This window comes from Gossypium arboreum, chromosome 8 (genome assembly GCF_025698485.1).
Source record: "Gossypium arboreum isolate Shixiya-1 chromosome 8, ASM2569848v2, whole genome shotgun sequence".
NCBI classification, from domain to species: domain Eukaryota; kingdom Viridiplantae; phylum Streptophyta; class Magnoliopsida; order Malvales; family Malvaceae; genus Gossypium; species Gossypium arboreum.
In genome coordinates this window covers 9,008,431-9,130,858 of record NC_069077.1, presented here as the reverse complement: position 1 = coordinate 9,130,858, position 122,428 = coordinate 9,008,431, and the positions used below count along the sequence as shown (strand labels likewise).

Here is a 122,428-nt window from a genome sequence, read left to right as displayed (position 1 = left end):
TCTTAGGAGCACTTGGTCTTTTCTTCTTTTATATAGGATTTCTCCATCCAAGACATAGTCACTGGCCAACCTTCTTAATGTCCTATTGTCATTCTCAGTTGCTTGGTCTAGGTATTCACGACTCTTCACATATCATAAAATATCCTGATACCAAGGATGGTCATCTTTCTCTTCTTCTTCTTCGATGTTGCAGCAATGAGCCGGAGCCTCATAAATGCTCATTTGGATAGGCTTCATATCCTCTTACTTGTTCACTTTGATCATAGAAGCTAAAGTTGCCAAGGCATCACCATCGGTTTTCATCTCGTGGGAGATAGCGAAAGTGATATCGTCAAACTCCTCGATTAACTCAAGAACCGTCTTTGATAAGCGATCACTTGGGATCTCTTGTCTCCTATTCACCTTTAAGTCGATAGATCACTAGCGGAATCTCCGTATACCTCTAATACTTTTATTTTTGCGTTCTATGGTCGCACGGATGCCCATGATGCATGCCTCGATTCCGCCATGTTGTTTGTGCAGTCAAAATCTAATTTACTGGCGAAAAGATAATAATCTTCGTTTGGGGATACCAAGACTGCCCCAATTCTATTACCTACAGCATTTGAAGCTCCGTCAAAATTCAGCTTCCAGGGGTGGCCTTCTTGAGAGTCTTCTTCTGTGGTTGCAACATACATTAGATCTTCATTCGGGAAATCAAAGCTCAATGGCTCATAATCTTCTAGAGCTCTACTGGCCAGAAAGTCTGCTATTGCACTCCCCTTTACAACCTTTTGATTCACGTAGACTATGTCGAACTCAGAAAGTAAAATTTGCCAACGAGCCATTCTTCCGTTCAAAGCGTTTGATTCCATCATGTATTTCAAAGGGTCCAGTTTTGAGATGAACCAAGTTGTGTGGTACAACATGTATTGCCTCAGTCTTCGGGCTGTCTAAATCAAAGCACAACACAACTTCTCGATCGGCGAATATCTCGTTTCACATTCAGTGAATTTCTTGCTGAGATAGTATATTGCTTTTTCTTTTCTTCAGTCTCGTCATGTTGGCCTAACACGCATCCCATGAAATTCTCGAACACCGTCAAGTACAATATCAGTAGTTTATCCGGACAAGGTGGCATCAGTACTGGGGCATTGGATAGGTAATGCTTGACCTTGTCAAAGTTCTCCGCACTCCTCATCCCAAACACTGATTATGCTTCCTAAGGAGACGAAATATCGGATCACATTTTTCTATCAGTTGTGAGATGAACCGAGCGATGTAATTCAGCCTTCCTAGGAAACCTCGAACTTCTTTTTGAGTACGTGGTGGAGGTAATTCTTGTATAGCCCGACTTTATCCGGGTCGATCTCAATTCCTTTTTCATCGACCACAAATCCCAACAGCTTTTCCGACCGGCTCGAATGTACACTTTGCGGGGTTGAGTTTTAGTTGGAACTTCCTTAACCTTAAGAATAGTTTCTCGGGACTGCTGCACAGCTCATTTTTCTGCTCGATTTTGCAATCATGTCATCGACATAAACTTCGATCTCCTTGTGCATCATATCATGGAATAAAGTTACCATGGCTCTCTGATATGTTGCTCCCGCGTTTTTTAGCCCGAATGGCATAACTTTATAACAAAATGTTCCCCACATGGTTACGAATGTGGTCTTTTCCATGTCTTCGGATGCATCTTTATCCGGTCAGTATCCCGAGAAGCCGTCCATGAACGAGAAAAGTGAGTAACCCGCCGTGTTATCCACTAATGTATCAATGTGAGGCAACGGAAAGTTATCTTTTGGGCTGGCTTTGTTTAGATCCCGATAATCTACGCACATCCGTACCTTTCCATCTTTCTTAGGAACTGGGACTATATTGGCCACCCATTCTGAGTACTTGACCACTTGTAAGAAACCGACGTCGAACTGCTTCTTGACCTCTTCTTTTATTTTCAACAAAACATCGGGTCTCATCCTTCGGAGTTTCTGTTGAACTGGCTTGCACTCTTCCTTTATAGGGAGTCGATGTACCACGATATCGGTATTCAATCCGGGCATGTCTTTATATGACCAGCGAAGACATCCTTGAATTCCTGAGTAACTCGCCGAGGTCTCGCTTTGTTTCGCAGCGATACTAGCTCCAATTTTCACCTCTTTTCCTTCTCCTAAGCTCACAATTTCCACCGACTCTTTGTGAGGTAAGATTTGTTTCTCCTCTTGTTCTACCATTCTTAACAAATCAGGAGATAAGCCACAATTTTGGTCATCTTCAAAATCCTCCGTGTCCTCTATACACAAGTCTTGTTCGAAAGGAATCTCTGAGTCATTGGCAATATCGCTCATATCATTGATACACAGGGACTGTTATGGATGAAGAAAGAAATCTAAAGAACAATGAATCTAAGAATATTTTATTTGTATGGTATGATTATGAATGAATTGGAAAGAATAAAAGAATATTCACTCAAGATGATACGCAAAAATGCATTTTTCATTGAAATAACGATATTTGGACATATGCCTATTTCATAAAAGGATTCTTACTGCCCCTAGGCTTAGAGCAATAAGCTTGTTTTGAACATTATTCTGAGTTAACCCTAAAAGTTACAGGGATCTCCTCCACGGTCCAATTGTTCAAAACGCTTCCAGGGATGTAAGGGCGAATTCCAGCTAAATTTTCTTCAGTTTTCCCTTCAGATATGGCGTTAATGCTCAAACTGTCCAATATTTCTTCGCGGGCTCTTTCTTTGTCGATCTTCCTTTAGAGTGAATAGTCCCTCCTGAGACGAATGTTTTGGATAAATGAGGGAAGGTCATCGGCTCCCACTTGACCTCCTCACTGCACAAACGCGCTCTCCTTATCTTTTGCCTTTTCTCCAACTCTTTCTTCTTTTGCTTCACATCTGGCTTAAATCCTAAGCCAAAGCGGTCTCGTTTTTCCTTCAACACTGGTACCTCGATCCTTCCTTGGAGGCATCTTCCAAGTCCTTTCCCTGGCAAAGCTCCTTTGCCAACAGTTAATCGTAGGCCCATCCTTGTGGTTTTGGATATTCTAGGTGCTGGGATCTTGTTTCCTTCAACGATGAATGTAGCATTGACAAATTCTAGTGATCGAAAAGAACACTCTATCGCCTCATCGTCTGTACCTACGTACGGCGCATCACTGGTGAGAGATGCAATGATATCTTCCTCCGCTTATCGTTACCAACCTACCCTCGCTACCAACTTCAACTTTTGGTGTAGGGACGACAAGATCGCCTCGCCGAGTGAATCCACGGTCTCCCAATAGACAATTGTATGATGGCTTGATGTCCATTACCAAGAAGTCTACCTCGTATGTATTTGGGCCAATCAAGAGAGGTATCTCGATCCTTCCCATCACTTTTCTTTCCGTACCGTCGAATGCTCTCACGACGTTTTGACATGTCTTTATGTGAGAGTTATCCACTGGCAACCTATTTAACGTGGACAAGGGCATGACATATAATGCCGATCCATTATCAATCAATACCCCCGGCAATGTGTATCCTTTGCAGCGAGTGGTAATGTGTAGGGCCTTTGTAGATCCCATGCCTCCCGATGGTATTTCATCATCATTAAAGAAAATAAAATTATCCGCGCTGATGTTATTGACTAGGCGATCGAGTTTGTTGACAGAGATGTCATCCGCAACATATGTTTCATTTAAAACCTTCATCAATGCACTTCGTGCGATTCGAACTCAAGAGCAAGGCTAGTACAAATATCTGAGTGGTTGTTTGTGCAATTGCTCCACAACAGTACTCATTGTGTTTTAAGAATTTTAAGAATTCCTTAGCCTCTTTTTCAGTTACAGGCTCATTGACGGGTGATTCAGGTCTGGTCGTCTTTTCCTTTTCTTGTTCAATGACCACGGATTTTCCTTTAGCTGATTCTGTCTTTGTGTTCGGAGTATAACGCCTTCCGCTGCGTGTATAGAAACCCTCGTCTTGACCTTTCTCAAAAGCGACAACTGGATTCTCCCCTCCCGGAATCGTTACATTGCAGTCGTAATTCTAAGGAACCCTTTTGCTATCCTTATAAGGGAAAGCAATGGGCTTTTGAATTATGACCTTTGGCTCAATTGGTACTCCGACTTCACTGACTCTTGGTCGGGATATAATTACGACCGGGTGATTGACCCCTCGGACATTGTTGGTTGGCCCTTGCTCTGACGTGCATACATCTTCTCCCTCGAGGCCCTCAGTATACTCAAAGAATTCAATCTCTTTATTTTCCATTAATATCTGTACCATTGCCCTGAATTCATTGCACTCCTGGATCTCATGACCCTCTTCGTTGTGATATTCGCAGTAGTATTTTGCTCCTTCGGGTTTCTCCCCTAAACCTTGTGTAAGTAAACCTTCTTCTACCATTTTCTTCTAAACCCACTTCAATGGAGTCTTTACCTCTGATATATCTATCTTGGTTCTCCTCCCTTCATTTTCGACTATCACGTTTACCCCTTCATCTGAATGACTGGGTAACGGATTTCCTGCCACATTAGGTCCTGTGGGATCATCGAACTTCACAATGCCCATCTTTATGAACCTTTCGACCAATTTCTTGAAGGCCGTGCAGTTTTCAATTGTGTGTCCCGAGATTCCTGCATGGTATTCGCATTGAGCGTTTGCGTCATACCACTTAGGGAATGGAGGTTGCATGGGTTTTAGGTAAAATGGGGACACTACATGTGCGTCGAACAGGTTCTTGTAAAGCTCCCTATACGTCATTGGAATTGGCGTGAATTGAACTCTTTCTGTGTTAGGCCTTGGGTTGGAATCCTGCCTTGTAGGGCCTTGATGGCTAGTAGTCACTGCCCTTGGTTGGCTCACTGTGACTGGCTTGGAATAACTTTTATTGTATATGCTTGCATTGTTTACTTCACTTTCTTTCCTTCTAGGAGCCGATCTTTTGGCACTTTCTCCCGCTTCAATTTTCCCACATCTCACCGCATTTTCTATCATCTCCCCAGACATTACTATGTCCGAGAAGCTTTTAGTAGCACTTCCTAACATGTGGTTAATGAATGGGGCCTTTAGAGTGTTGATAAATAGCATGGTCGTTTCCTTCTCCAAGAGGGGTGGTTGAACTTGCATCGCTATTTCCCTCCACCGTTGTGCATACTGTTTAAAGGTTTCACTCGGCTTCTTTTCCATGTTTTTTAGGGTAATTCTGTCAAGTGCTATGTCCATCACGTGACCGTATTGTTTCATGAAAGCTTGAGCCAAGTCCTTCCACGAACCAATTTGGGCACGGCTGAGCTGGTTATACCACTTGGTCGCAGATTCGACCAGACTGTCCTGGAAACAGTGGATCAACAGCAGATCATTGTTAACATACCCTGTCATCCTTCGACAGAACATCGTAATATGAGCTTCAGGACAGCTCGTCCCGTTATACTTTTCGAACTCCGGGGTTTTAAATTTCGGTGGGAGGACCAGATCTGGGACTAAGCTTAAGTCCTTAGCATCTATCCCGCCACAGTAATCAGCAGCTTCCATTGCTTTAAATTTTTCCTCAAGCCATTTGCACCGATTATCGAGTTGTTTTGCCATATCTACTTTTCCTTTCTCCATTTCTGCTATGTCATCAAGGTCCGGGACAAATGGATTAGCTGGATTATCCCCGGGATTAGAGCCTGATCCTATAGGAATGTTTATTGGTGTCGAGGCATTGGCCTGGTATTGCTGGGGCTTAATAGTGACGGATACCATTCGTGGATACACCTCCGATTGTGGTTGAGTGTTTATCGGAGCAAAGCCCGGAGGATAGATAGGGTCTTCATTATCGTTCCCCATGGTGCTCTTCCCTTTCTCGCGTTCTCTAGCCAGCAACTGCGCCAACTGGCCTATTAGATTATTTTGGGATTCTTCCATTTTTTCTTTCATATCTTGTTGTATCTTAGCCAGTTGCTCTTGCATCTGTGCTTGTAATTGCTCTTGCATTTCCCTTTGCATTTGTTCTATTCTCTTTAATCTCTGATCCATTGCTTTGGTTTTACGGCGGGTATAGTAGCTGTGTTCGGTTGGTTGATTCTCGTTGGTTTCCAGATTAACTGAAATAATTTTGTTTAATCAGGGTCTTTTCATGAAATTTAATGCACATGATGAAATGTAATGCAAATGAATGAATGCAAAATAAAAAAAAAAGGCGTTGATTCCAATTCAATTTCATTAGAAGAACTTCACTAGAAGAAAAATTTCTTTACATAGAACGGATGATTACATATACGACTTTGCCCTAATGCCCAAAGCCTTAATTTTTCTAAGGAGCCAAGCTAGTTTTCGGCTTCGATCTGATTCTGACTCGTACTTTAAGCTTAATACATCAGCTTGGACTGCCAAGGTTTGCAAGTGATCGGCTACCTCTCGAACCTGAGCCACAGCTTCGCCCATGACATAATCTCTATCTCTAATATGGTTCTGAGAGTGGTGAAGCTGTTCCCTGCAATGGTCGTTGTTTGCCTCTAGTAGTTCCACTCGAATTTTACTATCTCGTAGTGCAGTCTCGAGTTCTTCTACTTTCTCTTTCAACTCTTCGATCCTGCTCAAACTAGCTTTCAGCTCAATTACTGAATTACAGCTACGATGTTGATGAAGTGATCTTTCTAATTCAACCACCCGGGCACGTAACTTCTCCTTTTCGTTTTGGCTTTCTAACAAACTATTTTTCAGAGTGTCCTCTCGTATTCGGGCATCTTGAAACCTTTTCTCCCAATGGTCGGCTCTAGTCTTTTCCACTTTGATCTCTTGACGCCATTGCTCTGATGTTTTACCTAAACCAGCAGTTCTTATTGACATACGCAGCTTCTTGTAATCGGTTTTCAAACTATCCAAACCTTCCTCGGCCTTGTTCTTTCCTTTCCTTAACTTTTCAGCCTCTAGCTTGTGGATATCGACGTCTAATCCCAATTTCATTTTCTTCTTCTAGTGTTTCTATCTTCTTCCCCAACTCTGAGTTCCTTCTCTCAAAGTCTTGTTTAATGATCTCTAACTCGGATGGGATAACCCGTAAATGCTCCTCTATCGGTTGAGTGTTCCCTTGATTCGGCCTAGGGATGTTGTCGTTGACTCTCCTACCCCACCACCATTCATACCGGGGTGGTCATCGAACTGTGGTAAATCCTTTCATTCTTCGAGCTTGGTTCCATGCATCTGATATCTCGCGAACCCTCTTTTTATAATTATTGTCTTTATAGGAGAACTCACATTGTGCCAAACCCTGAATCACCGGTATAAATTGCCTTGATCGATATTGCCTTAACACTATCAGTGGAGCGTATCCAACGGCTCCCCATATTCCGGCCAGAGGGACCCAGTCAAAATTACCGCACCTATATAAGATTTCGTCAGGAATCATCCACGGAGCTCTCTATTCAACGTCTTCGGGCCGCAAATTCTGGAGAATAGTTATCCATTTCTCTTCTGAGATATCGTCCCGCCTCGGTATGGCCACGAATTCCTTAATGGGGAATCATCCTCGAGAAAACCCGATAAGAGACCTTCTCCACCTCCGAAATGGCTATGGAACCAAGCCAAAAGAAGTGAGCACAACCAATAAATCTTCCTCGCCGCTTGCTCCCAAGCATGCATTCAAGGATCTGAAAGTTTCGCTAGTATTCTTTGGGACAGTGTAGTACCTTTATCAAGCTGATCGAATAGATCCGAGACCGCTTCATCTATGTGTCCTAGCGCCTTGGGAAAGATGATCAAACCGTAGAGGCTTAAGGCAAAACATCAACCCTTTTCTTCGAATCCGGGTGAGCAAGAATCAAGTCCCTCAAATTCCTCCAAGGAATACACTTACTATCCCCTTTTTGCTTGATGCGGGCTGCAACTCATGGCTCGCTCATCCCCGTTACATTCGTCAACTTCTTCAAAAAGGGAGGGATGTTGACAGGTCTTGAATAGGCCCTGTCAGCCTGAATCTTTGGGCAATTAAGTAACGCCATGTATTCCTCCACAAGAGGTACTAAATCAACTTCTCGAAGGTGAAGCAAGCTATGTGAGGTTCCAAAAGCTGCGAGAGCCGGAACAAGTACTTATCCACCTTTACATCAAGCAAATAGGGTAAATCGCCGTAGTTACAGTAAAAGAGTTGCTTGACTTCACCATTCCAACTATTCCATATATCCTTTAACTCTTGCAGGTTATTTTGAGTCACACTGATGCGAGTGAAATCCCACAACTCCGATTCATATCCCTCGGTCAAACTATCTCCTTTCTCTTGTTGCGTTCTCTCAGACCACACTCGGACGGCCGCATTATCCTCTACTCTATCAAGAAATCTTTTTTCCATGCTAAACTCTTCTATTTAATAATCGAACGTAAATCAACACCCTTTTATGATGAAATGCCATGCGAAAACAATCAAAACACAACAAGTTAGTATTATATACAAAGAATAGAATTCAAAACAAATAAGGAGCAAATAAACACCTAATAGGGTAACCACTAGGGTTCGGTGTGGTTCTACCTAGGGTAGGCTCCTAGGGCTCATTACATGTAGTTCGGTTCTAAGGTAAAGGTACCTGAACCAGCAGATTCCTCGACCCTCGCCCATTATAGGCTCATACGGACCGAGTTCGATTCAGGGGAATACATTTCCCTACGGCTATACGGAGATGAAAACCTCACGAAGACGCAGGTACGGATGTATCCCGAAAGCGATCCACTATCCTATACGGAGGTGAAGACCTCACGAAGGAGTAGTTTCTCACTTTCACTTAAGAGGGTGAAATTGACCAATAATGCGATGCAATATGCAAAGATACATCATAGAACTAAACTACTTAAATCAAGCATATTATGAAGAAGGCCACGAAAATAACAAACAATATGCAATGCAGATAATTTAAAATCGATTTTCAATTTTCGAGAAAAAAAACAAAAATTAACCAATTTAAGGCTTGACTCTCGAAGTCCCCAGTGGAGTCGCCAAGCTGTCGAAACCATTTTTTTTTTTTTTAAAAAAAGGGGATCGACTTTGTTTTGAAAGTGAAAATTAAAACGGGAGTCGCCAACGATCTTTATTAGGTGTGATCGGATCACCTTTGTTTTAATAAATCAATTTTAGTTTACTAAAACAGCCTTTGGTCTACGAAACTTGAGAGAATGGGTTCGGGAGTCGGTTACGTGTGAGGAAGGATTAGCACCCTCGACACGCCCAAAAATTGGTACCGAATTGATTAGTTAATGTCTTAATGTCGAAAGTTGAAAATCAGGAATAGATTTTAAAATACAATCCTTTTATTGACATCGATTTTAAAAATGCTTGAGTTAGCTTGAATCGATTGTTTAGAGATTTCCTTGTTTGAGATATCGAATATCACATCCCGTAAGTTAGGACACAATACCATGAATTCCGAGCACAAAGTTGTCCCTACTTTGAATGAGAATTTCATGTGTTTTAAAACTTGAAAAGGATATTTTGCTATTTAGAAACAACGAGAAAATCGAAACCCCGTAAGTTAGGGCACAATTCCTCGATATTTCAAAATGCATGACATTGCCTTATTTGAAAAATTTTGCTTTTGAATAGTAGCGAATGCAATATTCAAGCAACATGTGTTATTTATTTAGGTTAAAATAAGGTGATTTATTGAATAAATACATTGAGGTTTAATTTGTAAAGCGATGATATGAAATACAATATAATAATAAACATGGGCGATAATACATGACAAACATCACGTAAATATACAACAATAAGGTAAAGATGCAAGTGAACAATTTATGATACATGCAATGACGATAATGGCTCACATACATCATTCACATACTAACATTAGCAATTAAGGAACGAAATATATTTAATTACCTAAAAAAAATAGTATAAAGCAAGTCAAATTGAATAAAATAAAATAAACAAGACGATTTAAAAGCTAATAGGCAAGTTGAAACAAAATAAAGTAAAATACTAATTTTTTTTTAAAAAGAAAAAAATCAATAACGATAAAGCAATTTAAGAAAAGATAATATGTATAATTTTGGAACAAATAATGTGCATAAAAGCATAGCATATAGCATGAGTAATAAAAATCTATAATGAATAATAAATAGAATGTTTTTTTTAAAATAAATAAATAGAATTTGGAAAGGCATATGAAAACAATTTAAACTAATGGAATAAATTTTAAATAAATAATACAAAAGACGATTCTAAGATATAAAATGGTACTTTTAAAGTAAAATATGATATATAATGTGTTACGAATAATGTTTTCAACATAAGATAAAATAATATAATTTTTTTACCAAAATAGCCATGCAAATTAACGAAATATAAAATAAGCAAACAAATTACAAAAGAGAACATAACATAGATAATATTTATATTTAAAGTAATCGACATATAAAACTTGGAATAAACAATTCTAATGAAGAGTAAAAATGAAATAAACTACATGTGTATATGTTATAAGAATTGATGGGTAAAAGAAAACTTAGAATAAACGCCCATAAAAGAATTTTTGTTTTTAAAAAAGAAGGCAGATATACAAATGACACATAAATTTTAAAACAAAATACATTATAACCTCTAGGTAAATAGCAAATGAAGCACGCAATAAAACGTGGTAAAACGAATCGAAATAGAAAAGCAATACCAAATAAAAGAGTAAAAGAAACAGTATACATTATAAGTAACAGAAAGCTACCAAAGTCTAAATCGAAACGCGCTCGAAATTGTGAGGACTAAATGAGACAATATCCCGAATCCAATGCGATGCATTTTGACTTCATAGGCCAAGGATTAAAGCGAAAATGAAATGAAGTAAATGGGCGAAATTTAAAAGAAAATGCAAAAGGGATTAAATCAGATAGCGCAGGAAAAGAGGAGGGACCATGACTGAAAATATCCCATTTTAGCCTTTTAAAAATGCTGCCGTTTCTGTGACCCCTTTTAGCCATTCGTTTTCTCCTTTTTTATTTCAGTTTCTATTGTTTCAAGAAGGAAATAGAGGGTCCCTTGCTCTCCCTCCCTCCATGGCCACCGCAAAGCAAAAAAGAGGAACTTCCGATTCCTTGCTCTCACCACGGCCAATGGTCGAAACCCTGGGGTTCGACGGCCTCCAGATCGGCGAGAGGACACCGAAACGTACTCGTACCGTAAATCGGAAGTAAGTCTTTTTCTTTCTTTTATTAATATTTCGTGAAATGAAAAAAAGGAACGAAATAGCAGACGAGAACCAGAACTGAAAACCAAAAAATCTCATTTTTTGAAAGTTTGTTCTTCTTTATTAATCTCCCCATTCAAAGTGTTCTTCTCCCCTCCTCTTTCCTTTGTCTATTTTCGTATAAAATAAAAATAAAAAAACAAATGATACAAAAAAATAAATGAAATCAGAACATAGAACAAGACTAGCAATAAAATCAACCTTCGTGTTTTTGCTATTGTGATTTTGTTTGCTAAAGTTCGTGTTCCCCTTTTTCAGTACAATCTCCTCTACTCCAAAAATGAGATTTTGGCCTTTTTCTTTTTTTTAAAGCCGATCTCCAAAACATTTCTTTTATTCTTTATTTTGTTTTTGCTCTTTTGTTTATCTTTTCCCCCATCATTCGCGTGCTTCCTTTTGTCTTTGTATTTGCTTTCATTGCAGGTGCTATGCGACGCGTGGAAGAGGCAACGTTCAGGGGTGTGGTGACCGAGGTGGCATGCGCGGTGGTTGGCATGCGTGGGGTGAGCGGCAGCTGAAGAAAGAGGCTAGGGTTGTTGAAACAATTTGGGTAGTTGGGCTAGGTTTTGTTTTAATTTTGGGCCATGTATTGGACTATTTTTTGTTTATTTGGTTTGGGTTCTTTTTAGGCCAAAATTGGCTATTACAGATAGGAATGAGCATGAAAGATGTAGAAACATTTAGTGTGAAATATACATATTTTGGAAGTTAAACTTACATGAGTTTGATTAGTATGATAATGTAGTATAATTTTGATGAATTATGGTATATAATCCTTAAGAGGTGATGAAGTGAACGAATGAATATTTGTTAAGTTTGAATGGCATAACGAATGATATTTGATTTAAGAATTATTAGTAAATTTTTGGGTATGAATTAGATGTGTTTAGCATGTGAAAATAGCTTAAAAATGGTCAAAAATCATGTTTTCACACGGCCAAGTCACATGGGTGTGTGCTCAGGCCGTGTGGCTCTCTGTTTATGTCACACAGGCTGTTCCCACGACCATGCGTGCAAGTCAGATCTGCCCACGGCCATAGGAGCCCCACGGGCAGGCCACACGGGCGTGTGCCCCTATTTTCAAGGAAAAGTTTCCAAAGTTCCCGGTTTAGTCCCAAATCATTTCCTAAGCATATTTTGGGCCTCGTAGGTCCTTATTAGGGATTTAAAGATGATATTTGAGACATTTTAAATTGAAATACAGATTTATAACTCGGTTTTGTTCGTTTATTAGTGTGTAATTTTGGTAATGCCTCGTAACCCTGTTCCGACAACGGGTTAGGGTTAAGGGGTGTTACACATCCCATACAAAAGCATATTAAAAAAATACCTTATTTTCAAGTCTTATTTAAGTGGTACAGATCCTACGAATAGGCTAATTACAAATCACGGATCAAATCGGGTCAAAATGAAATTTTTTAAAAAATGGGTCCACACGTTCGTGTGGCCCACATGGCCCAATTGTCCAGCTCGTGTGGCCCACACAATCTGGCACACTGCTTGTCACACGATCGTGAGGCGTTAACAGACTAGTTTTTGACTTTCTGTCGTTCACTGTTTTTTGAGTTTTTCGATATACACCTTATTGTTTTTCGATGACGACACACCGCAACAATTCCAGAACCTAAAATCAATGATTAAATGACCCAATTTAGCCACAAAATACTTAATCAAAACACTAACACGGTTACAACCGCTAAGGTTAAACTTTAACAAAATAAAAATCAGCCTTTCGACAAATGATCACTTACCCAAACAGAGACGTAGGCTTTTAAATCACCTAATTCGTCGAAAGGATGTCACGTGATTCACAAACCTCTCCTAACAGTACATCAAAACCATCAATTCACACAAATCTTACCAACCCATACTTACAACCCTTCCACAAAAACGAAAACAACAACATGTTCTAGGTGTAAATAGAAATTACCACTGAAGAAAACACTAAATGAACAGACATACTTTAGATAATACACCCAACAACACTAATAGGCAGCAATAGGATGAAACAAAAAGTAAAAGAAAAGGAATAGTATCAAAAAATCGTAAAAAATGAAAATTCAAAAAAAAGAAAAAAAAAGATGAAAGAGTTGATCACAAAATAACAAAAAATCGACTGTAAAAAGAGGGAGTGGGACGATAACTTTTGGAGAATTTTGGGGAATTTTCAAAAAAAATAATTATTATTAGCAGATGATAACCACCCACTCTCCCACTAAAATTAGACCTTATCCAAATCAGATATACCCTTAATTTCTAACCAACCCTATCACGTGAGCGGCACACAGGAAATTTAGCAAATATAATTCCTATTGCACACACAAATATTCGAACATAGGACCAAAGGGTAAGCTAACACCTTACCACTGAACTAGCAGGCTCATTTTATTATTAATTGCGTGAAAATATTACTTAAGCCAGAAGATTAGACAAAAATTAGCAAAAATACAAGACACATGATTTGAACTTAGAACCTCTCTCACACCACTCACAACACTTAACAATTGGGCCAAATTAATTCAATTGTCATAATTCCCACAACTTTTACTCAAGAACATGACGTGCACACTCTTGGTTTCACTAACCCAATTTCTTCTAACTCGATTTTTGGGATATGACATTTGTAACACCCCCTACCCGTATCCGTCGCCGGAACAGAGTACGAGGCATTACCGAGGAGTACAAAACACTTACAGATAATTTAAATATATTTTCATAACAACTTGTCTCGATTTCATACTATTTCATATTTAAGCTTTACTCACCAAAGTATTAGAAATATCATCTTTATGCAAATAGCACACATGAGGTACATAATTCCATAGTTAAGAATGAACACATTTATCGAACATATTCCACATTCATATATCAATGTCTTACATTTCCATATATCAATAACCGTCATTTTTCTTACTTTTCAGATAATTATGTGTAACCATTGATAAGCATGTAATTCACTGTTTCTTCCTATCAATCACAATTTCAAATGACAAATTCGTGTGAATCAGCTCAACCTCATTAGATGTTTAAATTCTGTCACTTTGATTCACATACTCATAATTTACTAACATATCCTGTCAAACACAACCTCTGAATGATAAAATCACATAATTGAGCTCAATAATAATAATGATAACATTACTTACATTTCTTTTTCCACATGTTACATTTACGACTTACCAACTTGTCCGTCCAAAGAACAGCTTACGGATTTGAGTACATCGTGATCTGAAGCCCGAAATCTAGCTGAAGCACATAAGTGCCAAACGGAAGCCCGAAGGCTAACTGAAGCACATAAGTGCTAAACGGAAGCCCAGAGGCTAACTGAAGCACATAAGTGCTAAACGGAAGCCCAGAGGCTAATTGAAGCACATAAGTGCTAAACGGAAGCCCGAAAGCTAGCTGAAGCATATAAGTGCTAAACGGAAGCCCGGAGGCTAACTGAAGCTCATCAGAGCTGAACTGAAACCCCAAAAGGGTTAACTGAAACTCATATGAGTTAACGAAAGCTCGTAAGAGCTAAACGGAAAGCAAACACGAGAATTCGCAACAAGTACTGAATCTCGGTTTACTTGGGTAATTTACCGTCAATTCATCTTTTTCACTGAAAGATTGTACTCATTTCCTGCGTTCCGTTCCTCCGAAATTCTCAGTTTAATTTCATAACTTTTGTACATAATTTACTTATTTTCAACAATTAATATACATAAATATTAATCACCATTCATAAAATAATATTAAAATTTAATAATATTAACAAATGGTCTCTAAATTTAGTTATATAAACTCACAAGTTCGATTTTTGTATTATAGCGATAATCATAATTTCATAATAAATATTCCAAATAAAACATTATATCATTTCTAATTCAACACTTATCGATTATAATCGGGCATGTGATCAATTTATACACGAGTCATTCATATATTTTAGTATATTTTCCTCCTCCTCCTCTCCATCTACATCCTTTAGTATAAACAACACACTTGTAGGTAACATTATCTATAATTTTCACTATCTACTTATGTGAATATTCAAGCTGTCCATCTGTGTTATAGTCACTAAATTATTTTTATCTTGAGCTACAGAACTCTAAATTAAGATCCATAAATTTTACCAGAAACTATATTCACATATCTTCCTACCATAAAATTTTCATAATTTTTGGTTGGGCCAATTAATACAGTTTATTCATTGAAGTCTCCACTATTCTGCTGTCTGACAGTTCCAACCCTTCTTCACTAAAAATTAATTATCTCCTCTTACAGGATTCGAATGATGTTCCTGTTTCTTTCTCTTGAAAACAGACTCATTCAGAATTCTAAACATATAAATTTAAGCCCATAATTATTTTTATCCAATTTTTTATGATTTTACAAAGTCAGAACAGGGGAACCCGAAATCATTCTGACCTTGTCTCACAAAATTGATCATATCTCATGATTTATAATTCCATTGCTTACATTATTTCTTCTATAAGAAACTAGACTCAATAATATTTAATTTCATATTTTATTCATCCTCTAATTCCATTTCTACAATTTTTGGTGATTTTTCAAAGTTAGACTACTGCTGCTGTCTAAAACAGTTTTAGTGCAAAATGTTGATTTCCATTTTGCCCCAAATTTCACAATTCATAGAATTCAGTCCTTGCTCAATTAACCCCTCAATTAAGATAATTTTCTCAATTAATACTTTTCATAAACATTATAAGTTATTTCATAACTATTGAATTTCAGAATTTCCACATAAAACTCTAACTTCAAACTCTTTTACAATTAGGTCTCAAACATTCACTTTCTATTCAATTCTTACAATAAAATCAACATATAAACAATTTAAAGCTCTAATTCCATGCCAAATCATCATATAGTTCCAGCACATATTCATAGCAACTTTCAATTTCTTTCATAGAATTAAAAACTAATGAATTCAACAATAGGACCTAGTTGTAAAAATCACAAAAACACAAAAATTTCAAGAAATAATCAAGAATTAAACTTACTTGAAGTGAAAATATGAAAAACCAGCTTAATAGAACTCTTCCATGGCGTTTTTCTGATGAGAATGCATAAAACTAAAGAAAAATCTAGATAATTTCACTTTAGTCCTAGCTTTATTAAGTAAATTTTGCAATTTTCCAATTTTACCCTTAATTCTCCTTATTTTCTTGCTGATTTCATGCCCTTTCCGTCCAGCCCAAATAGATTTTGAGTCTATTTTCCTTTTAAACCCTCTTTCTTTTATCAATTAAGTTATTTAATCATTTCCCACAATTTTACATTTGATACAATTTAGTCCTTTTTGTTCAATTAACTATCAGAAGTTTAAAATTTCTTGACGAAACTTTAATACTAACATATTAACACTCCATAAATATTTATAAAAATATTTATGGCTCGATTTAAAATTATCGAGGTCTCGAGACCTCGTTTTAGATTCTAATTATTTTAATATTTATTTTTAGCACACTATTCACTATTTCAAAATTTTTCCTAACTTCACATTTAATTTATACTCACTAAATTAATAATATTTCCTACTCATTTGTTGGATTTAGTGATATCGAATCACTGTTCCAACACCACTGAAAATTAGGCTGTTACAACATTAGTAATGGTAAAATTGTACTTTGCCTCCCCCAAACGATAAAAAATTGATTTAATCATTTAAAAATTATAAATATGTAGACTATTAAAATAGTGAGATTGCATTTTTACTATCATAAAAATATACAATTTAATTCTGATCCCCTTAGAAAAAAATTTTTTGGCTCCGCCACTGGTTCTATATGCTCAGACATGATGGCTAATGGTTGTAGAAAAAGAAGAAGGCTAGATCTTGGAGTTATTGTTCCGAGAAAAAAGAGGAGAAACATGATCGTGGTATCTAACAAGATAAAAAAAAAGGATTTTATTTTTTTTCTCTCACTTAGAGAAAAGGCAAAGGATTCTAGAAGACGCTTTCAACTTTAGTATCTTTCTCATTTTTATTGCATAATCAAATTTGTAAATTTTGCTTTATTTTTATATATAATAAATTTTTGAACGACTTATTTTATATAATTCTAGAAATTCTATCACACACGTATATATATATATATATGTGGAAATCACATATTTAGAACACATGTATGCATTTAAAAATAATATACAATAAATAATAAAATTTAAGATTTGAAAACAATGTGGGTGAAGCCATGTGTAATACCATTGAAATGTACAAATATATTAAAATGAAGTTTTAATTGAAGTGGTAAAGAAAATATTCTATAAATACATGTGATATGGGATTAAATCTCAATATTTATAACTTTTTATCGCTTTTTAATAATAAAAACCAAAATTACTTTCGTAATAATATAATTTATCTAAAATATTTAAGGTTATTTTAATAATTTTCTTAATTAAATTGGTGTCAAATTAATTTGTGACATTAATTTAATCACATACTTTTTTAAAGAAAAAATACCCACGCAAAAAATCAATAAGAAATCAAAGTGTCATTCAACACAAGGTGGTGAATGACTTCCGGATAGTCCAAACCAAAATATAAACCCATGTTTTCATCAAGGGTTGATCGGGCTAATCTATGCGCAACCCTATTAGTGACCTATGAACATACTGAAAAATAACAGAATCAAAACTAGCACACAATCTATGGGCCTCAGCAATGAAATAAGCTTCCAATGAAAAATCCAACAAACAACAATCAAACACAATAATGATGTGGGAAAATTGACCCAAAATAATATTAACTTAATTAACCGACTCTTCAAAATTTTTAATCGTTAACTGAATCGAAATTTTTTCAAAAAAATTAATCGAATCGAAATTTTTTCGGTTAATTTGGTCGATTAACCGAATTAATTGAAATTATATATTTTTTAATTTTTGGTTAAAATAAATATAAAATTAACCGAATTAATCGAATTAATCGAATTAACCAATTACCCGAATTACCCAAATTAACCGAATTAACCAAATTAACCAAATTATTTGTATAAAATTATATGTTTTTATTTTTATTTTTAGTTTTAGATTTTTATTTTTATTTATTAAATTATTTGTAATTTTTATGATTGGGTTGGGTATTTGGGTTTATATTAGATTGAGTTTGAGTGAATAGTGAACTATTTATATATTATAATTTTATTTATTTAATTTTTCAGTAAAACCAAAAAAATTCAGTTAACCGACCGGTTTTGAACTGAGTTAACCGTTAACCGAAAACTCAAAAAATTATTAACCGACACCCGACTGAATTAATTCAGTTAACTGACCGATTAACCAAATTTTTTCAGTTTTACCCGAATTTTGCACACCCCTAGTTAATTCAATTAATGGTAGTTCGGGTTGGTTAACCGGTCGATTAACCAATTGAACACCCCTACTCCATTGTATCGGTGGTCATGTATGATTTTGATATTTATCTTTATTTATTTAGATTAAATGTTATCATAAGACAAAATGTTAGTTAAGACTTAATGTATAAAGTCAGTTCAGCCTTAAATTAGTCGACACAATTATTATTGCAACAATCAGAAAGACGTGAGTTTAGGCATGCTTAAACGTGTTATTCCTCTTAGTTAAGAGTGAGAGAAAAGTTATAAGAAGAAGTACGCAATGTATAAAAAAAAACTCGAATGTGTAAAAAGTGTAAATAAGGTATACATGTTCACAAACTACTCAAATTTAGATGAAAAAAATTTAAATTTGGTTCAATAATTTTTTTAATCTATTTTTTTTTAATTTTTTTTTTCATAAAAGAAAAAATTATTACATCAAATGAGACCAACGCCACAAAAAACAAAAGAGCAATAAAGTCACAAATCCAATAGCATAAATATGAGAAAGCAATCAAGGACCTTACTCCTTTAGATGACAAAAGCCGTATAACACTCTTAAGTCTAGTTTTGGAATGTTTCTCAAAAATGCTTTTAAGAAAAAAAAAAATGGATAGAAATTAAAACTTTTAACTTTTTAAAAAAGTGATTTTAGGTCAATTTTTTACTTGAGAGAAGCACTTTTTCTCTCAAAAAGTAACTTTTTTAGGAATGTTTTTATTCCAAAAGTACTTTTTGATCCGAAAAAACTTTTAAGAAATATTCATAAACTGAATCTTAACCATCAAGATAAACAGATTCTTGTACAAATGAGTCTCCATACAAATCCTTGCCATTATAGCAGTGGTCACAACTACATGAATCAACAAATGCAACAAACGCCTATCCAAATTTGAGTTACTATGAACTTTGAGAAATGAAGTCACAAAGGATCAAAGAACATGAATTGCTATGAACTCGAAAACGCCATTAGTGATAACCACGCGATATAAATTGCAACCAAACCTTAGAAAATTTATTATTCCAAGAGAAATTGTCACAACATGCTGGAAAAATGATCGATGGCTAGCATGAAGCGCATGGCCAAGGTCAGAGGAGGATGACCTTCTAAATGGACATATAGTCAGACCGCAATGAAAACCTTTAGTGCACTTGGTTGGGTGAAAAAATGAATGGAAAGGAGAGAGTGGAAAAGTAGAAAGAATATAAATTTTAAGTATATTTTGTAAGAAAAAAAAAGTGAAAAAAAAAAAAGATGATCATCTTCAATCTAAGGAATAAAAACTAATCCTTCTAAATTAAAAAAATGACTGTAGAGAAAATAAGAATATTGCAAGTTATTTTAAAATTATACATTTTTTAAATGTTTTATATTCTTTCATTTCATTTTTCAACTCTACCAAACAATAAATGAAAATAAAATTACTTTTTCTTTCAATTTTATCTTTCCTACCAAACACACCTATTTTCTTTTAATTTTTCACCTTTCCAATTTTCTTTCCACTCAACCAAGCAAAGCCAAACTTGCACCACCATTCACCTCTAATGACCAATCAAAGATCTAAACGGTCAAAAGTCCCAAGTAGTCAAGTGGGACAATCAACCTAAATCCCTCGACGATCTGATGATTGATGATCGAAAGATGACTTGTTCCTAACATTGAGGAGACCTAGGGCATTAGGGCAATAAACCTAGGGCTAGAGACAACACTGAGAGACAACAACGACAATGGGAAGAAAAGACGAAACAAAATCCAACACACAATGTATACAGGCCTCACCAAGGAAATACTTTATGTGGGAACGACAACTTCTAGTCCCCAAAGAAGGTTACCCAAAATGGTAGTTTTTTATTTTTTTTGCAAATGCTCGACTTTTCTTTAAATCCGAGTAACTTAATATCCATGTCAAATAACTTACAAGCCTAATCAATTTTTATTTTATTATTAATATATATTTATTATATTTAATTAATATTGAAAAATATATCTAACTTAAGAAAAAAAAATTGAATTTGAAGTCGAGCATAAAAATCAAGCTTGTTTACTTGTAGTTCAAGGTAGTGGACAACTAATAATCAAATTTGAAGTTGAACATGAAAACCAAATTCTTCTCATGAATGTCCTGGTTTTAGACATTACAAAAGTAAAATTAGACACTGAATAAGAGGACAATTCATGAGAAGAATTTGTTTGTGAAGATTTTCAACAAAAACTGCAGTGACAGGCAAATTAAACATAGCAGCAATGGTGGGATCGCAGTATTCACAGATGTAAATGCAGCAAAAGATAAAGCTTTTGCTGATACAGGTAGTGCACATTAGCTCATTTGTAAATTCATTGACCAGTGTCAATGAACTATAAAGCCAGGTCCAAGACACCATCATAGCATCATTGGTGTCATCACCGTATCCCAAAGAGATTTTGATAAGGTTCAAATATTTGGTTCAAAGAGAGTGGGTTCAGATTTTAATCTATCGGTGTTCGTCCTACTCCCAGTTGATACACTGACTGTTTTGAAAACATGTCAGCATATTTGATCCAGGAACCTTTACGGCTTCACTTCCAAGACTACCACTTATGCACCCAAACTCCGATTCATCATCATCACTATCAATACTTTTAGGAGTCACACGGTTCTGATAACTTCTACGCCGGATAAGAAATACATTGAAGTAATAGCTTCCCACGTCTTGCCTAGTCTTACCAGGAAAAAACTTGGACGCACTAGGCCAGAATGTATTCAATGATGGTGGTTCGTACTGAACCATGTATTTGAATCTCTTTTCTTCTTCAGCCGTCCACCGAAGTGTGACTTCCTCCCCCATCCCATCGAATTTCCAACGATAGAACACTGAGCCCAGTTCGAGCTTTAATTTCATCCTTTTCTCAGCAATATGAAGTCTAATACATTCAACAGAACCTGGAATCTGACAGCTACATGAATTTGGTCTTCCCTTACCAATTTGATCTGTTACAGCCAACGAATTATGGTCTTCACATTTCACGGGCCATTCTAATGTGCCTAGCCATTTGGAATCAGTATCAGAAACTATTCCACTCCATTCAGGGACTTCAGCTTGAAAGCGAGGACCTACAAACACTTGTCTTCTGAAAGAATCATCCATAGATGGCTCTGCAGCCATACTCATATCCAACGATGATAAGTCCATAGCTACAACAGGTTGCTCCTCAGGACCACATTCAGACTTTGTACTGTTGAGACACACCAAGTTGTTCTCTAAGGTTGAAGCAGAAATGCAACAAGAGCATGATCTTAACCTCTCCGTAAACTGGTGATGGAGAGAGGTATCATCGAACATGGATGGATGCATCTTACGGTTCTTCTGTAAGTTCAACAACAATACACATCTAAATTCGACAAACTAACCTAATTTCACACACGAACTAGTATAGAAGTGAGTAAAATTCACATAACAAACTTGTTTATTGATAACTTTGAATTTTTATATATTGTGAATCATTAACTTTGTATGGAGATTTTGGTCAACAGCAACAATTACTAATAAATAGTTCTATACCATCGAAGTCTATTTGATGATGCTCTAGCAAAATCTCAGAATGAAAACTTAAAACAACTAGCAAAACCAAAATTTATGTAGGATAAAGAGTTAACCTGAGAGAGAGACGGTTCAACAACTGAACGATCATCCCTTTTGCGCCTTAAAGCTTCGCGTGCTCTAATGGCTTGTATCCAAAATTCATTGCCAACGTGATCTTTCCACTTGGAAGGCTCCAATATCGCCCCTGATGAAGGATCATCCAGACATTTAGCAACCTGGATTACCCAATTCAACATTCCTGATAAAGATTCTCTCTTTCTTTTACGAGTAGTAAATTCTTTCCGAGGAAAAGGTGGACCGAAATCATTTCTACATACTTTTTCTTTTTCCTCGTAATCACCAAACATTTGCAATCTACATTTCAACCGGTTAGCAGCATCCATACCAATGAACTGGTCATGTTTTACATATTCCAATAGAGCCACTCTATTTACGCCCACTTTTGGATGAACCCCATTAATAAACAAACCCCTAAACTCCTCTTCATGCTCTAATGACAAGAAGCCAAAATTCCCAGTATCCGAACCTTCTCTATTTCTCTTCTTCAACCATTTTTCAAGCTCATGCAAATACTTGGCATAAATCAATTTAACCGAAGCTGAAACCTCAAGATCCAACCCTAATTCTTTCCCCACAAAAGCCCATAGTCCCTTTTTCGACACAAACTCATATCCACCAATCTCCCTAACTACAAGGAAAAGCTTGAGTAAATCTGGTGATTGCATATCATTCCCCAGCATTGGTGGCATAGGCCTGATAAAACCCTTACCAGTAACTTCTTTTAAATAACCAGAAAGAACCAGATCAAACAAGCATATCAATCTATCTTTATGATCACAAAACTCTTCAACACTATCCTTCGTTGCATGACTTACACAATCTAAACCAGACCCATTGGTTAAACTTGACCATCCTGCCATGGAAGTTAGAATTTCTTTTCCTTTCCCTTTCTAAAACAAAAAGGGTTTTTTTCTTTATACTTTTTTTAAATGGTTGATGAAAGATGAATCCAAGCAAAAACAAAGAAATAACAAAAGAAGATGAAATCTGTAAGTGGGCATAAATAAGATCCTTTTGCCCCTTTGTCTACAAAGTTATATTACCTCGTGGGTTTTTGTATTTGTTGACTATCTTTGCTTTTTAGAAGCCGCCCAATACAATTTACAGAATCCCAGAGAAAGAAGAGATGCAATGTACCATTAAGACACAAAAGACTGAAGAACAGGGATTTTTAAGGTTCGGATTATCAAATTTCGGTATACTTAGGGTTAAGTAAAAGAAATTAGGTCAATTTTAAATTTCTTCCACCTTTCTAAGTTTATAATATATTATATAATGAGTAAGCTGTCACTAAATTATTATTAAATTTACACTTTAATTAGTTAATTTTAAAAAATTATAAAATAGTTATTTAATTATTGAAGGTTTAGGTTTAAATTATTAAACTATTCAAAATTTTTTATTTAAATCACCGGACTATTAATTTTTTTAGAAAAAAGTTTGGCTTATAAGCTTCAAGCGACTATTCAACAATTGGTACAGTAGATCAGTATCTATCAACAAGTAGAAGAATATATCTTAGATCTATATCGATTTGACGACTAATGTCAAAGATTAAATAAGAAAATTGTTTGAATTTTGGTTTACAGATTCATAACATTTAAACTATTTTAGGAAAAAATAAACGGTAGAAAAGAAGGAGGAGAGTTTTTGATTGTTGTAGGCGGTGTGAATAAATAAAGCCACCCAAGAGCTATTTTAGCATCCTATTGACTTAAATAAAAACTTTTAAATAGTTTGGTGATTATTTTGTAAATTTTTTAGGTTGAGTGATAAAACCGTAAACTTACTAATAGTTTAGTAACAGCTGGATGTAGTTTATCCTTATATAAATTATAACACATAAAAATTAAATGGGTAAACTATAGTAAATGTGACTCAATTATGTTTTTTTTTTGTCACTCAACTAGACAACTATAAAAAGTTACAAAATAGTCATTCACCTATTTAATTTTGTATTTTTTTTTTTGTGACCAATTGGCTAACGCAAAAATAGAAACACCCAGAAATCTAAGTTAATTTGATGACAAAAAAAGAAAAAAAAATTATAGTTAGGTAACTGCTAATGTAGTTTGCCCAAATTAAATTTATAACTTCAAAAACATAAATCTATAGTAGTATATAATGCTATAATGTAAACATATTAAAAATTTAAATTGCCTATATATATACTTTTAATAAATGAAAAATATATAAATTTATTAAATCTTAAATTAAAATATAATATTTTAAAAAAACTTTTAAAAATAATATGAGTGAATTTAAAATAAATTTAGGTTAATCATTTACAAATATAAGCGAGTTTGGTTATACAATTTTGTAATGACCGAATTTTATTATTCTAGGAAAAGTGTATTTTCGGTCTCCGTTTCTAAAAATGGATTGGTAATTATTTATTAAAAATATTTACTAAGTAAAATGAGTGGTTAATTAGAATTTAATTAATTGAATTTAATTTAATTAAGAGTGATTAGGAAAAGGATTAAATTGAATAAAGGGTAAAGGTTTAATTATAGATTAATAAAAAGAAAGTGAGACTAAAATGGCAAATATGCCATTTGATATAGTTGAGGCGGCAAATACATAAATATGTATATTATTATTATTATTTATTATGGTTTTATATTTGATATTTATTAATGTTATTTCTATGAAATTGATATTATATTATGAAATAAATTAAAGTAAAACAAATGTATAGAAATAAAATATACATGTATAATAATTATATTGGTACAATTGTGATATGTTTATTTAATTACTTTTTATTTAAGTAAATAGATTTTATTATAATAAAATATTAAATAAATAGAATAAAAAAATGATAAATGTATGGTGATATATGGATATATATGTATTAATAATGTACACATGTATAAAAGTATTATTTATTATATATGTATATTATTTTATTTTTATTATATATATATGTATATATAAAAGAAACAAAAGAAAGACAAAAGAAAACAATGAAACGAAACAGAGAAGAATAGGGAGAAACAAAGAAAAGAAAGAAAAAAGGAAAATTTGTTTTCAAGGTTTGGAAGTTTAATAAGTAAATCAATTTAGCCCTTTCTACTTAATTTTTATGTTTTAGAAGCTTTGGAATAAGGTTTTGATGAAATTAAGTTGATATATTGAAAGTTATTAGATTTCTAAATATGGTTCATGTTGAATAAAATGATGAATTAAGGGTTAAATTGGTAGAAATTCAAGTTAAGAATGAAATAAGGATTGAATTGTAAAGTAATTCATAAGTTTTGAATAGTAGGGATTAAATTGAAAGAATTTCGAAATTATGGTTTTATGCTGAAATTAGAGAGCTGAAATTAGTTTAAAGTGAAAATTGAATGAAAATATTGAGTTAAAAGTGAAGAATAAAAGTTAGTCTCGATTTAGGACTAAATTGGAATTTAGAAAAAAGTTGAATAAAAATTAAAACATTCAATGTGAAAAATTGTACTGTATTAATGATTATAAATTGTATTAATTTCGTAGTTAACAGGGTGCCAAAAAATCCTCGGTTAAGAAAGGAAAAGACGAGGTCAGCAAGGGTTAGCTCGGAAATCACGGTTTGTGTTTCTATAATCCGAACTTAATATTTAATTGTTGAATTTATTATTTAATATGTAGGGTGATGCATTGAAAAGTGAAATTTAATTGTCAATAAATATATTTTGATTGAATGTTATGGTAAGTAATTAAGGTAAGCATTATTGTGTTTTATGATTATTGAAATGAATCAAAATGCATATTGTACTGCAATTGAATTGTATATGGATTGATATGGAAAATGTATTAAATTGAATTGAAATTAAATTACTAATGCAATTGAAATTTGAAAGTTCACTGAATACTCTATTAACTGTATCTGGCTAAGTCAGATATAGTTGGCATGCCATAAGATTGGAAGTGTTCAGGGATATTCTGATTTTGTATCGATGAGACACTATACGTGTCGACTCATCGTGGATCGTTCGAATTGTTCCAAAGAGGTACTACGCACTGATTATTCTTATATCTTTTTTGATTTGTTCGATGAGGTACTCGTGTACCGCCATCTTTATCTTTATTACGGTGTATTCCGGCTCCGGCCGATGAAACACTGTATATTATCCCCGGTGTGTGGGTTGGATCCGTGTATCCGTCCAAGTCCGAGTCATGTTAATAGGGGCAAATAAAGGTACTGAAAAAAATTTACTGCTACCGAATATTTGATTGTTACTGAATAAATGAATGACTAATACTGAATAATAATGATTAAATAATTGTTATTAAAAAATACTGACTGTCATCGAATAATTGATTGCTACTGAGTAAAGGATCGCTACTGAACGAATAATCGTTATTGGATAATTAATTGTTATCGAATGACTAAATGTTATTGAAAGAAACTGATAAATTAATCGATATTGAAATATGTTTACTGATATTGAATAGTGAATAGAAACACAAGTAAGACATATGAATAGAGAATATTATTGTTGTGAATTAAATGGAAAAGCTAATCAAGTTATTAGATGATGAAATTTGAATGAGTTGTAAAGAAATTATCTATGAAATGAATAAATGAATATTTATGATTATTATAGAGCAATAAGTAGAGGTGTACATGGGTCGGGCCGGGTTCGGGCTGGGCCCACTGAAAATTTCAGGCCCGTTTTCTAGGCCCGGCCCGGCCCGAAATATGGGCCTAAAAATTTGCCCAAGCCCGGCCCGAAATAAAATTGTTAAGCCCGAGCCCAATTTACCGACCCATATTAAAATTTTTTAACTTATTTCATTAAATAAAAATTTTAAAATATATTAAATAATCAAATACATTTAAAACAAATATTAAAACAAGAAAAATAAAAATATATTAAAACAATTCTTAAAACAATACACAAATTGAAAAATATAATAAAAATTGATTATATTAAAATTAAAATTAAAATATAAATATGATTAAAAATAAAAAATATATATATTTATTATATAATTCGGGCTGGGCCTGGGCCAAAAAATTTTACCCGAGCCCGGCCCATTTTCTAAACGGGCTTCGTTTTTTTGCCCAAACCCATATTTCGGGCCTATATTTTTACCTGAACCCTCCCATTTTTCGGGCGGGCCTTCGGGCCGGGTCGGGTAGCCCGGCCGATGCACACCTCTAGCAATAAGTGTATGTTATGTTTTAAATGTTCGGATTATAGGAATGCCACTGAGTTCATACTCAGAGTACGGTTTGTTTCTGTGCGCAGGTTAAGTTAAAGTCAGATCGTTGAATCAGCATCCCAGGCTGATCCCGAAGTCAATAAAGTAAAGCATGTTAATTGTTGATAATGGCATGTACCTAGGATATCTTAAGTGTGTCATATTGGATAGTACATAAAATGCTTTTGAAATGGTTTAGTTTAAGACATTATTAAATATACGTGTTAAATTATGATATGATGATTTAATAAGTATTAAGTGTGTTTAATCATGTTTGGACTGATTGAATGGAGAAATTTTGAAATGCTTGTTATCTACAATTTGTAGGATTGGTAAATTTTAAAATACAAGGTTCATTTTGAGTCACATGGTTTGTCACACGGGCGTGTGACCAGGTCGTGTGAGACACACGGCTTGCACATGGGCATGTTGTTAGGCCGTGTGTCCCTTGCACTTAAATTGTTACAACCAAGTTAGTACACGGGCGTGTGCCTTGGTTGCCATAGCCGTGTCTTAAAGTCAGTTTAGTACACGGGCAGGCTACACGGACATGTGTCATGGCCGTATTTAAAAGTCAGTGTTGCATACGGAATGAGGACACGGGCGTGTCTCAAGCCGCACGGGTATGTTCAATTAGCCACATGGGCGTGTGATACTGTTCAAAAGAAGAAAATTTAAAATTTCACGAAAAATTTCCTAAGCTTTCGATCGAGTCCCGGTTTGTTTTAATTACACTTGTAAAGTACTGTGGACCCATTAAAGTTATATTTAGATGGATAATATTGCATTTATACTTGTTTATGTGCAAATGCACTGTAATGACTGGTAATACTCTCTAATCTTGTTCCGGTAATGGGACAGGATTAGAGGTGTTACAAATTTTAACTTATAAATATATAATTTTTATAGAATAAAAGAAAGCATCATAATGTCTTATTTCAATTTGTTCTTACAATGTCATCTTCTAGTTTATCTTCTGGAAGTAATTTCTTAACATGAAATTAAGGAAATTACATCTTAACTAAACTCTCTGCATTTGAGGAACAATTCCTTGCTAACTAGTCTGCAACCATGTTCCCTTCTCTACGCACAAATTGGAATTTGGCATCAGCAAATGGTCGTTGCATCATCTTTATTTTCCTGATTATAGTCATTGTAGTCGCACTCTTCAACCCCTCTTTAATCATCTCTACTATCGTCATACAATCTATTTCAAGAATAACCTTATCATACCCTCTGCTCTGTGCCATTTCTAGGCTATGATGGATCGCCCACAAACTCTACATTCACCGCTGACCCTCTTCCGATGAACCTTTGAAATCCTTCAATCCAATTCCCAGCAGAGTCTCTCAAAACACCCCTAACAGCCGACCAACTTCCATTTGTATTTGCCGCTCCATCCGTATTAATCTCGATCTATCCACTGTTGAATGGATGCCATTTAGTCTAACTGCCTCTGAAATTTCCAGCAACATTCATGTTCTTATTTGTATCACATAGATTAACAGTGAAAACATTCAGCAGCTCTTACAATATCCTTCACTCTGCTCCTTACATGTTGAAATACAAAATTGTTTCTATTTTTCCACAACATCTAGCACATTACCCCAAACATAGTTGATGTCTCAATCATTCCAACTCTCATTCTATACTCACCTTTAAGGTTATCAGACATCCACTCATTCATCTCCTTCCCAAAGAAACTAGTAACATCATCCACAAAGAGTATCTTCTTCCATACTTCGGCAGCAGCTTGTCAATCTCGTAAAACATGTAAGCCAGTCTCTTAGACATCCCTACAGACTAAACAACTTGCATCATCAGTCATCCGTCTCCGTACCCTCTTACAGTTTGTGAGAATTTTCCTATGCTTAACTAGCCATAGAAAATGCTTAATTCTAGGAGGCAAAAAATTTCCCCATATTTCTTTCCACCCATTAAGATTATGCAGAGAATCATTCTTAACAATACTATTATACGCAGACTTATCAGTGAACTTACCGTTGTCAGTGGCCTGCCAAAAACATACATCTTCCCCAAAAGCGTCATTAGGTGGGTGACAAGCAGCTATATATTCCTTAACCTCTGTAGAGAACATGTTATTCAACTCCAACCATTTCCAACAACCACTAGCATCGACAAAGTCAGCTACCTTCATATGTAACGAGACCTCTATATTAGGAAGCAAATGATCAAATAGTGGCCCCAACCTAGGAATCCAAACATCCTTTATAAAGCTGACAAACTTGTCATTTCCTAGACTCCAATACAGTCTCTGGCGAAATTGTTCCCATACTTTTGCCAACAAATGCCATACAGAAGAACATGCATTTCTACTAATTGAGTGGGGACAAGCTTCCACCATTTTGTAGTTGCAATGCAACATTCTTACCCACAACTCATTCAGCTTTGTCACAATCTGGTACGCAAGCTTCATCAAATAGGAGATATTATTAGGCACAAATTTCCTTAAACTAAGACCTCCTTTCATTGGATCTTGACAACAATAGTCTCATTTAATCAAAGACACTTTATTTCCACTACTCGTCGAACCTTAAACAAATTGGCGGACTATTTGTTTAATCTTCTCACACACCCCTATTGGAATCATAGTGGACAGCATAAAATACTCTGGTATGGCTAGCAATTGCCAACATCACTCTTCCTGCAAAACGACAACAATTTACCATCAAAGCCATTCAATTTTTTCTATACTTTATCAACAACGAATTCAAAAGTTCTCTCAGTAGTTCTTTTATGGAATAGTGGTACCCCTAAGTAAGTGCCCAATTCAACTTCCACCTGAAATCCTAAAACAATCGCAAGTATATTACGAACTGGTACCTCCGTATTAGCCAAAAAACAAACTTTGGACTTACTAGGATTGACTTTATAACCAGAATAAAAACAAAATTGCTCAAGAATCATCTGAAAACACCAAGCATTATCCATGTTTGCTTTTCCAAATAAGACCAAGTCATCAGCAAAAAATAAATGAGAGAGACTCGGCCCATTTCTGCCTAACTTAATAGGCTTCCACTTTCCTTCTGAAACTGCCAAATTAATCGCATGACCAAGCTTCTCTATTGCCAAAACAAATAAATAACGCAAAATTGGGTCTCCTTGCCGTACACCCTTTGTAGGATCAAACTCATCCGTTAGCCTTCCATTCCAAAAAATTTGCATAGAGGATGTTGAAACACACTTCATAATAATACGGACAAAATTGTTAGGTAGCTGAGCATATTCAAGAGTGTCCTTAAAAAAATCCCACCGTAACCGATCGTAAGCTTTCTCCATATATATTTTAACTACCATCCATCCCTTCTGCCCTTTATGAATCCTCATTGAATGTATCACCTCTTGAGCGATAACAATGTTGTCCATAGTATTCCGTCCTCAAACAAAACTAGTTTAATTACCAGCAATCAAAAGTGGCATTAGAGGTTTAAGTCGATTCACAATGACTTTAGTAATGATTTTATACAGAACAATGCAGAGACTTATAGGTCTGAACTGGGTAATAGATTCCGGACCCACAACTTTCAGTATAAGTACATGTAATGTTTTATTAAAAAATTTCTCTAATATACCATTCTCAAACACCCTCCTGACCAATGAGACTAAAATTCCCCAACCGCAATTCACTGCGATTGATAAAATTGAGCATGCAAACCATCAATTCCCGAGGCCTAAAGAGTTGTCATACCAAATAAAACGTCATAAACTTCTTGTATAGTCAATTTTCGATCAAGTGCTTCTAGAAATTCAGTTTCCACTGTAAGGAACATTCGCCTTTCCAGGAATCTGCCCATGTTACCCTTCTCCTCAGTGTATAATCTCTGATAAAAAGACATAACTTTATATTTTAACCTCTCCTCTTCATAGCACCACATCCAATCTTCTAACTTCAGAGCATTAATCTGATTAACACACCTTCTATTATTAGCTTTAGAATGAAAATACTTGGTGTTAAGGTTACCAAGTGTCAGCCAATTACTGCGAGATTTCTGCTTCCACAACAGTTTTTCATTATCAAGAACACTTTCTAGCTCAATCTGTAGTTCTTTTTCAAGGTCAACAAGTTTTCTTAATCGATATTTCTCCATACTCCTTTGGATTCCACTGAGCCAAACTAAAATTGTACGTTTCCTCTTTAAAATATTACCAAAGACTTCTCTGTTTCACTTCTTTGCTTCTTCTTTACACTTTTTAACGGAGTCTTCTACCATTGTATAATTCCTCCAATTGTCATTAACAAACTGCCTAAATCCATTATACAACAACCAATCACTCAAAAATTGAAAAGGTCGAGAAGGTTTCCTACCTCTATCTTTGCCACACCAGATAGCTCAAGGACGGTGATCGAATTTAACTCTTTGGAGGTGATAAACTGTTGTATCCGGCATCAAAATTTCCCATTGAGAATTACCCAACACTCGTTCAATACGTGCAAACACCTACCCTCTATTCCAAGTATATTTTGGACCTTTAAACCCAAGATCTTTCAACCTAGACACATCACAAAACTGTTGGAACAGGGGGCAACTACTTTTAGTTTTCCTCAACCCCCCTTGTTTATTATCCTCACTAACCATAGCGTTAAAGTCACCTGTAACCAACTAAGGCAAATTAATATTCTTAGCAATCAAGACTAGTTCCTTCCATAACTCTTTCCTAATTGACAATCGTGGACTACAATAAACACCAGTAAAATAAACCCACTCATTTATCTCCGGTAATTTGCCTCCAGCAAAATGTAACAGTATCCTTCCATAATATCCAAATTCATTTAGAAAACCCACAAGCTTCCACTCTATGAGAATTCACCATACCAATGTTCTTTATCACTTTATCAGCCTTAACCCCACTAATTCTGGTTTCAACTAGAACAACAATTCCAGGATCAAAGTCTCTTACATATTCCTTGAGAAACCTATGAAAATTTAGATTATCTGCACCCTGACAATTCCATACAACGATATCTGACTTCATAAAAATAGAATGCCAACATACATGAGCCAAGAACCCACTCCTAGGAGTCATCCATTCCATCTGTACCAATATCCTCAACTCGAACAGCTTCAATAGAATCCTTCCGATTTTGCAAACTCACTGAAAGCCTTGTTTTAGCTAACGTGGTATTCTCCGGTTGAATCCCTACTTCTTGTTCAACCATATCCAAACTTTCCACTATTCCTTCCACTGCTTGTTCAACATGTATCAAATCAGCCATATTGCATTTGCTTAAGACTTTGCTCGATTCACCAACTTCCAACAAGTCCTTTTGTCAAAAAAAATTCAACATCGTTTGAAGAGAGCTTGGTGCAATTAGGTTAGAAAACCCCAAATTTTTTGTTTGATTAGCAGCCATATCAGTCTCAACATTTGGGCTCCTATTTTCTTTCAAATTCACTACTGTGTAATACATTGGGTCAGGTAACCTCTACCCACTTAACCTGCCACCACTACTCCTGCCTGACCCATCCTTTAATGTCCCCGAGACATTCCTTGTCCCACCCTTTCTCAAGCCCGCCAACCCATTAACATCAAATTTTTTTTTTGTTTTTTGGCCTTATTTAAAACTCTCAGCCCCTTTCCCTTATTATTTTTAGTTCCAGACACCCATTCTATTTTATCAACCTCCATTTCCCCAACAATACTCTGCTTTCCAAATTGAAAGGATTCCGGAATTGTTGCCTGAGATTCTTCCTTATTCTCACCATACATAGAAAGAACATTAAACCGAGATCCATTTCGAATATTTTCTTTAACTGCTCCCAAACCCGACAATTCTCACTGTGATTGATGTCGTTGGCGATGATCGACCATCATCCATTATATTGATAAAAAGTTAAATTACTAAAATAGTCACTTTTATTTGCATCAGATTATATTTTAATCACTTATGTTTGAAATGTTACGTTTGAGTTACTTACGGTATCATGTTATAACATTTTAGTCACTAAGCCGTTAATTTCAGTTAACGGTATAACAGTAAGCTGACATGACACATTAAATCATCATTTTAAACGAAAATTTTAGGTTAAATTCTACAACTGGTTCTCATATTTTTTTATTTTAAGCAATTTAATTTTTTCTTTTATATTCTTTGAACTTTCTTTTTTTCATTTTTTGTTCTCTTCTGCTTCTCATCTCTGTTTTCCTCCATTCTTCATTTCTTTTAACGTAATTTTTCTATGTTTTTCATTTGTTAAAACTAATTCACAAGCTCGCCTCACTCGAAAAAATTAAATTATTCAAAAAAATAAAAGTATAGGAACTAATTTTAATAAATGAAAAACATAGAAAAACTACGTTAAAAGAAATAGAAAAGGGAGGAAAACAAAGGAAGAAGCAGAAGAGAATAGAAAATAAAGAAAAAAAAGAAAGTTAAAAAAACATAAAAGAAAAAATAAATTGCTCAAAACGAAAAACTATGGGGACCGATTGTATAAGTTAACCTAAAATTTTTGTTTGAAATGATGATTTAAGGTGCTACGTTAGCTTACACCATTAACGGCAATTAACGATTCAGTGACTAAAATGTTATAACACAATAACGTAAGTGACTAAAACGTAACATTTTAAATAAAAGTGACTAAAATGTAACCTGAAGTAAATAAAAATGACTGTTTTGGTAGTTTACACTTGATAAAATTAAGAAATTGTAGTAAAAAAATTTTAAAATTAAAATATATGTTAAAAAGTTGAATCAAATATATATTTTGAGCCGGTAAAATAGGTTGTTGGCAAAAGCAGGTAAGGAGGTGGTTTTAAAGACTATAGCTTGCTTTCTCCTCCCGTTGAATACATGCGATGCGTTGGAAAAAGATGATGAATTTCTTCTGGTGAGGGTCGAATGGCTATGACCGCAGGAAAATCCATTGGGCGTCCTTGCAAAACAAATCTTATCCAGCGCGGTGTGAACATATTGCTCAGTGTGGGCAGACTGAGGAATCGACCATGTCTTGCTTGGTTGTAGACTCGCCTGTGAAGTGTGGCACCTTACTAATATTACTGTTTCCTATAATTCTGTTACTGATTTCATTTATGTCTCGCTGTGTTTGAATGATGATATTATGTCGGGTCGTGCTCTTTGTATTTTATGGAGCATTTGGCTTCATAGGAATTTGTTTGTGTGGAAACAGATTGTCTTCCGACTGCTCATATTCATCGTGTTGCTGATTCGTTCCTGCAGGACTGGAGGGTGGAAAGCAGGTTTTGATAAAATCTAGGTGCTCGGTTCAGCAGCCCCTACTGCTCTGCTAAGTTGGTCTAAGCCGCCGATGGGTAGTTTGAAATGCAACGTTGATGCTGCAATTTTTGGCGATCAAAATGCTACAGGCTGGTCAGCTGTTGTTAGAGACACAGAGGGCTCTTTTGTTCGAGCGGTTACTGGTTATGTCTGCTTGAAATTCCCAGAATGGCTGAAGTCTTTGCTGTTCGTGAAGCTTTATACTGGGTTTTGTTGAATCGATGATGTCTTGGTTGAGACCGATTGTCTGCAAGTCCGGCATGCGCTGTTGAGGCAGCAATGCAACCTATCTGAGTTTGGAACAATTGCTTAGGATTGTTTTAGCCTTCAATCTCAGTTCCATTCCCTTTCCTTCCTATGGATTCGTAGAGGGGCAAATAAAGTAGCTCATTCGCTTGCTATGACAGCTTGTTACATGGGAACTACATTGATTGTGGGTAACGTAGAAGGATATTTCTTTCACTATGCTGATAGAGGAGGATGGACGTACGACAAGGTTGGGGGACGTCGAAACCAATCAATTTCGACAAGGTTCGGGTTATTTTACCATGCCTACCATCCCATAAATTGGGAAAAGTATTCATTCCCACAAAGTTGGGGGAAGTCGAAACCTATCAATTTCGAGTCCCTACCATTCCAACACGAGTTCTCAAGCTTTGGGATTTTTTAAAATGAAAATTGGGTGACAGCGGAAAATCTGTGGAACTAATTGGGAAAGGAAAAAAAACAAAAGAAAGGAAATTAAAGATTTGCAAAATGTAAGTGCTGGTTCTGATGAACTGGAGAACAAAAAAAGAAGATTTCAAATTGAATTAAATTGATCCAATCATCCAATAATAATAAATACAATCTCGTTACATACAAAATTTCATATGAATAGTAAAAAAAACTGTAAATTTTTTTATGTGAAATGATCAAACTTTGATATGAAAAAAATACATGTTATATACAAGAATCATATTGTATTACAAAATGCCTACTCAGTTTATCCCTTCTGTCTTTTGAAAACAAAAGCAAATCCACCACCAACAATTGCACATATACATGAACTGAAAATAAGTGTAACCACATCCCATTTACTGCAGATTCATGGTAAGGAAAATATATATGTGTGTGTGTGTGTGCATGATATGCTGCTTGCGGCTGACTACAAAGGTTTCTAGACAAATTACGGCACTATAAAACCAGCATCTCTTTTATTCAACTTCAGGCACTCACTTATTCGGGGAGGTAGAAACTAATGGCATGCTGATCTAATAAACACTTTATGCATAGGCCATTAAGTGATGATCGTTAAAAATGGCATCTAAGCTGTTTCTGTATTTCTTTCTCCTTTCTTCTCATCTAAAAGTTTTGAGGGATGAAAGCACAAAGAGACTATGTTCACGAATTGCAACTCCTTTATACGATGGAGAAAAGAGACCCAAAACCAAACTATCGCTAATTGGAAGCAGCCACTAAATATGCTATAATAAATGAGGGGGAAAACGAAAAACCGAAAATCTGTTGTGATTGGTAAGTTGTAACCTTTGCAACAAACTTAATTTGATGCAACTAAAAGCTGAGTCCACCACAATGAAACTAGTCGGTGGGTAGGTCAAACATCATTTCCTACATCATAAGAGAATTAGAACACTCTTGTTATTTACTTGGATTAGATATGATAATACCTATTGACGTATAGATGAAAATAGTTTCGAGACAAACCTTATCACACACAGGGCATGTGTCACTTCTTTCCATCCATTCAAGAATACATGCAAGGTGAAAATGGTGCTCGCATTTTGTGATAATTTTCGGATTTTCTGCATCATACTCTGCATGAAAAACAGACAAAAGGATCTCTCAACAACCTTTTCTCCTCGGGAGTAGAAGCACAAGTTCGCTGAAAAATGGCAACTGTTAAGAAAACTGATAAATTGCAAAGGGAAGACATACCTTCCAAACAGGTTGGACAAACATCCTCCTCTTCCTTTGTAGACACAACTGGTTCAACTGGTTTTGAAAGTTCGACTTCTAGTTCCTTTGGTGACTCAATTTCTGTATCGGATTGTGCTTTGCAGCCCAATCCCTTTGTGTCCTCAGATTTTGTGCAAGTCTCTCGAGTATTGGCAGCTACTGTTTCTTGACCAGAATCAACATTAGTCGATTGCACTGCTTCGTCACTTTTACTGCTATGAATTTGGGCTACTGAAGGAGTTTGAGGTCCTAAAATTGCATCAAACGGCACCGGAGCAGGAGGAGGTCTATATGCATCGGGCACAGATACCTCCAGATTTGTGTCGACTAGGAGCCCAGTAGAGAGAGCAGAGGCAGCAACACTATGAGAAGATAAAGGCACGCGCTCATCTGATGCTCTTGGATACTATTAAAGGAAAGGAGTTCCAATCAATAAAGATCATGAAAATAAATTCAATACAATAACTGATTAGTTTCAAATATGGCTCAAGTTCGGATTGGTGTTTAGTCATCCAGTATCTAATAAATAAATGAGATGAGATCACTTCAACAGGAACACTAATCCAGTATCTAATAATATTCCATGGGGGAAGAAAATTATACTAACGTAATAATATGCTGGTCCACTACTTATTTCTACTCCTCTAGAAGAGCAACAGCAACAACCTCCCATTCCTTTTACTTATGTCCACTGCCCATAAAACACCAGTGGTACTTTGTAGATCAGAATTCCACAAACAGAAGGTGAGAAAAACCTGCTTTAAGAAAAAGATTGAAATCACTTTTGAAGATATAAACAGCATAGTATTTCGTCTAGTAAACTATATACATGCCAAATGCCACATGACAATGCAAAACATATTCTATATCCGGTTTCTTGCATACACTTGTCATCAACAAGCACATGTATGATAGAAAACAGTAAAAGTGTTATAGAGGCCTTTGTACTAGGAATCGGATTGCATCTCCCTTCTCTACTAAAAAAATGAGCAAATTAGTCCCTCTTTGGTCCTTCTGTTAGAATTTTCATCCATTTCTATTGTTAAAACCTGGTACTTATACATAAGTATGAGGTACATGTGATATGCCATGTGTCATTTTCTGGTTATTCTATCAGTCACGGCAGTTTTTAACTGTACAAATGGATGAAAATTTTAATAAAAATGACCAATTTACTCTTTAATTTAAGCGTACAGTAACTAATTTACTCATTTCTGAGTAGAAAGGGTAAAATACACTCCATTCCTGGTACAAGGACCTCCTTAGATAAAGACCCTAAAACAAAGGCAAGCTGGATCATATTCTACTCTTTGCAGCACAAGCAACATGTAAAAACAAAAGTAACATCCATTATCGATTGTCAAAAACAAACGAAGTTTAAGAAACAAGCTACCAAGTCAGTTCCGTTTTCCAGCTACAATTCCATATCAAGAAATTCAAGACAACCAAATGAAGTAAACTGAAAAGCAATACTCTGATAGTTAAATTAAAGTGTAGGACTAAACCCCAAGTTCCGATTCCTTAAATAATCGAGGTGGACAGTGTTAATGGCAAACTTGTAATCAAATCAAACCAAACTTTTTTGTGAGACTAATTAACCCAAATGCTCAAACACTTGGAGCAACAAACAGAAGAGGAGAATTCAATAAGAAATCAAAAAAAGGAGTTGCCTTTGAGTTACTCTTCATCAATATCATATGCAAAAGCTATAGTCAAAACATCTAAATTTCATAAGGTTGAGAAAAAAGAAGAAGAAGAAGAAGAAAACCCAATAAAATTGACCAGTAATTCAACAATTCTAGAGGTAGTAAGAAAAATATAATCAAACCCTAGAGAAACCATAATTAAATAGCTAAGCAAACCAAATCACAGAAAGCAAAAAAAAAAAAAAAAATATATATATATATATATATAGAACATGAAATTTTACCTTTTTTATTGAAATTATGGATTCAAGAATTCCCAGATGAAACTTGAATAATAAAAGATTAATTTATTTTACTTCCTTGTTTGGAGTGTAAATTCTGGGGACCCTTTTTTCTGTTTTGAATAAGTAAAATTTAGCTCTGTTTTGTGTGGGAGAATGAACATCTTTCAGTGAAAAAAAAGAAGACTTTCCCCCATTAAAACTGATATAAGATTCCACCATTGCAGATTTGTTTAAGAGAATTTTCTACACGCGCCAATTTCTACGGTTACTTCCACGCATCATACTAAAAAGTATATATAATGTCATGCATCCATTAATCTTCATAAATTTAAAATTTATTCCTTATATTTTACTTTTAGAAGTTTAGTTATTTTTTAAATATTTTTAGATTTTTTGTTAAATTAATTGATGTAATATTTTAAAATAAAAATTTAGTATTAATATAACTATAAAATAATGTTTTAATGAAATTAAATTTAACAAAATAATTTTAAACTTAAATTTGAAAATTTGAAAAATAAGAAGACTAAAATTGTGAAAATAAAAAGTGTAGGACTAAATTTTAAATTTACAAAATTTATAAACATATTTTAATTTAATAATTACATTAAAAAGGTCAATTTTTGTTTGTTTGTTTATTGTTGGAGAAAAGAGAATGGTAGACGTAAGGGGAGGGACACATAATGCTCCTTTTTGGCGCAAATTTATTTGTTTTTGCTTTGAAATGTATAACACAATGGAAGATGAAAGAGAATTTTGGACTTCAACGGCCAACACTTAGGCAAGGCTTTTAGATTTGGTTGGGTATGATTAATTTTTGATTTGATTGATTTGATTTGTCTAAATATTTATTAAAAATATAATATAATAATAATTAATTTAATTAATTCAATTGTCGGGTAAAGTAATTTTTAAATTAAATTAATTTATTCGATTAATTTATTCAACCGCTTATTGGGGTTAAGGGTTTTAGCTTTCAACCTAAAAAAGTAAAATATTAAATTTAATAGTTTTAAACAAAAAAATTTAAATTTTAGCTCTCTAAAATATAAATAATTTAAATTAAGTATTTTTAACACAATAATTTTAATTTTGACCTCAAAATTTTATAATTTACTTTGCACTCCTAAACAAAATTCTTAATTTCGCCATTGAATCTAACCCTTTATTTTAGTCGATATCTCAATTGATCTAATCTGATTTTAAAAATAATGTATTAGGTCTACTTTAATGATCTCATATATATTGTATATATTTTATATATCACATTGCTCAATTTTATAAATACCAGCCATCTTTCAATGCTTATTCAACCAAATCAAATTAAGGGTGTGCGCACTTTCAATTAAACATAATTTAACTGTTGGGACTAAATTAATTTAGGCCTTGTCTGTTGTATTGAAAATAACTTTTAAAAATAATTTCTAAAAATAATTTATTTTCTTAAAAAGTTAATATTTTTGGTGTTTAGATGAATTTATATAAAATATTTTCATTGTTTGATAGATTTCTTAAAATATTTCATAAAAACTATTTTCAATGAAACAAACATACATTTAAGATTTTCTTATCTTTTCATTATTTAATTGAGTTTATTTTATATCTATAAATTTATATTTTACATTGTTTTATATATATTAAAAATATTTTGTTAAATTCATGTTCATTACAACACCATTTTTAGTTACATGACTACCAAGTGAATATTTTTATTTAAAATGTGACATCAACAGAATTGACCAAAACAAATTAACAATTTCAGAATTGGACTTGATTTTCAAATCTGAAAAGTAGAGGAATAAATTCTTGAAAATAAAATTACAATGACTAAATTTTAAATTTGTGAAAAGTATATAGACTTATGACATATTTTAACCTTTATACTACAAAACACTTATTATTAAAATATTAATATTGAATATTTTCAATTATTATTTTAAAATTTATTATTAAAATAAAATTAAAATATTAAATAAATTATTAAAATATATTAATAATTTATTATATGACTAAATATGCTAATTAAATATGTATGTTTAATAATATTAAAAATATAATATTTTATATTAATATTTTAATAATTTTAAATTTTTTAAAAATAAAAATTATTATTAATATAATAAAATTAAACTTGATTTCAGTTAATTTTTATATAAAATAAAATTATCTATAGAGTAGCTTTTTTTGGGAAATTGACTTATGTTTTTAAAAGGGCAAGTCCTTTTACAAAAAAAAAGGAACTTATTTTACATTGAACTATAAGTCATTTTCATTGACTAAGTCATTTTACTATGAAACAAATACTAGAAAATACGAAAACATTTTTCGTAAAACCTTTTAAGTGTAAACAAATAAATCCTTAGTTAATCAATCACCATCAAAATTAATTTAGTAGAATGTTAGTTAAAAGCTTTTTAAAATTTAAGTTATCAATTTGAAAGTGAATATTTAACCGAAATTATTAATATATATTATATATCTATAAGCGCTCTCTATACAAGTGGACCTATAGCTATCAATATAATGTGTTAAAAGAAAAAATTATGAAAAGTAAAAATAAAATAAAACAATCAACAAAAAGCATTAAAAATACTATATATATTATTGGATGTTGTGATAAAACACAATGTACTCTTAAAAGAAGAATAAGATTCAATTTTAGAGACGATACTATTAGGAGGAATAGCCATGAACCCCAAATATAGACTATAAAATAGACATAAAAGTACATAACCATACTACATTTTTAATATAATGTTTTTAATTTAGTGTTTTCATTGTGTTATTTGTCATATTCTAAACGTGTTTAAATCAAAAGAAAAAGGAACTTGTATGAATTTCAATTTATTGAATTAACCAAAATTAATTTGGCTCGATTAACTATTTAAAAATTTTATAAAAAAATTAATTTTGATTAATAATAATTAAGTTTGGGTATCAATTTAACCGACGATTTAAATACCCTTACATAAAATCATTAAATAAATATTTACATCGAATATGTTTGAGGTAAGTTTTATTAAATTTTTGTAATTTTACTAGTATAGCAGTTCAAATTTTTGAATTTTTTCTTTAATACAGAGGAATACATTTTACTATATTTAATTTTATTCGAATTTTATTTTATACAATATATTTTTAACATAATTCAGTAGAAAGAATTTTGAGATATTTTGATATATTAAGCTGAAATTTTATAAATTATATTAGGGAGACTGTGGCCCCTGCCAGCCCCAGCGCTACCTCCTCAAAAAATAAAAATTGATAATGACCAGAAAACTATCGAGTATTTACATCAGGATGTGGAAATATACAAAAAAATTATGTAAGGAGTGCAAGATCAGATCACTAAACATCTATGGAAAGAGATTTGAGTTTTGCAGTACTTTCATGATTAAGTGTCTTGATGAGTTTATTGATTCAACCAATATACAAGTTAATCAAGTGAAGCAAAATATTAAGAGGAAGCAAATGTATCCAAAACCTAAGCTAGGTTGCTAAGCTGACCAAAAATATATACCTGGATAGAGGAAGGAATCAAATCTTCAGGAGTGTCTCAATGGCGTCAAAAAACAGTGGTGCCAGCTCGGGATTTGGAGTCTTGGTTGCGCACTTCACGCCGGGGTTCCCAATTACTGTTGTAAGTTCAATCAAGAAGGGTATACCTCGGGGGATATTGGCAGAGAAATACAATACGTCCTGATTCGCGTGCTTCCGCTTTGCTATAAAGAACACATTTGATGCAGCTAGTCGATCCATGGTTGTTTCTGCACTGCTCACCATGATGCCTGGAAATTCTTTTAGGACCTCATTTGAGTCAGGCAGTGACCTCCATGTCTGCATAATGGGAAGAAATCATTAGATGCTAGAAAAACTAAAATTGACAATTCGGTGGTGCTGGTTGCGGGGATCAATCACCACAAACATGACACTTCAAAAGGACATGGAGGAAGACCTTTCAGCAGTGTGATCCTTCATGATGTAGGGCTTTGACAACTTTGTACCACAATAAACTAAAGCAATATGAAACAAACTTCTCACCTCGAGAAAACTAGTTCGCTCCATTCTTCCATCCTCGGTAAAGAACACATGCAACAAGATTTTATCATTGAAGTAACAGACAGGCTGCTGATTATTTTTCACAGCAACCTGCAGAAGGGAGCTAGGAGGACCAGGAGACATATTCTGGAACAATACCATAGGGAGCAGTGTCCTGGCTGCTGCTCCCGGTGCCAATGGGGGAACCTAATAAACAGTATCGGTTAAACCCCAATAATCTATTAACAAGCTACCTAAAGACCAACCGTAATTACCTGAAGAGGTCCATCAGCTGCCAGACCAAACGAATTCTTGTTGAACTGAATCATGAATCCATCAAGTGTGATCTGTGAGTTATTCTCAAACATTAAACTGTAAAATATTTGACCATCTTGTCGAGCTAACTGTGCACTGATTTGCAAACCCTGTCCGGTAGATGCTGGAAGTAAAATAGGCAAAGGAGGGCTGCAATCAAGGGAAAAAAAAATCAGTGAAGCTTGACACATGTTTAGTGTTTAAAACTTGAATATTATCACACCGAAAGCAAAATGTTCTGGTAGATATAACGGGACTTCTATCAGCATTCCAGCATACTTACCCAGAAGGCATTGCTGGCTGATCAGCAAGGACAATAGCATTGTTATCAAGGCCAATTAGATCGCCTAGCAAATCAGGCACTGGAGAAGCAGGTGCAGGCATGACTTGGGCAGGAGATGGCTTCCTAGCTGCAGTATATGGGACACTACTTGAGCTGGTTGAAGGTGATGCACCACCATCACCAACATTAGCGGAATACCCTTTTTCATTTCCATCAGGGTAGTCATCATCTTCAGTTCTCTGAGATGCAGTCTTCACACGGGTAACAAAAGCATCTGGAGGTTTGTGATACACAGAAGACAATGTAGCAATGTTGGCAAGAAGCTCATCCAGAAGAGATGGATCCAGTTGGTTTGAATCATCACTAATCACTGGTTTCTCAGCTAACACAACATCCTTACCAGCCTGGGGGGAAATAGAAACACTAAACTACATAAAACTTACTGCACATAGTCTAGATGTACCTCTAAATGACACAATCATGTCCACAGTGACACCTGCATTCAACAATAGCTATCAATTGCAACCCCCTTTACCCTGAAGATTGGACTTGCTGGATTTACAGGGAAAATCCACCACATAGGGGCAGGAAAAGTCTTTAAATAAAAGGACTCACATGCCTAATCATGCAGACATGATGAAAAGCATTCTAAAGCTCTTAAATCCTTCCCCTCAAAGATAAGAAAGGGAAATAAATTTAAAAATGTCTATGTAGTTAAAAACGATTCCTTAAAATCCTGAGATTAACTTCATAGAAATGGAATAATAAATTAACTTAAAAGAATAATGAATCGTGATTGGTTAACCATACCTCAGGATCAGTTGATAGAAGACGCCAATAAATGTATGCACGGTCACGTAAATCAGGATTGTCAGTTTCCACAGTAGCATTATTCAAGACAACCTAAAAAAAACCCACATGATAAAAATTAGCTGGGATGTGATTCCTGAAGATAAACGCGCATAGCTAAGTGTAAACAAAGATAACAAAACCATTAGAGAAATCTTTTCATATGCAAATGTGATAAAGCCAGAACAGAATCAACAGATAACTAACTGAAAAAAATGCATGAAGATCGCAAATGCAAGACCTGAATCATCTGCTGGGGTCCTTCAGTTGGCTTCTTAAGAAAAAGTTTCACCGTTGCAGTTAGCAGTTGCAGTTGAACTTGGGGAGGCTCTTCAGGGAAACTCTCCAAGAAGCTTTCAAGGAGCTCATCAGCATTGTCAATTCTTTCCGCATATTCTCCAATTATCCATATCATTGATGCCTTAGTAGCATGGGGTAAAAAGAGGATAAAATATGAGCTAAGTAACAACCTAACAGTAGTAATAGAAATATGTACTAATATTTTTGAACTTGTGACACAAACATACCTTAGCTTCTGGCTCATCTAAAGTGTCCAAGCTCTCGCATAGGGTTGCAATGATGGATTCATACCTGGGAAGGTCATAGTAAATCATGAACAGGGCTTTCAAGGTGCAAACAAGAGGTTTCTGTTACTATTAAGAAATGCAATGACATTATTTGCATGCTTTGGATCATATTGCAACACAAAATAGAAGTATAAAAAATGGGACATACATGTTAGGGTATCTTCTAAAGATATCTTTGATAACTATAATAGCCTCTTGAACAACATAGTTTACTTTAATCTTGATCAACTCAAGCAGAACACTGATGCATCGTTCAGCTGCTCTGTCCAACTTGATAGCACAGCGACCTATAGCACGAACTGCCCTCCTGACGAAATCTACATCTACTTCTGTGGCATATTCTTTAAACTCCAATAAAACCTACAAAGGTATCCTCCAAGAGAACATATCAACTATATGACTTCACATCAATATTAGCATGTCCTAAATGCAGGAGCAAAAACTATTAAGAAGCCCATCATACCAAAAGTTTGATACCTGGTCTATATTTCGGTCAGAAGCAAGCTTGATCATGATTTCTAACTTTTCCATCTTCACATAAATTGGATCATTGTACTTGCAGAAGAACACCTAGCACGAGCAAGCATTTGATAAGAATACATTCAAGGCTACTACATTGATACTGAGCACAAATATCAAACTGTAATGCAGAAGTCTGTAGGAAAGCTTGCATATGTTTATTCCATGTCAATCCACCTTGATCTCATGGGCAAGGATTGTAGGCCGCTTTTGTACTATAAGGTTGATATTCCGCAATGCAACATACTGTATCTCAGGTTCTGCAGATAGTAATGTCACAAGAGGAGGAGCCATCTTTTTGCAAAGATTTCGAACAACATCAGTGCTAGAGATAAGTTCCATTTGTAGAAGGATCATCTGGGCATCAATAAAAGAAAGGAGAAGATACAAAAAAAAAAAATTAGAGAATTTTCACAAGGACATTAATAAAAGACAATACTGATGTTGAAGCAAATTAATGAATGGAAACAAAAGTTACCTTAACAGCTGAAAGTACAACAGCACAATTAGCATGCTGAAGTCGTGGCGTAATTCTCTCCACTATATTTTCTGCTTCACGTGCATCTGCTGCCTTGTATCTTGGAAGGGCATCAAGTATGAAAACTTGACCCCACCTGACATGCACCATTATCAAAATGAGATTGGCAAAGCACAAGGTTCCCAGACAAAACTCAACATAAAGAAATAGCCACTAGATTATTGACTTGCTCTGGCTGTCTTGATGGAAGATCACATATGAGCAACATATCAATCTGAAAGACCAAGCTATGGATAAACTCACTTTGAGAAAGAAATCATAGTCTCCAAAATATGGAACATAAAAAGTACCAAAAGTTCTGTTGATACCTGCTTTATTAGGCAATTAAAAGGACAGCTCAACCACATTGCAATGCCATGATAGAAGGTAATTGTTTTGAAATATAAAATTAAAGGGGTTTAAACAAGGCCATACTTTTTCAAACGTCTGAACTTACTCTGTGCATTCATTAAGAGCAGTAAGAAGCTTTGAGAGCGTGTGACTAGTGATTTCAAATATTGGTCTACTACTATGCTCTTGGATCTCAGCAAGAGCTGCCACAGCATTAGCAACAACCATTGGGTTGTTGTCAGATATCAAATCCTTGAGAGACTCCAGAAAGCCCCTGTCCTCAACCAACTCAGCATTTATGTCATAAAGTTTAGCAACACATACAGCAGCTGTCTTGCGAACATATGGATCATCATCCTGTTAAACTAGTTTGCTCGGTAAGTCAAATACATAATAACTGGCGTGAATTGTATATAGCAAGTAGATGATGTTGTTGGAAACTAAAAAACTAAAAGAAGTGTTAAAACTTGGAACATATACCATCAAAGGAACCAACCTTGAGGCACCGCTGAAGGGGATCACAGAGGTATTCTGTGATCTTATCAACACGGATACACCCCATAGTCCGAACAGCCAAAGCACGAATGAGAGGGTTCGGATCCTGTGAATCCTGCATATACAAGTTCATTAGAGATTCATGCAGAATTATTAAAAATTCTTAAGACAAACATAACATGCATCCTAACTCCCTATTATGCTTTATATCTTTGAGGCAGATGCAATTGGTAGATCAGAAGGTTAATATTTAACTTCTTTTCCAGAAGGCAGACATTATCAACCACAAATATATGTGCAAAAAAAAATTTGTAAAGCCCAGTGTTCTGATATCAGAAAGACATCTTGTATTAGAAAAGAAATGCAAAAAGCACAATGTACTTTATCAGAAGTGAAATGCTGTGATATGCAACTTAGAAGCAACCATTACTTATTTTAGCACTAGAATGGTATCAAACTTTCTTTTCCCTAAATCTCAAAGAAACTCAACACAAGTAAAGAAGAAAAATAGATTACAAAGACCTGGAATTTATCAGCTATTTACTCATCTATGTTACCCATTTCCTTCACCAATTGCATGGATTTTGTTTGACTATCAAATTAATAATATAATAATGTACTACAATCATAGGAAAGATACATCTTTGGCCCTCTAAGAGCTAAAGAACTCTATTTCTTGCAGATAGTCAGTCACCTTCAAACTGCGCTCCTAAAAGGCTTGAGGCTGAGAAACACAGCCTGAGGATGAAAATAAGCAGTATCTTAGTCGACATATTTTTTCTAATTCAAATCTACGTATCATGAAATATCAACATTGATGCCAAATGGAAAAGAAATACCCATTTCCTTTAAACCATGATTAACAGTAAGATAGACAGCATAAAAAATTGTATACCTTTACAAATGTATTTACTGCAAGAATTGCAAGGTCAGGCTGGCTCTTAGCATAATTTATAAGGTACAAATAGACAAGCTTTTTCAGCTCCAAATTCTCAGTTTGCATGCAATTCACAACATCTGTGAATAGTGATGACACATCCTTCCCAACTGTCATTGCAGCAATAACCTTCTTCACAGCATCTTTTCTTTTATCCTTGATGATATTGGAAAAGAGATGCATGATATTATAATCCATAACCATAACCATAACCATATGTCACGATAACAGACATGCTAAAATATGAATTCAAATCCCAATGAGGACAGCTTCTACACCTTTGACATGCTAAGAACTACATAATTAAAAAATCTTCAGAAAACTAATGTTTACTAAAAAAAATCAAGAGAACTGAAAGTTTTCCTACAATTAAAGTTCAGTTTTCACTTAGATTAAATATAAATCTATTCCGGAAAAGAAGTTGATAAAAAGGCAAACCATAATCCGGTGCTCGAATAAAGTAGCACTAATCTATCCTAATCAAGAAAATCGAATCTCTATTTCCATAATCCGAAACTAATCCAAGTAGCTTAGCTAACTAAAACATAATTCAGAAAATTTAAGACTTCAAAATAACAAATCAAAACGTAAAACAAATAGATCTAAGGAGGAAAAAGGAGCTAAGCCTAATCCACTATAAAGATTATCAAATCGCAAAACTAATGAATGGAAATGAAGCAGATACAAACAGGAAGTGGAAAAAAAGATGTGGCTGGATTAATAAGTAGGTACTCTGTGCTGAGAATTGAGCTCTTCCTTGAGTTCAGGGATTTCCCCCTTTTTCGTCGTCGAGAAGTACTTAGAATCGTGACCGCTCATTTCTCACTCTCAGAGGTTTCTTCCTCTAGTTATTGTTGTTGTTTGGATTGAATCGTGAAGGAAAATGTAAAATTATAAACTGAAGAAATGGCGAATTGAGAATTAGAGAGCGAAAAGAAGAGACGAGATCGTTGAATTTTCAGAGAACCGGAAAGTACATTTCAGTCACTATGTTTATGTTATAATATTTTGTAACCGTTGTAGTCCTGAACCATATATTGGGCTTTGGTGACTAAATGCGAAGAGAACGGCATCGTTTTGAGTCCTAATAAATTAAGGCCAAAATTTGCTGTTAGTACTTTTGACAAAATTTGAAATTTAATCCCTTTACTTTTGTAAGTTATCAAAACTTAGTTCTATCATTAACAATTTTAATATTTTTTGTCGAAATCTGTTGACTTGGCATGTTGATTGACAAATTTTGGAAGGAAATTATCGACAACGATAATAATTGGACTAGAATTTTTAAATTAAAAAATATAGAAAGTTGAAATTTTAACTTTTAAAGGATAGGGATTAAATATCAAATTTTAGATAAATATAAGAACTAATAGCATATTTTAACCTAAATTCAAATGCAAAGAATTGAGCCTAAATGTAACAACCCGATTTTTTAGTGGTATCAGAAATAGTGGATCGAGGCCTCCAAATCCGGCAAGTAAGTTCGTAAATATTATTATTTAATATTTATGAGTCAAATATAGTTTTAAAAATGTTTTTGAATTAGTAATTTGTATTTTATAATATTTATTAGGTCAAGTGGTTTTAGAAAGTGAGGTATTGGACGTCGTTTCTTTAAATCGAGTCTTAAATATTTTTATAAATATTTACGGAGTGTCGTTAAGATGGTATTAAAGTTTGGTTGAAAAATTTTAATGTTTCGATAATCAATTAATGGAAAAGGACTAAATTGAAAATGTGTAAAACTTTTTAAATATAATAAATGGGTGATTAAATGGCCTAATTAATAAATAAGAAGGACCTAAGTAATAAATGTACCTAAATTTAATGGATGAGGCGGCACAAGAGAAAAAAATAATAAAATAAAGCCATTCAATTGCAAAATTGTAATTTTTGTGAAATTAAAATAAAACAAATTTGAAATTGGAATGTTTTTAAACATTTTCTTCTTCAATTTTCAGTTCAAAACAGACGTAGAAGAGAGCTTAAGCTGGTTGTTCAATTTTTTGCTTCATGTGAGTTGAATTCTAACTAGTTTGTTATAATTTTTATATTTTTGAGATTGTTACAATTAGGTTCAACTAAATTATACTTTTATTTTTTATTTTATTAAAATTTTGAAAGTTGCCATTGATAAATATTAGATTATTTTGATGAATAACATGAATTTAGAGCTTTGATTATATCGTATAATGATTTTATAAAGTGATTTTGTTAAATATTGATTTTAAGATTAAATTGTGAAAAGGTTAAAATATTAGGGTTTGATAGTAAATTTAGAGTTTATTAGGGGTTGCATGAAGGCCTAGTATAAATGGATAAATTATTGATTGAAAAATTAGTTAAATTGATAGATTAACTAATTAAGGAATTAAATTACAAAAATTATAAAAGTTGAGGTAATTGTGTAAATTTGAAAATAAAAGGATATTAATTGTAAAGTGAATTGGGAATGAAATATATGCTAATAAGTGAGTAATTTTATACTCTAGATCAAGATCCCGTGGATATTTGTGAAAAAGGAAAAATAGTATAATAGTCTCTGAACTTCTACAATTACTACAATTCAGTCCAGGTAAGTTCGTACGGTTAAAAAATTTTAATATTTTGTATAAATTGATGAATGGTATTATTTATTTATTATATTGTTGGAATTAAGTTATTGTTGAAATTATAATATTGAATTGGATTTCAATTTGAATGGAACGCGGGATTTGAGTACATTCGTATTTTGGTGTATGATGGTATTGGAAGGAGACAACGACATTTTTCCCAAGTAAATCGGGATTCGGCATTTTTTGCGAACTCTCATGTTTTACTTTTTGTTCAGCTCTTACGAGCTTCTGTTCAGCTTTTGAGCTTCTGTTGGCTTATTCGGGAGGACCAGCTCTTATGAGCTTCTGTTAACAATGTACTCTTATCTGTAAGTCGTTCTTCGATTTAGGAAAGTCTTGGTAAAGTGATTTATTTAATGAATTTGAAAGTTATCCAACGATATTCTAAATGGTTCAATGGGAAATGTTCTGTTACGAGATAATATGAGTTTGATACAAACTAATACAGAATGATATATGTATATGAAGAAACGGTAAGAGAATGATATGTATCATGACATGAACATATACGAATATCTTTCATATGTTGATACATGAAAATTATGTTAGTTGAGACAAGAAATAAACTTAAGTGTGACTTGTTGAGATAATAAGATTATCAAGTTGAATTTATATGAAATATGTTCAAGTATGCTAACAAGTGTTGTTGTTTGATGCTTAGGCAAATGCCAAGCTGTTGGTTGAATGGTAATATGTTTAATTATAAGTTGCATTGAAATGGTAAGTGTTCAAATGAAAATATGTTTAATTATAAGTTGCATTAAAGAGTGGTAAGGTTTAAAGTTATTTAAAATCCTACTATGCTATGGATGATATGTATAAGTGATGCTGTGGATTTATTCATTGTGTCGTTGAATATAGCTTCATGAATCTTATGGTATTGATATTGGATTGCTCTTGATATGTATAAATTTTATATTTAAAATAAATTGATATGATTAAAGTTTATACAAGTTTACTAAGCATTCATTGCTTATGTAGTTGTTTTCCTTTACTTTCAGATTATCAGAAGCTCGATTGGTTGGAAACTTGTTGGAGTTATATCACACTATCCATCAGTTTTATCGGTACTTACGGATGTTTTAATTTTGGTTATAATGGCATGTTTAAGTATTTCGTTTAATGTTGGCCTATATGTAATTTGTTGAAATTAGCCACTTGTCAAAATCATTTTTTTTTTGTTATGAAAACAAAAACGTAGACCGACTTTGAAAACGAAATATGGAGTTGCCAACAATCTTTTTTGTTTAGGTGTGATTGGATCACTAAGAAGTTTGGTCATTTTAATAAAACATTTTAGTTTACTAAAACAACGATTTTGGTCTACGAAATTTGAGAAAACGGGTTCGGGAGTCGGTTACATATGAGGAAGGATTAGCACCCTCATTACGCCCAAAATTGGTACCAAATTGATTAAATACTGTCCTTATGTCTGAGATTTAAAAGAGTTTTTGAGATGTGGTTTGTTTTATAAACATTTGAATAGCCCAAGTTGGTCATCAAAATTCTCTTGTTTCAGAGGAATACAGCATCACATCCAACACGATAGGACACGATCCTTTATACCCTCGAAAACACAATAAATTTCGACTTCCAAAAGTTTATATGTTGAAAATCACAAAAGGATGCCTAATTATTTAGTCCAACGAAAAAATCGAAACCCAGCACAGTAAGGCACGATTCCTCGAATTTTTAGACATCGAACATTGCCTTATTTTAGAATTTAGAGAACATGAGTGAAATTCTAAAGCGATATTCAATTATTTTGAACAAACGGGAAATTGCAACCCAGCACGATAGGGCACGATTTCCCGAATTGCCAAACATCAAACATTACCTTCGTTTTGAAGAATTTTAAAGACATGAGTGAAATTCTAAAGGAATATTCGATTATTTTGAACAAACGAGAAATTGCAATCAACACGATAGGGCACGATTCCCCGAATTGCCAAACATCGAACATTGCCTTCGTTTTAAAGAATTTTTGAATGAATAGTTATAAAACTAGCTTAAAACGCATTAATTCGACTTGGGATAAAACGGAATACTTAGTTTTAAAGAGTTGGAAGTTATAAAGCAACATTTGTAAACCAAGAGAAAAAAATAAAGACATAGGATAACATGTATGCATAAAATACGACAATGGATGAATGAAGATAATATAACTTATTTAATCAACTAACAAAACAATTAACTATAATTAATCTAAAAATATAACTCAATATTCAAGCATGTATGGAGAATAATTGACATAATAATACAAAAACGAATAAATGATATGCAACAACAATCTATGGAATAATATAAAAAAACAATCAAAATACAAAACAATATAGAAATTAAGAGCTACTATGAGGCTTAATCGATATAAAACTATATATATATATATATATATATAAATCATAAGTGAATAACATGTGCAAAATTTGAAATAATTTATATATATATAAACTAAAGTATATACATAACTTATTATTGAAATAGATATTATAAAAGAGGAAATTTGAGTCAAATAATGGACATAAATATTTTAAAGATGATGTATCCATTTAAAGTTGACAAATGTATATATATATAAATAGTATTTAAATGTGAGACTTTAAATCAAAACGATATGTAATAAAACATGTTCAAAAATGACTCATATACATAAAAATATATACGAATAAATTTAAAAGAATTTATAAAATAAATTAGCATGGGATTTAATATGTACATAGAATTAAATTATTTATTATACATGTACAAATATACATGAAACATTTGAACAAGTGTTATACAAATATTTAAAATAATATTGTATAAAATGAACTACAAAATGGTGATTTTATATAAAGAAAAACAAAATAAAGTTATTGAAATAGCTCAACACATATATAAAAATATTAAGCACTTTAAAGTAATAAACATTACAAATTACAAACTTTAATTAAAAAGTACATGTACAAATATATATAGAATATTTAAAAAATTTGTACAAATATTAAAATGAATCGACACATGTACAAATGTTAAATGTATTGTAAAATAATAGGCTATACTAATAGAATACTAAATTAAAATTGAATTAAAATAAGCGGGATAATTTGAAAATAGAAGAAACCCCAAAATAGGGACCAGCGCGCAACATGTGCTAATGCGTAGGGACCAAATTTGAAATATTCCAAGCCCCAAAACGCAGCATCAAAGCAGGGACCAGATCGAGTTCATGCGCAAATTATAGGAAAAATTTAGAAACTAATGAAACACCAATATAAGCTAATTGAAATGCAGCGCGAAAGGGGAGGGACTTATATCGCAAATAACCCATTTGAAGCACAAAGGCGCAGGTTCGGGTCCTAGAATGGGTTGACGCGCGGACCCTTCCCCTTGAAACGGCATCGTTTCGTCCTTTGTTAATCCCCCTTTTATTTCCTTCCTAAAACACATCCCATCATTTAAATCAAAGCCATTAACCCCATTTGTTAAGGTTTCATTTGGCAAGCGGCTGTCGAACCACCATTTTATTTGGTGACCGACAGTTCTCAGGTTAGATCTGGTACACGCCCACAGAGGTAAGCTTTTCATTTTCTTTTTCTTCTTAAAAAAACTCAAGTCATGCATTATTCCTTTTAAGAAACAAAGCATAAATTCAAAATAATCAAAACCGAACCTCACCCGAATCTCTATATTTTCGAGATACTTGGGTGTTTATCGGTGTCGTTTCACATACTAAAACGAGCCAAACGAAAAGAAAATAAAGGGACCGAAAAGAAAAACTTTGAAATCACCTTTGCTATTTCGATTGCTTTTTCTCTATTCTGTGTGCGTATATTTTCGTAAAAAAGATCAATACATTCTTTTTTGGCTTTATAGCCGAAATCTAAAAGAAAAAAAATAAATATAAAAATACAATATTTTTTCTTTTTTTTTGCTGCTGTGTTTGTCTCGTTTGTTTGCAAGTACGGGGTACGGGGCGTGTGCTGGCACTTGGCGTGAGGTGTACAGAGGCGTGCGTGGCGGCACGGAGGGTACGGAGCCAGGCCTTGGGCTCACGGAGGCCGTACATGAAGGTGTTGGCTGCGGCGCACCTAAGAAACTTAGGGTTTTTGTTGCTAAGGAATTTTGGGGCGGTTGGGCCTTGAACCTTTGGGTCTAGATTTGGGCTTGTAGCAGGTTTGGGCTAGGGTATTAATTTGGGTATTGGGTTAGTGATTTGAATTTAATGTTTAGGTTTGGTTTGGTTTAAGCTTGAATATTTGTAAACGAACATTGGACTTTTGGTTTTTTTTTAATTTATGTTTCTGGGCTTATTGCAGGCCGGGCAAAAATGGGACATTACACCACTTATTTTGGCTTGTTCTGGTTGCCTAATTATGGCTTGTTGATATGCATAATGTTGATTGTAGGTTGACACAAAATTGGGTGAGAAATATGGCTTGTAAAATGGCCTATTTTCATCCATGCGGCCTAAGACACGGGCGTGTCTCATGGTTGTGTGAGTCACATAGCGTGGCCACACAGCCGTGTGACCCCTATCTGTTTAAAACCCTTCTCCCAAACTATAAGAAGACCTTCCAAAACTACTCTTGTTTCTACTTTAAAGATAAAATCATTACCAAAAGTCATCGAGAAACCACACAACCAATCAGTATCTAAGTCTCTAAATACACTTAGCCAAAGTTTGAAATCCATGTTCCAAGTAAGAAAGCCATGATATCACACATGGACATGAAAAACATATGTTCACCTTATAAACTTGAATAATAGCCTGCTAAGATGAAATTGTATATAAAACTCAAACATGTAAGAATAGTAGACGATATAGAATTTGTATGTTAGTCATGTAAAAATATAAATATTTTTTGAGTTTATTAAAATCTATTTGATTTAATTTTTATTTTTTATAATTAATTTAAAATAAAATTAAATTAAAAGTGATATGATATATTAAATTGAAGAAAAAAGACAATTATGTTAAAAATAGTTTAATAAAATATAATAAAAACAACAAATCTAAGGATCAAACATATATTTAATAAATTTAAATATAACTTCTTTACCACTTCACTAGTAATCATTATTAAATAATTTTTTTAAAAATATTTTTACATAAAATATTTTTCTATCATCGTGGGTGTGTCATAATAATGAAAATAGTTTAATCTTAAAAAGTAGAATGATGTATATGAGTTTCACTCACGGAGGAAATTTGGGTATGGAAGAGCTATAAAGCCTAGAGACCTTGTCTTTGTGGGGAAACAAAAACATAATTGATATCAAAGAGTGTTTCTTGCATGCGGTCGAAATCAAATAAATAATCAAATTTTATTGGATTGAGTGATAAGGATTAGATATTTTTAAATAAGTTTTTGAGTTTGAGTTTTATATATGAAAAAAATAATTTGTAGAAAATTTAATATTTTTAAAAATTTAATTTAACTCAACTTTAAATTTAATCCAAATTAACTCTAAATTTAATCTCAACATAATATTGATACTGAAATTTAAAAAAAATCAAAATCAATGATATTACAAATTCGCATGAAAATAAAATTTTTCCTTTCTTTCTCCCATTCTATTTGGTGTAGTATTTTCTCCCCTCTATATGCCTTTAGCTTTGGCCTTGCTATGAGCAACCACTGGCCTAACCCCTCACTCTCCACTATCAATCCTAGGTTTTTTTTTTCCATTATTTTTCTAGCAAAATAATTTAAGCCAATTGTTGGAAATTTTGATTGAGAAAATAAAATTTCTGCAAGCAGATTAATTTTATTTTCATAAAACTGAAATGTTTTTTTATTTATTTATCTATAGCAATAAACTTTACTAAATTAGTACATTTTTTTAACTCAACAAGATCTACTTTATTCCTAGTTTTTAAGTAAAATAATTTTTTTGCTATTCTCAAACCTTTAATTTCTTAGAAAGTGAGGACCTAATTTCTGAACCAAACGAAAACTTTAACCTTTCAGTGAGAAAAGTTAATTCTCTCTATGAATAAAGTGAAACCAAAACAAAAACTCAAAATTTTCACAAAAAATAAAATTTATTTTAAAAAATAAATCTCACTAAATTTCGGCATAATAACTAAGCTAAATGATTATGCATATTTTACTTAACCCATTGTCCCCATATACAGGGAAAAACCACAAATGTTGCAAGAATAGGAAAAATAATAATATTTTAATATAAAACATAGAATTCCTCTAGGAGTCTATGTAGAGGGCAGCACACACGTTAGGAATACCCAGTGTGTCGCCCACCCCTATCATATGCAGGCTTATTGGTTTTTCATGTATCAGATAAAATAGATATATTTTATCTAGTCTTATTTAAACACAAGCTCATATAATTTTCCAACCCAATAACATGTTTTCTATTTCCAAAATGAATCTAATTGATTCTTTCAATTAAATTATTTTCTAAACTCAATTCTAATTTTATTAAAATCGTGATGACTTTATCATACTAGAATCTAGAATAAGATAAATTTATTTGTCTCGCTCAAGTAAAACTACAATGACTAATTAATCTAATTTTTACTTTGAACTTAATTATTTAATTGCAATCAATTAAATAATAATTTAAAGAAACTAAATTGATTTCCAAGTTTCTCTCTTTTTTTTTCGAGAAAATGCATTTATTATAGATAGTAATATGTGCAATTTATTTCTCTTTTCATCATTTTCATTCATTCAACATATCAATTATGGTTGCAATTCAAACAAGGTTATATTGAGCTAGTAGAAGGATCAATTGAACATACATAATTAGGGCTCAAATAATTTGTAATTAAGTTCCAACTCTTATCTATTAATTACAACATTATTTACTCATGGAGTCAAACCACTAAATACCATGACTGAACTTTCCCTTATTGTATATCATTACAAAAGCTACTTATAATTTTTCTCGTTCAATGACATTGTTATTTGTGTGTTACGATGCCCTTAATCTCTTTTGGTTGAAATCTGTTCACCCAATATTATCATATTTAATCTCATAATAACCATTGAATTTTTCACCATGAAAAAATTTATTACTAGCAAATAGTAAAATAAAATTTTCATCTCAAGCAAATGACCAATGAGCACGTTTCTTTTTCATAAATCATTTAACGTCACTAAGAGGATTTCATCTATCTTTTACTGGCTATGAATTCCACTATTGTAAATAAAATAATGTCATACATAAGTTGCGTACCCAACTTACCAGTTTTCAACCCTTAACCAATGAAACACAGGCGCTTTCAATATATCAAAATATATGAGTTAAATACAAATAGCTCAGTCACTTACTCAGGATTTCAATAAGTCATAGACCATGAACCTTACAAGTGAATAAATTCATAAATGAGTTCAAGATAAATTTGGCATGGATCATGTCTGATATATTGTTAGTCTAGACAATTACACTTTTGTATTTATCTTTCTGTGAGTCATTCGCTTCAATATCCAAAACAAAGTATCTCCCCAATTAAACACAATAGACAACAAAAAAGCCCATTGAATCAACTGCTCAATTTTTATTCATCAGCGTATGTATCATTTAGATGACCTACTAATATAAGTTATCTTCTATATTATGATTTGACCACGTGATGCAACTTAAAGTTATTTAAACTTAAGCAAAAAGTGAGTTAATATTTGCTTATTCATTTTATTTTTCATGCAAAAAATCATTGAAGACTATGAAATTTTATTAATCAATTTATTTGAAATATTACAAGGGTTATTGATGAAATCAAAAGGGAGTCAAATCCCAGCACCAATCTTGTCCTTGTTTCCATTTAGGTCGCTGATGCTAAGCAATGCATTATCGTTCCAAGGGTTTTGCCCTCCATCACCATCCGCCTTTGTGACTCTTTTTGCAGCCTCCTCCTGTTGAAAGACAACGGTTTTTTCCTCTCCTTCGTTCGGTGAAGCCCTTGCTTTCCACGCTTTTTCGACATCAACACTTCTTCCGAGCTCTCGTAGGATCTAACCTTCAATGGTGTTTTGGTGTCATTGCACTAGATTTGTTTCTGGTGGTTGTCTATCATGTCTCTTATGTTGTTTGGCTTTGGCTCTTCTCCATTGGAGTCCATGATTGTGCTGGTGGTAGCTGTGGCGTTCTCTTTGAGGTTTCACGTTGGCATGACCTCCTTTGGAAGGGGTGCATGCCGATGGGCCAAATGCTCTCACTGTCACAATGCTCTTCCCTCCTCCTCTATACTTTTTTTTTAATTAATGAATTCAACCAATAAAACCAAATTGGTAAGAAAATGGTTGTCACAATCTTGAAGTTGGTAAGAGACCCCATAATCAGCACTTTTGAGTCCTAAAAATATTGAAAAAGAGAAATGGTGGATTCTTCCACATTGCAATAAAAAATAGATAACAAACAGTTTGAATTCCCAACATTGCCAAGACCTAGCATTTGACTACTTTTTAAATTTTGTTTTTATAGGGAACATCATTGTAGGTGTAGATTATTAGACAATGAATCTCACTCCATATTAACCAACTTTCATTAGTCATTTACAATTTCCAACTATTGGTTTGATTTTGCAGTATAAAGAAAACAGAAGCCACCTCTCACATATAAACTTTTTCCATAGCCAGTCAAAAAGCATCATTCCCAAGTGTTATTTAAGAAATAATTTTTTTTTCAATAATAAAAATATGAAAACATTTTATCTTTTCAAAAATATTTTTATAATAATATTAAATACTTATTTATTAAATTAAAATTTTCAAAAAACATTTAGAAAAAATTTATACTATACTTTTCCAGAAAAGAAAAATTAAAGTAATCAAGCATCTATTAGATGGCATTAATATATATATATATATATAACACCAGCAAAAGCAAACCTAAGATCCAAAGACAAAAACAATAATGAAAAACCAAAATGCAGTAAAGTATGACTGAATTGAAGTCTGAAGTCAAGTCCACTAATCATTTATTTTTGAAGTCTCAATTAAAAATACAAGAGCACTTTAGTCATCATGAAGCCTTTCTAGGGCTAAGTTGATAAACATAATTATATTTTTTTCACACCTAAAGAAATTACCATGGTGAAACTTACTTCCTCAAAGCCGAGAAAGACATCATTGGCTTTCAAAGTCTTTATCTTGTATAAATTATAGGCCTCGTTTTAGGGTTATGTTTTCTACTATGTTTAAGGTTTAGAGTTTATAAGTTGGGTTGAGTCAATTTAAATTAAATTTATGATGGTATTTAAATTAATTTTTAAAATTTGAGTTTGATTTGATCTAAAAATGGACTTATTTTTTTCTAAGCGTGCCCCAATTTAAGAAAAATAAATCCAGGCACAACTCAATCCATCTATAATTAATTTTTTAGATAAATTTTTATTTAATAATATTTTTTAAAAATATAATGCATTAAATGCACTAAAAATCTAAAATAAATTTTTATTACATATTAAAAAGTATTTATATAAAAATCACAAATAAATATAATAAATATTTTATTGTATTAAATATAACTTTTAGAATATTATATTTTGGATTGAGTCATTGAGTTATTTAGTTGAGTAAATTTTTTCAAGGTTTTGAGTAATGATTTAATTGTTATTGTGATAGTAGTTTAATATAAATATATAATTATTATTTAACATATATAATTAATATAATATTTTTTTATAACATAATATATTTTGGTCGGATTGAGCTTGAGCAAAAAATATTGCCCAAAGCCCGAGCCATATAGAGAACGAGATTTAAATTTTACCCAAATTTATTTTTTGAGCCTTGTATTTTATTCAAACTTTCTTACTTTTTAAGTGATCAGCCCCATAAGCAGGTCTAAACTCGTTCCACAAGTAATTTTTTTCATTTAAATCAAAGGTAAACTATAAAAATAATCACTTTTGTTTCCCTCATATTACATTTTAGTCACTTATGTTTGAAATGTTATGTTTTAGTCACTTATGTTATTGTTTTATTATGAAGTGGTCACTCTGCCGTTAAGATCTGTTACCTCCCAAACGGCAATCCTACATGGCAATTCAAATGGGTTTTAAATTTCAACTTGGATGTCCAACTTGGATGTCCAACTAGGATGAGAATAAGTTTTTAATTAAATAAATTTAATTAATTAAAAATTTTAAATTATTTATACCTTGAACTTGAACAGAAAAACTATTCATCTCCTTTTTCTTTTAGTTTTCTTTTCTGTTTTGACTGAAAAAACTATCCTCATCTTAGTTGGACATCTAAGTTGGCATTTAAAACCTATTTGGACTGTCACGTAGGATTGTCGTTGGGGAGATAACAGAACTTAACGACAGAGTGACTATTTCGTAACAAAATGATAACGTAAGTGACTAAAACGTAACATTTCAAATATAAGTAATTAAAATATAATTTAAGACAAACAAAAGTGATTATTTTTGTAATTTACCCTGTTTGTCGTCGAAAAAATTTACTTTCATGGTCAATGATATGGGTATTCCTTTATATTTGTAAAAATTAACAAAAGTCGTAGCCTTAAACTTTCTAAGGAAAATTTGGTTGGGCTGGTTAGGGATGGTAAAAAACACCGTCTCAAGATATTTATGAAGTTGGTTTTTTATGTATTCTTTTGTCATAACAAAGGTATTCACTAGAAGTAGTGATGATTATTGTTTTCATATAAGTATTTCTTGAAGAGGTAAATGACTTACGATGAAATATGCTTTATTTTCATGAACAAGAATTACACTTTAATTATATGATTAAAAAATGAGATGAACAGTTATCACGCTACACCACACTATTAGACTTGTTCATGGGTCGGGTCACTCAACTCGAAGGCATGCCCGAAATGTGAGAGGGTTTTGACAAAAAATATAGGCCTGAAAAATGGCTTGGATAAAAAAAAGGCCCATTTAAAAAATAGGTCGAGTCTCAGGTAAGGCATTTTTAGCCCCGGCCTGGCCTAGCATGGCCTAACTTTACTAAAGGACAAAAAAATCTATTTTTTTGTTTTTTAATATTATTTTCTTATTATTTTATCCCTATTTTGCTACCATTTTACTATTATGTTACTATTATTTTGTTGTTATTATTTGGATATTGTATAAAACTTATTTTATTGTTAATTTTTTATTATTTTAAAGACATTTGTTAATTTTGTTATTATTTTAGAGACATTTGCTTGCTAAGTTGCATCTATCTTAGTGTTATTTAAGTGTACATATTTTTAAAATTTATTTTAATTTGTTGAGAAGTGTTTATTTTGATGTTTTTAGTATTTTTGATGTATTATATATATTTTAAAAGTATATAAAAATAATATAAAAATTAATATAGGCGGCCCGAGTTTTAACATTTTTATCTGGGTCAGGCTCGGGCAAAATTTTACGCCCATTTTTTGGGCCAGGCTCGAGCCCAGGCATAACAAACGGGCTTAAATTTTTAGTTAAGCCTAACCCGGCCCATATACACCTCTACACACCATTCTCCTTTTAACTTATTTTCCCAAATTTCCCTCTCATTTTCATTTTTTTCTCTTATGTATGTCATCTTAAGCATAGTCTTTGTTGTAAATCACAACACCTTAAAAAGTAAACCATTATCAGTAAATTCGACGTTGAACCAAAAAAAAAAAAAAAAGGACAAAACAAATTCAATGGGAAGATGTCAATTATTTTTTTAATTTATTAATCACAATTTAAAAAAAAAAAAGTTTAAATTAAGTTTAAGTCAAACCAAAGTCAGGACACAATTAATTTTCTAGTTTAAGTTTCGATAAGTTAAATCTTTTTAAGACTAAAGTCAAGTTAAGGTTCAAGCATGTCTATAGAGAAACATCGAGTCGAGGTCAGGACAGGTAAAAATCTGACTCATTTCACTCCATTGTGATTAATAAGGCTGTTAAAATTTACTTAAAGCAATGATTGGAATTCTTGTTTAACACTAAGATGATATAAATTCGAACATTGTGATTCACTTTCCTCCAACATTATAAAAATAAAAAGTTTTTGGAATTTTGAAGTAGCCACAAAAGCCCTCTTCTTAGACTTATCATAAAAAGGAAACAACTTAAAAATCACTTTGATTCTATTCTCCGCATCCCAAAAGAAAAAAAATGGTCCTTTTAGGTTTTAAACAACCAAACATATGGCCTTTTATGATCACTCCAAAGATTCTTTTTGGCTTAAACAACTTTGACTCCACATCTTGAGTTAATATTTAATATAAAAATAAATGATAATAAATAATTAAAATTAAAGATAATTTATTTTTTATAATATATAATTATTTTATTCATTATCAATACAAGAAATGGTAAGCAAAGCAAAGCATTGCATTATATTGCTTTCTATTGCCAAATAAAATACAAAAACATTGACACTTAATCACTTTGCCACCAATATTTTAATAGGAAAGAACAAATGGTGACAGACAGGATATATATATATATATATATATATATATATATTCTTTGTTATATGCCATTATATAATATATAAGTATAGGATTGAGAGAAATACAAATTGATATGTGTTAATCAGCTTGACACATGCTTTCACTTTACATCTGCTTTGCCTCACCCTTTATTATTTTTATTTGCTTTCTTGCCAACAACCTTCATTCATTTGTTTTAACAAAAAGAAAAAAGTCTTTAAACAACCAGATTATTTGTTTAATTTCTAGATTCTCAAACAATAAAATAAAAGTGCTTTGCCAATAGCTCTAATCTCTTTCAATTCCATTAATTCACTTTTCTCAATATAAATGATTCATTGATTCCTGCAAACAACGAAATAGTAAAAGTCTATAATGTCTATTCTATTTATTTGGGGTTTCGTCGTTTCGTCACGACGTCACTTCTATTTTACCTCTTCTTCGATAAATCATTGAATATTTTTTTAAATATTTATAATGTATCAAATAAATACAAGATACACCCTACAAAATATATTATATTTTTATAAATAGAAATTAAAACTCTAATTTTATATAATTAAGAAATGAGATCAGCCACACCACGTGATTAACATTTAACAATTACTGCTACCGTCAATAGAGAATATATATTTTTTTATATTTTTCAATCAGCTATTTCCAGTTTAGGAACCGAAATTTAGTAAAAATATAGTGTTAAGTGGAATGAGAACGATCAAACAAAGGGTTTATATATATTTCTCCATAGAGTGAATCAATTTTCATGCCATCCACTTTTTCATTAAGTGCTAAGCCATCATTATGGCCCCTGGATTTGACAACACTCAAAAAGGGTTACAATAAACAAACCAATCCTCTACACTTGGGAAATTGCTTTGACTGGTATCTTCTCATTGGAAATTTTATGCTTTCTTATAAAAATAATATTAAAATTAATTAATTATAAAAATTTTAAGAAAAATAAATTAATTACTAATATGAGATGTTTGCTATAATAATTTTGGATGTTATTTAATAGATTAGCGATATCAATAAACTTTTTTTAAAAAAAATTAAAAAAATAAAAAATATTTATTTAATTAATGTTATCAATGTGTCAAGCCGCGCTCTCTTGGTAGTTTCCTCTCTTTTTCTTTTACTCTCATATAGTTTGATAAATGATACTGTTAAAAAAAGTATTAAAAGCTTGGAAGTAGAAGTGGTTTTAGGATTAAATTTAGAAAAAAAGCTATTATATAGTGTTGAATAATAAATAAATTTTTATTATTTTTTACTAGATTTTTTAGCTTTTTTTCTTATCAATTTTTTTAAAAAATTCACCAGCTAATATATTAGACTGTATTAAAATTAGTGTAACAAAATACAATTTTGTAATTAATTTAGCCTTCACTCTATCGTGATAATTAATTAATTTTTAAAATATTTTTATAAAAAAATCCTGAAATTTTATCATAGACCTCTTTTCTATAGTTGTTTTCCAATTGAAGTATGAACAATGAAGCCACTTCCCAAGCCATTTCATCAAGAAAATAAAATAAAATAAATGGTCTAGCCTAAGAAAAAACCATGTAGCAAAGTAGAGTTTGACCATACCAATCCATATTCTAATGAATCCATCTTTAGAATATATCATCATATATATGTTATATTTTTTTTCAATCAAATCCATCAATTGCTTTATAACGAAGAAAAGAAAATTTGTAACTCTACCCACTATAGATTTTTATGTGTATTTTATGCTGATAAATAATCAACCTTCCATTGGAGTTTATTTTTCTCAATTTAACAGTAAAGTTGCTTGACATTATCATTGCATGTACATACTACAATTTGAACTTTTTAAAGTGCTTCCACTTCATATAAAGAATGAACTATGTCTATACCATGTACATGCATCTCCCAAATTAACAATTATAACCATTTAAATAATGAGATGGGAAGTAATTCTGCCTTTTTTATTTAAAAAATAGTAATTTATATAGTAGTATTCTCTCAAAGTACTATTAGAGTGAGCCTAGTTATTAATCTTCAATTGGTCATGAATTTTAAAACTATATCATATTCAGTGTAAGGATCGAACCATCAACCATTGGTTAAGATAAGTGAGTCATTTACTATCTCGCCTAAATCTTGTAATTTTTAAATTTCTTTCAATATAGTGTTATTTCCTTGAATATAATATATATGATCACGAGACTAAAATATTGTCATAAAATTCATTGTTTAAATTTAAAGTGTGTGCACTTTAAAATAAAAAGCATAACGTCATTACAATAAAATAATGATAATGATGAGATCTTATTACGAAGTCAAAGATTCGAAATCAAGTTAAATAATATATAATAATATATATCATTGATTAATCTTGTAACGTAGAACGATATTTGAAAATTTATTAAAGAAAATGAAGGGAATAATTCTGAGTTTTATTTATTTATTTATTTTACAATTTCATTAAAGAAACAAATGCGCCAGTGACTTCAAAATTTTGATACCTTTTATTTTTTAAAAATATACTCTAAGGTAACGAGCAGGTTTGATTGGTAGAATCTTATATTACAATCAGAAATATTTTTTCTTGAAAGAAATTAAAATATTTCAACTATTCTGAAAACGAGATTCTCAGTATTCTTATATCAGAAACAACCATGGTGATATGGAAACTGATTTTGTTGACTAAAACTATTGATAAATGTTGCTCTTCCCATGATTTCATCCTCCACTTCATGTAACGCCTGCAAATTAATACATTAAAAAAATGAGAAAAATGATAATTTTTTTCGAAATATTGTATTGTATTGGATACAGATACAGAAACAGAAACGATTAATGGTGCCACATTGAACTATGAGGAATGGATTGGAATACAGTACCCATAGCTCATCTTCATCTTCGTCTCTAGTTGAATTACATGGGAGTTTCGGAGTCTCAACAGTGTCATCGTTGCGAGTGAACCGGCCTCGTACACGAGGACGATTGTCTGCTAGTGTTTTACGGCATGCATACTTTGCAATCAAACATAAACCAAACCAAACCAAACCGTAATGACTAGTTTAGAACACAATCAAAAACAAATTAATGTCGTAATTAATAATAATCATTGAAAAAAGTTGAGAAAACCTTAATTGTTTTGTTGAAGTTCCTTAGATTACGCTTTGCTCTGTACTTTGAAATCCTCTCTTGTCTCTCTTCTGGGTTGTATCGTCCTACTTTGAACGGTACTTCTTCTATTAACGAATTCTCTATAGTCGACCTTTGGTTGTCATTCACGTTTCTCATATTCTAAATCGTCGAGGAACAAACAAGATTTAAAATAAATAAATAAATAAACAAAGACAGAGTGAACAACATAATTTGTTTTGTGGTGCTGGATACCTCTAAATCGCCGGTGCTGGAAACCTTCCTCATATGTGTGGCGAAAAAGGTATTTTCCGGCAAGCTGAAAGCGGTTTGGCCTTGAAAATTCTGGGGTTCCATCAGAGAATTAGGAGCGGTTTGGAACGAAAAGTTAGGCTTTGTTTCGAAAGAATTGCTACTAAAGCTCCTTTGCAAGTAATTTGCTACATTGTCAATATTAAAAGCAGAATCGAAATCCACTGGAGATTCTTCATTTTTAACAGCCGGAAAACTCAAGCTGCTGGAACTTTGGTACTCATTTGCTGCATTTGGATCAAATGAGAAAGATGGAAAGTGGGTAGTTTGATAAAGGCTGAGATTTTCAAGCTGGTCCGTTAATGGCGACCCTGAAACCAATTGGTCTGAACAATTGGATTCGTCAATTGGGTTTCGTTGGGTCATCAAAGATTGAAGATTGTAATCGGATGAGGAATCGTAGAGAGGAACCAAAGGAAGATCAAACAGGAAGTGCTCATTGAATGTATCAGGCGGAACAGATATATTGTAAGACATTTGAAAACCAAACTGGCTAACTCTTGATTGAATTAAACCCCCCTAAACAGAAAAAAATTAAGAGAAGTGAGTTGATTTTTTTTTCCTATTTATTCAAGGCTTTCGCATTACATTCATGCAAGAACAAGACTAAGGTCTATGGCCTTTCAAACAACACGTATATATATAGACTAGACCAGAGGAGATGAAGAATTTCTTTAGCCAATTAGATTATGACATCTGGAAAAAAGTTCAAAAAAAGAAAAATATTTTGTGTTTATATGGGCTTGAGTCAGGAATTTCTTTTCAAATTTACGAGATACTTTATTTCATATATTTTCAAGCGAACATGTTTTTTTTTTTTTCAAGAATTTATTTCCTAAAACCAAACATAAATTTGATTTTTCGAAAATTACTTTTGAGATAAGTTATATATTTACTCTAGTTTATCATAAGCAAAAGTATGTTCCTTTCATTTCCTTTTAGAAATTTATTTAAAATATGTAATATTATATATTTGTATAATTTAAATATCTAAAATAATATTTTCAATATTTAAATTAAATGTTATAAAAACTTAAATTAATTACTTAAGAAGTATTTAAAACGCGGATTGAATTGTAGTTTGATTGGTACCGGTATTGACATTGTTGCTAGTGTAAGAGGTAGGGGTGAGTAAAACTCGATTCGAATTGAAAAAAATTTCAAATTTCGAGTCAACTCGAATAAGTAATTTGAGTTTCAAGTTCGAATCAAGTTGAACTTTACAAATCGAATAATTCAAATAACAGATTGATGTAAATACTTTTTAGCCCCTGTCAAGTTTGAAAATAAGCAAAATGAATTAAAAAAATCAAAATAATTTTCAAAAATACAAAATAATTTTTAAAGTTTTAAAATATTTATAAAAATTTCAAAAATATCCTTAAAAACATATAAAGGAAGTTTAAAGAAATTAAAAAAATTCTAGAATAATAATTTTGAGAACCTAAATAAGTTAATTAATTATTAAAGTTTATCATACTAAAATATTTTTTTATTATTTTGCCTTGAAAAGGTTTTCAAATATATATGATTTCAAATTTATGTGTTCTAATATGAAATTAGTTATACTGTAACAAGATTTTAATTTAACATGTTTAATTTTTTAATTTAACTTGAACAATTTCACTCGATTAGACTCGACTTGAATTTCATCTCACTCGATTCGATTCGAAAAAATTTCAAATCGAGTTAGGATGATTAAATAGGACTAGTCAATTCGATTTACTTAAAAAAATTTCACTCGATTCGTCTCACTTCGATCGAACGCTCATCCCTAGCAGGAGGACTGGTGTTTGAATGTGCCGAAGCACATTGTCCTCCTATTTAAGAGTTCAAGGGTTATGAGTAGTTCTAAACATTATATATATATATATATATATATGATAAGATTAATATAAAAAAATATATTTAAAATTTATATTTCATACATCAAAATATTAATAATGAATTACAATAAAATAATTTTTATTATAATTTAAATCTATATATTTTTATATATCATAATATTAATAAATTTCAATATCATTTAAATAAATATTTAATCTTTTTAAAATATTTCTTGTTAAATTAAAATTTTCAAAAATACTATTATACCATACTTTTAAAGCAATATTAAATTAATGTAAGTAAACTGTTGTTAAGCATCTATTAGATGGCATTATATATATATAAAGCAATAATTAAAAACTAAACTGCAGTAAAGTATGATGAAGCCTGAAGTCAAGGCCACAAATCATTTATTTTTAAAGTCTCAATTAAAAATTCAAAGTGTTGGTCACCCATGCCACTTTAATCATCATGAAGCCTTTCTAGGGCAGAGGGGCTAAGCCTATAAAGAAATAAATCACATTAGTCAAAGTAATGTATTAATATGGTTTCGAATTTATTTATATTTTTAAATATTATCTTTATATATTTTTGTTGATAGGTTGATCTATTTGAAAGATATTTTTGAAGTATTGTTTACTAGATAGTTAATCGATTTCTCAACAAATGAAAACATTATTCTTTGATAGAGGCTTTTGTGCATCAACATGCCCAGAGCACATACCCAGTGGGCCTAGTTCGTAGAGTCAAGAATGCCTTGATTTGTGATACTTATAAGATTAAGAAATGATGTCAATATAGAACGTTTGGATAATAATTGAGCTATATATTGCTTATAAAGCCTTTATCTGCATCCATGATATCACTATGGCAAAGTAAAATAGACAAAGTCTCCCAGAGAGACAATATATTTGATTGTTGGAGATTAATTCACTATCTAGTAGACAATACCACGAAGGAGTTGACCTCCGCAACAATATTTTTTATTTTTTAATAAATTATATTATTTTGGTTAAAAATAAAGTAAATATCATATATATATATATATATATATATATATATATATATTCAAATATATCTCATTTACATCCATATAAATATATTTATATGTAAATATAAGTTTTAAATTTAATTATAGAAAAATTAAAATAGTTAAAATAAAAAAAATATAAAAGTTAGATTCAAAATATTAACATTTTGTGTTAATCAGTATTGACTAAAATGAGTTGAAACATGTCAAAACTTTAACTGAGATGAAATATAAATTATTTGATACCGATTTAATATTATATGGTTGAATAATGGGGGGAAAGTTAAATTTAAAGAGGTTGGAATTTTGAAGTAGCCACAAAAGCCCTTTTCTTAGACTGATCATAAAGGGGACAACTTAAATACCACTTTGATTCTATTCTCAGCAGTCAGCACCCCAAAAGAAAGACGGTCCTTTTGGGTTTTAATTTTCCAACCAAACATTTCGCCTTCTATGATCACTCTCACGATCCTTTCTGGCTTGTCAAAGTTGTAAACAACTTTTAGTCCCCATTTTCATTTTCAAACATTAGCTTATTGGGTTAATATTTAATGTATTTGTTGATATCCGGCTCGCACACGAAAGAATAGGGGCCGGAGATAGAAGGTTCACTTTGTTTAGAACAAGGCTGAGAGCCGTCTAGTTGGGTGGCTGAAGTTAGAGGTGAGATGAAATAAGTAAGAGAAAGGAGGGTAAAAGAGAGTTCGAGAGGAAAAATTGAAAAACTCCCTTTCTATCTACATCTTCGAGTTTTATATATTCTTTTTCCCTTAGTTTGAGGTGTCACGTGTTACTATTGGTGGGTCAAAGGTAAGTGACCAATTGGTCTGTTGATATGCACCTAGGTAAAGTGTCGTTATGATGCGTCATCTCAAATGAGATGTAATAGTAGAATTTTCGCAAGGCAATTAATGAACGGGGCTCGCTCGTCAATAGCAAGTTCTTATAAGCGCCAAGACCCCAAAATTTTGAAAATTCTTATTATACCTTTTAATATTTTTTTTTTGAAAATTTTAGTTAAACTCCTAATTTTTTTTGAAATTCCCATTAATCTCACGAAAATTTAATTAAACCCTTAATTTTTTTAAAAAAATTCTCATTAAACTCTTAAAATTTTTGAATTTTTTACTAAACTCCCAAAAACTTAATCATGGGATTCGCCACTATCGCTCATTGTTAAACAATGAATTTTCACGAGAAATTCCTCTTAAGGGTCTATTCATACCACTCATCGGGTTGACCTTCTGAACCGTACGAATAGAATATAACAGTATTGATAATGTAGAATTTTATGCTCTATCAGAGAAACAAATGATAACATATATCAATATAATTTTTTTATACATAAAATGTTATCACAAAGGGAGTACCATTTATAGATACAAGTGGAGGGGTCAAAAAATAAATACCTTAATTAACCTAGCTTGGAACTGTTAAGCAGTATGGTATCCGCATCGTAAAGGAAAGGAAAGCAATGCATTATATTCCTTCCATTGCCAATCAAATACCACCTAATCACTTTGTCCCCATTTTTTTAATAGGAAAGAACATATCGTGACAGCCAGGAGATATATGTATATATATATTCTTATCTTTATATTCCAATTTTATAAATTCTAATATAAGTATAGGGTAGAGAGAAATACAAATTGATATGTCTTAATCAGCTTTATTTCATATACACCAATTAGCACTATGGAAGAAGAACCTTTCTTTATTTGTTTTAAACAAGCAGATGATGATAGTTTAATTTCTAGATTCTCAAAGGATTAATTCACAAATTATACCTCACCTTTTAAAGAAAACCATTGACCAATCATATGGAGCCACGCCAATACCCATTTGTTATTTTCTAATATTTATATTAATATTAATTCAAATAATTATGTTAATATTTAAAAAATAAAAATTTCTCGCCCCAAGAGAGAAGGAAGGGAGAGGATTTTTTATGAGTCGGGTTGGACCGAGTTCGGACATAAACATAAATAGATCTTATCATAAGGTCAAAGATTCAAATTCAAGCTAAATAAGAAAGAGTAATATCCTTTATCAACCTTATAAGATATAAAGATAATTAAAAATATATTAAAGGAAAGAAGGGAATAATTTTAATTTTATTCATTTATTTCACAATTTCATTAAAAAACAAATGGCCAATGTTTTCAAAATTTTTATACCTTTATTCTTTAACTCTTTAGAATTACAAATATTTTATTTTCTCTAAAACACATTTTGGCTATTTAGTAAGGTGGGTTAGTCACAATTTTATATTACAGCTTGTAATGTCATATTCGAAATGAAATTAAAATAATTAGATTCTCAATATTCTAATCATTTAGAAAAGTTAATGATAAAGCAAGATTCTCAATACTCTTATTTTCCTAAATATCAAAAATAATTGTGATGAAAACTAATATTGCTGATTAAAACTATTGATAAAAGTTCCTCCAACAAGGGAGGAGTACAAGGATGAGATCACGACAGTGTAGAGGAGGCTAGTTCACCTAAAGAGATCGAAAGTCAGAACAAAGACAAGAGGACAGACTAATTAAAGAGACAATTGCTCATATTAACTTTAGGGTATTAAGAGATTAATTCCTTCTTTTTAGTTCATCAATGTATTTATAGGAGAAATTCCCTTATTCATTAGTGTGACATGGCGCAATAAACGTTTAATCTCATCAAATGTTCGATAGAGAAGTCAACAATCCGAGTGACAAAAGAATAGTCCCATCTTTCTCAAGTCAAACGAGAGGTTATAAAATAATCTTCAATGAAACATGTTCTGATTTTTGATTACAGCAAAAGGTTTGTCCTGCCAGAAAAGATGAAAACACACCTAATTCTTTTTAAAATGACCGACATAAATACAAAATTTTGGGGGAAATGTCGCCATGAGAACAATGGCATCAATTCCAAGGTTTAAAATGGGTAATCTCAACCCTTTCTCACATCTTTAATATTTATAGTTGAATACAATCAAATCCTTAATCATCTTGGTAGCCATTCACCAGCCAAACTCTACTTTTTTTGGAACAGTTTTCCAAGTTAACGGCACTTTTATTCAGTAGGAAATGAACGTATAAAAGATAGGTAACCGTTATTTTGTTTGAGAGCTATGGACAATGAAAAAAAAAAAACAATTTGAGAGCTATGGATGATGAAAAAGAATATTCAATTTAATGGGGTTGACCATAATTTTTGAACTTATATTTTATAAATAACTTAAATATTTTAGTCTAAATTAATTTTTAATTTTTAGGCTTTTTTAGCTTAGCCCTACGAAACACCGCTTCCAATCAAATGTCAAATAACTAAACAAACGATTCCTCAATCTCGTCCCATAAAGCACAACCAAATAAGATGGACTGATGATGATTAACTCACAATGTAAGGAACAAATAACATATCATACCTATTTGTAAAATAAGTAGGATCAAAACCAATAGTATCGTAAAAAATTTTGAATTCTAGGATCCACATTCCCCAAAGTAACTAGACATGCATCTTCTTTTCTAAGGTGATTTCATCTCTAACAATAAATAATTTTAAATACCATGCTCATTTTAACTTGTCTATGAGTTATACAATTCAGCCCAACTCAACTTGAGTCAAACTTAAGATAAAAGAGGGAAAAGAAAAATGGGAAATTTCCCCTGGCCTAGCCCAACCCAATCAAATTTTAAATTAAATATTTTCAAGACATATTTTTATTTTAAATAATTATAATAGATATGTTAATATATTATTTTTTAAAATAATAATGAACTACTTGGACAAATCAAACTTAAAAAACTTGAAAATTTTTAAATTCAAGCTTTAACAACCTATACACATATCTATATTCAATTAAACAAACCACCAAGTGTTTACCTTTATAAGGATGTAAAAATTTTATAAACAAAAATCAAGTTTTCTTTTTCAGTTTCATTGATTCCAAAGTTTGATTTAATTAATTTAGTTGATATATTTTCTGATATTTTAAACCAAATAAAATTTTAATTAATAAACTTAAAACCTATTTACCAAAAAGAAGCCCCGCGATTGCAACTCACTTGCATAACTATGATGTACAAGTCCCACGATTACCTGCAATGGTAAATTCTTCCATAAATTTCAAGAAGTACCAAGACCTTATCACCCCCTAGCTCCACCCTTGGAAGAAACCTTTGCTTTGTACACATAGCTCAGAAGTTGTAAAAGATCCAACCTTTTAACCAGTGAGTGTAGTTTACATACAGTTTATATTATTAATTCTAGGAGACAGCGTTGGGGCAAAGTTTCATTTATTGTGCCATATAGGTAGGTTACGGTCAGCGTTGGCGGAAAGTACTTCCAAGGGAAATGATGAAAATATATGAATCACCCAAGACAATGGAGAAAAGGCAAAAAAATGCTTACAACAAAACTCAATTCAACGATTTCATTACTAGGAATGATATTTGCAATAACAGGAACGTAATTCCATTACATACTATGTTACACAAAATTACCTAAAATTCCTGAGAAGCGGAACCGGTCTCTACTTTACCTTTCCCGGCCTTCCGTGACAATAGACTTCGATTGATATTAGGCAAAACACCTCCGTTCGCAATCGTCACACCTCCCATCAGCCTGCTCAATTCTTCGTCGTTCCTCACTGCCAATTGAATATGCCTCGGGATGATTCTGTTCTTCTTGTTATCTCTTGCGGCATTTCCAGCCAATTCCAAAACCTGTAAAGATCAAAGAATTGGTAAATAAGATCACCTAAATCCTCTTCAAAACCTTTGGAATTTCACATAAACCAATGAGGAATCTCGATTTCACAAACCTCAGCGGCAAGATACTCGAGGACGGCGGAGAGGTAGACAGGAGAGCCAGATCCAACGCGCTCAGAGTACCGTCCTTTCTTGAGGAAACGAGCGACGCGGCCAACGGGGAACTGGAGACCAGCTTTGCTAGACCTGGAAACGGCTTTGGCCGTTGGCTTACCTCGGCCCCGGCCCCGACCTCCTTTGGCTGCTACGGCGGCTGAACTCATGGTTGTAGATTTTTCAATTTTCTGTTTTGAATGAATGGAGAATTTTGAAATGTTTGAAATTGATTTTGGAGGGAGGTGGTGAGAATTGATTTCGGCGGTTTGGGGACTATATAGGAAGGAGAAGGTGCGTTCTGATTGGTTATTTGGGTTTCACGCAGATCGCCAAAGTGGATCACCATCGTGAAGATAGGTGAAGTACCTGTGATTTGATTGGCTGTTTTGAAATCACTAGGATCCCCAACGTGGAAAGGTATTTGTGGGACTTGCAATATTTTAGATTAGGCGGGAAGTATATAGGAATGTTACAGTGAAGATAACTTTATCATTTTAGAAAATATGTTCGCAGAAAAAATTTTGATAAGATGATTTAGGAGAATAATGAGATAATTTCATGTTGATCGAAAATTTATTTATATTGATTATCTTATTTTATATAAAATAAATATTAGAAAACACTGAAAATATTTTTCATAAAAATTTTATATTGAAATAAGCAGAGTCTAAATGTTGTTTTATCTCTAAATCCACTCTACACTATGTGCAAATGGTAGTGATTTTTTTTGGTATAATGAACAAGCTTAGCTATCGCCGGTCTGAAGGACTCTCAGATAGTCCATCACCGACTAAATGCCATCTTCCAGAAGACTACGAATGTAGCACGGGGGCTCATTTTATCCCAGTAACCATCCACCATGTAGTCCTCGAATAATACCCCCTATAGTCACTCGATACAGGTGGTTATAAGGGGATCCATCTTGTGCTTGTCCTAGCTATACCCAGAAAACAAAGAGCTGCTATGGACCTTTCCCTCAATCCTGCCAAGTTGCACCCATTTTATCCATAATGGTCCTGATGCCAAGTATTGGATAATCTCTTCCGAATTTGTTTGACCAAGACAAGAGGTGTCTAACTGGAATATTAACCACTACTCTGAATATGTGTTAGTCAAGTACAATCGAGGTAACTTCTTAATACATTACTCAGGCAACATACAATGTCCACACTAATAGTTTCATATATTTAATAAAACTGTCTGTTTAAGCTTTGCTTAACATTTGTTAAATGTCTTGGTTTTTACTTGAAACCAAGGAAGAAGATGAGATCACTGTACCAAGTAAACACCATTGGCTAAATCCCATATTATACAGTGAAAAATTTTACACGGCTCAGCACATTTCAAAGCTAAAAAAACAACCCCAAAACAGGCAAATCATCAAATCTATCAATCACAAAGGTTGAACAAATGAACTACGATAACAACAATGATTCTTAGAACAATCTGACTTCAAAGCCACCCCCATACCAATACCTTTAAGGCACTTCACATTAGCTTTAGCCCCATGACCGATCAACACCAAAGCAGCCTCAACATGCCCCGCCTCCACCGCGCGATGCAACGGCGTGTACCCGTTGTTATCAACACCGTTAATATCACCACCGTAGCTAATCAAAGCCCGAACACACTCGGTTTTACCTTTGAATGCCGCCCTATGTAAAGGCGTCCACCCATTCTGATCTTTCCCGTTCATGTTCGCCCCCTCGCTGATGCAACACTTCATCCCATTCACGTCTCCGATCCTCGCAGCACGGTGCAACGCGTCACCTAAATGCAATGGATCATACAAGTTCGACCTGTCGTTTTCGACTGCAAGCGCGAAAGCGGTCTTCCCTTGTCCGTTCAATGCGTATTTGGTATAATTGGATACTTCCAACAGGCATTCCACGGCGCTTAAATGACCTCCCAGAGCGGCTAAATGAAGTGGGGTGCATTTATTGACGTTTAAAACTTCAGGGTCGGCACCTAGTGATAAACAGAACTTAATCGATTCGGTGTGTCCGTGAATTGCAGATATATGAATTGGGGTTCGGCCATTGAAATCAATGGAATCAATCAAATCCATGTTTTTATAACCTCGAAACAAAACATCCATCAAATCGACTCTGTTTTTTGCTGCTGCATAGTGCAAGACATGGTCAACCGTGTTATCAATTTCACAACCAGATGAAATCAAGGCATTGACGACATCAACATGTCCAGCTTCGACCGCTAGGGAGACCAAAGACCTTCCTTTATCATCCTTGTCGTTCACATCCCCACCGTGGTCGATCAGTGTACGGACCAAACCAACTTTCCCTGAAACGATAGCGGATTTGAGCAGCACCGTGAGTTGATCCCCGAAACACCCGGAAATCGCTTTGCTGAACCAAATATCCATATCTGTCATCTGGGTATTGCTCGAAATGAGGTGTTGAATCACGTGGGGACCGGTGAACGAGATCGGTAAAGTAGCGTCCTTGAACACGTGAGGTCCAGGCTTGGAAAACAGACGGCGGAGATCGTCATGGTGGGCTTTCCCTAAAGGAAGCATGGTGGTTTTGACGGTAATAGCATCGGGGGGGTTTGTCAAAGGAGGTTGATCCGACGGCTGGGAGAAGAGAGTATAGGTTGCAGATGAAAGGGGTGGGATTATTGAAAATTGCTTGTTGAAAGAGAAGAAAGATGAGTTCTTTGTGGATAAACAAACAGCTACAGACATGGTGTGCATGAGATTCGTTAAAGTGAAATTCGTAGTGGTTTTTTGGCCTTTCATGAACACTATTTCGACTTCTTTCACATCTACTTTCACTAACCTGTCCATTGAATAGCTAAGTTCAGCCTTTTTCTCAAGAAAGATTTATGAAAGGTTTGTTTGGTTGCCGAGAAAAAAAAAATGAAGATGCAAAAGGAAAAAAAATGGGATTTTATTATTTTTATTCGTTGTTTACTTTTATAATAAGATTTGTTGTTAATTAAATGTTGAAATTGCTGGTTTAGGTTTGAATGGTGGGAAAAATGGAGCAGGTAAAGGAAAGACTTTGAAAATGAAAACAATGTGAAGACGGGGTCGTTGTCTTGGCTTTCTTAACCTTTTGAATGAGTTGCATTTTGTAACGTGATCATAAAGGTCGGATGTTTGGGGGTTAAATTTTATTAACCATCCTCAGACTATTACATTGATTTTAAATTGATCCATAAACTTTAAAACGTTCTAATTAAATTTTTGAAATATTGATATTGTATTAATCTAACTTAACCTAAGATTTGGGCATTGAATGTTGATTCAGATTTTTCATTTGGACATCTGGTGTAATGACGAAATCAGGATAAAATATCTGGGATCTAAGCATGGATACCAAATAATTTAAGTTTCATTTTGGTTAAAATTATTTGTGTATTTCAATAAAATTCTATTAATGTCACCTTATATCATCGTGTACCAGATGAAATATGGTTTTAATATTTTAAATTAATTTCAAATATTTTTATATATTTTAAAATTATAGAAAAATATCAATTGAAAATTAAATTGTAATTAAAAATCATATATATATATAAAGTTAACAGATATGGTTAATTTAAAATTTGAACAAAATTATAAATAAAAAAGTAGACAAGATCTTACAATTTTACGTTTTAATACAAATTATTATATGCTACCATACGAGGGGAAAAAAAGAAAAGCGAAAATCGCAAATGTATATCAACTTGATGAATGTAAAACGAAAAGATAAACAAAGAAGAAGATAGAATAAGAAATTAAAAATTAAAAAAGTTTCTCAAATCTTATTTGTTAAGCGACCAATTTAAAAATTATAAATTAGGAGAGAATCTAATTTGCCTAATTCCGAAATTCACAATTAAACAAAAAATTGGGGATCAAGGTCATTTTGTCTAATTCGGAATTGGTAGAGACCTAAAAGGTGTTTAAACCAAGAAAAGTTAGGGAGGCTCAATTCATTTAATTATAAATTAGCAGGACCTAAATAATAATTGAACCAAAACCCTCACACCCTCCGTTTAGTTGCCCCTTGGCATGTTGTACATCATATTTGAATTAGCATTTAACGGATAAGTTAATGGAATGGCTCGATTAATATGGCATTGAGACTCTAAAGATTCGATTCAAACATTTTAAAGTTTAGAGCTAATTTAGAGTTTGGATCACAGTTTGAGGGACCTGGTGCAATTAATCCAAATCGAGGACTCGACTAAAACAAATTAATTAAGTTTAAAGTTTGAATATTTATGGTTTTAGGTGTCATAATTGAATGTAATAATATTATTAAATCTGTAATTAGGATTACGCAAATACATAATCCTAAGTTTAATATACGAAACCAGAGTTTAGGACAAAGAAACACTTTTTGGTGATTAATGAAAGATCAACCACTCTCAGTTAATAATATTAATTAGCTCTCTAATTCAAGAAATAATCAGCTGACTCTTATGCTTTTTGTTTAATCATAAATATACATTTTGAATTTTTATTTTCCTTCTTTTCTTTAAAGAGGATTAATTAATTGTTGACTTGATTTTATTTAAATACTATTTTATTCGAATAGGATTAAAATCACTGTTGTAATTACTATATTTTATTTTTGTTTATACTCGACTCGACCTGAAATTTAGGTTTAAATTTTTACTCAAGCCCAACCATATTTACAAAAGATTAACTCAAACCTATTTTAAGTTTGCTCGTACTATTTTTAATTTTTAAGATATTTATATTATTTTAATTTAATATTTAATAATCTTATTATTTATTTTATTTATTGAATTTTTATATAGTCATCTTAACATTATTTTAATGTTTACATTAGTGTAGTATTATATATTTAGTATAGATTTATTTTAATGTGTCATATAATTACATAATTTATAAAGATAACATAATATAAAGTATTATAAATTTAAAAATAAGTTGGGTTGGGTCGAGCTTAATGTTTTAAACGGATTTAATTTTTTTGCCCAAACTCATTTTTCGGGCCTTATATTTTTACCTAAACCCTTCCAAATTTCGGGAAGAATTTCAGTCTGGATAAGTAAAAAAAATTTAGTTCTTAATGGATGTTTAATAAACTTTGATTCTAATTATAAAATTATAATAAACATAGGGTTGGTTTAAATTATTTGTTTGCATTTATTTGTCCCCAACTTGGCATAAAATATCTTCCATTTCAATGAAATAATGGTTTTTTTTTTTTGAGTTGTAATCATACAACAATAAAATATAAAATCATATAAGTAAAAACGAAGGTGGAAAATAAAATAAAAAAGTATTTTACTCGTTGTTTATTTTTATAATAATATTATTAATTTAATGTTAAATTTGCTGGTTTAGGTTTGAATGTTGGGAAAATGGAGCAGGTAAGCAAAAGCCATTGAAAAGAGCTTAAATCTCAATTAAACATTCTCAAACTAATACTTGTATTTTAAGTTGGTCTATGAATTTCAATAATATTCTATGTGAGTCCTTAATGTATTAATATTGTATCAATCAGGTCATTATGTTAATCTCAATCAATTTAAACATCAAGTGCCAACTCAGATCAGATGTGGAGCATATTTAGAATATATAAATCAAATTGTAAATACATGTACACCTATTGTATTCTAGATTAGCCCATGAACCCCAAACTTCAAGATATTTTAATTGAATCCTCAAAACATTATCATTATATCGACGAGGTCCTCTTGTTAGCAGTTAATTTGAGAGTTAAATGTCGGTTCAAATCTAATGTGGAACATATTTAAAATATGTTAATTAAATTGTAAAAAATATATACCTATTATATAAACAACTTACATCTAACATGATATATATATATATATATATATATATATATATATATATATATATATATATATATATATATATAGAGAGAGAGAGAGAGAGAGAGAGAGAGAGAGAATGTCAATGGAATTTATTAGTTCTTTTTAACAATTAAAATGCAAAGCTTTTCATGGGTACACATATATTTATAAATTGAGCCATTTGTTTTAAAAATACTCCACGTTATATTTGAGCTGCCATTTAATGTTTAAACTAATAGTTGCATTGACGGAAGGACCTTATTAGTAGGTTAAATGTTTAAATTAGAGCCCAACCTTCTATGATTTGCTTACATAAGGGTCAAATAATTATAAAAGTGTTCAAATAAGAATTTTTCGCGCACTAAACCTCAGTTTGTAATAAAACTAACGTATTTTGCATAGAATACATGACAGTTAAGTCAAATATTACTTAAGAAAAAATTAATAATTAATATACAATATTTTAAAAATTATTATTCGTACACTTTCGAAAAAATTTGACACTTACAGGAGCAACACATAAAAGATTGGATGCCGATTCGAGCATCTAATTATACAAAGAATTGGCATAATAGAAAGCAGGCTTAAAAGGGTGCAAGACAAATAAACACTTTTTGGTGACTGATGAAAGATCAACCACCTTCAATTAAATAATTAGCTCTCTGACGTATTTTCAAGGTGAAGCCATCTGATTTTGAAGGAATTTGCAGCTGACTGGCTTTAATTTTTTGTTTAATTATAAAATACATCTTTGAAAATAATTAATTTTTATTTATTGATTGATTGATGGGATCTTTAAGAATAAACTTAGATTCAAATTATAATAATATATGGTTGGCTTAAATTATTTGTTTGAATTCATAATGATGCTTACAAGGTCACATCACATTAGTTTGTCCCCTTCTTGGCATAAAATATATTCCATTACATTGAATTAGTGTTGAATAATCCTAAACTTAGGGACTTGCATGTGCAACTCTATTGTAATTTTATATATTTTCCAAATTTTTATATAATATTTTAATAATATAATTGTATTTGTTATGTCAAAATTTTTTATACAAAATATTTTTTATTTATTTTAAACTTAAAAATAATATTTATCTGAATAAAACATAAAATAGATAATTAAATTATTAAAATATCAATAATATAAATTTTATGAAATTGTGTTAAAACTATTTTAATTATATATATATATATATATTGGTTATATATGATTTGAGATACAACAAAAATATAAAATCATAAGTAAAAAATTTAAGATAAAGTTACTATATAATTTTTATACAATCAAATAGGTTTAAGATTTTACCAGTTTCATCACTAAGAAGACATGAAAAGACCTAGATTTTTTTTTTATACCAGTTTAAAGATATACGCCTTAAACCCAAAGAAATAAATGGCTCAAGAGGCCCAGGTTATATGACACTTAGCACAACAAATAGTGCTTAACCTTCAAAGACAATACCAACAAAAGAAAAGCCTCAAGGACAATCCTATTAGGCCAATGAAATATCCGCTCCAGCCAACCCCATGCAACGAGCAGCTTGGTCCCCAAGTACTAGCATGCACATAGTAGTTGCCAAGAATGTATGTTTCAATCAATTTCATGCAAGGGGCTTGCGCAAGTAACAACGTACATCAGGGCAATTGACACCCCAGTTTAACTTTTTTAAGTACACTCTCCTTCAACTTCAACTTTGCTATTACTTCACCAAAATATTTTCTTATACCTTATTCCCATTATCTCTTCCTCTTTTAACTTAAATATGAAAAAGCATCTAGAAACACATGCTCTAACACCCCATACTTTACCCTTTGTTTTGCAGAAATTTTCTTGACCCCTAAAGTTCAAGAAGTAGCTTCCATCCCTAATCACCTTTAAGGAAAACATTAATAAATATCATTGATGGTAAACAACAAAACAACATATCTAAAATGGCTTTTAAATAAACGTTTTCAAGACTGTTCTTTAAACCGTGATTTCCCATAACATTTTTCAATGAATATGATGAAACCATGGAAGAGACCATCAAATCTACAAGAGGACAACACGTGGCAAGAGAGGTAAACCCATACAAATACACCTCTCAACCTTGAAGCTCACCTTCTACTCTGAACTCCAACCACACTATTTCTTTTGTCAAAGCTTCTCCTCCTTCATAGCTTTCTTCCACCACTCAATCCATACGAGTCTCCATTCAAACAAGATGAACCAACCTCAATTTCCTCCACGTCTTCTTTTGATATCAACAATTCTAAAAGTTAAAGTAGGAACATCATATTTAATCAACTTAATTAGCAAATAATATCCGATTAATGAAATTATATCACAATCCTAATTGGATTACCAATTAAAATCCAACACCTATCACTTAATTTTACTAGAAATTTAAAACAAACAAACACAGAATATTGCACATTGTTCTCAAAAAAGGTGGGCTACAAATTTCGTGTAGGATCCATTGACAGTAACTTTGCCATTTGAATGTGACTACAACTTCTTAATTAATGAATTTTTATTCTCATAATCAGCTCATGTTGTGGGGACAAATCCTTGAATGTTTATGAAAACAGATATTTTTATTTTTCTCACATCTTTTCATAATTTTTACAAGATAAATTATCAATCTTTCAATGCTTTTAAGTTTGTTTAATTTGATAACTATTATTCTCTTTTTTCTTTTTCAAGTTTTAATCTCTAAAAAATAAAATGGTGGTTTTACTTTTATAAAATAGGATTTTTATGCAAGATTGATGGAATGATTTTGGAATATTAATTTTGTATGAGATCACTAGTATCTTAATTGATTTATATTTTTAGATAACATTAATTCATATCCTTGGAGAAAGTCTCAGATAATCTTGTATTTCTTAAATATAGATTAAAATTAGCATTTTGGTTACAAATTTTTACTGCTGGTGCGATATCGTGTTTTACATATTACATTCTCATGACACTAAAAATACTTAAATAACTTTTATTGTTGTGAAGGGAATTATATTTTATCTGGTAATTTACCAACGAGAATTACAAAATAAAATTTTCTTATGATAAAAATAGTATGCATAAAAAGTTAATTTTTTTGCCCTGTTGATTAGAATATTTAGCTTGTATAAATTGCTATTAGTCTAATACTAATAATATATTATACATTATGATTTTTTAAGATGTTTTAACTTTTCATTGACCCTACAATTAAAATTAGACTCTAATAAAATTTTATTTGAGTAAAATCATGTTTCATGATAAGAGCAAGTCCTCTTAATATTATTTTCTTTTTCTATAAAATTTGAAGGTAGGTGTAAATATAATAGGCAATTTTGGCCTAAAAGAACCCAAACCAAATAAACAAAAAATAGTCCAATACATGACCCAAAATTAAAACAAAACCTAATTAAAACCCAATACTCAAATTTTAGCCCAAAATAAACTCAATAACCTAAAACCCTAAAGCCCAAGTCAGCCCACTATCTTAAACTTTTTTTCAGCAGCCACCCTAACCCTAGCCACCAAAGTTCAGCCGCCACTCCCCCTCCCCTTGGCCATCACGCGCGCCACCACCACCGCTTGGGGCACCAACCATCGGCCTTCCACGCGTCTGACACTTGCAAGACGAAACTAGCACGTGAAACACAAGAAACGAAGAAGAAAAAATAGCAGACAAGAAGAAAAAAACAAAAAACGAATCTATGTAATTCGGTTATAAAAGTCGAAACATCCATTTGTAGTTTTTTTTGGACACGAACATTTAGCAATAAAAATCAAGAGCAAAACAGATAAAAAAGGGTGATTTCTGATTTATTCTCTTTGTTTTCATTTCATTGCTAATCTCTTTTAGTTTCTTTTTATATTTACTTGCAAATCTATTAAATAAAGTGGGCACGAAAATAAATAAAAGGAGGGAGTAGAGGGCCTCACTGGAATCGCTCGGGGCTTCGTCATTGGAGATCCCTCCTCCGCCGTCGGGGTCGCGTCGTTTAGAGAGGGAGAGACCCTTTCATTTCCGCATTGTTTGGCTGAAAACTCGGCCTTCAAAGGGTCCCAAAAACGGGGTTGAAATACCTATTGTTGCGCGTCACCGGCCACCGAAAATAGTGGTGGTACGGTGGGCGGTGAGGGAGCCCGATCGTTGGAAAGACAAAAGGGGGAGAGGGTGTTTTGTTTTTTCCTTGGAAAACAAAAGAGAACGGCAGATCAAAAAGAGTGAATGAAATTTGGGTTTTATTTCACCCTTGAAATGACGTCGTTTTGGGGGTGGGGTCTGTGAACTTTCCCTAAAAAGGAAATTTGTGCGTTTAGTCCTCCTCTCTCGCAACCTCGTTCAATTAACCCCCATTTTCTATCTTCTTTTATTTTTTTAAATTTGACCCTCAGATCTTGTTTGGTTTTCGTTTTGATCCCTAATTAACTATCCAATATTTATACTTTTATACCCGAATTTTAATTTGTTTTTAGCCATGTCCTAAATCTATTTAATTCATTTATTAACTCTCTTTTTTTTGTTTCATTTATATGTTATTTCAAATATTTTATATGTTGTTTATTTATATCTATTCTAACTTATTTTAATGTACTATTTATTCAAATTCATATTATTTATTTTAACTTACTTTATGTATATATGCCACTTTAATCTATTTTATATGTATTATTTATTTCTTTATTCCTTACCCATTATATATATGTATACATATAGTTTATTTCAAGCTTTTTATATCTTTATAATTCTTTAAAAATTATTTTGTTATATATATATATTTCAAATTATTTTATATTTTAAGTTATTGTATATTATATATTTCAAATGACTCTCTTTATATTACCCTTGAACTGTTACTATTATAAAATATAATTATATTGTCTATTTTAATTCTTTTTACGTATCATATATTTTAAACTTCTTATTAATTATTTTTAAATTAATTTATATATTATTTATTTTAAAATTATTCATATATGTCATTCTTTAATTTGCTTTGTGTATTATAAATTTTAAAATGCTTTATACATTATTTATTTTAAACTTGTTTTATGTATTATTCATTTTAAATTGTTTTATTGTTTACTTTAAATTTTTTTCCATATATATTATCAATTTCAAATTTTTATATGTATTATCTATTTTTATATACCATTTATTTTAAAATGTTTTGTATGTTACTTATTTTAAATTTCTCACTACATAATATTCATTTTAAACTTATTTTCATTATTTATCTTAAATTACCTTACATATCATTTATTTTAAACCCTTTTTTACATAAGTCATTTTGAATTATTATATATATGTTAATCACTTTACATTTGCTTTTTATTTATTTATTTTAAAACCTTTTTATATATTATTTTGAATAGCTTATTGTTTTAAGTTTATAGAATATTTGTTCTTAAACTTCTTTTTGTATGGATCACTTATTTTGAATTTCCCTATGTTTTTATCTTAAACTCTTTATACATTATTTATTCTTTATATTCATATATTTATGTTAAGTTGTCTTTTTATATACCATGTATTTTTTTTTTTATTTTTTTTACGTATTACTTATTTTAGACTTTGCATTAATGGTTTTAAATTATTTTTATCATTTACTTTAAGTTGCTTTTATAGTACTTATCTTAAACCTTTTACATAAATATTTTATATTTAAGATTATCTTATTATTTGATTTAAGTTGTTTCATACTATTACTTTGTTTCTATGTTTATTAAGCTTAATGTTAAATAATGTATGTTGTGAAATTATTGCTATTGCATGCATGTAAATTTGCTTACTCGTATTCATATTATTGCCATACGCTTGTGGAATATTTTATGCATGAATAATTGTTCCATGTCGCACTATACTTCATTCCATGTCATTGCCTCAAATTAAACCCCAATACATTTATCCAATAAATCACTTTATTTTTACCTAAATAAATAACACATGTTGTTTAAATATCGTATTCGCTATTATTTCAAAAACAAAATTTCGAAACAAGGCAATGTTTCGCGTTTTGAAACATCGAAGAATTGTGCCCTAACTTACGGGGTTTCGACTCTCTCGTTGATTCTAAATAGCTAAGTATCCTTTTGGGTTTAAAATGCACGGAATCCCAATTTAAATGAAGATACACTTGCGCTCGGGAGTTTATGGTATTGCGTCCTAACTTACGGGATGTGATACTCCGATATCTTGAGACGAGGAAATCTCTAATAATCATTTTGAGCTAACTCAAGCATTTTTAAAATCAACGTCAATAAAAAAGGATCGTATTTTAAAATCCATTCCCGATTTTCAACTTTCGACATTAAGACATTAACTAATCAATTCGGTACCAATTTTTGGGCGTGTCGAGGGTGCTAATCCTTCCTCGCACATAACCGACTCCCGAACGTATTCTCTTGAATTTCGTAGACCAAAATGCCGTTTTAGTAAACTAAAATTGTTTATTAAAACAAAGGTGATCCGATCACACCAAATCAAGATCGGTGGCGACTCCCGTTTTAGATTTCGTTTTCAAAATCAAGTCGATCTCGTTTTTTCAAAAAAATGTGCGATATCGTGTTTTACATATTACATTCTCATGACACTAAAAAATACTTAAATAACTTTTATTGTTGTGAAGGGAATTATATTTTATCTGGTAATTTACTAACGAGAATTACAAAATAAAATTTTCTTATGATAAAAATAGTATGCATAAAAAGTTAATTTTTTTGCCCTGTTGATTAGAATATTTAGCTTGTATAAATTGCTATTAGTCTAATACTAATAATATATTATACATTATGATTTTTTTAAGACGTTTTAACTTTTCATTGACCCTACAATTAAAATTAGACTCTAATAAAATTTTATTTGAGTAAAATCATGTTTCATAATAAGAGCAAGTCCTCTTAATATTATTTTTTTTTCTATAAAATTTGAAGGTAGGACTCTACTTAATAAACATCAAATTCTTTACCATTTGAATTAAGAAATATTAACTAATTATGGCACACTTAATATGCAAAAAAATAAAAATATTATGAGTAAATTAAAATATTTAAGTGAAAAATACGTAAAAGTAAAATATCTTTCTTAAATCACATAAAAAGGGAAGGAAAAAAAATGCAATTGAAAGGAAAGGGCAAGGAAAAATGAAAATGAAAATTGCATCAGAAATACTAAGAAATTGGGCGGTGGCTGCAATTAAAATGTCTGTTTTTTCCAGTCCACAATCTTGAAAGTCAATCCAAAAATAATACTGAATTTAATCGATTAAAATAATGTTGTTTTTAAGGTGTTTATGTGATTTTAGTATTAAATTTTTAACTTATTATTCCGATTTTCGAGAAGAGTCAAAATGAGTTCTCTAAATTTATCAGAAGCCCGTAAAGTACATTATGGGAATGTTTTATCATTTTGGCTTTAATGGAGTTCACCCAAACTCTTAAAGGGTAAGAATACTACTAAAGAAACTCCGTGAATCCCTTTAGGGTCGCTTCAAAGTACGAAGATAAAAATTCAAGACTAAAATTGAGTATAGACACTCAGGGAACAATACCACAACAGTTGAGGGTCTAATACCAACCTCCCCTCAACAATTATAATTGCATTTATATTAATCGACCTTAAAAACGTTGTGAATTCATTGATTTGGATTGTTAGATATTCGTTCAGTTGTACTTATATGAAGTTACTATTAATTATAAAATAAATATGATAATACAAAATTATTTATACAATTAGAGAACTTTCAATGTCCGCGAGGCTTTATTCAAGGTATAATCTAATATAATTTAACAAGTACAAGCTGTGATTTATATTTAACTCATTCATCAATTTGTAACATTGTTCTTATACTTTAATCTGGAAATAGTTCCTTTATGAATAAATATGTGTTCTCTTGTATGCGCTGATTGAGTTTTAACTCGGTTGCATCAATATTTTTGCCAGTATAATAGGATGTGAGTTCGAGCGCACTGAAGCACATTTACTCTGATAAGAATAGGGTAGTCTTATTGATAGACCTCAAGAGTATATATAATATTTATACAGCAATAGTCACGTAAGAATATGAAAGATATATAATATATTCCTAAATATATGCCTAAAAGATATACAATAATATACAATATATTTAGATATTCCTAAAAGATAATATCCCATAATAATGTCCTAACACCCCTCTAAAGTTGGAGCATGCAGATCATAAATGCACAACTTGTTGATGAGGTATTCAAATTGCAGTTTACCAAACGCTTTTGTAAAAATGTCAGTCAACTAAATGTAGGTCGGAATATAAGAAGGTGCAATCAGCCATCCTAAATTGCATCCCTAACAAAGTGAAAATCCACTTCAATATGTTCAGTACACTCGTGAAATACAGGATTTTTATGCAATATGCAACGCAAATTGACTATCACAAAATAAAGGTCAACCTCTTGAGCTAACAGGTGACGGAAGCCACAGACTTATACTCAACCTCAATGGAAGACAAATGCACAATATGTTGTTTCTTAATTTTCTAGGAAATAGGAGATTGTCCCAAAAAGACAAGTCATCCAGTAATTGAACGCCAAGTTAACGTGCAAGCAGCCCAATTCAAATTACACCTGTAAATATATATAATATATTCCTAAATATATGCCTAAAAATATACAATATATTTAGGTATTCCTAAAAATCATAATAATATATTAACATATCTTCCTAATCAAGGATTAGAGAGGAGTTATAAATAACATCGACATTATATAAAAAACATAAAATTATCCGTGACGTGTTTAAATTTTATATATTTGTTGAAGTACTTTAACTTAAAATTGTGTGACATGAAGTGTTTACGTTGAATCAAATTTTAGTGGTATATATCATACATATCATATTTTAAAATTTAATAAGATTTTATAAGGGCATATTCTAGTTATATTTAGAAAATTGTTAGTATTAAATATAAATTCAATTAGGATTTATCTGAAATTATATAACTTCTATTAAAAGAATGTGTATACATAAATAATACATAATAAGTGGTAAAAGATTTCTTCAGTTTCTTTTAATTTTGATATTAAGTAAATTGATCTCTCTTAAAAATATCAAAGCAATTTAATTCCTGCTTATTTCGAAAGTGAGCAATTAAGAACATTTAATCACAATATTAATGTTTTTCATTGCATGTACATACTTTTGATTAGTATAATGATAAATTTAACCCTCAAAATTTATGCCCTCAAAATTTATGCATTCTATCAATTTGGTCCTGATTTAACAATTTTAACCTGCAACATTTGTGTAAATATGTACATGTTGAGGCTAAATTTATTGAATTTTTTAGAATCAATACCAAATTGACAAAACATGTAAACATCGATGGCTAAAGTTGTAGTTATACTGATCAAATTAAGTACAATTGATGAAAGTCATTAATACTGTGATTAATTTTCTTTAGTTGCTCAGAGATTAAATTGCTCATATTTTTTTTAAATGAACAAATTTACTTAATTTCAAATTTGAGAGATTTTTTAATATAATAAATCAATGGTAATTCACGACTATGAATGAGAAAAAGTAAACATAGTGTATAATTTAGAATCAAATTACGACATAGTATAAAACGAAAATAAAATAATTTTTTTTAAGAATTGTAAATGATGTGCTATTATTTAGTTCATCAATAATGTATATATAGTACATTAAATACTAAATTTATTTTTAAAAAATTATAGGACTATGCCAAAATAACGAAAACACTTCTAATTGGAAGCGTTTTCAACGAATTTGCAAGCTGTAAGCTTTTTCGGCCCTTAATATCTTTTTTTTTTAAATTCATTTGGTACCACTTATTGTGAAAATAAAATTTACAAAAAAAAGTTTTTATATAAATTCTAAGTCTCATTTCCCTTGTTTATTAAGCGATGTGAGATATGAGTTTATATAGACTCATAATTCATTTACAGATTATTCCTATACTCTGAAAATAAAATTTACAAAATAAGTTTTTATATAAACTTCAAGTATTATTTCTCTTATTTTCTTAAGCGATATGAGATATGGGTCTATATAGACTCCTAATTCATTTACAGTTTATTCTTAATGAGAAAAATGAGACTTGAGATCCATATAAAAACTTGATTTGTAAATTTTATTTTCACAAAAATGACAAAGAAAAAAATACTTTCAATTGAAAAATGACATTCTTAGAAAATTTACTCCAAAAGTGGTATTTTTTGGCAGGTTGGCCCCGTAGGGGAGTAAGCAGAAGCCGAAAGATGTTCCTAGTTATTGACCTAACCCACAACCAGCCAAAATTGTGGTGGGCGGCACCTTTAATTACTGTGGTCCAATAAAAAAGCCCCCAAATCCAATCCAAAACCCAAGCCTATTCTTTCTTTTAAATAGGATTAAAAGCCATCAAATGGTGTAGATTTGTGTGGTAAAACTAGTGTTTGGTTCAATAATGAAGCACATTGTATTATTAGGGAAATAATAAGGTAAGTTGTATTATGAAGAAAAAAATTTAGATTTAGATTTTAAATATAACATTGTAGGAGAGAGTAATCACGATCATCAAAATGATTTGTCTTCGTGGACTTTAAATCCACCAAAAAAAATTTCAATGTAAAATTACTAATGCTTGTTAAGTTGAGTAGTAACGAATTTAATACCTATTAAGTAAAGTTTTGAATATGAGTTTTGCGGATTGAGAAAACAACTTTAAAAAGCTTTTCCATGTTCAAGGTTCTAACCCAACTTGACTTTCGAATTTAGTTGAAAGCACGAGTATAAATTTTAATTTTATTCTGTTAACGTTTGTTGGGTCAAATAGTAAGTCAGGTTTAAAGTTTATTAAAAACACAAAACAATGCTTATAATACTCGCTCTCAATTTAGTTATGATGCAATGTAACTACCAAACACCGAGGGATGTGAGAAAAAAATATTTTCAATTTTATATGAAAATAATAATTTATCATTTTTGCTATTAATTACTGTACTATGTGTAAGTTATGGATTTAATTTTACATTTTAAATTGATTAACTATAATTAATATTAGTTTTTATTTTTGAAATTTTAGAACTAATCTTAATAATAACTTATAAATTCGTTAAGTTGAATTATATCATTTCTAAAATATAAGGTGACAAACATACTGTAGAGGCCCAAATTTGCCCGGCCCAACAAATTAAAATCAAACCTAAATTCTACCCAATTCACAAACCCAATTACAAAAGCAGACCCAAAACTAAGCCCAAATAATAAAAACCCTAGCCCAATACAACCTAAACTTAATTTTTTTTTTAAAAAAGACAAAACCCTAGCCACCTTGCTTCCCACTTGCACCTACTCCACTATCTTGCCTCCCACTTGCACCAACTCCACCACCTTGTCTCCCACTTGCACCTACACCATCAAATGGAGAAAAGACATAGAATATAAGAAATGTATGTAAGATGGCTATAAAAGCAAAACCAAAAGTCCATTGTAAAAAAAAGAGAGGAGGAAAGAATTGTATTTTTGAAAGGTTTTTTTATACAAAAAAAAAAGGAGAAGAATGTAAAAGCAAAAGGTTTGCAAGCAAATCTGAAATAAAAAATGCGAGTATTGAAGAAGAAAAGATTCAAACGCGTTAAGGTTTTTATTCCTTTTTATTTTCACTTTTTTTTGTACATATAAACATTTTTTTCTTTTTTTTTCTTTTCTTTCAAAAATAGTATACATATATTTAGATATAAAAATAAAAAAAAACAAAAAATAATATATTTTTAAATTCGCCACCGCAAGACGGTGGCTAGCGACAATGACAAAGATGAAGGACTGCCACTGTCTGTCCCATTTAGGTACTAACCGGACCATGGCCGGAATGGGGAAAGAGGGAGAGAGTTGAGAGCTTTGTTTTATTTTTTGTATTTTATTATTTTTACTATTACTTATATTATTATTATTATTTCTCATGTATATATTATTATTTATATTATTATTATTATTATATTATATATACCCTCTCCATATTTATTTATATTATTACTATCATTATTGTTACTTCTATTATTTTTTATTTCGACTACTATTATTATATATAAATATATATGTATTATTGTTTGTATTATTATTATTATTATTATTATTATCACCCTATTGTTATTACTTTATTTTTGTATTCTAATATATTATTAATATTACTCATATTTTCATTATTTTTGCTATTACTATTATTATTATATATTAGTGTATATTTTATGTATATATATATATTTATATATAGTATTGTTTTTATTACTTTAATTTAATATTTTTATTATATTTGTTTTTGTATTTCTATATTTATTATTATTATTATTATTATATAGTAGTGTGTATTTCTATTATATACATATATATATTTTTATATATAGTATTATTATTTACTTTACTTTAATATTATTATTATTATCATTATATCCAACCCAATAATAATTCTTTCATAAAAGTAATATTCCGTATTTGGTAATTCGAGACAATCGTGCCCTAACTTACTGGGTTTCGATTTTTCTCTTTTAACCTAAGTAACGGAATACTCTTTTAAATCGCGACATGAGTTTTGAAAAATGCTTATTTTCGGAGATACGAGGTGTTGTGCCCTAACTTACCGGGTATGGCATTTTGGTACCTCGAAATAAGATTTTTGCAAGTAAAGGCAATATTCGGTGTTCGGAAATTCGAGGAAACGTACCCTAACTTACTGGGTTTTGATTTTCCTCGTTCACCTTAACCAACTGAATAACCTTTTGAAATACACGAATTTTTATATAAAAGGCAAGCTCGCTCTCGAAAATTCAAGATGTCGTGTCCTAACTTACTAGATGTGACATTTTATATTGTGAGACGAGAATGTCTTTAACATTTGAGCATTTTCTTTACAAAGAGGGATCGTATTTTAAATTCTTTCAAGTTTTCAAATTTTCAACACTAAGACACTAATTAATCAACTAGGTACCAATTTTGGGCGTATCGAAGGTGCTAATCCTTCCTCGTGCGTAACCGAATCCCGAACTCATTTTCTGATTTTCGTAAACCAAAAATTATCGTTTTAGTAAATCTTAACTTTTATTAAAATGATTAATTTAAGGTGATCCGATCACACCTCATCAAAAAAGATTGGTGGCGACTCCTCTATTCGTTTTCATTTCCAAAAATCTAAATCGATTCCTGTTTTTTCAAAAAAATGGTTACGACAGCTTGGCGACTCCACTGAGGATTAAATAAGAGAGTCAAGCCACAAGTTGATTAACTTTTGTCTTTTTGTCGAAAATTGAGAATTTGGTTTTGATATATGATCCCTTCATTGTATTTCACCCGTTTTTCGTAGGATTTTCATCATTTTATTCCCATTTTCTTTAATTGCTTCAAGTTTTTATGCATATATCATCGCACATTGCATTGCATGACCGTTGTGGTCACACCCTTTAAGTGGGAGTGAGAAACTATTCCTTCGTGAGGTTTTCACCTCCGTGCAGGATAGCGGATCGCTTTCGGGATACATCCGTACCTATGTCTTCGTGAGATTTTCATCTCCGTGCAGCCATAGGGAAATGTATTCCCCTGAATTGAACTCGGTCCATAAGAACCTATAATGGATGAGGATCGAGGAATCTACTGGTTCAGGTACCCTTATTCTAGAACCAAACCATATATAGAGAGACCTAGGAGCCCACCCTAGGTAGAGCCACTCTGAAACCCTAGTGGTCACCTGAGCAAGTGCTATATTTATTATTCTTTGTTTGCTTTGAACTGTGTATAGATTACTGACTTGCTTTGTTTTACTTTGATTGTATTTGCATGGCATTTTCATTATAAAAGGTGTTGATTCGCATTCGGTTCCTAAATAGATAGTTTATCATGGAAAAGGGGTTTTTTGATAAAGTAGAAAACAACGCGGCTGTCCGGATATGGGCTGAGACAATACAACAAGAGAAAGGTGACATCTTTACCAAGGGCACGTGTCAGAGTTATGGAATTTTACTCGGATCAACAGAACTCGAATAATCTCCAAGAGATGAAAGAAATTTGGGGTCAGTGGGATGATGAGGTCAAACAGCTATTCTATTGTCATTACGGTGATTTACCTTATCTGCTCGATGTCAAGGTAGATGAACACCTGTTTCGAGCCCTTGCCCAATATTGGAATTTCGCTACAGGTTGCTTCACTTTCGGGAAAGTAGATTTGGTACCTACTATAGAAGAATACACGACCTTGCTCCATTGTCCAAAGATTCAAAGTTGATGAATTTATGGCGACTGCTAACGCCCCAAAGATTTTCAAAAAGTGAAGAACATCACAGGGATGAGCGAACAGTGGGTGACAACCCGGATCAAACAAAAAGGATATTGTAAATGCATTCCTTGAAGGAACCTGAGGGATCTAGTCTTAGCGCACTTCAATGTGAAGAAAAGGGTAGATGTCTTCGCCTTGAGCATTTATGGACTGGTCATCTTCCCCAAAGCTTTGGGGCATGTAGATGAGACTGTTGTCGGCCTTTTTGACAGGCTTGGTAAAGGAACCACACCTGTACCCGTAATCTTGGCTGAAACTTTCAGATCATTAAATGCTTGTAGAAGAGCGGGTGAAGGGAGATTTATTGGATGTGCACAGCTCTTGCTATCCTGGTTCCACAGCCATTTTTGGAAAGTGGAAAAGGTCTCGTATCGTATCTTCTTTGAAAATTACTCTCCGCTGAAAGAGTTAGTGGCTACACCGAGGCGAGAAGATGTGACAGAAGAAAATTGGATGACAGTTCTCCAAAATCTGCAAGAAGAAGATGTTGAATGGAGAGCCCCGTGGATGGTTCCTGATGAAATATTATACCGATGCGGAGACTTCGATTGGGTTCCCTTGTTAGGAGTATGGGGGGCCGTCGGGTATGCTCATCTGCTTCCATTGCGATAATACAGATCTAGACAGTTTACACCACCAACATACAGGTTATCCCAATGCGAGTTCATGTTCACAGGGAATAATTACAAAAAGAAAGTTCGCGAGATATCAAATGCTTGGAACCAGACTCGTAGATTGAAGAAGTTTGCTGCCAATCCCATGACTACTCCTGAGTACGACTGATGGTGGAATCAGAGGATTAACGACAACATCCCTACATCAGATCAAGGGAATCCTCAATCGATAGAAGAACACTTGAAAGTAATCCCATCTGAGCTAGAAATCATCACGCAAGATTTCGAGAGAAAGAGTCTGGAGCTAGAAAAAAGGATCGAGCAGTTGGAAAAAGAAAAGATGCAGTTAGGGTTAGATGTCGATGTCCAGAAACTAGAAGCTGAAAAACTTAGAAAAGGGAAAAACAAGGCTAAAGAGGACTTAAACAGTTTGAAAACGGACTATAAGAAGCTACGCAGATCAATGAGAACTGCTGGGTTAGGAAAAACATCTGAACAATGGCGACATGAAGTTAAAGAAGAACAAAGCAAAGCCAACCAGCGGGAAGAAAAATTTCGCGATGCTCAAGCTCGAGAAAGTACACTGAAAAGAAGTTTGGTAGAAAGCCAGAATGAGAAAGAAGGGTTAAAGATCCGGGTATCAGAGTTAGAGAGGTCATTGTATCAGTATCGCTCGCGTAACTCTACAATAGAGTTGAAAGCTAGTCAGAACAGAATCGAAGAATTAAAAGAGAATATAGAAGAACTCAAAACAGCGCTGCAAAATCGTGAACTTCAGATAAAACTCCTCGAGGTAAATAACGAGCGATGGAAAGAGTAACTTCATCAATCTCAAGACCAAGTTAGGAGCAGGGACTACATCATAGGCGAAGCTTTGACTCAAGTGCGAGAAGTGGCTGATCACTTGCAAACATTAGCAGTATAAGCCGATGTGCGGAGTTTAAAATACAAGTCAAAATCGGACCGAGGACGAGAGCTAGCTTGGCTTCTTAGGCAGGTCAAGGCCTTAAGTATCAGGGCCAAGCCTTATAAGTAATCTATTTTATGTAAAGAAACTTGTTTTCTAGAAAAGTTACTCTAATGAAATCGAATTGGAATCAACGCTTTTTTGCATTCATCGAATTCATTACATTCATGCATCAGCATTGCATCATACGCACTAAAACTCATAAGAAACCCTAAAAATCATGGCAGTTACCCTGGAACATCGTTACGGTACAAGGGGAAAAACAAGGGCAATGGACCAAAGGTTAGAGAGATTGGAACAAATGCAAAAAGAGATGCAGGATCAATTACAAGCATGTATGCAAGAATAGCTTGCCAAAATCTAGCAAGATATGAGGGACCATAAGTTGGAGTCCCAGAAAAGCATGATGGACCAATTAACTCGTCTATTGGCTGGCGGATTAGAAAAAGGGAAAAACCCTATGATCAATGCGGGAGAAGATAATGAAGATCCTACCTACCCTCCGGGTTTTGCCCCAGCGGACGTTCAGACACAACTTGATATGTACCCAAGAAGGCCATCGGTCACAATTAGGCCCCAACCATTTCAGGCCGGTATTTCGGAACCGATGAATTATCAGGCCTGCTCGGGCTCTAATCCGAGGGATAACCCGACCAATCCTGTGGTCCTCAATCTCGATGAAGTAACAGAAGCAGAAAAGACAAGGGTAGAACTCCTAAGAGAGCTTGAAGAAAGGTGTAGATGGTTGGAAGAAAAATTTAAAGAAATGGAAAGCACCGACTATCGTGGTGGAATTGATGCTGAGGAATTAAGTTTGGTTCCAGACCTAATACTCCCTCCCAAGTTCAAAACTCCGGAATTTGAGAAATACAACGGGACTAGCTGTCCCGAAGCTCACATCACTATGTTCTGCAGACGAATGGCAGGCCATGTCAATAATGACCAACTATTAATTCAGTGCTTCCAAGAAAGTCTGGTTGGGGCCGCTTCTAGATGTTACAACCAGCTGAGTCACGCCCAGATCAGTTCATGGAAAGATTTAGCACAAGCCTTCATGAAGCAGTATGGTCATGTGGCAGACATAGCCCCTGATAGAATCACTTTACAGAATATGGAGAAAAAGCATAATGAGAGATTTAGGCAGTATGCCCAGTAATGGAGAGAAGTGGCCACACAGGTCCAACCCCCTCTATTGGAAAAGGAAACCACTATGCTCTTCATCAATACCCTGAAGGCACCTTTTATTAACCACATGCTGGGTAGCGCAACCAAGAGTTTTTCGGACATAGTAATGTCTGGAGAAATGATAGAAAATGCTATAAGATGTGGGAAAATAGAGGCTGGGGAAAACGCTAAGAGGTCAGCGTCGAGAAAGAAAGAGCACGAGGTGAATAATGTGAGCTCATATTCAAAATCGATCACCGTAAGCCAACCAAGGTCGACAACTACTGGACAGCAGGGCCCACTCAGACAAGAGCCCAACACAAAACAAAATAGGGAGAAACTTCAATTTACGCCCATTCCAATGACGTACAAGGAGTTATACCAGAGTTTATTTGATGCACATGTCGTGTCTCCCTTCTATCTAAAGCCAATGCAACCTCCATACCCCGAATGGTATGACGCAAATGCCCAATGTGAATACCATGCGGGAGCCACAGGACACTCGATAGAAAACTGCACCACTTTCAAGAAATTGGTTGAAAGACTCATCAATATGGGGATTGTGAAATTTGATGATGCATCCAATACAGATAACCCATTACCTAACCATGGAGATAAGGGAATAAATGTGATAATCGAGAGTTCGGGGAAAGAAATTAAGATGAGTATTACAAAAGTGAATACCCCGTTGGAGGAAGTTTGGAAGAAAATAGTGGAAAGATGGTTGATAGCACAGAATTCAAGGGTCAGACCTCGAGAAGTGAAGAATTATTGTGAGTTCCACGATCAAGAGGATCACGAGATTCAGAAATGCAGCCAATTCAGGGCTTTAGTACAAGGATTGGTGGATAATAAGGAGCTGGAATTCTTTGAATATGTTGGGAGCCCTGAAGAAACAGATGTGTGTGCCTCCGAAGAGGGATCAATGAAGGATGTTTACAAAGTCAACCACCCAGTGGTTATCATCTCACGTTCAAGAATAAATGAAGTTGGGGTACAAGTTGCGCCAAAGGTCGTGATCCAAAAGCCCATTGCTTTCCCTTATAAAGATAGCAAAAGGGTACCTTGGAACTATAACTGTAATGTGACATTCCCGGGAGAGGAGACCTCGATTAATGCATTAGAGAAAGTTCAAGACGAGGGTTTTTATAGGCGCAGCGGAAGGCGTTATACCCCAAATACAAAAGTCGAACAGGTTAAAGAAAAATCATTAGCAATTGAGCAAAAGAAAGAGAGGCTGGGGGGGCCTGAACCAACTGTTAATGAATCAGTGACTGAAAAAAAAGCTAAGGAATTCTTAAAATTTCTAAAGCACAGCGAATATAGTGTTGTAGAACAGTTGCACAAACAGCCAGCGCGTATATCGGTACTGGCCTTACTTTTAAGCTCCGAAACCCATCGCAGCGCATTGATGAAGGTGCTGAATGAAACTTATGTTGCTAACGATATCTCTGTAAACAAACTGGACCGCTTAGTTAACAATATAAGTGCCGACAACTTCGTATTCTTCAATGAAGATGAGGTACCGCCAGGGGGCCAAGGATCAACTAAAGCTTTGCACATCACGACTCGCTGCAAAGGGTACACATTGCCGGGGGTATTGATTGACAATGGTTCTGCGCTGAATGCCCTACCCCTATTTACGCTGAGTAGGTTGCCAGTGGATAGTTCCCATATGAAGACATGCCAAAGTGTAGTGAGAGCATTTGATGGCACGAAAAGAAAGGTAATGGGGAGAATTGAAGTACCCCTCTTAATCTGACCGAGCACCTACGAGGTAGATTTCTTGGTCATGGACATTAACCCTTCGTATAGTTGCCTATTGGGGAGACCATAGATACACTCGGCAGGGGCAGTCCTTTCATCGCTGCACCAAAAGTTGAAATTAGTGACCGAAGGTCGGTTAATAACGATCAATGCTGAAAAGGACATCATCGTGGCGATAACCAGTGACACCCCATATCTGGAGGCAAATGATGAAGCAATTGAGTGCTCTTTTCGATCTTTGGAGTTTGTGAACGCGACATTTATCACCGAAGGAAATAAGATTCCAATGCCCAGGTTATCTGAGACTACAAGAATAGGACTACGGCTAATTGTTGGAAAAGGGGCTCTACCGGGAAGAGGACTCGGGGGATACCTCCAGGGAAGGATTAATGTACCAGTGATGAAGGACAAACAAGACCGTTTTGGGTTAGGGTTTAAGCCGAACATGAAACAAAGAAAGAAATAACTTGAGAAGAAGTAAGAAAGAAGGAGAGCGCGATTGAGCGGGGGAGAAATCGAATGGGAACCGATGATCTTCCCCCATATATCGAAGACTTTTGTGTCTGGAGGGGTCATTCACTCCGAGCAGAAGACGTCGGGAAAGGAAATCGTGGAAGGAATGATGGAGAGTTTGGACATCAATGCCACATATGAAGAAGGAACTGGGGTAGAGAATTTGTCGGGCATTCGCCCCTATGAGCCGGGAAGCGTTTTGAATAATTGGACTATGGAAGAGATTCTTGTAGTCTTTAGAACTAACTCAGAGTAATGTCCAAAACACACTTATTGCTCTAGGCCTAGGAGTAACAAGTGTCCTTTTGTGAAATAGGCTTATGTTCGAAATTCTTATTTCAATAAAATGCATCCTTTTGACTCTTTCATTCATGATCATACCATACATATCATTGTTCTTAGATTCTCTTATTCTTTGTATCTTCCTTCGCACCTACAACAGGTCTCCAGATATCAATGATATGAGTGATGTTGCTACTAATTCAGAGTCTCCTTTCGAGCGGGATATGTGCCTAGAGGGATCTCAGGACTTTGAGGATGACGAAGACTGTAACTTATCCCCTGATTTGTTAAGGATGGTAGAACACGAGGAGAAACAGATTCTACCCCACAAAGAGACCGTAGAAGTCGTGAACTTGGGAGATGAACTAGAAAGGAAAGAAGTAAAGATCGGAGCTTGCATTACCACATAGACAAAACAGGGCATTCTTGAGTTACTTCAAGAGTTCAATGATGTCTTTGTATGGTCATATCAGGATATGCTTGGGCTAAGTACTGACATTGTGGTACATAGGCTCCCCATCAGAGAAGAATGCAAGCCAGTTCAGCAAAAGCTTCGAAGAATACGGCCAGATGTTTTGTTGAAAATAAAGGAGGAGGTCAAGAAGCAATTTGATGTTGGTTTCTTACAAGTAGTTAAGTACTCGGAATGGGTAGCCAACATCGTCCCCGTCCCTAAAAAATATGGAGAAGTACGGATGTGTGTAGACTATAGAGACTTAAACAAAGCCAGCCCGAAGGATAATTTTCCGTTGCCTCATATTGACACCTTAGTGGATAACACGGCAGGTTACTCACTCTTCTCCTTCATGGATGGTTTCTCAGGGTACAATCAGATCAAGATGCATCCTGAAGACATGAATAAAACCACATTTGTGACCATGTAGGGAACTTTTTGCTATAAGGTGATGCCGTTCAGATTGAAAAATGCGGGAGCAACATATCAGAGAGCCATGGTAACCCTATTCCATGATGTGATGCATAAAGAAATTGAAGTCTACGTCGACGACATGATCGCCAAATCTCGAACTGAAGAAGAGCATGTGCAAGTCTTGAGGAAATTATTTTTGAGGTTGAGGAAATTCTAGTTAAAACTCAATCCAGCAAAATGTACCTTCGGGGCCAGGTCAGGAAAACTGCTAGGATTCGTGGTCAGTGAAAAAGGGATTGAGATTGACCCGGATAAAGTCAAAGTCATACAAGAGTTACCTCCACCACGAATTCAGAAGGAAGTTCGGGGATTCCTAGTAAGATTAAATTACATCGCTCAGTTTATTTCACAACTAACCGAGAAATGTGACCCCATATTCTGTCTCTTTAAGAAACACAACCCTAGTGTTTGGGACGAGGAATGCCAGAAGACGTTTGAAAAAGTTAAGCAATACTTGTCTAATACCCCAGTGTTGACACCACCTAGTCTAGATAAGCCACTGATACTGTATTTGACAGTATTTGAAAATTCTATGGGATGCGTGCTTGGCCAACACGATGAATCAGGAAGAAAAGAAAGAGCGATATATTACCTCAGTAAAAAGTTTACTGAGTGTGAGACGAGATACTCGTTCATTGAAAAGTTGTACTGTGCCTTAATGTGGACAACTCGAAGACTGAGACAATACATGTTGTATCACACAACTTTACTAATCTCTAAAATGGACCCTCTGAAGTACTTGATGGAGTCGACTGCCTTGAACGGGAGAATGGCCCGATGGCAAATTCTACTTTCTGAATTCAATATAGTCTATGTGAACCAGAAGGCCGTAAAAAGGAGTGCGATAGCAGATTTTCTAGCCAGCAGAGCCCTAGAGAACTACGAGCCTCTAAACTTTAACTTCTCAAATGAAGATCTAATGTACATAGCAACCACTGAAGAAGACCCTCAAGAAGGTCATCATTGGAAGCTAAACTTTGACGGAGCATCAAATGCCGTGGGCAATAGAATCGGGGCAGTCTTGGTATCCCTGAACGGAGATCATTATCCCTTCACTAGTAAATTGGATTTTGACTGCACGAACAATATGGCAGAATACGAAGCATGCATCATGGGAATACGTGCGGCCATAGAACGTAAAATCAAGGTTTTAGAGGTATATGAAGATTCTGCCCTAGTGATTTATCAACTCAAAGGTGAATGGGAGACGAGAGACCCCAAGTTGATCAATTATCGAATGCTGATCCTTGAATTAATTAAAGAGTTTGATGATATTGTCTTCTGCTACCTCCCGCGAGAAGAAAATCAGATGGCTGACGCCCTAGCAACTTTAGCTTCTATGATCAAGGTGAACCAACCAGAGGATGTGAAACCAATCCAAATGAGCATTTACGAGCCCCCGGCTCATTGTTAGAACCTCGAAGAAGAAGAAGAAAATGATCATCACCCTTGGTACCACGATATCCTGCGATATGTGAAGAATTGTGAGTACCCTGACCAAGCTACTGAGAACGACAAAAGAACGTTGAGAAGACGGGCCCATGACTATGTCTTAGATGGAGAGATCCTATACAAAAGAAGGAAGTATCAAGTACTGTTGAAATGTGTAGATGCTATAGAGGCTAAGAAAATCTTAGAGGAAGTCCATGAGGGCGTCTGTGGGACATGTGCTAATGGCTTTACAATGGCCAGGCAAATTATGAGGTTTGGTTATTATTGGCCCACCATGGAAGGAGACTGTATTAACTATGCCAAAAGATGTCATAAGTGTCAAATCTATAGAGACAAGATTAATGTACCTCCCTCACCTCTGCATGTCATGATTTCGCCATGGCCTTTCTCGATGTGGGGCATGGATGTAATTGGGCCAATATCACCAAAAGTTTCAAATGGGCATCGTTTCATCTTTTTGGTCATCGATTATTTCACCAAGTGGGTGGAAGCCGCTTCATATGCCAATGTTACAAAATCGGCAGTTAGCAAGTTCCTAAAAAAGGAAATTATTTGTCGATATGGAATACCGAAAATGATCATATCTAACAACGCATTGAATTTGAACAACAGTACAATAGTAGAGGTCTGCAGGCAGTTCAAGATTAGATACCATAACTCATCACCGTATCGCCCGAAGATGAACGGGGCAGTCGAAGCAGCCAATAAGAACATTAAGAAGATTGTGGGAAAGATGACAGAAACTTATAAAGATTGGCATGAGAAGCTACCATTCTCCCTCTATGCTTATCGAACGTCTGTCAGGACTTCCACCGGAGCAACGCCTTTCTCATTGGTCTACGGGATGGAGGTGGTTTTATCTATCGAAGTCGAGATTCCTTCCTTCAGAGTTTTGTCAGAAGTAAAGTTGGACGAAGCAGAATGGATCCAGTCCCGATACGATCAGTTGAATCTGATTGAAGAAAAGAGGCTAAGGGCTATTCGCCATGGTCAGATGTACCAAAAGTGAATGATGCGAGCTTACAACAAAAAGGTTCGTCCTAGGGAATTTCACGAGGGAGACTTAGTGTTGAAAAAGATCCTGCCCATACAAAAGGATTTCAGGGGGAAATAGATGCCGAATTGGGAAGGACCTTATGTGGTAAAGAAGGCCTTTTCTAGAGGAGCATTGATATTGGCTGAAATAAATGGCAAGACCTTACCCAATCCCGTGAATTCGGATCCGGTTAAGAAACACTTCGCCTAAAAATAAAAAAAATAAAAAAAATGGAGAGAGGCCAGGGTGAAAACTCGCAAAAAGCACCTTGAGACCAAAGGGATTTTGGATTGAAAACCCGTAAAGGGCGATTCAAATTTTGATCAAAGGTGGGGCATGCGGTAGTCTTATGATACCTAAATTAACAAGGAAGAGAGATGTTACGTCTTGGGGCATCTACAAGGGTACTCTAGATCCCCTAAGCACATATTGGGCAAAAAGGGAGTCTTCAAGAAGTTCGTGCAAAGAAGCTCACACTGCGATATCTGGGGCACCTATTCCCTTTTATTTATTTTTTATTCCAGCAATGTTTGTTGACTGTGATTAATCTATTCCCTTCAAATGTTGTTTCTGATAAATTTCAGTTTTGTCATTATTATGATCTTTTTCAAGCATTTTGCATTGAAATGATGATTAATGGACTAAAGCCATTTTCGCAAAAAGAGTTTTGCATATTACCCTGAAAGTTTCTAAATAGTACAGGAACCTGAAACAAGACTATTTTTTAGAACTAACCAAACTCAAAGATTGGGAGCATCTGAGTAGAAAGAGCTTAAATTGGGACTACCTCTTCGGGTTTTCTGTTCAAAATTTGAGTTGAACAAGAAGACAGGGTACCATTTCTGTGAAGGAACCTTGATGAACAAAGAGAAATGGCAACCTAAACAGGGATTCACGCTCACAACATGCTGCACTCATACATTCATAGATCATTCATAAGTGCATCTAATTAGGAACATTTGATTCATTTTGATCATAGTATCCTAATTCTTTGACATAAGCATAAATACATGAAACTGATTCTACAGGTCATGTCCCTAGAATCAGTGAATTTGCAGATCTTATCTCCCTAAGCAGTAGGGAAACAAATCGAGGTTGATGGGCCTTAAACCCCTAAGCAGTAGGGTAACAGACCGAATTGCAGATTTTATTTCCCTAAGCAATAGTAGGGCTGATCGAAGACGAAAGGTCTTAAACCCCTAAGCAGTAGGGTAACAGACCAAATTACAGATCTTATCTCCCTAAGCAGTAGTGGAGCAGATCGAAGACGAAGGGTCTTAAACCCCGAAGCAGTAGGGTAACAGACCAAATTGCAGATCTTATCTCCCTAAGCAGTAGTGGAGCAGATCAAAGACGAAAGGCCTTAAACCCCTAAGCAGTAGGGTAACAGGCTAAATTTTCAGATCTTAACCCCCTATACAGTAGGGAAGCAGATCGAAGACGAAGGGTCTTAAACCCCTAAGCAGTAGGGTAACAGGCTGAATTTACAGATCTTATCCCCCTAAGCAGTAGTGGAGCAGATCGAAGGCGAAGGCCTTAACCCCCTAAGCAGTAGGGTAGCAGGCTAAATTTTCAGATTTTAACCCCCTAAGCAGTAGGGAAACAGATCGAAGATGATGAGCCTTAAACCCCTAAGCAGTAGGGTAACAGGTTGAATTTAAAGATCTTAACCCCCTAAGCAGTAGGGAAACAGATCGAAGGCGATGGACCTTAACCCCCTAAGCAGTAGGGTAACAGGCTAAATTTACAGATCTTAACCCCCTAAGCAGTAGGGAAACAGATCGAAGGCGATGGGCCTTAAACCCCTAAGCAGTAGGGTAACAGGCTGAATTTACAGATCTTAACCCCCTAAGCAGTAGGGAAACAGATTAAAGACGATAAGCCTTAAACCCCTAAGTAGTAAGGTAACAGGTTAAATTTACAGACCCTAAACAGTAGGGAAACAGATTGAAGGTGACAAGCCTTAAACCCCTAAGCAGTAGGGTAACAAGTTGAAGATTTACAGATCTTAAACCCCCTAAGCAGTAGGGAAACAGATCGAAGGTGACAAGCCTTAACCCCTAAACAGTAGGGTAACAAGCTAAATTTACAGATCTTAACACCCTAAGCAGTAGGGAAACAGATCGAAGATGATGGGCCTTAAACCCCTAAGCAGTAAGGTACCAAGCTAAAAATTACAACTTTTTTCTCCTTGAAATGGCACTGGAGAGGCTCGAAGCCACTATTCGTACCTCCTTGAAGTTTCAGCGGATCTCTTCTCCTTGAAATGGCTTGGAGCAGTTAAAAGCCACAGCAGATCTCCTTGAAGTTTCGGCGGAGAAGATTGAAGTCACAAGTCTTATTTTTCTGAAGTTACAGTGGAATAGATCGGAGCATCAAGATGTAATAGACTGAAGTGAAGCTACATGAAGAAGTGGAGCACAGAAGAAGTCGAGACCGGGTGAGACCAGGCAAATTTGGCCCTTTTTAAGTCTTTGCTCCATTCTCGTTACACGACAATGAGCAAAGAGGGGCAGCTGTAGAGGCCCAAATTTGCCCGACCCAACAAATTAAAATCAAACCTAAATCCTACCCAATTCACAAACCTAATTGCAAAATCAGACCCAAAACTAAGCCCAAATAATAAAAACCCTAGCCCAATACAACCTAAACTTTTTTTTTTAAAAAAAAAAAGACAAAACCCTAGCCACCTTGCTTCCCACTTGCACCTACTCCACCACCTTGCCTCCCACTTGCACCTACTTGCCTCCTACTTGCACCTACTCCACCACCTTGTCTCCCACTTGCACCTACACCATCAAATGGAGAAGAGACATAGAATGATAAGAAATGTATGTAAGATGGCTATAAAAGCAAAACCAAAAGTCCATTGTAAAGAAGGAGAGGAGGAAAGAATTGTATTTTTGAAAGGTTTTTTTGATACAAAAAAAGAGAAGAATGTAAAAGCAAAAAGGTTTGCAAGCAAATTTGAAATAAAAAAAAACGAGTATTGAAGAAGAAAAGATTAAAACGCGTTAAGGTTTTTATTTCTTTTTTCCATTTTATTTTCACTTTTTTTTGTACATATAAACATTTTTTCTTTTTTTCTTTTCTTTCAAAAATAATATACATATATTTAGATATAAAAATAAAAAAGAAAATAAAAAATAATACATTTTTAAATTCGCCATCACAGCACGATGGCCAACAACGTGACAAAGACGCAGTGATTTGAGCTGTCCAAATTGGTAGTCTTTTGGGACCATGGTAGGAATGGGGAAAGAGGAGAGAGTTGAGAGCTTTGTTTTATTTATTTTATTTTATTATTTTTACTATTATTTATATTATTATTATTATTTCTCATGTATATATTATTATTTATATTATTATTATATTATATATACCTCTCCATATTTATTTATATTATTACTATCATTATTGTTACTTCTATTATTTTTATTTCGACTACTATTATTATATATAAATATATATGTATTATTGTTTGTATTATTATTATTATTATTATCACCCCTATTGTTATTACTTTACTTTTGTATTCTAATATATTATTAATATTACTCATATTTTCATTATTTTTGCTATTGCTATTATTATTATATATTAGTGTATATTTTATTTATATATATATTTATATATAGTATTGTTTTTATTACTTTAATTTAATATTTTTATTATATTTGCTTTTTGTATTTCTATATTTATTATTATTATTATTATATAGTAGTGTGTATTTTTATTATATACATATATATATTTTATATATAGTATTATTATTTACTTTACTTTAATAATATTATTATTATCATTATATCCAACTCAATAATAATTCTTTCATAAAAGTAATATTCCGTATTTGGTACTTCGAGACAATCATGCCCTAACTTACTAGGTTTCGATTTTTCTCCTTTAACCTAAATAACGGAATACTCTTTTAAATCGCGACGTGAGTTTTGAAAAATGCTTATTCTCGGAGATACGAGGTGTTGTGCCCTAACTTACCGGGTATGGCATTTTGTTACCTCGAAATAAGATTTTTGCAAGTAAAGGCAATATTCGGTGTTCGAAAATTCGAGGAAACGTACCCTAACTTACTAGGTTTCGATTTTCCTTGTTCACCTTAACTAACTGAATAACCTTTTGAAATACACGAATTTTTATATAAAAGGCAAGCTCGCTCTCGAAAATTCAAGATGTTGTGTCCTAACTTACTGGATGTGACATTTTATATTGTGAGACGAGAAGGTATTTAACATTTGAGCATTTTCTTTACAAAGAGGGATCGTATTTTAAATTCTTTCAAGTTTTCAAATTTTCGACACTAAGACACTAATTGATCAACTAGGTACCAATTTTGGGCGTATCGAAGGTGCTAATCCTTCCTCGTGCGTAACCGACTCCCAAACTTATTTTCTGATTTTCGTAGACCAAAAATTATCGTTTTAGTAAATCTTAACTTTGATTAAAATGATTAATTTAAGGTGATCTGATCACACCTCATCAAAAAAGATTGATGGCGACTCCTCTATTCGTTTTCATTTCCAAAAATCTAAGTCAATTCCTATTTTTTTTAAAAATGGTTACGACACATACCATATTATGTATAAATTAACTTGTCCAAGCTTCAAAATGTGTCATTAGACTCCCTTCAAAACAAGAGGATAAAACCTTTAAGGAACTCATTCTTCGATACAACAACACTGACTTAAAAAGAAAATATTTCTTTTAACTTGTGTGATGTTTTGTCTATCAAAACTTATCATTTAAAATTTCTATTTAAATTGGTATTATAAATTAATTAGAGAAAGATTAAAATAATATTTTTATAAATTTATTTTTATATATATATAATTTTATATAAAACACTAAAAATTACGTTTAGTATAATTTTAACATTTTAATTTTACTATTTCAATTAAAAATTTATTTAATTTTTTATATAAAAATTTAATAATATATTTACTATTTTTTTCATATAAGCACAGTCATCAACGGTCCCCAGTGGACTTTATGTTCAGATGAGCATTGTCTCCAATAAAGTACATCAGCGCTTTCTTTCGGCTTAATATAAAAATTGCTCCCTAAACTATGCTTATTTTCTCAAATAAGTACTTAAACTATTTTTTGGTCAAATTGAGTATCTAAACTAATTTTTTCCCACATTGGTACCTCATTAGTTCTTCATTAATCAGTCGTTAGTCAACCTTGGTCAATGATGATGTGGCCCAATCACCAATCACCAATCAACATGTGGCAAAATAGCCACGACAAACCACTTCATTATTTGTATAAAATAATTCCAAAAAAAAATTTAAAATTATTCTTTGGATTTTATAATTTTATATTAAGATTAATTGAAAACAATATTAAAAAATATTTCCCCACCACTGCTCTTCCATCCTTCTCCATGTCCCCCACCATCCTCCCCCCACTACTTGACCCTTTCCTTCTGCAAGTCCTTCAATTATATTTTCATTAAAATATTTTTTCTCTCATTTTTTTCTTTAACATTGATTTCCCCTAGTTGTTTTCAAATTCGAACACCACATGTTTGGGAAAATGACACTAAAAAAAATCAAGCCTAAAATTAGTGTTTTCCTTTTCATGTATTGGATTTGTTTCATTATAATAGGATCATAACTTTATACCTAAACAAGAAATGGAACATTTCAATGTTGGTTTTTGTGGGTAAAGGTTTTGTTAGTTTTATTTATGGCCTTATTCCAATTTGGGGTTTGTGTTTGTACTTTGAAACTCTGAAGTGCCAATAACTAAGTTAATTGTCTTTGAAGAGAGAGAGGTTCGAGGTGAGGGCGGGAGGGACGATGGGGCAGAGGAGAGGGATGGGTTGGGTTGGGTTAGGGGAGAGAAATATTTTTTTAATATTATTTTTAGTTGATATTAATATTAATACAAAATTATAAAATCAAAAAAATAATTTAATATTTTCTAATTTTTTATGTAGCCACATCATCAAAAAAAATTACATTAGATTGTCTTTGTGGGCTTCCCATATTTACAATAGTGTTATGGTCATTGAGTTCTATATGTCCCCCGAGAGGCTCTCATATACGGGTGCTCACTGAGTCGTCATATCATTTATCTCCTTTCCTGACTCAATCAAACCAAACCTCCCTCAAAGTCACATATATATAATGGACATGCAATCTCGTATATGAAAATCCTATCCTCCGCAAAGCCACATAAACATAATGCATATCATACACACATTTTGCCAATAAAGGCTATGAATCATACAACACATAACAAGCCAATTCCAGTGACATATCATAAGCATACTTACTATCAATCAATCATATCACTTTAATACGCAATAACGCATTACGCGAAACAATTCGTTCACTCAACAAAGTAACCATACAACCATTCAATTGCATCTCATTAAAAAACATACATTACGCTAGATCACTCATTGTTTCAGTCATGATCAAATTCGACCAAACAATGTTTGCACTCAATACCCCATGCACACACAAAGCAACAAAACTTTGCCATAAATTGATTCACCATTGGTAACATTACATCAAACTCAACATGCTAGGGACACAGAGTACATTCATTTAAGATCTAAGTTTGAGAACTCACCTGGGCGTCGTCGCTAATTCCACATTCTAAGCCCTTTTTCCCTTACTACACGAACCTCTTTAGTCAATAGAGCATGATAACTATATCAGAATCCAACTGAGACCATTCATTATTGCAAAATCCATAATTTCTTTTCACGCAGAAGCCATTTGAGTGGTCATCCGCCACTTTACCCCAAAATAGAACATAACCAATAATTTGTTGAAATCCTTAACTACCTTCTTTCTTGAATCTGATGATGCAAAAAGATTAAAAAACTTACCAGCATGCAAGATTTCCAATTTCAAAGACTTAATCCTTAGTCTCACTCTTTCATGCATGAACACTCCATAATATTTCTCTCTTTTATGGAAAACTTGAGAGAAAAGAATAATAGAAAACAAAAAAATCGTTCCCGGAGAATAATGCTTCTCCTATATATATAGTCCTTTCGTGCCACCTGGAAAGACCTTAACCATCATGTCTTCCAATAACTTATTTCTAGTTCATAACCAATGGGACTATGGTTGAAATCCAATTTTACCTCAACCAGTCCGCTACTTATTCTTATTTGCAGAAAGAACCTGTCGTGTTAGAGAAACTTTCAATTTGGTACGCCAAACTTTTTTGCTACTTTGGACCTTACAAATTCGGGTGTGACAAATCTCCTACCCTAAAAGAAAATTCCATCCCCAAAATTTCTTATAATTGAGGGAATAAATTTTACAATAGGACGACATGTGATAACTTTACACAAGGTACTTAAGAGAGGTCAATTCCTTGGGTGGGACACTTCATTGAATATTTTTGCAAGTATTCACTTTGGCGGATAGCCTCATTAAATATACCTGAGGCGAAAATTTGTGGAGTACAAGAATAAATATCCTTAGTGAATAATGGCTCTTCAACATCCATTCTTAGCGAATGCCTAATGGGCAAACCCTACCTTGGCGAATACTTATTTTTGCGGGATGATTTGGCGGATATTCCAGCTTTTCTGGATACCAAGGGTTTAAGAAAAACCCTCGTGAATCACCAACAGCTGTCAAGCATAGATTGGGGAGTGTGAATAGTTTATTACCATTTTGAAATTGAAACTTCTATGAGATGATTACCTTATATACAAAATCGCAGAGAAAAGAGAATTGTTACTTCTCAAATTATTTTCCCCCCAAATTTTTCATCATTTGAGTTCTTTTCGCACCCTAATTTCTCTTCCTCGATTTCTTCTTCCATCATCGTAGCATTTCAGCTTCTTTTTCTAGAATTCCATTCATTCCAAAAGTAATCATTCATTCTCGTCTTTCTTGCTCTTAAGCTTCCCCTCATATGGCTAGAGTTAGGATAGGTTCCAAAGGTAGAGTCAGTAGACACGATAGTCGGAATCAAAGAGGATAGGGTAGTGGGTCTACTACTGGTAGTGGCAATGAGCCATGAAATCAAGAAGCCAATACTTCAGTGGAACCCCTTTCTTTAGATGTGTAACTCCTAGAAAGAGATGATCAAACACCTGGCCGCCAAGGGAATTCATCAACCCAACTTCGCTTATGGTTTTGAAGTTGTATAAGGGGAGTGTTGTTTGAGCGGTTGTAGTAATGGCTTCATTCTCCCTCTCTATCTATTGGAGGTAGGTTTCCACATTCCACTAAACCTTTTTCTTTTATACTGTACTGAATGAATATGGAATTGCACCCGACCATCTCGTGGGTCTATCCTGGTGGACACTGGTGGCCTACTTCATCAACATGTTGGATACACTGTAGCAAAATTGACTTTTAGCGGCGTTTTTTAAGGTCTTTAGCGACCCTTTTACAAGCGCCGCGAAAAATGCCGCTATAGATGGCGCCACTAAAGTTTGCGGCGTTTATTTGAAAAAACGCCGCTAAAGATCATGACCTTTAGCGGCGTTTTTTCCACAATCGCCGCTAAAGATCAAGACCTTTAGCGACGCTTTTCCTACAAACGCCGCTAAAGATCACGACCTTTACCGGCGCTTTTCTAAAAAACGCCGCTAAAAGTCATGAAATTCAAAAAAAAAATATTACAAAATATTATAAAGGTCATGAAAAATATAAAAAATTTAAAATTCATTATCAAATTAAATTTTCTATTAAAATTTTAACTTTAAAACTAAATACAAAAATTAATGAATTTAAATTTAGAATTTAAAATAATAAATTAATAACACAATTAAAATCCAAAAGTTAGAACTCAAGTTATCTTAAATATTAAAATAAAAATAAAAATTTAGAATCAAAACTAAAATAAATAATAAAAATTAGATTAAATATAAATATATCAATAAAATAAGATATTATAATGAAGTTCCTTAAATGAAATAAGGACTTAATTCCCATGTAAAATATCAACATTGATTATTTAAATTGATTAACTAAGTCAAAATTGCAATTTGTGTTTTTCTTCTTTCAACTCAAATAAAAATAAAATGTTGAAACAAAACAATTAAATAAAAAATTAGAATAATTAGTTGACACGAGATTATTATTAAGTATATGCAAATATGCAAGTAGACGATTACAAAATAGGGTGTAGCTTTTGATCAACTAATTAGTTGATCCTACTGTAGGTTCTATCTATAATCTGCTTAACTAACATACAAACATAAGACACTCTAATACTTTTTTGCACATAAAATATCTAAAAGTCACACCTGAATTCGGATTCATAGAACATACGGTGTCAACTGCATGTTATCATCCTTATTCGCTGCTGCAATGCCTCCCACAAGCATTCGTAGAGGTAGGAGCTAGTCATTATGTGCCTCCGCAAATTGTTCTTGGACCGCAATCTAGTGTAGTTGGTTTTTCCTGTTCCTTTTGCCACCAGTCAAAACATAAATGAGCTATTGCCACACAAAAGTAATCATCAAAACGATATCCAGAAAAATAATATACAGTTAAATTATGAGAATGCAAAAATACAAAACGATACCGCTGTTCTTAGATCCCACAACATTACTTTCCCATCATAAGATGAAGAAAGCAAATGAAGAGGAGATGTATTGTGCCACTTGCAAGCTGGAATCCAATAACTATGTGCCGAGAACTGAAACACAGGTGTCGATGTTCCTTGAAAAATAGAAAAAAAGTTTCAAGTGAGATGGAGTTTTAGTGGTTTCATGTGCCTGCACATGCAACAAGTAGGGGAAAAAGAAGGGAAAAGAAAAAAATGAAAGCAACCTAAGAAATAGTATCCTTTTACCCTTTTTTTCTCGGATGAACAAAAATGGTACATCAAAAATGGAACATCCAAACATCAAATTAACAATAATGATTATGACAAAGAGCTCATTCAACTAATTTGATATAATTTAATCAATTAATTCAATAGTCAATTAACAATATTAACTATTATGGTTAAAATGCAAAAATTATATTTTAAAATATATAAATTCTAATAATAACATTCAAATCAGCATTTTGATAGAGTCAACAATACTAACTGATTGAACTAACAGATAACAATTAAATTAAATTATGTCAAATCAAAGTATAAAGATTAAATATTAAATTTTAGCATGATAAAGAGGAGAAAACTATAATTTGACCATTTTATTGGTTATTTCAATTTAATTTTAATTTATTCAAATAAATTGATTTCAATTTGATTCACTATTTGTAAGTTAGAAAACTATAATCATCGAACCAAACTAAATTTAATTTTTTATTTTATAACTAATTTCTTTTACAAATATAAAAATAAAAAATTATTTAAATTAGTAAAAAAATTAAAATACTTTATACAAATATATTTTAAAAACTAATTAATCAAATGTATACAACGTTAACTAGTGCTAAGAAGTGGTATTTACCTCACATATCAAAGATCATTCAATCTGCACCATATCATTAAAAATACGTTCAAATCACAAATGATCAGCACAAGTAGCATACTTCTTGATGGCATTTCTATCTACCTAATCCTCATTAATATATTTTATATATTTCTTATGCATCATGGTATTTCTTTGTTTTTTTCCATTACTTTATATTGTGTTTTATTACAATCTATGCTAATACGATATGAATGAGACTTAGTTTGCAACAAGAGGACAAGCATGGATGTAGCCAAATCATCTAGCAGATCATAAAATATGGGACTACAGTACAAATTCTATTTAATAGAATTATACTGAAGATGGATATTCTTGAAGAACAAAAAGGCTTCTTAACAGCATAAACCAAAAAGAAACTTACCCTGGGTAGTTCCAATCCCCTTTCTTCATTTGAACATCATCCGTAGCAACCCTCTTTGGACCCTCTGCTTTACACTTTAAGCACCTTGTATTTCTAGAAAAGTTTATGAAAATGCACCTGTAACATAAAAAGCAATGAATAGCCAAGGTAGAATACATATAGGACAGTCAAGTGTAAAGTCCAAAAGATAGATATAAGCATTCACACATATGAAAGCAGGTCATATTTTACTTGTAAAGAAACCATCTTGAATTTAAAAAAAAAACTGTATTGCAAAAAGAGCTATCCTGTCTTTCAATTACTAATTCTGAAGCAAAGGGAAGGCCATAAAAATACTTCAGATTCGGCTTCCGTTTAAAGAGACAGAGACAGAGATCATTTGCTCACCTCCCGTGATAGAACCAAAAGAACACACCCATGTATTAATAATGGTTTAAAATAAAACAATAACAGAAAAATGATAAAAAGCCTCGGCAAAATAAATATCATTAAGGAAATCGATCAATATTATACCATCTCTAGAAGAGAAATCCCTGCATGACTTTTGCATGATAGTCTCTGACTGAATGCTAGAAAAGACATCCCTGCATATAAGAAAAGTTGTCAGGGGAAAGAAGTGCTGAGAAGCAGCAAATTGATTGAAAGAACTTTAAAATAAACTTCCTTTGCATTAAACCTAGAAACATTGATGTCTTTGTCAATTATACAGCTGATAAAGTCATGAACAAACAAAATTATACACAACCAACTTTGCTGAATAAATTTTCGTTCCCCATTCAACAATGTATCCGGCAGTCTTGCGAACTTCATCTCCTAGATACTTTGGACCACATGTAGACAACAAAGAAGCAAAACAGTGCAAAAAGAACCACATGAACAATAAGGTTTGACCCATGCTTGATTATACTCTTGTTCAGTTTCCTGATGTTGTTCTTCACCCCTGCTTGAGCTTTAATCATGGTCATTTGCTGTCATAAAGTGAGATTATATGTTCAAGAAGCGGGAAATAAAAAAAAAGTATTTTTTTCAAATATAAATCACAAAGCACTACGTTATGCCGTGCTATCTTCAGCAGGCATGATAAAAAGCTGATAGAAACTGATAGAAACTATTAGCAGGCATGATAAAAAGCAGAGAATCACTGCAGATAATAGTTTTCTTTTGCATTAAGGCTTAGCAACCATGAAGTACTTGATGACTATCGTAACTTCACTTCCTTGTCTACCATAAAAAAAAAGAGATGGATAAAAATAATAACAGGATGAATCATAGAACAAGGGGGTGCATTTTGTTCAACCATAATCAATATTTTCTTAAATAATACAGCATATGAACTGAGAGGATAAAGAAAAGGACATTTCCTACCATACAAATTCCAAAGGGAAAACTATTCCTTAATAACTCTAGTGACAGATGAAGATTTTATCATCATCTTTTTACACAATACAGATGATGAATACCATGTCAAGTGCAGATAAGCAATGATTATTATTATTTCCCCTTTTTTTTCAGGTTATTTTTCATGACTACAATGGTTCAAAGAATTCAAAATTTTAGTGCCCCTCCACTTCACTTTGATATTATAGTAAAACCACAAAAATGTGTTTGATAAACTAAAGTGGTCATTCCTTATTTGCAAGCAACAAAATATCAAATCCACAAACCAACAAAGCAGCACATCATTATAATCATTAGTAAATATCAGGATTCAATTTACAAGACTATATTGAACAATGTTTAAGTTTTAAATACAGATAAGAGGAGGTCAGCTAACCCTATTGAAGACGAATCAAGCTCTTTCTTAGACAAAGTAATAGTGATCATCGAAACATGGCGTGTGGTTTCTAGGCTGCACAAGCAAAAACCAAAAATTAGTGGCAATGATGTTAGTTCTAGCAAGAAGATTAATACATTTACTCAATGTTACTCAAACTTAGGTGAATATCAATTATAGGTATGTATCCAACATGGGTACTGTTAGATTTTTCAAAATTGTTCCATATATTTGGAAGATCATTGAAGTTCATATTCCCATAATCAGGAAGTGATGTTAGTTTTTCCACCAAGTGATGGCGTAAGAAATATAATTCCTCATCCTCTATTGAGCTGTAATTCTCAGTCACAGTCTCAGTCACATCTGATCAGCAATGCCACTCTCAGTCACAGTCTGCAGGGAAAATTGATGAACAAAATGAAAAAAATTTAGACAGGTATACCTGAGCAGACTAATTTGAAGAAGCTTTCCAAAAAATATAAGCAGATCATACAGAAAATATAGAAACTACTAAAAGAAAACAAAATAGACAACCTACTCCAGATTACAAGTAATTATAACCAAGACTAGCATAAAATAAATAACAACTTCAAATGATAAATAAGGAAGAAAATCATTGAGTGAAAACTTCCAATATGTTTGAAAATGAAAGAACTCCAGGAATCACACCAAGCAACAAAAATAAACTTAAACAAAAATGAAAATGAAGGAGATATATTTTTAAGTATCTATAGTAAAAATATCAACCTTGAACATACATGTCTATAAATGAACAAATCAAATATACCTATATATACCTATACCAACTATTCACAAAGTAATTCATCGTTTCATTTTGAGCTCCACTAATAATAGAAAATTTTCCAAAACCACTGGTCGTGGTTAGGAATGAATAACGAATATCACCTACTTTGTTTTTCAAATGTCCAAAATACAAATCAACACAAAATTCCAACAGGCAGGCTGCTGATTGCCGACTGAGTAAGCCAATGTATATAACATTCTATACACACTAAATCTACATTCCTGTACATTTAGAATGTGAGATTAAATGAAAATTTCCTAAAACCCAACAAAACAAAAACATTCATATATATATATATAGCACTGCTTACTAGTAATTTGGTATAGCAGTGAATGTCACAGGCAAAGCCAATGGTGATGGTTGACTGCATCGTTCTTCATTTTCTAAACTTCCATGGATGTAATTGAGACAACAGCAGACTTACTTCACAGAAATAGAAACCGCAACTTCCTATGCAACTTTAATATGTTTCTTTCCATGAAGATCCACCACAAGATCTCGCAGCTCCAAGGAAAACATATATGCAACATGCTCAACAAATTTCACAATATAAAAATAATCTCAATAAACATGTTATGGACCACGGCAACCTAGACCCAAAAGGACTTCAGAAATTGTCATTAGAAATATAATCATTCAACTCTGGACCAAGGAATTGGTTACATAGGGCTTTAAGAAACAGATGAGAAGAAGAGGGAGTAACGAGCGGGTAAGAAAAAGTTATTTTTTAGGAGTGGAGAGCGACGGCTACGACGACGCAGCAGAGAGGTTAGTCGAGGGCGATGCTATAATACCCTGAAAATTTTTACAGTAAGATATTATCCTTGATATAGTAAAATAAGGAAATAAAGTGACAAAAAGGGAAATTTTGAGTTATGTCAATATTGAGAAGTGTATTATGATATATTAATTCAAGAAAGGACTAAACTGTAAAAGTGAGAAAAGTTTTGTTGCACAATAGTAAATATTCATAATTTGAAGGGTTAAAGTGTAAATATGAAAAAGTTAAAGGACCAATAGTGTAAATAATTTAAGAGTGGAATGATCTAGAAACTAAGGAAAATGGATGAATTAGGACCAAATTGAATAGATGAAGAACTATGAGGGACTAAATTGTAATTTTACCAAATTAAATGATGACTCAAGGATGGAATTTTAAAAGATAATGAAGGGCAAAATGGTCAATTGGAAGAGAGAGAAATTTAGAAAGTAATAATGATGCTAGAGATATTTTGATATTTTATAATTATTTAATTAGATAAATATTATTTTATTAATACTTTAATAAGATATTTTATTATTATTTTATTAGTATATAAAGAAAGAAAGATGAGAAATTCTCATCCATATTTTCCCATGCACTAACGTGAGAGAAAGAGAGGAAGAAAGAAAGTTTTGCTTTCTTTACAATTTGGTCCTTTACCAAAAATTCACCATTTTCACCCAAAATCAAATGAATTTCCATAGCTACCAAGAGACAAAATGTTAAGGAGAGCATGAGGAGTTAGAATATCAAGTTGGATTCAAGAAATAGAAGCTGGAGGAGAGAGAAAATCAAGTTAAAGATTAGTATCAATAGAACAAGGTAAGTATATCAAGATTTCAATATGTTTTTAAGTTTGTTCTTATTGACAAAGTATGGAAATAATGTTATAGTAGAGTTTTCTTACATAAGGTCTTATGTTTTTGATATCTTAGTGAAGAGAAAATAAGAGAAAGTGATGAGAAATGGTGTAGAAAAAGAAAATAAGGGTGTTATAACATGGTAATTAATAGCTTGCACAAAAACAGTTTGGACAGCAGCAGTAGACTAACTTTGAAAAATCACCATAAATTGTAGAAATCGAATTAGAAGATGAAAAAAATATGGAATTAAATATTATTGAGTATAGTTTCTCATAGAAGAAATAGTGTAAGCAATGGATTTGTAAATTTTTATATATAATGAATTTTGTGAGACAAGGTCATAATGAATTCGGGTTCCCCTGTTCTGACTTTGAAAAATCATAAAAAATTGAATAAAAATAATTATGGCTTAAATTTATATTTATAAAATCCTGAATGAGTATATTTTTAATAGAAATAAACAAGAACATCATTTGAATCCTGTATGAGGAGATAATTAATTTTTGGTGAAGAGGGGTCAGAACTGTCAGACAGTAGAACAGGTGTAACTTTAAAGAATAAACTGTACTTATTGGCTAAACAAAAAATTCTGAAATTTTTATGGTAAGAATATATATGAGTCTAGATTTAGGTAAAATTATCAGATATTAATTTGGAGTTCTATAGATCCAGATATAAATAATTTAGTGACTATGATGAGATAGACGACTTGAATATTCATAAAAGTAAATAATAAAAATTATGGATAATGTTACTTACAAGTGTGTTATCTACATTAAGGATGTGGAATGGAGAGGAGGAGGAGGAAAAATATGTATGAATATTCATCTAGCATGGCTAATTTGCATATTTTAGGCTCAAGGACTAAATTGAATAAAAGTAAAACTTTATGGGCAATTTTGTAAACATGTCAGAAATGACCAAATTGCATGAAATGGATTATTTTGTTATTTAAATTACAAAATTGAATGAAATTATTAATTTAGTTCAAGATCGGGGGAAAACATGTTTTAGGGATTAAATTGAAAAGTGTTGAAATTATGAAAAATTTTGATATTTTATAGAATTCATGGATTGTTATCAATATATATGAGAATAATAGCTGGAAATAAGGATTAAATTGCAAGAATTTTATTTTCCTGACCCTAAGGATGAAATCGTCATTAATTAAAAGTTTAGGGGCAAAATGGTAATTTTGCCTAGAGCATTAATTAAATGCATTAGAATATGAAATGAATGAAAATGATGATCAAATTTATTTATAAAGATCCTGACGACTCAAATATGAGACTTGATCGTGGAAAAGAAAATATATCAGATTAATGAAATTATAAACACAAGCAAGCAATGAGGTAAGTTCGTGTAACTTGAATTATATTCTTAAATGCTTGAGATTGTATGTTATTTATGTGAATATGATTTGAATGTTCATTGTATAAAAATTTATGAAACATTGATAAGTTTGATAAAATGAGAAGAAATCCCAGTTGAATGAAAGGAAAATTCGATGGATCTCTAAAAAGGAATTGACGGTAAAAAGGATCTAGCCCGGACGGGTGATCCTATCCTGATATAGCCCTCCCGAAGAATATGTGTAAACGGATTTAGCCAGACGGGTAATCCGAATTAGGGTCTCAATTTAGCTTTGGATGGTAATTCGGATCCAAGCTCATTAAAGTAATTGTCGTTGCGAGGATTTAGCTTTGGGTGGTAATCCCAACAATACTCTATGAGTTTATATTACAGGGATTTAGCTTTGGTGGTAATCCCACTGTAAGAGATGAGGTTCAAGGAGTGTGCTCTCGATATGAAATGTGTAAGACCATGGTTGAAAGATACCATGGCAACTTGTGTGTAAGACCATGGTTGAAAGATACCATGGCAACTGATATGAAATGTGTAAGACCATGGTTGAAAGATACCATGGCAACTCGATATGAGATGTGTAAGACCATGGTTGAAAGATACCATGGCAACGTGACATGAAAAGAATAAGACCATGGTTGAAAGATACCATGGCAACATGACGAAAATGAGTAAGACCATAGTTGAAAGACACTATGGCATCACGTAAAAGATAAATAAGACCGTGGATGGGAGACGCTATAACATCATTGAACAATTGATATTCGGTAAAATGTATCGGATGACGAATGGTTATATGAAATGGTTGTGCGAAATGTTTACAAGAACTGGACATATGGAAATATATGTACAAAAGCGTTGTATGAAATAATTATGAAAATGGATAAACGAAATAAGTATAAGTACATGGAATATAATTTATGTTAAGTTTGATATAAGCTATTACCATAATAAATATACATAAAATATATGGAAATGATGAAGCATAAAATATTGATATAATGAAATGAATGATATATGCTTGTGAAAAAACGGTAAGAGCATGATATGTTTCATGACATGTACATATATGATTATCTTTGATATGTTGATACAAGGAAATTATGTAATTGAGACTATTATTAAACTCAAGTACGACATGTCGAGAAAATAGATATATCAATGTTGAATTTATATGAGATATGTGCAAGTATACTAACAATGTTGTTGTTTGATGCTTATACAAGTGCCAAACTGTTGATTGAATGGTAATATATTTATTTTATATGATGCATTGAATCGGTAAGTATTTTAATTTTTTTAAGTGATCTGCAAATGGTAGTAATGCTCCGAAACCTTGTTCTGGCAGCGGATACGGGTTAGGGGTGTTACAGATGCACCAGGTGGTCCGATCGGCGTCTTCAGTGGCAAATGGGTTGGGAACTTGGGGATGAAAATTTAGGGATTAAAGGAGAAGAGATGGAATGGGGGAAATTTTGTTAAGGGGAAAAAGAACAACTATCGGGAGCACTAGGAATAAATTGGATGAAACAGTTGTGGCGTTTTTTTAAAAACGCCGTTAAAAGTGATCTATTGCGGCGTTTATATGCTAGCGCCGCTAACTTCTTAAAATTATTGTAAAAATCAATTAAACCTATTCAAATTAAAATAAAATTTTATTAATAAATTACTGTTGCACATTACATATATAATAACAAAATTAGTTTATATAATTTTATAAAACATATTTATTATTTTCATATAAAAATATTATTTTGATAAAAATAAAAAGATCTTTTATCATTAATAACATTATGTGATATAAAGTTAATCATGGAAATTATGCGTATGTACTAAAATATTTAAATATTATGAAAATTTTATTAATACAAGCATTATTCTTTTAAGTATGGTCCGCATTAGTTGTTTAGATTTTTATATAAAGGGCATATTGGTTATTACATCAAATTTTATTAATTTTGTTACATAAAATTCAATGAATGTGCCATATTCTAGAATGATTATTTTACTTTACAATTCAAAACATCCATTGTTTTGAATCGACTTTTAAATAAAACTAATTGTAATTTTATAATTTATATCAATTTGAGTGCAATAATTGTTTGTCTATATAAATTAAATATTAAAAATATTTTTAGTTGAATCATATAAATGGAAAGAAAAATTTATAATTATAGTTATTTTTTATTAAGTTGGTGTTATGGGTTAATCAAGTATATTAATTCAATTGTGAAATTATTAATTTACCCTCTCACATATAAATTAAGTTATAAGAATGAATTTATATATATATATATATATATATAATAAAAATTGAAACACAATTAACTTTATGATTATAACCAAAATAACAATTAATTTTTGTATAAACTTTTAAATTAATTTTATATAAACTTTTAACAAATATACGAGTTAAATAATATCTTTTCGCATAGGAGTGTTAAATCTTAAAAAGAAAAAGTAATTCTCTTAACATACTTTAACAAATTGAATACTAAACCACTTAATATGTAAAAGCTAAAATATGAGATAAGTATTTGTACTTTTGTAAAATTAAAATTTAGTCATTATATTTCTATTCTTAAGAATTTAATTCCTCTATGTTTCAAATTTTTGAATTTAAGTTTAATTTAACATTAGCAGCGTTTATAACCTAGCGCCACTAAAAATGCACCAATTGCGGCATTTAGGGTTTTAAGGGTTATAGTTTAATGTTTAGGGCTTGTTAGGGTTTAAAGGTTTATTATTTTAGGGGTTATAGATTAATGTTTTATTTTTTCTTTGGGATTTAGGATTTTAAGTGTTATATAACTTTTAGTGGCGTTTTACCAAAAGCGCCTCTAATGCTCTGATCTTTAGCGGCGTTTTACCAAAAGCGCCGCTAATGCTCTGGTCTTTAGCGGCGTTTTACCAAAAGCGCTCTAATGCTCTATTTTTAGCGGCGTTTTAACAAAAACACCGCTATTGCTCTGTATTTTACAATTTTTGCGGCGTTTTTTGATAAAACGCCGCTAAAAACGCAGCTAAAGCCCTATTTTCCTGTAGCGATAATGACAAAAATATCATTCTTTTACAAAATAAATTATATAATTTTTGAGGTTGTTTTTATCTTTTTATATTTTTTTATATAAAATAGGAAAATATGCACACATAATGAGATGTGAACTTAAAATATAGTTGTTACTTAAATTTATTTTTCATCCACATCATGTGTGTATTATAATATAGTATAATTAACTTCGCTTTAGAAAGAAGGTGGGCAATTGATTTAATATAATCAAGTCATTTTATTTTGAATTAGTCGAATTGACAAGTCTCATTTTATCAATTAAACTAGATTTAAAATTTTACAGATTTGAGACTAACATAAAAATTTCGAGTTAAAATATATATTCAATTATATTTAAATAGTATAAAGCAATTTTATAAAAGTCCATATGACTTAAAGACTCTACTTGAAAATCACAAATAACTAATAACATCAACTCTACTATTTTTAAGAAAAGAAATTAAATAAAAATGGAATGATTATTGTAAAATTTGACCATTGAACTTGTATAGTAGGCCGATATTTGTACATGTATTTTCTTTTCAAGTCACGTATCATCAAATATTAATAAAATTCAAATTCAATGATTAAAATTAAACCTGTTCATGAGTTAGGCTATTCATTCAGGTTTGAAGGTCCGCTTGAAAAACGATAGAGTTTAA

General features: G+C 32.7%; 7 protein-coding genes and 1 long non-coding RNA gene across 9 annotated transcripts; 1 reads left to right on the top strand and 7 right to left on the bottom strand.

Moving 5' to 3' along the window:
• The first annotated feature begins 10,912 nt into the window (after positions 1 to 10,912).
• Positions 10,913 to 11,895, top strand: LOC128296271 (uncharacterized). Its single transcript, XM_053031406.1, has 2 exons — positions 10,913 to 11,121; positions 11,602 to 11,895. The coding sequence occupies exons 1-2, from the start codon at positions 10,988 to 10,990 to the stop codon at positions 11,888 to 11,890; spliced, it is 423 nt and encodes a 140-aa protein (XP_052887366.1). The 5' UTR covers positions 10,913 to 10,987; the 3' UTR covers positions 11,891 to 11,895.
• An 8,651-nt stretch (positions 11,896 to 20,546) lies between these two features.
• Positions 20,547 to 23,412, bottom strand: LOC108467912 (AT-rich interactive domain-containing protein 2). Its single transcript, XM_017768731.2, has 2 exons — positions 22,160 to 23,412; positions 20,547 to 21,869 (listed from the first exon to the last, which is right to left on the bottom strand). Exons 1-2 carry the CDS (start codon positions 23,024 to 23,026, stop codon positions 21,012 to 21,014), a joined length of 1,725 nt encoding a protein of 574 aa, XP_017624220.1. The 5' UTR covers positions 23,027 to 23,412; the 3' UTR covers positions 20,547 to 21,011.
• Positions 23,413 to 35,417: 12,005 nt separating this feature from the next.
• On the bottom strand, positions 35,418 to 38,770 carry LOC108467902 (probable E3 ubiquitin-protein ligase RHB1A). The gene is made up of 5 exons (XM_017768718.2): positions 38,507 to 38,770; positions 37,184 to 37,331; positions 36,556 to 36,982; positions 36,325 to 36,434; positions 35,418 to 36,228 (listed from the first exon to the last, which is right to left on the bottom strand). The coding sequence occupies exons 2-5, from the start codon at positions 37,247 to 37,249 to the stop codon at positions 36,199 to 36,201; spliced, it is 633 nt and encodes a 210-aa protein (XP_017624207.1). The 5' UTR covers positions 37,250 to 37,331; positions 38,507 to 38,770; the 3' UTR covers positions 35,418 to 36,198.
• A 3,057-nt stretch (positions 38,771 to 41,827) lies between these two features.
• On the bottom strand, positions 41,828 to 48,435 carry LOC108470107 (beta-adaptin-like protein C). 2 transcript variants are annotated; one of them, XM_017771323.2, is made up of 15 exons: positions 48,130 to 48,435; positions 47,356 to 47,553; positions 46,462 to 46,575; positions 46,072 to 46,322; positions 45,576 to 45,711; positions 45,275 to 45,454; positions 45,056 to 45,148; positions 44,727 to 44,938; positions 44,519 to 44,582; positions 44,233 to 44,412; positions 43,953 to 44,045; positions 43,143 to 43,546; positions 42,820 to 43,009; positions 42,548 to 42,751; positions 41,828 to 42,343 (listed from the first exon to the last, which is right to left on the bottom strand). In XM_017771323.2, the coding sequence occupies exons 1-15, from the start codon at positions 48,214 to 48,216 to the stop codon at positions 42,044 to 42,046; spliced, it is 2,706 nt and encodes a 901-aa protein (XP_017626812.1). In that variant the 5' UTR covers positions 48,217 to 48,435; the 3' UTR covers positions 41,828 to 42,043. The 2 variants fall into 2 exon arrangements, with proteins under 2 accessions (XP_017626812.1, XP_017626813.1); XM_017771324.2 differs by lacking the exon at positions 48,130 to 48,435 and adding an exon at positions 47,155 to 47,198 and having other exon boundaries at positions 47,356 to 47,450.
• A 16,403-nt stretch (positions 48,436 to 64,838) lies between these two features.
• Positions 64,839 to 66,432, bottom strand: LOC108468531 (uncharacterized). The gene is made up of 3 exons (XM_053031485.1): positions 65,768 to 66,432; positions 65,266 to 65,674; positions 64,839 to 65,127 (listed from the first exon to the last, which is right to left on the bottom strand). The coding sequence occupies exons 1-2, from the start codon at positions 66,299 to 66,301 to the stop codon at positions 65,480 to 65,482; spliced, it is 729 nt and encodes a 242-aa protein (XP_052887445.1). The 5' UTR covers positions 66,302 to 66,432; the 3' UTR covers positions 64,839 to 65,127; positions 65,266 to 65,479.
• Positions 66,433 to 73,078: 6,646 nt separating this feature from the next.
• LOC108467895 (histone H2AX-like) lies at positions 73,079 to 73,811 on the bottom strand. The gene is made up of 2 exons (XM_017768711.2): positions 73,495 to 73,811; positions 73,079 to 73,396 (listed from the first exon to the last, which is right to left on the bottom strand). The coding sequence occupies exons 1-2, from the start codon at positions 73,702 to 73,704 to the stop codon at positions 73,175 to 73,177; spliced, it is 432 nt and encodes a 143-aa protein (XP_017624200.1). The 5' UTR covers positions 73,705 to 73,811; the 3' UTR covers positions 73,079 to 73,174.
• A 947-nt stretch (positions 73,812 to 74,758) lies between these two features.
• On the bottom strand, positions 74,759 to 76,582 carry LOC108467894 (protein VAPYRIN-LIKE-like). The gene has a single exon (XM_017768710.2). The coding sequence runs from the start codon at positions 76,341 to 76,343 to the stop codon at positions 74,931 to 74,933; it is 1,413 nt and encodes a 470-aa protein (XP_017624199.1). The 5' UTR covers positions 76,344 to 76,582; the 3' UTR covers positions 74,759 to 74,930.
• A 6,002-nt stretch (positions 76,583 to 82,584) lies between these two features.
• Positions 82,585 to 83,536, bottom strand: LOC128279456 (uncharacterized). Its single transcript, XR_008269643.1, has 2 exons — positions 83,265 to 83,536; positions 82,585 to 82,964 (listed from the first exon to the last, which is right to left on the bottom strand). It is a non-coding gene; the product is annotated as an uncharacterized LOC128279456 (long non-coding RNA).
• Positions 83,537 to 122,428: the final 38,892 nt, after the last annotated feature.

Excerpts from the sequence above, each read along its gene's own strand:
- LOC108467902 (XM_017768718.2), bottom strand. The coding sequence starts at position 37,249 with ATGGGAGGTTGTTGCTGTTGCTCTTCTAGAGGAGTAGAAATAAGTAGT. Across the intron at positions 36,435-36,555 it reads TTGTCCAACCTGTTTGGAAG|AGTATGATGCAGAAAATCCG; the intron begins GTATGTCTTCCC and ends TTTTTCATGCAG. Across the intron at positions 36,229-36,324 it reads CATGCCCTGTGTGTGATAAG|GAAATGATGTTTGACCTACC; the intron begins GTTTGTCTCGAA and ends CTTATGATGTAG.
- LOC128296271 (XM_053031406.1), top strand. The coding sequence starts at position 10,988 with ATGGCCACCGCAAAGCAAAAAAGAGGAACTTCCGATTCCTTGCTCTCA. Across the intron at positions 11,122-11,601 it reads ACTCGTACCGTAAATCGGAA|GTGCTATGCGACGCGTGGAA; the intron begins GTAAGTCTTTTT and ends CTTTCATTGCAG.
- LOC108467895 (XM_017768711.2), bottom strand. The coding sequence starts at position 73,704 with ATGAGTTCAGCCGCCGTAGCAGCCAAAGGAGGTCGGGGCCGGGGCCGA. Across the intron at positions 73,397-73,494 it reads TCGAGTATCTTGCCGCTGAG|GTTTTGGAATTGGCTGGAAA; the intron begins GTTTGTGAAATC and ends TGATCTTTACAG.
- LOC108467912 (XM_017768731.2), bottom strand. The coding sequence starts at position 23,026 with ATGGCAGGATGGTCAAGTTTAACCAATGGGTCTGGTTTAGATTGTGTA. Across the intron at positions 21,870-22,159 it reads TTGAACCGTCTCTCTCTCAG|AAGAACCGTAAGATGCATCC; the intron begins GTTAACTCTTTA and ends TTGAACTTACAG.
- LOC108468531 (XM_053031485.1), bottom strand. The coding sequence starts at position 66,301 with ATGTCTTACAATATATCTGTTCCGCCTGATACATTCAATGAGCACTTC. Across the intron at positions 65,675-65,767 it reads CCAGCACCGGCGATTTAGAG|AATATGAGAAACGTGAATGA; the intron begins GTATCCAGCACC and ends TCGACGATTTAG.
- LOC108470107 (XM_017771323.2), bottom strand. The coding sequence starts at position 48,216 with ATGAGCGGTCACGATTCTAAGTACTTCTCGACGACGAAAAAGGGGGAA. Across the intron at positions 46,576-47,355 it reads CAGTAAATACATTTGTAAAG|GATTCACAGGATCCGAACCC; the intron begins GTATACAATTTT and ends TTGTATATGCAG. Across the intron at positions 44,413-44,518 it reads TAGATGAGCCAGAAGCTAAG|GCATCAATGATATGGATAAT; the intron begins GTATGTTTGTGT and ends CATGCTACTAAG.
- LOC108467894 (XM_017768710.2), bottom strand. The coding sequence starts at position 76,343 with ATGGACAGGTTAGTGAAAGTAGATGTGAAAGAAGTCGAAATAGTGTTC.